The sequence below is a fragment of the Podarcis cretensis genome, assembly GCF_951804945.1.
Source record: "Podarcis cretensis genome assembly, chromosome: Z".
In the NCBI taxonomy this organism is placed as follows: domain Eukaryota; kingdom Metazoa; phylum Chordata; class Lepidosauria; order Squamata; family Lacertidae; genus Podarcis; species Podarcis cretensis.
Window position 1 is genome coordinate 7,732,137 of NC_137184.1, and position 128,050 is coordinate 7,860,186.

The 128,050-nt window shown below is 44.0% G+C and overlaps 1 protein-coding gene across 6 annotated transcripts; it reads left to right on the forward strand.

The window, feature by feature from the left end:
* Positions 1-24,431: 24,431 nt before the first annotated feature.
* TNC (tenascin C) lies at positions 24,432-111,696 on the forward strand. 6 transcript variants are annotated; one of them, XM_079961887.1, is made up of 27 exons: positions 24,432-24,830; positions 54,390-54,982; positions 57,602-59,194; positions 61,192-61,455; positions 65,223-65,338; positions 65,442-65,598; positions 68,212-68,481; positions 70,017-70,202; positions 70,611-70,700; positions 73,660-73,923; positions 79,049-79,321; positions 80,223-80,495; positions 82,419-82,694; positions 84,216-84,491; positions 85,665-85,937; positions 89,672-89,944; positions 93,035-93,157; positions 93,991-94,134; positions 94,906-95,025; positions 96,214-96,357; positions 96,663-96,793; positions 99,112-99,244; positions 100,697-100,848; positions 103,584-103,680; positions 104,432-104,593; positions 109,287-109,450; positions 110,574-111,696. In XM_079961887.1, exons 2-27 carry the CDS (start codon positions 54,520-54,522, stop codon positions 110,682-110,684), a joined length of 6,528 nt encoding a protein of 2,175 aa, XP_079818013.1. In that variant the 5' UTR covers positions 24,432-24,830; positions 54,390-54,519; the 3' UTR covers positions 110,685-111,696. The 6 variants fall into 6 exon arrangements, with proteins under 6 accessions (XP_079818013.1, XP_079818014.1, XP_079818015.1 ...); XM_079961888.1 differs by having other exon boundaries at positions 54,475-54,982; XM_079961889.1 differs by lacking the exon at positions 84,216-84,491 and having other exon boundaries at positions 24,434-24,830.
* The last annotated feature ends 16,354 nt before the right edge of the window (positions 111,697-128,050 follow it).

The following is a 128,050-nucleotide window of genomic DNA, read 5'->3' on the forward strand; positions in this document are numbered from 1 at the left end:
CAGCCCCACCAATGTCGGGGCACAAATCGGTGCCTGTTGGAGACCCTGATAGGAAAGCTTCAGGTCAAACTCTGAACCTTGGCAACCTTGCGTTGAAACTCCCAAACACTCTTCCTTGTTAGTAAATCTTGCAACATCCAAACCCAATGTTGGTTGCTGTGTACTACATCTGTGTTTGGCCTCCCACTTTTGATTACCTTGTTGTACATTCTTGAGCTTGAAAGGCCATAGCTCAGTGGTAGAGAACATTTGCCTTTCATGCAGAAGGTTCCAGCATCGCCAGGTAGGGATGGGGAGAAATTTGATTTAGTTTACATTTAGTTGCGACACTATCAAATTTGTGCTTTCTTATATAACATGGGACTTGTAGCAAAGCCATCGTTTGAAATTTGCACTTTCACATATTTTGTGATGCAGTTCTCCAGCCAGCCAGGGGAAAGTGTGCAAAAAAGTTAATGTGAAAATAGTGTTAAAAATGCATTATGCTATGGAAATTGCTTGCAAAATTGTGGGCATTAATCAAGGCTGCATGCAAAAAATTGTTTATTCGGAAACATTTGTACTACAATGCTGATAAATTTTGATGATGATAAAATTCAGAATTATTGTAGAACTGTGGAGATTTGAATTTTATGAAAAATGAGAGACCTGAAATAGACAGATTTGTCTAGCTCTACCTGGGAGAGAATGCTGACCAAAACCCTGCACAGCAGGCTTCCTCAACCTTGGCCCTCCATATGTTTTTGGCCTACAACTCCCATGATCCCCAGCTAGCAGGACCAGTGGTCAGGGATGATGGGAATTATAGTCTCAAAACATCTGGAGTGCCGAGGTTGAGGAAGCCTCTGCCAGGCTGTGTAGACCCTACTCGTCTGAATCAATACAAAGCAGCTCATTGTGTTTCCTATAGGCATAGTACCAACCATATGACTTGTCTGGTTTTGGAGAAGGACTGTAGTTCAATGGTAGAGCATCTGCTTTACATGTAGAAAGTTCCAGTTTAAATCCCTAGCATCTCTAGGTAGGGCAGCTAAAGATTCCTAGTCTGAGACCCTGAAGTGTTGCTGCCACTAATGAGTTAGATGGACCAATGGTCTGACTCAGTACAAAGCAGTTTCCTATGTTATTCCTATGAATTGATTTTTCACTCTACATTTTAGAAATGCAATTAGATTTTTTAAAACCACTTCAAATTTCAAGATTTATTTTTCAAACATTGCATGGTATTCAGATGAGTTCTACTCTGTGTAAACCCATTGAAATGAATGAGCATAACCAGAACTTTTTTCAGCTGGAGCTCACCAGAACTCAGTTCTGGCACCTCTCAGATGGGCACCATTGCCATTCTAAGAGAACAAGGGAGGCATTCATGGTGAGTTCCGCCACCTCTTTTTCTAGAAAAATGGCACCGAGAATAACTAAGATCTATTAATTTCAGTGATTCTGCTCAGAGTAAAACTGAGTTGAATGCGACCCACTGGTATAGAAAGTTGCATCAGCACTTTGAAGATGGGGATAAGCTTGAAATGGGGAGGCTGGGGCAGGGGAAACTGTATATTTCTTTTTCTGCTAGGCTTTGTTCACCTTGGGAGAACAAAGAGACATCATCTGGAAAGGGTGGGCTATTGGCTGATTTTGCAGCTGGCACTGGTCAGCCAGCTGACCTCTCTGATCCTGTACAGTTGGTGGTCTAGTTTGTCTGGCCAAATTCCAGCTGGATGCATTTTCTTGCAACATTTCTTCTTTTGGTGGTGGGGATACTCCTGTAACCATTTCATTCTGAAGGAAACCCTTCCTGCATTCATTCTGTGATTCATTTTATAGGGCCTTCACTATTCTGTGACAACTACAATCAAGTGATTGTATAAGCCAGCAGTAACTACAGTATCCGATAGTGTGTTGCCCTTGACCTGGTTTCAAACAGAGTTGCCAGCCAGTGATTGTTAGTGGAACATAGGACGCTGCCTTGATGCCAGCTAAGACCTTTGTTCTAGCTAGCTCAGTATTGACAACACTGACTGGCAGATGCTTTGCAGGGTTTCAAATTAACATTCTTTCCCAGCCCTGCCTGAAAATACCAGGATTGAATCTATGATCTTCTGCATGCAAAGCAGATTTTCTATGGTTCCTCCCAAATAGAAAACTGCCTTACTCTGAGACTGGTCCCTCCAGCTTCGTATTGTCTTCATTGACTGACAGCAGCTTCTCCAAGTTGACTCTCCTAACCCTACCTGGCTGTGCAGAGGATTGAACTTGTGTTCTTCTGCATGCAAAGCAGGTGCTCCACCACTGAGCTATGGCCCTTAACAAGACATGGGAAGCTGTCGTATACTGAGGGCTCATCCACACTTCCACTTGTCCCATGCCTAGAATTCACAGATCTGAGTGGTTTTCTCCCTTACCTGCACTTTCTATTATAATAATTTGTATTACATTTTCTGTTTTACAATTTCAAATAAACATTTTACAAATCTTAAAATATCCAGTGACTTCCCTTTCTTCTCTTTCCATGCTTAATTTTATCATAGCTGTCAACGCTTCCCCTTTTTTAAAGGGAAATTCCTTTATTCCGAATAGGATTCCTTGCAAGAAAAGGGAAGAGTTGACAGCTATGCATTTTATACCCCTGCATATTTTGCTATAACCATTTCCCACTTTTACATCCATCAAAAATTATTTACTCTGTTGAAATTATCTTAGTGCTGCCAGCGTTCTCAGCTCTACACAGTTATTTACCATATATTCAATAAATGTTTTCCAATCTTCTTTAGATGTATGTTCTTCTTGCTTTCTTATTCTATGTGTTAAATCTGCAAGTTGTGCATATTCTGTTAACTTAAGTTGCCAATCCTCTTTAGTTGGGACCTCGTTCACTTTCCATTTTGGGGCTAACAAAACACGGGCTGAAGTTGTTGCACACATAAATAACCTTTTCTGATACCTGGGAATTTCAGTCTGGGTTATCCCCAACAAAAAGGACTCTGATTTTTTGGGGAAAGTAATTTTAAACATTTTCCCAATTCATTATAAAACATTTCCCAATACCCTTTTACCTTTTTGCTAACACGCAGACCCATTTGTGTCACAACGTAAAAATAACTTATACATGTACAATTACAGTAGAACCTCAGGTTAAGAACTTAATTCATTCTGGAGGTCCGTTCTTAACCAGCAACTGTTCTTAACCTGAGGTACCACTTTAGCTAATAGGGCCTCCTGCTGCAGCCATGCTGCCACCGTGCAATTTGTGTTCTCATCCTGAAATAAAGTTCTTAACCCGAGGTACCATTTCTGGGTTAGCGGAGTCTGTAACCTGAAGCGTCTGTAACCTGAAGAGTCTGTAACCCGAGGTACCACTGTACAATAATGCAACGACCTTTGGGATGAGTGCCTATTTCCTTGTGGGAGCATCACCCAAGGAAGGTGACCATAAATCTCCAAGGGAGTCATCACGATTAAGAGGTAGATGATAGATTTTCTCGGAGCTAGTCACAAATGGGAGTGGAAAAGTCCCACACACTGATGCCCAATGGTTCAGCCCTAGTTGGGGACAAAACAATATCACATGAAAGAGATCAAGAGAAGACAATATAAATGAACAGGAAAAGGATATTTGTTTGTTTGTTTGTAGGCATAGCCAGAATATAATTGAAAGACGCTTTCTCTTTTTTTTGCCACAGCTTTTCTCCCAAAAGCTTGAATATTTTCATTTAGCAGCACAGGATAGTCTTTGCACATCCCACAACATCTTAGAATGGATCAACCCCCTAATGTAGAGGTTCCCAAACTTATTTGGCCTACCACACACTTTTTTTGGGGGGGGGGGATTACTCAGCACCTCCCTGGAAATCTACCTTCTTTAAGTGAACAAACAGAACAGAACAGAACAAACAGAAAGATGTAGAGACATATTTTTGTTTTTTAATGTGTCTTTATTTCTACCTAAGGGATGCGGGTGGCGCTGTGGGTAAAACCTCAGCGCCTAGGACTTGCTGATCGCATGGTTGGCGGTTCGAATCCCTGCGGCGGGGTGCGCTCCCATTGCTCGGTCCCAGTGCCTGCCAACCTAGCAGTTCGAAAGCACCTCCGGGTGCAAGTAGATATATAGGGACTGCTTACCAGCGGGACGGTAAATGGCGTTCCGTGTGCTGTGCTGGCTCGCCAGATGCAGCTTGTCACGCTGGCCACGTGACCCGGAAGTGTCTGCGGACAGCGCTGGCTCCTGGCCTATAGAGTGAGATGAGCGCACAACCCTAGAGTCTGGCAAGACTGGCCCGTACGGGCAGGGGTACCTTTACCTTTACCTTATTTCTACCTACACTCCACAACATTACATCTTTACATCTTTATATCTTTACTATGGTAAAGAAAGATGTTGTTGTAAATAAGGCACCTTGAAGCTTGAAATTATAAAATTATTTATTTATTATTTATAGTAACATTCACATCACACACAGAAGATTAAGATAACAAAGAATAAAATAAAAATAAAAATTATGAAAACCATTTGAAACAATCCTAATGAGGAGGATGAACCTTGTGCCCTGCTATCAATTTATTAATGTTCAGCTCTTTCTTTTTTGGCAGCAGCATTCCTAAATCACCACAATTAGCTATTTGCAGTCGGTTTCTTTTTTCGTTAACAGATTTGTGGCCACAATGAATCCACGTTTCCCCTAAATATGATGAAGGAAATGCAACTAAAAACTTTCGTACCATAGCCCATAATCCAGGATAAAATGTAGGTATCTGGTTTTGCCGCTAGAGCGATCAGCAGCCTTCTTTGAATCTCAATTTCAATTCCTCATTTGTTGCTACTTCTATCAGTTCTTCTTGTAATTTTGGAGATTCTTCTGTGTTTGCATTGAAAAAGGGTCCAAAATCCAATCGGGTTTTAACTCTACGTTACATCGGTAAGCATCATTACACAACAGATGAAAGAGGTATGAACAGTTTTACAAAATATTCTTTTCTTTTCTTCTTTCTTTTTACTTCCACTGACCCCTAATTTTTATTCATCACCCCCCATTGCACCCTAGGCTACTACTGCCCCCTTGGATCATTCCAGCACCCCCTAGGGGGTGGTATCACCCACTTTTGAAAACACTGCCCTGATGGAGCAAACCCCATTGGATTAGCCTCCTTTTCATCCTGGACCCATCGTCTGCTCTCTTTTAAAAAATATGTGAGTGTTGTAAATTGCTAGCAACTGTTAGCAATATTTTTCCTGTTATAAAACATAATTCCTCCCACTTTCTTCTTTGATCTGCACAATATCTTTGAAGTCACTCTCCCTATGATGTGGTTTACTGCCCATTACCATTGGGAAATGTATTCCCCTGGAGGTCCACACCCCAATACAATGCCTTTTTCCAGCCCTAATCCCCCATCACTGTCAGTAAATGGATTTGCTCAAATAATTTTTGACAGACTGAGATATTTGATTGATTGATTGATTGATTGATTGTGTTTCCAAGTTGCTGCATAAATGGGGTTCTCTGAGTTAAAGAACAGAAAGCAGTTATGAAACAGAAAGATAAAGCAATGTTAGGTATCAGGTCCTCTCATGCAGCCACCCTCTGGACTTGAGCTTGAGGAGACATTCAAAGTGCCCCCAGACTGTCATTATTATGTGGGAAGGCTTCACGAGTGTATCATTAACTTAGGTTTATACGCTTAAAGTGCTCTGTCACCTAGTCCAACAAATTCACTTTAAAAAGAGAATTCTTGTGGTTAGAAAAGTGACAGAGAAATGTTTAGAAAAGTGTGGAATGAACAAAACAATAGCAGGAGGGTATATAAGCACTTTGCAAGTGAATCAGGATGAATGTTCACCAGGAGGACCAGCTCTATGGGGCCAAGGTGTTTTTGACACCCCCTGTTGGGAGGGGGCCGGGCCCACTCAATGTTGATGGGGCAGAAGAGGCCAGGTGCAGAGCTAAGTGTGGCATGGCTTCAGCACCTGGCTCTTCCTGAGCGTGAGAGCGTGAGAGGAGCCACCAGCTGCTGAAGCCATGTCACATGCATGCTGCACATCACACACATGATGTCACACACACACGGCACACGCTGGGCACTTGATGTCACAAATGTGCACTGCGTGCTGCACATATGACATCACATGTGCAACATACCTTGGGGCCCTTCAATCTTAGGCACAAGTTGGTGCCTCTGATGCTTACTGTTGTATAACCACCCCGCCAACAAATCAAACTGGACATACTCTAACCTCCCCATAAGCTTTGTGCAAGTAAATCAGGATGAATGTTCAATAAACAGATTGTATGGAGAAGCCCCCAGGGAACAGCCCTTATAGATGGTCTTAGAATCCTAGGACCTATGAGAAGATGCAATCCTTTAGGTACGTATCTAGTTACCAAGCTATGCAGGACTTTATGTCAAAATTAGTGCTTTGAGCCAGGAAATGGATTAGAAACCAAAGAATATTTTTTTAAAAAATGAACCAATGTTATAGGTTCATTCATGCCTGATCCTGGTTAGAAATTTTGCAGCCATATCCTTCACTAGTTATTTTCCAGACCCTCTTGAAGGGTGGTCCTGTGTGCAAAGCATTACAATATTCCAAACAGGAGTTTTAAAATAATAAAATGGGCTGCTGAAGCCCGGTTGTTTAGGCTACAGCTTTCATAACTTTGTTAATGTGTGATGACATGTCACATTTGTTGTCATGCATCTCTGAAAAGGGATTTAATTTATTTGCTTAGTCTCAATGATATATTCGCCTCAATAATAACAAATGATCATTTATCAGACTTGCAGTCCATCTGAAGAAATGTGGCTGATACAGCCTGGCTATGCTGGTTCTCAGAACAGTTTCGTATGTTATTTTCACTAATATATGTGTTTATGCGCACACTTTAGTCTTTGCAGTTCTGTACACTGGAAAGCTTCTAGCCCTTTCCAAAGCTACCTTCCCATCCAGTGGTAAAGCTGGGTGGCAGAACACCTCCCCTCTCGTCAACTCAGTGAGAAGGGATGTATTTTGCAGAACTTTCCCCTTGATCCCTTTCTGCCCCTAGTGGTGTGGGAGACCAGCAGCAAAGCTGGGTGGCTGAATACTGTATCTCTCTGCTTCTGCTGTGTTGATGGGATGGGGCACTCATAGGGCCACCTCCTCTTCCATTTCCAACTGAGGCAGCTGCCTCACCCTGCATCATAGGTGGGCTGGCTCTGTGAATTAAATTTATCCACTCACCCTATACAGGCAGATAAAATAAATTACTTCTTCATACAGCTCATATTTAAACCATGGAGCTCGCTCCTATGAGAGGCAGTGATGGCCACCACTTGAATGGCTTTAAAATAGGACTGGACAAATTTGTGGTCAATAAGGCTATCCATGGCTACTAGCCATGGTGATAATTTTCTACCTTCAACATTAGAGATAATATGCTCAGAATTCCAGGTGGGGAAAGTTGCAGCTGTTCTCATGTCCACTGTGTAGGCTTCCTATAGGCATCTGGTTGGTCAATGTCCATCTGGTTGGAATGATGCTGGGTGCTCATTGCAACAGGTTCATTTTATATTCTAAATCTAAACCAACAAAGTAGATCCCACCATCCTGAGGCCTGCCCAGCTTGATTGGCAACAGCACCCAGTTGTTTGTACAGCAACATTTACAGGACCTCAGGGAGCAATAGACACAAGCCCAGGTCACTTGTTTTATTAAACAGGTGACCATATTGCCTCTAAACAGGCATAGGCAGTAAAGTTGAAGGTTCCCTCTCCCTACTAGTAACATCTAGTGAGCAGAAGGAAATGAAGGTTCACAAAACAGTCAGAAGAGAGGGAAATATGTTAAAGCAAACTGTTCCTTAAGCATGGTCTTTCCCCAGACAGCCCTTTGGTCCGAAGAGCACTAGGGTGCTAGGTCTACAAGTGTGGTCAATAAGCAATGTGGGGGCTATGTGATGTATCACAGCAGTTATGTCAGACAAGGCCCCTGTTGTGTTTTGTTCTGGTCCTCTCCCTTCCATAGTGCTGAGCTTAACTAAGTGTTACCTGACTTTGATATTCTCCATACGGCTTTGGCATTTGGGCTTGTTTATATGTCCCGACAAGGAGAGAACAGATCTGTTTAATGTCCCCTGTATCTCTCTGCAGACGCTTTAAAAGATTACATTGCAAATTGCCTTTGCCGTAGGGGCCGTGGCTCCCCAGATGAGCCAGCTAGTGGACTTACTAGTGGCAGATGAAATTGTTTGTGTAACAAGTGTAACAAGACAGATTGACTGTGACTAGATATCTTGGGAAGCCTGCCAAGGATGTGAGGCACACAGTTGTGATTTATCCTATGTTGCATGTTGGAAGGAAGATGTCCTCTCTTCAGTGGGCTTCCCTATCCAAATCTGGTTTAAAGACACTGGTTGTATTTAACTAAGTCCTCCTTAGAATTTAAATGAATGAGCCTCACATAATAGAATCATAGAATTGTATGGTTAGAAAAGGCTCCACAGGTCTTATAGTCCAACCCTCTGAAATGCAGGAATCACAGCTAAAGAATCTCTGACAAATGGTCATCCAATCTCTGATTAAAAACCTCCAATGAGGTTTTCAACAGTCTACCACCATCCAAGAGAGTCCATTCCACAGTCAAGCAGCTCTTACCATTATAAAGTGCTTCCTAAAGTCAGAATCTCATTTATTGTTGTTTGAATCCAGATCCTACCTTCTGGAGTGGCACAAAACAAGCTTGCTCCATATTAGTCATGTGAACCTCAAAGCATCTATTCTGAGCAGGGTTCTAGCACTGAATATCACCCACAGAATCCTAAGGAGGAAGAGCAAGAAGTGCAGCTTTGAAGTTACCCATCCACAATCAGGGTTTATCCACACCTGGCACTTTCCAGGCACAGGCCCACACTTTAAAGCTTTTGCCCTGGAGCTTTTCCCATGAAAACCTGCTCTTTATTGCTGAAGCATAACAAACAGCAATTCAGATTTTTTCTGGATTGCCATTTGCTCTGATTCAGCTTTGAAGTGTAGACTTTTGCAGGGAAAGCTCTGGAGTGAAAGAAAGAAAAGGCACTTGGACATAGAGCCTTAAAATGTGGACTGTGTCTGGAAAGCACAGAGAAAGGATAAGTGTGGATATGCCTTAAGTGTGATGACTCACATGGAGATATCACAGTAGGGCTGGTCAGATCAAGAGGAAGGGTGGGAGCAGCTCAAGGACCTGGAGTCTGGTGATCTTGGGGACCTACCAAATTGGGATGGGTTTCATCTGGTCCCAGAGAAATCTTGGAATTATCTTGGGAGAAGATGACTGGTGCCAAGTCTGGCTCCAGAAAAGGTTCAAATGGATTGTCAGACAAGAGACCCAGCATTAGCCACTGGATGCTCCTGATCAATCCATTTGGAACAACAACAACAAAGAAACCCTCACCCCTCTCAGCAAGCCTCCTCCCACAGAGGACGCATCAGATGACAAGCCCTCTCTGCCTGGGACCATAGAGTCACTGTCAATCAGAGTAGACAACACTGGACTACAGCAGAGGCTGGTTCCTTAGGACAAATGAAGCACTGACCCACCAACTTCAGGCTGCTCTCATTCACCCTCCACCTGCCTTCTTTCTTGCATCTATTCCAGGGGGAGCGACAGTGGATTTCAGATTCCTCCCTTTTGTCCCAGTGTTCTCTTTGTAGAGCTCAACAGGGAGAGACAGACCCATAATTACTGTAGTTGATGCGGCCAGCCACTGGTTCTGATTCCGCCTATCGTTGATATAGGCTCTGCTTACGGTTGGCGTCTCTGCCTTCTGCCCTACCAGTCCTGATGTTCCTCAGCCACCACTCTTGGTTAGGGGACTTGTGGTCTGATTCAGTAAAAGGCAACTTCCTAAATTCAGCATAGCAGCAGCTACTTTCCGGGCTAGAAACACTCTTCTGCACTCATCCTTCTCCCTCTGCTCCTAAGGATGCAGCCTCCCACACATTCTGCATGCCTATCATGTTAGACGAGGACTCTGGAGTGGCAGCTTTGCTTCAGAATTCCACAGATGGCTGTCAAGGCCTCTTAACAAATTCACCCAGAAGCCCTGAAAGGCTTCAGTCATTTGACTATATCCTGACCCAACTCCTGAAGCAATGATTGAGGAAGAGCAACCTGCCACCTTTCATCAACCCACAGCTCTAGAGGCAGCACCTTCCTTAGCAAATGTGAGATTTCTGAAAGCTCTCGTCATCATTTACACTCCAGTGTGATGGGGAAGGTGGAGAATGAAGCCTGGCTTGTGGAATTTATCTTCCAGCATACTCACAGCTGAGCTCTTTCTGACTACATCCCTATTGTCTCAAAAATATATTTGAAGAAGGACTTTGAATTCTGGCGGAATGAGATCATCAGCCTACAGTACCGAAATAGGACTTGGGAAACAGTGGCTGCTCCTGGAAGCATAAAGTGAGTCACTGCAGTTCCTACAGAAGTCAATGGCACCTCTCCAGCGTGCATCCCTGAAGCACGGTTCTTTGGAAGGTGCTGGGTCAACACCAACTCTGATTCACCTCTCCAAGAATGCTAAGGGCAACAAGGCCCTTGACTCTCAGCACAGGGGAGCCAGGTTTCACAATGCTTCTGCTGTAGCTGCATCGCAGACTGTTTGCGGCACAGGCTAGCCAGACAGTGTGGATGTGAACCAGACCAAAATTTAATTAAAAGCATTTGGGAATGATGTGAGGATGCCTTTACGAAGTCAGCATTACTCACTTCTTAGGAGAATGTTGCCAACCTGAGCTGTCCTCTCATTGCTGTGCCATTAGTTGCAGGGATAATCTTATCCAGTGCTTTTTTAAAAATAAACTAAAATAGGTGCCAGAACACACATGTGCCCACCACCATCCTCGCTGCCGCTTGCACCCCTCCACTTGCTGACTCCCCTCCTGCACCTTTACTGCTTCCTCCTTCTCTGCTGCTGCTGTCTCCCGTGGCTGCAGGCACAGCCTCCCAGAGTTGTTTTGTCGCGACCCTTTCCACCCCGAAAGCGCCTTCTAGGAAGGTACCTGATGATTGTTAAAAGGGTGCACCAGAGCCTTACGATTGCCAGGCACCTTTCGGGAAGGCTCTTTGGCAATCATAAGGGTCGGGCCATAGTGCCTCTGTTCTTATTATCACCAAAGCGCCTTCCAGAAAGGTGCCTGATGGTTGTAAAGCTGTAGCGTGCCCTTTTGACAGTCACCAGACACCTTTCCGGAAGGTGATTTGACATGGCCCTCAGGAAGGCTGTGCCTGCAGCTGCAGAAGGCAGCAGCAATGGAGGAGGAGAAGGTGGCAAAGATGGGGGGGGTGAGTGAGTGGGAGGGAGGGAGGGAGGGAGGGCAGACAGGAAGTGGCAGCAAGATGGTGGCAGGGGAGGAGAGAGGTGGCAGTTTACCGTGCTGATGCATACTGACCCCAAAAAAGCACTATTTATTTATTTATTGCATTTTTTTTAATTACAGAGAAAGAGTAAATTAAAAATTACACCTGAATGCACAACAAGAAAAAGGGAAAGCATTTTGCTTGATCAATGGCTGCTGGTGACTACTTAGGAGAGTATCCAGCTAAGCTGTACTCCAGGGGTCAGCAACCTTTTTCAGCAGGGGGCTGGTCCACTGTCCCTCAGACCTTGTGGGGGGCTGGACTATATTTTGAAAAAAGAATATGAACGAATTCCTATACCCCCACAAATAACCCAGAGATGCATTTTAAATAAAAGCACATATTCTACTCATGTAAAAACACCAGGCAGGCCCCACAAATAACCCAGAGATGCATTTTAAATAAAAGGACACATTCTACTCATGTAAAAACACACTGATTCCCAGACCGTCTGCAGGCCAGATTTAGAAGGTGATTGGGCCGCATCCGGCCCCCATGCCTTGGGTTGCCTACCCCTGCTCATAGCAGACTCATTAATGTATCTAGGCGAGCCTTGTCCATTAAGAATATAATAATAGCCCTGCTGGAACAAGGCCAGTGGCCCATCTGCTACAGCCTCCTGTTTGATGGTGGCCAACAAGGGAAACCCACAGGCAGGACCCAAGAACAAGAGGCCTGTCCCCTACTCTATTTTCCAGCTGCTGGTTTTTAGAAGCATTGTTGTCTGACAGCTTAAGGCAGAACATCACCATCAAAATTAGTACTTAGTAGCCATTGATTATTTTTAGTTAGCCTACTTTGAATAGAACTAGCATTGAATATAACCCTTACTTTTTGAAGTTTTTTTTTTTTTATCCATTGTTTCCAAAATAACTGATCCTGTAAACTTATTGTGACACATATACTCACAGTATATGTGGGTGGGGCCAGTTGTACATGTATATCTCTCTGGAAAATTTAGCTATAGGAAATACTGCTTTAGGGAAGGGGTGGAAAGATTTTGAAGGTGGCCACAACCACGCAGGAATGTTCTGCTTCCAGTCTTTCCAGGAATGGAAAGAAGGAACAGCTACTTAGTGGGAAGAAAACAAATGTTCCAGTGTTTTGTGCATCTGGCTTCCATTGTTGGACCTCATCCATGTAGCTGAGGAATCTTTTTTTCAGCTTCTTACATGTGCATGCTTGGAGGTAGTTTTGATTACTGACACCTCTTTTTCTCTCTCTCTGTATGGACTAGTGGGGGGTTGGTCCACTTGGCAGGGCCAGTCTAGGACATTTTGGCATCAGAGGTGAAACAAAAAATGGTTCCCACCTCCCATCAGGAAAGAAGGGGCAAGTGATTAGGAACAAGGGGTCAATAAAGCTCTACATCAGGAACAAGGATGGAGGAGACCAACAGTGCTTCCTATTCACCAAGAGGTCCCTCTAAAAGTAGCATTACAGAGCAAGGGGGCCTGCCAAGGCAACAGGATCCACAGGGGCAGCAGATCTAGGCTCCAAGTAGTGTGCCACAACTGTCACTGCCACCATGGCAGTGGCAGCAGCAGCGGGCAATGCGCTCCTTGGGGGCTAGATATGCTGCCCCTGTAGTTCCTGCCACCTGAGGCAGTTGCCTCACCTTGCCTTATGGGTTGGCCAGCCATGGCATTTGAGCAAATAGAGCACTGTCCCACCAACCTCAGCCAGCCATAAGTCAACCCCATCCTGCCTGCCTTATTTACAATCAGTCTAATCAGCTACCTTTGCCTTAGTCTCAGTGTTGCCCCCTGCAGGATTCAGTAGGGAGGCAGTTGGGGACAGAACTGGAATTAGTTAGTTTTGCCTGTCATTGGCCCTGGTGCCATCTTCCACTCTTCCAGTCCCAAGGGGCTTTGGAGGGAGCCTCCTTTCCCTTCTTCCCATAAAAGTGGAGAGCAGTGGCTGCTGGAATGGAACATATTTTCAATGGAACGTGGCAGTTGACGCCATCTGTGACGCCGCCACTGTGCTAATGGGGCAATCTGTATTGTCTCACCTCTATCAAAGCCTTTGGTGAAGGAAACTTTGCTGGAAACAAACCCAGGCATCCCTTAAGCATCCTTTCCAGTACTGGGAAAGGCAAAATGACTGGGTCGTTTTGAGGTCTCTCCTCCCACACTGCCTGCTTCTCTCTCTCTCTCTCTCTCTCTCTCTCTCTCTCTTTCTTTCTTTCTCTCTTTCTTTCTTTCTTTCTCTTTCCTTCTCTTTTTTCTTTTTTTCCATGCTATAGCCCAAAGTCTGTCCTAACAGGAAATTTTCAGTCCATTAAAAGCCAAAAGTTACTGGAATTGTGCCTTTTTTTTCTGGGCTTTCAGTGAGTTTCTCGAGCATTCTCATTAATCTTGGAAGGAACAGGTGTGAAAAATTCATCACTTCCCCTCCAGGGCTTGTTCAGACACACTGGTTGTGTAAGACACGACTAGGCTTCTGTCTGGCAGGGCTAGTAATCTGCTTCTAATTAACTGCATGCAATCCTTGTCTCCCTCTGCCCCTGCCACTGATTCATTCCTGAGCCATGAATGAACAGCTAATACAGAAAGTAATCAATAGCGGTAAGAGTGTCCTGCAAAACTTGAACCTCAGGTCAAGGGCTCACATGTGGCCCTCCAGGAGTCTCTGACTGGCCCTTGGAATTCTCCCCAAACCCCATCCCTTACTGGCTTGGCTTTGTGTTTCTGCCTGGCTAGAATGTGTCCTTCAACTCTCATAGTGTCTTTTCCATGTCTTGATGGAGGGTAGAGAGGGATGTGCATGTCACTATGAGAGCATGTGGGGAAAGTTGTATACCTTCCAACCAGCTGCCTTTTTGTTATTTATTATCAGTCTGCTATATAATGTACATATTTCCGATGTTGTTTTATTAAGTTGTTTTTACACAGAGAGAGCTTTATTGTGGTCCATTGACCCAAAATACACAGTAAGGTAAAGTTAAAGGAAAAGGGACCCCTGACCATTAGGTCCAGTCGTGACCGACTCAAGGTTGTCACCTTCATGAGCATGCACATACCACCCAAACAAACAGAAACCCAGCCCCCTGGATATTTCTTGTAAAATATAAAAATCTGCCCAGATGTAGGGCAACCCTATGTAATAGTATCAATCTTATCCTCAAGTAGAATCTTGACATGAAAGGAGTCAGCAATTCCAGGTTGTTCTGTTAATATTGGATTGATTAGATGCTGCCTAACCTGCTTATACAGACTACTGATGCAACGCTATGAAATTATTAGTGTTGTCAGACATGGAAAATACAATGTTAGTAATATGGAGAGAAATGATTAGGCAAGTTAGAAGAAGTGCAAAAATGTTTTAAGGAGAGTTAAAACATTATACGATCTGAAGAGAAACCAGAGTAGTACCTGGAGGTAGGCTGTATGAATTGTGTATTGCTTTGTAACGATTTGTCTCTGGACCGTAATAAAGATTGTTGCTGTTGTTGAAACATTTGTCATGAATAAAGTTTGAATGCATTAGATTTCTCATTTTTTTTTTTATCAAACTGCATTCAGTGTACATGTCAGAAAAAAGATTTTGTAAGGAAAAGAGTTAAAGCAAAAGTTGTAACGCCATGTATAGATAGTTATATTGTTTACTATATAAATAGAATAATGTTTAAAAAGAAATTGTCATATGGTATTCAACAGCATGCAATCAAGACTCTCATATGAGATTTCTATTTCCTCTTTAATATACAATTCCAGTGGGTTCCACTGGTATCTTTCTTGATTTCTTAACTTAGTTGTTATTCTAATGATTAATCAAGTTAATCCAAATATTACAACTTTTCTAAACAATGGTTAGCAAAACAAACACGAGAAAATCCCCTGTGCATTGCAATAGATTAATGAAATAATGCTGCCTCTGGCAACTAGTCCAAAATCTCCCATGCCTTCAGTGCTTCCATTAATGAGTCATGCTGTCATGAACCATTTCCCCCTCCTTGTGACTGTGATGTAAAAGCCAGGGGAGCCAAATAACAGGGTGTTTAGGGGAATTGATGGGCACTGGGACCTAGAGGAAGTGAGAATAGCAATGTGTCATGGCAACCATGTGCACACCTGGTGCTTGGCAGTAGCAGATTAGACCTGATCAAATGCAAGAGGGAAGGAATAGATACCAGGGGCTGTGTGATGGAGGAATGGAAAACAATCAAGGAAAGAGTCAAGGGTGAAGACAGCGTCCTCCATTGTAAATAGTGGTTGAGGTCAAAAGAGATCAAAAGGACTTGCCTCTTCTGAAACCCTTTCCCCTTGTTGGGGCTGTTTGTCTTCAACTGTTACCATGCACATCCCCTGTTGTGTGTGGGGAGGTGTCCTTTCATCTTCTGTCTTTGTGTGCATCCCTTTCCATCTCAGACTTCACTAGGTGGAATGTTGCTGCATGGTAAGTGGGCTTCTGGGGGCGGGAAATGATTCAGTGCATAGCAGTGATAACCTATTTGGATAATAATAATAATAATAATAATAATAATAATGGCTTTATTATTTATACCCCACCCATCTGGCTGGGTTCCCCCAGCCACTCTGGGTGGCTTACAGTACATATTTTTTTTAAAAAAAAACATTGGACATTAAAAATTTCCCGACATAGGGCTGCCTTCAGATGTCTTTTAAAAGTCAGATAGTTGTTTATTTTCTTGATATCTGATGGGAGGGCGTCCCACAGGGTGGGCGCCACTACTGAGAAGGCCCTCTGTCTGGTTCCCTGTAACTTCACTTCTCGCGGTGAGGGAACCACCTGAAAGAGTCTCCTGCTGCTGTTTTCTGCAGATGCAATAGAGGCAGTGATTAAGACCCTCTTTGCTCTTGCTATCACCACTTGGTAGGCTTGTTGTTGAGCTCTAACCCATATCTGGTCTGATGCAGAATAAGTTTTCTGCCACTGGCGCTCTAGCTGTCTCAGCAATTGATTCATCACCCTCAGCTCTGGTGGAAACCATAGGGCTGTCTGGGCTCCATGCAATTGGAGAGGGCACTTCAGAGCCAGACAGTCGATAGCCCTGGTTAACTCCACATTCTAGCAGGTCACCAGGGAATCAGTTGAAAGGCCATCAACATGGGATAAAACATCACCTACCGCTCTTTGGCAACCATTTGTATCCATTAAGTGGAGGGGGTGGAACATCTGAATCAGTCCCACCTCCCTGCAGAAGGGAAGGGTTGTGGAGAGGTCCAGTTGCACCAGGAAGTGATCTGACCATGACCTTTTGTTTCACTTTTACTTAGTTTCAGATCACCCATATCCATAGAGGTGAACACCACGTCTAAGGCATGTCTGCAGCTACAAGTTGGGCCAAACTTACTCAGGGACAGCCTCATGGATGCCGTGCTTTCCACGAAGTCCCAAGCAGCCCCTTGTAAGGTTGTGTCTGCATGGATTTTAAAATCCCCTGGGACAATCAAACAAGGTGTCTCCAGCAGAACATCTGCCATGACCTGAATCAGATCGGGCAGAGAATCCTTGCTAACCTTCACAGGACCCATGATGCAGTATGACTGCAAAAAAATAATAATGTAGAAAATAAAACAAAACAAACAATGGGATAGTATTAATATAGCAACGTCCTACAGGAAGCTCTTCAAATTCAATTTGGCAGCCAGTGTGTTGAAATCTGCTCCTTGAGATAGGGTAATTGAAACACAAAAATGAATCATTACAGTCTCTTTTGCACAATTTTAAACTGCACATGTCCTGATGCCACACATTGCAGAAGAAAATAAACTCAAAATCATTCCCTTTTCCCTAACCTACCACCTGATTCACATGATGGGAAGCACAACAGGGTCTGAATTCTTCATCCCAACTCCCCTTAATAGTCCCTTTGGGGAATTGCCATAGTTCAATGGTGAAGCATCTCCTTTGCACACAGAGGGTCCCAGCTTCAATCTTCAGCATCTTCAGGTAGACCTAGGAGAAAACCCTGTTTAAAATTCTGGAGAGCCACCATCAGTATAGATAGATATTTTTAGGGTTGCCAAATTCTAAAAAGCAAAAAAGAGTTCACAGCCTTCTAGGTCAGTATTGTCTACACTGACTGGCAGCAGCTCTCCAGGGTTTCAGGCAGGGACTCTTTACCCAGGCCCACCTGGAGATGCCGAGGATTGAATCTGGGGCCTTCTGCATTCAGAGCAGATGCTCTGCCACTGAGCTACAGCCCTATAACAAACAGAAGATTGCACGATCAGGGAGAGGTTTCAAGGGATGGACAGAGCCTGGATGAGGCTCTCACTCAGCATTAGGCAGAGGCTGGGCAGTGTAGTGTAGGGGTAGAACACTGGACTTGGAGGGGGGAGGGGGAGGGGAAGCCCTTGGCAGGACGAGGGAGTCGGGGGGAGGGGGCGAATGGAAGAGGGATCCCAGCAGAAGGAGAAGAGAGAGGGAAGGAAAGGAAGAGGGTCTGGAGGAGGAGAGGGGAGTGCTGGGGGGCGGTAGGGGCAAGGGAAGCACTGAAATAGCTATGCAATGGCGAGCAGCTGGGGTGGGGGCAAGGGAATGAAGCAACAGAAAATGGGAGAGCAAGCAAATGGGGAGCGATCAGAAATCGAAGAGGGAGGAAAACTCGTTTGGGGAAGAAATCAGGGAGCGCAGCAGAGATGCAGGTAAAGGAGGGAGGAGGGAGATTAAATCAGTAAGTCCCACTTGGGGAAAGGGAGGATCTTCCAGAGCCAAACATAGCCTCAAAAGGGAAGAGAAAGGGGGTCTTGTGGTTTGGGGAGGGATCATTGGATGGAAAAAGAGAGTGGGAGAGGGGGGATGTGGTGTAAGCACACTGGGGGAGGAAGGGGAGAGAGAGAGAGAGAGAGAGAGAGAGAGAGAGAGAGAGAGAGAGAGAGAGGCACTATCAATTTTGTCCTGGGGTGCTTCAATCAAGAAGCGCTGCTGCAGTCGGGAGCTGAGAGGTGACTGCCTGTCTCTCGGTCTCCCTTCCTCCTGCTCTTTCCCTCTCTCCCACTCTCTCTCACACAGAGGAATTCAAAATTGCTCCAGCACATGCATGACACACACACATACAACCCCAATTCAATGGGTTTTCCAAATGACAAATAAACATGCACTGTTGGCAGGGGGCCTTCTCAGTAGTGGCACCTTTCCTGCGGAACACCCTTCCTACAGATGTCAAGGAGATAAAGAATTACACAGCTTTCAGAAGACATCTGAAGGCAGCCCTGTATTGGGAGGTTTTCAAAGTTCAAAGTTTGATGTTTTTATAATGTTTTTACATATGCTGTAAACCGCCCAGAGTGGCTAGGGAAACCCAGCTAGATGGACAGTGTATACATGATAATATTGTTGTTGTTGTTGTTGTTGTTGTTGTTGTTGTTGTTGTTGTTGCAGCTGTCTTCTCCTTTCTGGGCCGCAGCCCCTCCAAACCCACTCTGCATCTTCACGCTCTTGCGCCAAAGCACTTGAAAGTGGCGCAAGAAAAGAGAGTCAAGTGCTACAGCCAGGCAAGCAGCCAATCAGAAGCTTTGGTGATGATATCCAAAGCGTATCTGTGTTTCAGTTTACTTATTGCTTTGGAAAGTGAAATTAGGAAGTGTTAAGTTGTGGGCGAACATATCAGGCGACACAGCAATTCTTCAAACAGCTCTTGTTTATTCAAAGGCCAGAACAGAACTGAACTGAGGAGCTCAGTCAGCCTGCTTATATAGAGCTCCAGAACAATGTAACTGTTGCAACTTTCTAAAACTATCCAATCACTGAACGTCACTTTCGATCCTTCATTTGCATAACTATCTACAGTATCCCCCTGCTGGCCCAGGGTGAGAACTTCACTTCCTGTACATAACAGGAAGGTTCACATTTAAATGTAGAATCGATTTCATTGTTGGCCCTTCTCTGTTTTCCCCTCTGCAGAGGGGAGGTAGATTGGGTTGAGAGGTGAGGTAGATTGGGTTGAGAGACAGTAATGTGGTTTCCCATTGAGCTTCCATTCCAGTGCGGGGATTTGAACTCTATGTCCAATGCTCCAATGCTCTAACCACAACACCCGTTGTTTATAGGCTTTGGAATAATGTCCCAAAGAGGGAAGGTTGCCTCCCTCATTCTCAGATTCGAGAATTATCTAGTCACAGCATCTCAGTCTTACCAGGATTCAATCTGATGTTAGCTTTGCATGGGATTTCACCACCATCTTCCTACCTGGAAAAACAAGGTGATAGGGAGTTGTTCTTGGGGTGGGGGGTAGGGAGAGAGATTATATCTTAATTCTCCATAATCGTGCGCAGCGAACATAATGACAGCTTACTCATTCCTTCTGAACTGCCAAACATTCTCTCTTTCCCTGCTCTGCAAGTCTGAGCTGAGTAACGGGAAAAGATTGCAGAGAATCTGTCATCAGAGCATTGCAACGGAGCTACTGAAATCTGCTGGAAGGGATTTTGGGATGGCAGCTGTCTTTAATAATAATTTAAACACACACACACACACAAGTTAGCCACAGAAAATGTGAACAAGTCAAATCCCATATGCTTGGAGGTTTCCTTCTCGTCCCCAAAGACGTCGAGGCAGGATATGAGCAGAGGTGTACGCTGCTGTGCCGGAAATGCAGAGAGAAACATGAGGCATTATGCCTCCCTATGCTCTCTTTGTCTGCCTTTCGGGAATGACCTCATCAGCCACGGCCTCCCACCATGACAGGAACTGGAGAACCATACATGGCCCAGAAGAAAACACAAGGGCTGAAGGAACTGTACACACTATATGACTTAATCAGAGGATCTTGTCCCATGCGGCTTCCTTTCCAGATATGCGGGACTGGAGTAGGTGTTGAAAAGGGCCAGGAAAATCAACAGAAGCTTGGAACGACTTCATTGTTTGAGGAAAGCTTACGGCTGGGGTGTAGAAACTTTTTCAGCCCAGGAGCCACATTCCCTTTGGAGAAACCTTTTCATGCAAGTATAGTGGTACCTCAGGTTACATATGCTTCAGGTTACATACGCTTCAGGTTACAGACTCCGCTAACCCAGAAATATTACCTCAGGTTAAGAACTTTGCTTCAGGATGAGAACAGAAATCATGCTCCAGCAGTGCGGTGGCAGCAGGAGGCCCCTTTAGCTAAAGTGGTGCTTCAGGTTAAGAAGAGTTTCAGGTTAAGTACGGACCTCCGGAACGAATTAGGTACTTAACCCAAGGTACCACTGTAGTGGGTTGGACCAGAGACAAAAGGGGGCAGAGAAATGAATGTACATTTTATATTTGTACAGTAGGCTAGTTTCTACACTTACACACCTCTCTCTGTCCTTCATCCACATCAGAGTTCAAGGACACTTCTGGCCTGGCAAAAATACAGTACTCAACACTTCAGTACCTGTCATTGAACTACTGGTAGAGATGGGGGAGAAATTCTATTTACAGTTTCCAAAACAATACGAGAACTGAAACACAGATATCCTTTGAAAACAGCACTTCTCTGGATTTTGTTATGCAGTTCTCCAATTAAACAATGTGTAAAAAAAGTATAAATTAGGGGGGAGTGCGCATAAAAAATGAATAAATTAATGAAAATAGCTTGAAACATGCATTATATTAAGTTAAATGGCTTGCAAAAATCTGCACAACTGGCAAATTGCCTACAAAAAAATGTGTTTATTAAGAGAAAATTGCACTAAAACATGAATAATTTTTTATATGTATAGAAAGGGTAAATTTCTGTAGCAACATGAAGAACTGAATTTAAGATGGGGAAAAGGAGAGACAAAGAGTACCAAAACTGACAGATCCATCATTATGGACAATCTTCCATAGGCTGAATGCTAATTGTGGGAGAAAGTGGAGCCAAAGATGGGCAGGACAACAGATAAGACTCTCAGCTTTGTACAGTTAGCTATGTTCCAGCCACACAAAAGCCAAAGGTTTCTAAACATGCACCTCTCCACTGTATATTCAGGAAAGTAAGAGGTGTTAATGAGCACGGTTCAAGGACACGTCCCAACCAGGCAAAGGCACTTGAGAAGCTGCCCATTAGGTACCATAATATATCCTTCAGGCTCAGAACAGTTCTCCACCCTTGTTCTAACCATTATGCTGCACCAGATGTGAAGAGTGTTGTATTACCTCCCCATTCAATAAGTATACTAAAATCCACCTACCCCCACCCCCACACATAAGCAAATCTCACTACAGCCAACCAAAGACAACCAACCACCCCCTAGGCCACCCCCCTAACCTCTCTCACCACCGAGGAAATACAACAAGCGAATAGTAAGAGAACCCAAACAAGTGACCCTGACACAACCCCCTCCCCACATACCCTAAGTAGTCGAATAGAAGCATTACCACCCCACCCCACCCCACTCACCACTCTCCCTCCTCTCTCCCCCTTTTCTTCCCAACCTAATACTGCATGCAACACTAATGTCTCACAACAAATGAAACTGATCTGTAGAAAACACAGCTTGAAAAGACACAAGGCACGTATTTTCATAAACTAAGAAATCTTTAATAATTTTTTTTAATGAAATGAAATAAAAAGTGTAATTTATTTATTTATTTTTTAAAGAGGATTATACAAAATCAACAGAGGAGAAGTCTGTTGATGGCCATGATGACTACTCCATTCTCCACTGTCAGTAACGGTATGCCTGAATAGTGAATCTCTCTCTCTCTCTCTCTCTCTCTCTCTCTCTCTCTCTCTCTCTCTTTCTCTCTCTCTCCACTCCAACCCCCCCCCCCCCGAAACTAGTCCCTGGGTTGGCTAATGGCTCCAGCATGTGTGCTTCTGTCGGAAGTGAGAACTGCATGTAAAGTTATCAGACATCCATCCATCAGAGTAAGTGTCTCCCTCCTCTCACCTTGCCCCACACATTGTTAAATGCTTTGCAGAGCAGTTAAAAGCTGATGCTGCTAGATGATTCATTGCAAACCCACACAGGGGCTGTGGAGTGGCTGAATCAGCACAGGGATATATATATATATATATATATATATATATATATATATATATACACACACACACATACACACACACACACACACATATATATACACACTTACATAATGGGTTGGGAACCCTGTGGTGGAGTGAACCTCTTTCCAAATTTGAGCGAGTTTATCTGGGCGGGGGGAACTATGCAAAATAATTTTTGGAGTCCTTACAGGACCCTGATGGAGAAGGTGGTACTGTTAAACTACATGAAAGAGTCTCCTGGAACTGTTTTCAGCAGATGCAAAAGAGATGGTGAAGAAGGCCTTCTTTACTATCATTATTGCCACTTGGTAGGCTCAGCATTGAACCCTAACCTGTGTTTTCACCAATGGTACTCTAGCAGTCTCAGCAATTGTTTCATCACCCCATGGTCCGTCCCTCCCCCCCCCCCTGGTTTACCCTGAGGCAGTCTGAGCTCCACAGCATCAGAGAGGCAGAGATGGAGGAAGGGGTGGGTGGTGGGTGTGGGCTGCCCTGGGTGTCACTCACTGCAGGGCCTGCAGCGCACCCGAGCCATGCATCTCTCCTGGGAGAGACGTGGTGGCTTGGGTGCGTGCAGGCTCCGAGCTGCCCAAACGGTCTGTCCACTGCCTGCCCCCCCCCCCAGACTGTGGGAGGAGGCAGGCAGACTCCGGAGGCCCTGCAGCACCCAAGCAGCTTCCTCCGCCACTGCAGAAAGGGTACTTTGGACACAGACAGTTGGTAGCCCTGGTTAACTCCACATTCCAGGGAATCAGATGGGAGGCCATCAACATGGGATAATGTATCCCCTACTATTTGGACCATGCAAATTGGTCCCACCTCCCTGCGGAGGGGAAGGGTTGCAGAGAAGTCTAGTTGCACCAGGAAGTGATCTGACCATGACACTACTTTTGTTTCACTTTTACTTAGTGTCAGACCACCCATGTGCACAGAGGTAAAGGCATGCCCAAGGCTTTGAGTAGGGCCATTTTATCCACCCAAGTTGTACTTCCCCGGCCATTATATTGGCTAGGCCGTACTTTTGAGGCAGCCCTGGCCCTCTCCCCTTAAAAACAAATGAAATTATAGAAAACTAACTTAAAAAGTACACATAACAATTTAAAAATGATTTGAAACATCACCCCATTAAAATATTAAAATGGGGAGGATTTTATAAAGGAATGGAGAGAAGGTAGGACCACGAGAATCTCTGCTCATTGTCTGTCTCTGTTGACAGGACTGCCTCCTTCTGGTCACATTGGGAACTGACACTCGCCCAGCAATTCAAGCCGAAACATCCGGCAGAAACACCTTGAAGGCAGCCCTCAACGAGCCCCTGGGATGGGGCTTTGCCCATGATCTTGTTCGAGCACTCCACAAGGGTGTTGTGAATGTCCTTGACACAAGACAAGGTAGCTCAGTCAATAGAGCATGAAACTCTTATCCGCAGGGTCATGGGTTTGAGCCCCACATAGGGTAAAAAGATTTCTGCATTGCAGGGGGTTGGACGGGATGGCCCTCATGGTTCTTTCCACAATTCTATGATTCTAAGAGATCTGGGACTTGATCAAGCTGAGACACTGAGGGTAGGGCAGACTCTCTACCTAGACCGTGCCCAGCTTGGTAGCTGTCAGCACGGGGGTCAGTGAGTGCCTGCCACTGTCAAAATTCTGGGAGAGGCACCTGTAGACCAAGTGTAGCCACAACTTCAGCTGGTTGCGCAAGGCATAAAATTACTCGAATAAAAATCGCAGCTGACTCTGTTCACCTAAGCATCTGCTTTTGAGATGCCCCAGCTATCAACAAAGCATATACTTTTCATGAGCACTGGAAAACTAGTTCACTCTTGTGTGTGTACACATGCACACACTGGATATATGGTGCTGCCTTAAGAGGACTGTGCTAGAGAGTCCTGGCAGCCTTAGTGATCTGATGGGAGGTGTGGGGTGGGGGTGGTTGGGTGGGTGTTAAGAAAAATATAATGAAATGTGCAATATTCCTTGGGGAAATGCTCTCCCCTCTGAATCATTTGATGCCTTGAGCTGAGTTTCCTACACACACACACACACACAGTCCCTTAGTGGGGAGGAAAGGGGGTGCGGTTATGCCTTCCTCTCATCATAAATTACATGCAAATGCCTTTTGTGCCTCCGCTCCTATATATGTGAGTGCCTGTGTCTCTCACACAAGCAAGCGCAGGGTCCAGAGAGGACCTGTGCCTTTAATTTGCCAACTGCAAAACTACAGAGTCTGTGCCTTGAAGGCATCCCATTACAGTGGAATGAGCTAAGGATCTACTCAGCTATATAAACCAGCAGAAACTGCTTACTCCAACCAGAGTTTGCCTTACTGTCAAACATTCTCCCTCCCTCTCTTTTTCCCCTCTCTCTGTCTTTCTCTCTCTGACTTGTCCCGTCTATACCATAGATGGGACAAGTTTTCTGATTTTTTTCCCTCAAGACAGAAGCAGACAAGAGTAAAGCATCCTATTTATCCCCTGGAGACTTGACACACCACAAGGAACTAACACATATCAAAGGCAAGCAGGTAAGTCTTCTCTCCAACATTGAGCATGGCATTTTTCAGGGGATGGAAAAGTAAATGTGTTAGAATAGGTTCCATTCTTTTATGGTTCTTTTTTTCTGAGTTGCTGGAGTTTGGACCTGGAGATGCTTTTGAGATTACTAGGTGATTTAGATATAGATGATACAGATACAGATATATAGATATAGATATGCAGAAATTTAAAAGTTTGTTTATTTTGTGTAATGCCAGATGGGATCAGATCTGTGTTTCTATGGTGTTTTCAGTGGATGCATAAATTAGCCAATGAATGAATGAGAGATGAAGGCATGCTAATGGAGGGTGTACATGCACACATACAGGCACCCCCCCCCCAATTAAAGTAGCAAAGCAAACACACAATGAAAATGGCAACTGAGGATGGGGAAATGGGGGTTATTCATGTTTCTGAGACTTCAAGGGGTGATGGAGATTAACTGATAGCATGTAACCTTTTAAAGATGCAAATGAACCTTGTTCATTGGAAAGAAAGAAAGAAAGAAAGAAAGAAAGAAAGAAAGAAAGAAGCCCGTCTTGTGTTTGGCGGTGGATTCCAATTTCTTCCTGAAATGTGTGCGCCTGGCTTCCAGACCAAAAAATTTAAAGGCAAAGTTCAGCGTGTATCTTTCTTTCATTTGGCTATTGAAAACAGAGGGTGATCTGTGCCAGAGGATGGTAAATGCTTCTCTTCTCCCACCTCTCCACAGCTCTTGAAGCAAGCTGCTTTTTTTCCACACTGAGCAGCCTATCACTCTGATAGTTTTATTCATCTCTACACTTTTCTGTGCATCAGCTGGCTGAATAGTGCATTTCTGCAAGCATGGGATCTCATGAGTTGAATGAGAAGAAAAATGGATCTGTAACCCTTGGCTTGGCTAAGTAGCTGGATCTAGCTTCTCAACTTGCCAGCTACATGCAGTTGTATTATATCTTTCAGGACAGGCTGTAGGTTTTTATTAATGGAACATTTTCTTGCCCGCTTTCCCAAGTACTTCAGAAGTCTTGTGTGATGTAGTATGGATCTGAGGCTGGCTGGTCCTATTTCATTCAGAAGCCATGCCCACTGGGTTGGATCCAACAATTCTACTTGGAGTAGACCCATTGAAACTATTGGACCTAAGTTAAGCATGTCGATGATTTTCAATGGGGATCTGTTCTCCATATGGTTAATATTGTGTTCAGAAGGGTTTACTCTCACCTAAGTGTGCTTAGGCTTACAGTTTTAATTCAGAACTATCACACAGTTAAAAAGCATCAATGCTGTGAAATCCACTTTGAAGATTGCACTGAATTCTGCCTAAAGTGAAAGTTGGAATCTTAAAGGAAACTATCATAGGGTTTTTGATAAGCAGCTTTTTCACAGAGGAGAGGTTGTTTTCGACTATTAAAATCTAAGCCATTTAAAGTTGTATTCCTAACTAAACACCCCATCAGACATAACAGAAAATGTGTCTGAGGAAATGCCTGAAGGATCATGTTGCATCTACCACTCAGTCCCATGGGAGAGAGAGCAGTAGCCTGACCTTATGAGTGTTTGCTCCAAACTAACTCCCGGTTTGCTTAATAGAATTACTCTCAATGAAGTAAGATTAGATTCACAACACTGCAGTCTTAAACACCGTGGATGGGGAACAGGTTTCAGACTAAAATAATGATAAAATAAAGCTTCCCCACTCAGGCAAGCAGGGCTACACTGCACAACCTGCCTACCTGTGCAGGTGAATCCCCCCAACACTGGGAGGTCATTCAGCAAGGAGGCCAGGGACACAGCAGTGAGGCCAGGCTGGGCTCTAGGACCCAGAGACCCCCAACAGCAGGCAGGGTGGGATGGGGATCCCTGCATGAGGGTGCCTGGTTTGCACCCCCTCAACATCATGTGCTCAAGGCCATGGCACCCCTGATCCCGCCACGCTACACCCCTGCTTTGTATGGTAGACTAGTTTCACTCACACTTCCCTCTCTGTTTTCCACCCAGGCAACAAAAAGGCACCATCCAAGTTTAAGGATATATCCCAGCTGGGGAGGCAGAGTCCGGGGGGGGGGGTGCTCAAGGAGGGTATAATGTAAGGCTGGGAAGGGGATATGGCTGGGAAAAAGAAGTGTCACTGAGAACAGTGGCAATGGTGGCCTCCAGCTAGCAAGGTCTAGAGGACTTCATTTGGGATAAGTCCCATTAAACTCGGGACGCAGGTGGCACTGTGGGTTAAAGCCTCAGCGCCTAGGACTTGCCGATCGAAAGGTCGGCGGTTCGAATCCCTGCGGCGGGGTGCGCTCCCGCTGCTCGGTCCCAGCGCCTGCCAACCTAGCAGTTCGAAAGCACCTCCGGGTGCAAGTAGATAAATAGGGACCGCTTACCAGCGGGAAGGTAAACGGCGTTTCCGTGTGCGGCTCTGGCTCGCCAGAGCAGCGATGTCACGCTGGCCACGTGACCCGGAAGTGTCTCCGGACAGCGCTGGCCCCTGGCCTCTTAAGTGAGATGGGCGCACAACCCCAGAGTCTGTCAAGACTGGCCCGTACGGGCAGGGGTACCTTTACCTTTACCTTTACCTTTACCTTTACCTTTACCCATTAAACTCACTTCTGAGTAAATGAAAAGGGGATGCACCAAGAACATGCATCAGAATAGGCTGTGGATTGTGCACGAGAAAGCACATGGGACACGCCAGCCAGATTGCAAGACATTCAGCTTACAGCCCTCCTTGTATCAGCTCCCACTTTCAGCATCCCCTTATGAGGAAGTCTGAATACAACCCAGCCAGTAGCACATTTAGGCTTCAACTTGACACATAGTTACCCGGGAACAAGTGCTATTGAACTTAGTGCAGCTTACTCCTGACTGACTAGACGTGCCTGGGACTGCCAAGAAACTGCCTGGACAGAGGGGTGTGTGCACTTGCAACTCCCCCCCCCCCCTCCGCCTGCCAGCTCCTATTTCACTACTGTGTCTTATTTCATCCCCTTGCAAGCACACACAAAGCACTATGTAGTGTTCCCAGTGCTCCCAATGGCTATTGTTTTAAAGCAACTGGTAATTTATTTATGGCACAGTCTTGGATCAGCTTAATGTGCTGAAAGTATAACTGGTTCCACTTTTGCTGGGGAGAAAATGCAACCCACTAAAATAAGTAGTTCTAAATAATCTGAAGAGATAAGCACTGGCAGGATGGAAATGTAACCTTAGCAGAGAAACAATTTCCACACCTGGCTACCAGAGGTGGGAGACAGGTTTACAATGAGACCTCTCCTTCTTAATGGGATCCTACTCTCACACAAACAATCAATATTTAGCAGGAGGAATTACAAAACTTCAGGTTTAGAGTTCAGGTTGTGTTGGGGAGTAATGCCCTGAATACTGTAGATTAGTTTATATATTCAGTAGCACAGTTGGGATGCGGGTGGTGCTGTGGGTTAAACCACAGAGCCTAGGACTTGCTGATCAGAAGGTTGGCAGTTTGAATCCCCGTGATGGGGTGAGCTCCTGTTGCTCGGTCCCTGCTCCTACCAACCTAGCAGTCCGAAAGCATGTCTAAGTGCAAGTAGATAAATAGGTACCGCTCTGGCGGGAAGGCAAACAGTGTTTCCGTGAGCTGCTCTGGTTCGCCAGAAGCGGCTTAGTCATGCTGGCCACATAATCCAGAAGCTGTATGCCAGCTCCCTCGGCCAATAAAGCGAGATGAGCTCCACAACCCCAGAGTCGGTCACGACTGGACCTAATGGTCAGGGGCCCCTTTACCTTTTCCTTTAGTACAGTTGGTCAAGGGGGCAGGACCATTATTTGTGCAGCACCATCCAAATGTGTAATCAGCCTACCTATTGTCTAGGTAGGTTGCCCTTGGAAATGAGGTGGGTCAGATAAGGAGGTGATGGGACTATCTTTAGATTAGGGTTTCCCAAACTTGGGTCTCCAGCTGGTTTTGGACTTTAGCTCCCTTCCCCCCTAGTTACCAGGACCAGTGGTCAGGGATGATGGGAATCATAGTCCAACAACAGCTAGAGACCTAAGTTGGGAAACCTTTCATTAGATGCATGATTGGGTCAGAGATTGCCTTTATGGTCCTTCCAGCTATGCAATTTGGTATGCCAGTCGATATTTTAGAAGATGCAAATCGAACAACCCTCCTAGCTGGGACTGTTCTGCTTTGAAATGTCTGTGTATTAGTCTGCATGTTGAGAGTGGCCCCTTCATGTAAAAAGCTAGCTCATCAAGAGAGGAGTTCTCATGTTGGTTCTTCTTTACGTGCTAATTTGCTGCGTGCCAGGAAATTCTGAAGGGAGGGGAGGGAATAAGAACTTGAGAGGGAATAAAGTAGATGCGATCAATTCCACCATTTTTCAGACTTTAAGCTTTTGGCATGAATGGAATATTCTGGTGCATACAGAATCCACAAACTGGTTTAGTATATATCAGATTCAGAAACAGGATGTGAGCCCTAAAGATTTTGCTGAATGAAAAGGCTAGTGAGAACCTCATAAGCCTGCAAGGCTAGAAACACACAATTTGCTTGTTGGAATATAAGCCCTCTCTGCTTTCTAAAGTTTAAAAGGGATTTGCTTTAAGTTTCTGAAAAACTGAAAAACTACATTTCTTATACCAATTTATTTATCAATTTTCTATCCTATATCTTCCTCCAAAAGAGACCGTATATTGGGGTGGGGGAACCTTTTCTGCCCAAGGGCCACATGCTTTCTGGGTAATTTTCTGGGGGTCACATACCAGTGGTGGATGGGGCCAGAAGGAAAAGTAGGCAGAGCAGCAAATGTGAATTTTACCATTACACAGTAGACTGGTTTCTTTACCCTCACACATCCCTCTCTGCCCTCCACCCAGGCATGTAAGAGTCATGATCAGAGTTCAAATCTAGCAAAGAAAACAAAAGGGGGATGTGAAGTGAAGTCAGTGAGGGGAGTGACCTGGGAAAAGCAGGTGTGGCTGTGAAGGGTTGTGTGGTCTAGAAAGAATCTCCAGGTGGCCTGAGGTTCCTCAACGCAATTGGAAATTATGTCTTGCAATCTCATAATTGAGGGTCAAGGAGGTGGAAAGATGTGAGATGAGGTAAAAGAAATAAGCAGAGTGGGGTACTGTAAGCTCTAGTGGGGATTTGGCCACAAGCTTCCAGAGTCCAAGAGACGTATTCTTAATGTCTGCTCCCAGATATTGGAACTCCCACCCTGGAGAAGCCAGACTGTCTCCTTCCTTGCTGTCCTTCCCCCGGAAGGTGAAGACTTTTATGCTCCAACAGGCTTTTGGGGACTGGCTGCTTTTAATTAAAGGGCTGGTGTTGTGCTGTTTTTATTGTAAATCCTGGTATGTTTAAACATATTTAATATAGTTTAAATTGTTGTTGTTGTTGTTGTTTAGTTGTTTAGTTGTGTCCGACTATTCGTAACCCCATGGACCAGAGCACAACAAGAACTCCTGTCTTCCACTGCCTCCCGCAGTTTGGTCAGACTCATGTTTGTAGCTTCGAGAACACTGTCCCACCATCTCGTCCTCTGTTGTCCCCTTCTCCTTGTGCCCTCCATCTTTCCCAACATCAGGGTCTTTTCCAGGGAGTCTTCTCTTCTCATGAGGTGGCCAAAGTGTTGGAGCCTCAGCTTCAGGATCTGTCCTTCCAGTGAGCACTCAGGGCTAATTTCCTTCAGAATGGATGTTTTTGATCTTCTTGCAGTCCATGGGACTCTCAAGAGTTTTCCCCAGCACCATAATTCAAACGCATCAATTCTTTGGCGATCAGCCTTCTTTATAGTCCAGCTCTCACTTCCATACATCACTAATAGGAAAACCATAGCTTTAACTATATGTGTTAAGTTGTGGGTTGACATAGCAGACGACACAGCGATTTCTCCAAGTAGCTCTCTATTTTGTAAGCTGGAATAGAACTGACTGCAAACAGCTCAGCCGGCCTGCTTTTATAGGCAGCCGGCTGTCAACATTGTAGCAACAACAGCCCAGCGTTTCCCGCCTAAAATAACTGACGTGGACCTGAGTGAAAACTATCTACAGACCTGAGTGAAAACTCTATACAGTATCCCCCTGCTGGCCCAGGGTGAACTTCACTACATAACAATATGGACCTTTGTCAGCAAGGTGATGTCTCTGCTTTTTAAGATACTGTCTAGGTTTGTTATCGCTTTTCTCCCAAGAAGCAGGCGTCTTTAATTTTGTGACTGCTGTCACCACCTGCAGTTTAAATAATATATAGCTTTAATTCTATCAATGTTTAATTGTATTTTAATGATTGATTTTTCTGTTTTTAGCAGTTCTCGTTTTCATCTGTAAGCCTTGAATCCCATCAGGGGAAAAGGTGGGGTATATATATTGTAAGGGACGCGGGTGGCGCTGTGGGTAAAACCTCAGTGCCTAGAGCTTGCTGATCGCATGGTTGGTGGTTCGAATCCCCGCGGCGGGGTGAGCTCCCGTCTTTCGGTCCCAGCTCCTGCCCACCTAGCAGTTCGAAAGCACCCTTAAGTGCAAGTAGATAAATAGGGACTGCTTTATAACGGGAAGGTAAACGGCGTTTCCGTGTGCTGTGCTGGTGCCGGCTTGCCAGAGCAGCTTCGTCACGCTGGCCACATGACCCGGAAGTGTCTCCGGACAGCGCTGGCCCCCGGCCTCTTAAGTGAGATGGGCGCACAACCCTAGAGTCGAACACGACTGGCCCGTACGGGCAGGGGTACCTTTACCTTTATGTATTGTAAGCTAATTAGTCCTTCTAGCCCAGCAAACAGCAAACAGCACCTGAATGAAACAGCATCTCTTCCCGAATGCAGTTTCCAGCAACTGAGCCATGTTTCAAAAGCAGCTGCTGAAGTTCAGAAAGCAGCAGGAGGAAGTTGGGTGCAGGTAGCAACACAGCAAGGGTGAACAGGTGCTTGACTAGGCAGAACCTGATATAAGATAAGGGTTGATGGAAGCAGGTTGATTAGGGTGGTAGTTGTATCAGCTGTCTAAGTGCTAAGTCTCCTCATGCTGCTGCCTTGAATAGGGATGGGGAGCATGCTGCCCTTCAGAGGCTGCTAGACTAATTTCCTGTGCAATGTTCTACTTGCTTCTTCTTTTAAAATTAGGTTTATATAGGAGAGTTGGAGGGATGGGAGCTGGAGCTATCCACTCCCTCCACCACTTGTCTCATTCACATATTACTAGTATTGCATAAAAGAGTAAATAGAACTGAGGTTTTGTTGATAAAGAAGAAAATGGTTTTTTTTTTTAATTTACACTTACTTCATATTTAGAAGGATAGTTTTGAATTCTAAGTCAACATGGTGGAGCTACTCTCTCGTGGCTGTCTCCTGCAAGAGAGGTGGAAGGGGCGGAGCTTGCGAGTTTGGCAGGAAACTACATAGGGAAAAATACACTGTCTCTTGCTCTCAATGCTGCCCTCTGCTGACTGTGGGCTTACAAGGTTGCTAACACTTAACATTCTCAGGACATTTCTGACCTTAGGGATGCATGGTATCACTTTGGCTAAAGGTGTCCAAATGGACTTTGAATTGAGGATGGGAGGGAAATGTAGTGTGGTTCACATTCTAATGAAAACCTGCTTCATCTGCACTTCATGAAATAATGCACAAACTTAAATGTGTCTCCCCTGAATTTTGCAAACTGTACCTCAAGACTTCCTTCCCCAAAAGTGGATTGCTCTGGTAACATGGCAATTGGAGGCAAGATGTAGGCAACACCAGCAGATTCCCCTCAGGGGACACACTGGTGAAGCAGCACCAAGCAAGATTGAATCCTCCTGTCTATTGCATGGCTGGTGGATGGGGAAGGAGGAAGCTCCTGCCCCTATGTTTAATTAGGGTTTAAAAATCCTATTAAACATTTGCCCCACACCCAAATTGATTTGAGGGTGGATCTTGGATTCCTCAGGTTGGCCTGGATTGGGTCAAGTGGGTGGGGGACAGTGCACAGTGTTAGTTTTTGGAGCTAGAGTTTGACACAGACACAACTGCTAACCAAAAATCAACTTTGTCTGCTAGTTCAAAAACCAACAAATACCAGAGGGAAACCTAAGAATGAAGCAAAAATGAATAAGTTAGTGGCCCATTTGCTGGTGAAACACAAAGCTGTTAAGAGTGAGCAATAATCTGCTTTGTATTCAAAGGATGCTCTCAGGTTTGGCCACAGTATTTTCTACTCCTCAGACTCTCTTTGTCAGTGGCAAATGTTCTCCACATGTGGGAAAAATTAAGAACCAGGCACTTGTCCAGGAAATCCTGAAATATCCCCCTCCCCAAATGTGATGTAAATAAGCCGGAGAGTTGGGAGTTCCTTGGACTGACAAGAGGCTGTCTGTCTGGCAAGCAGGATGTGTGGGGAGGGTGCGGGAATGGGAGGTGGGTTTCAGAACTGCTTTCTGAGGAGCTGAAAGGAGACTTGACATGTCTTCAGCCATAATGAGTAGGCAGAGCCTGCCATGTCCATCTAATTAAGGTTAAAATACACATTTCATTATGCAGAAACCTGACTGCCCTTTCTCTCATGAGAATGTTTCTTGTTTGATTAGAAAATGCTAGGGAGAACTTTAAGGACTTGCAGCTGGAATTGGTGGGAGAGGGAGATCTCTGTGTGAATAGACTGGTCTCCTTCACATCAGAAGCAGGGTTGTTGTTTTTTCAGTCCAAGGGCCACATTCCCTTCTAGGCAACCTTCCAGGGGCCACGTGCTAGTATTGGGCAATGCTAGAAGCAAAAGTTAAAGCCATGGTTTTCCCAGTAGTGATGTATGGAAGTGAGAGCTGGACCATAAAGAAGGCTGCTCACTGAAGAATTGATGCTTTTGAGTTATGGTGCTGGAGGAGACTCTAGGACATTTAGAATGCAAGGCAGATGTTCTACCATTGAGCCACATCTCCTCCTCCCATGAGAAATTTGCATCCTATGTGGAGATGGCAAGGAGAGAGGCTACTTGGTGTAGCCCTGATCTGTGTTCATGTGGTGGTGTTAACTGTGAGCAGAATCGCCAAACAGGGCTGCTTAAGCACACATGTTAGTCCAGATTAGCTGTTTAGTGTATATTTGGTAGGAATGGGTACTCAGTGTATACAGAGTAGCAGATTCAGCTTTGCTGCTGTGAAATACGTGGAACAGCGCTGTGCCAATCTGTCTCCTTGGGAGGAATTGAAAGCAACGCTAATTTACCAGTTTTGCAACTGGATAGCATTAGTGACTTGGTGCAAACATGTGAGCTCCAGAGAGGTGATTGAGGCCTCTTTGCTCCTACCCAATCATTCTGCCACTGTGCTGTTTAGTATGTCATCCAAACCCAGGCTCTTGGTTTAGCTGTTTCCAAACTAACTACAAGCTTCAACCAAGGTTTGTCCTAGGGCAGGGGTAGGCAGCCTAAGGCCCATGGGCCACCAGTGGCCCATGGGGGTCATTTAACTGGCCCACAAGCTGCCCCCAAACCGAGCCGCCTGCTCGGTGAGTCCCCATGCACTGTGCTAAACTAGCGAAACGCAGCATGGGGACTCACTTCTGCGAAGTGCCCCAACTCCCCCCCCCCCCCATGTTTTGTGCTAAGGAAATAAGGATAGTATGAGATTCCTCAAGCTTGGACTCAGCTACATTAGTCAAGAAACAGTGTTTTGAATACGTTATAAACATCCGGCCAGATGATGCTGGAAAGAAAAAAAGAAAAGAAAAAAATTCTAAGCAATCTTCCATAGCGTTTCCCTGCCTCTTGTTAAAACGATTTAATTTCTGACTTATTTATAGTGGTTTTTTTCCCTGTGTGTAGATCCACCCAAGGTCCATTCTTCCAAAGCAGAACACTGCTATCTTTTCCAAATGGAGATTTTCTCATAGAAGGCTGCTTCCATTGATTTGTTCATCTGTTGCTCATAGCTAAATGCATATTGTAGTTTTCCCCTTGCAAAATCAGTGGTGCACTTAGGGAAGGAGTTCAGGGCAGAAGTCCAGTGCAGCACTCAGCTGATTGAGCAAGGACTGGCTTACCACATCTTGAATTAAGTGCAGAAATGCATAGCACCACCATAGAGAGGGTCCAAAGGAGATAATGTAAAGTTATTCTATCAATTGTTCTGGGACCTTTTTGCATACAGATGCCCTATTGTTGAGCTATATCCATCACTTAGGCAAAGAATAACTTTTTACACCATCATCCAAACACTCAAACAGGATGGGACCAACAGCTCAGAGCTGGAACAATTCTGTTCATTCCCTGTACATCTAGCGAGACTAGTGACTGGGAGTGGCCACCAAGACCATATAACACCAGTCCCAAAGACCTACATTGGATGCCAGTACATTTCCAAGCACAATTCAAAGTGTTGATGCTGACCTTTAAAGCCATAAATGGCCTCAGCCCAGTATACCTGAAGGAGCATCTCCACCCCCATTGTTCAGCCCAGACACTGAGGTCCAGCACCGAGGGCCTTCTGGCGAATCCCTCACTGTGAGAAGTGAGGTTACAGGGAACCAGGTAGAGGGCCTTCTTGGTAGTGGCGCCCACCTTGTGGAATGCCCTCCTATCAGATGTCAAGGAAATAAAAAACTACCTGACTTTTAGAAAACATCTGAAGGCAGCCCTGTTTAGGGAAGTTTTTAATGTTTGATTCTATTTTTAATATTCTGCTGGGAGCCACTCACAGTGGCTGGGTATAAAATTATTATTATTATTATTATTATTATTATTATTATGTAGCCAATGCATTTCCCTCCAGACATTTTGAACTCCCAGCATACCCAACCAGCATGGGAGAGTCAGGGAGAGTGGGAGTTATAGTCAGATCTAGAAGGTACCACACTGGTTAACAGTGGTCTGTACGCATTCATTCTCATGTGAACAAGGCTCAGGACATTTTCAGAACTCCCAAAATCAGGGGAGAAATCTGAATAAGAAGCCTTTTTTAAATATCCCCAAATTCAACAAAATTGGGGAAGGTTGCCAAATTCAAACCATTGTTCCTTGTCTTGGCTATGGAAGACAGGATGGTCAGTTTTCCTCCCCTTCTCTCCCTCCCTGCTTCTGACATCCTTTTAAATACAAACTGTCAGCTTCTCCTTTCTGTAAATCCTTTTTCTCTTAGCTAAACAACATACACAGTGTGCCTTCAATCTCTCCACAGAAGTTTGCCATTTAGTTCCCTGGAGTGCTTCTCTGAATCCATTCCAACTTGTCAATTCTCAAACTGAAGTCACTACTCAAAAAACAAAGCAAAACAAAATTCTCTCTTTTTTTTATAAGATATTTATTGAAGTTTTCAAGAATAATACAATGTAAAACAAAAAAACCCAACAAAAATACAAAAATAGAAAAATAAAAACAACTAAAACACATAGAATTTCCAATTAATTATTTTCTTTTAACTTATTTTCCAGACCTCCTCATACCTCCCTTTCTTATATTCCAATTCAAATTGTTAGTTCAGCAAATCCTCACCATTAATTTTTACTTATTTCAAAACCTTATTTTCCATATCTCTTAAGCATTACAGCTGGAAACCACTTAATTTCTGTCCAACATCATTCTAACATTCATTAATTTTACAATATTTCTGCAAATAGTCTTTAAACTTCTTCCAATCTTCTTCCGCCGACTCTTTTCCCTGGTCTCGGATTCTGCCGGTCATTTCTGCCAATCCCATATAGTCCATCATCTTCATCTGCCATTCTTCCAGAGTGGGTAGATCTTGGGTCTTCCAATATTTTGCGATAAGTATTCTTGCTGCTGTTGTCGCATACATTAAAAAAGTTCTGTCCTTCTTTGGCACCAATTGGCCAACCATGCCCAGGAGAAAGGCCTCTGGTTTCTTCAGGAAGGTATGTTTAAACACCTTTTTCATTTCATTATAAATCATCTCCCAGAAAGCCTTAATCCTTGGGCACGTCCAACCAAAGGTGAAAGAATGTACCTTCAGTTTCTTTACATTTCCAACATTTATTATTGGGCAAATGATAGATTTTTGAAAGCTTAACTGGGGTCATGTACCACCTGTATATCATTTTCATAATATTCTCTCTCAAGGCATTACATGCCATAAATTTAACCCCAGTGGTCCACAACTGTTCCGCAAAACAAAATTCTCAATGGTGCTGAGTAAGAACAGAAACATTACTTCTACAGTCTCTGAAATGTTCCTTCCCCTTTTGCTAACTCATTTCACTGTTTGACTATTTATAGTCCCAAACTAATGTTAAGACCCATTGTCATGATCAGACAAATCTAGCTGTGTGTGTGTGGATAGAGATAGATAGATAGATGATAGATAGATAGATGATAGATAGATAGATGATAGATGATATAGATTAGATAGATGATAGATTAGATAGATGATGATGATAGATAGATGATAGATAGATAGATAGATAGATAGATAGATTGATAGATGATAGATGATAGATAGATATAGAATCACATTCTGTTCCCTTCTCAGCATAAAACAGTCTTCAAGAAATGTCTGAAATTCAAAAGTGAGGATGTCTTTCAACTCTCTACTGGAAGAATATTCCATAGCACGGGACACTAAATGTCTGACTTCCAACTGAGACCACTCAGGCATCTGTAACACAGGGGACAAGTAGCAGTGCTCCTCCATATGATCCCAGTGATTAAGCTGCATCATAAGGGCTCAGACAGTCCTTAAGGTATTATTTTATCAACATAAAAGGCTTGAACTTGGCCTGGCAGCATGTGGGCCGCCAGTGCAGATGCTTCAGCAAATGTATCACAAGCTGCTAGTCATCTGCTCCCTTCAGCAGTATAGCCACTGCATTCTGCAATAGCTGGAACTTCTGGATCAGGCCCAAAAGAAGTCCCAAATAAAGTGCTTTGCAGTTATCCAGCCTCAAGTTTACCTGGGCTACAGCAACCAAGTTATTGTTATATGACCAGACAAAGCTGGTAAAAGGCTATCCACAGAGGTCACCAGGGCCTTTAATGACACACCACACATTTAAAGCAACATTAAACATAGCTTCTCCTAAAGAAAACTAGGAACTATACTTTGTTAAGGGTGTTTGGAGACCCTTAGTCCCTTTAAGGAGCTACAATTTTCAGAGTGGTTTAACAATCAATCCCTCTTTCCTAGGGATGCATAGGGAGAAGGGATGAATGAATATTGAAATGAAAGTTGGAAAAGCTAATGTACTTGGAGCAGCAATGCAGGGAGGGAAAAAGAAGGAACATAATTTGAATTAATTTGGTAGCAATTTGTTTTAAATTATTGAAACTCAGTAAAAATAATAATTGGCAATCCCTCTTTCCTAGGGAACTCTGGGAGCTGTGGCTCTTTGAGGTGAATAAAGGTCTCCTAACAACTCTTAGCACCCTTTACAAATGATGGTTCCCAGAATTCTTTGGGGAAGCCAGGACTATTCAAAATGGCATTAATACTGCTTTAAATGTACAACGTGGCCTAAATGTACCTCCACTCTCTTTTATGAGGATGGTGAGTCGATTAGTTTTCCTTCTGATGAACTTCCTGCCCCCTCCTCCTAAATAATTCCTGGGTTGCTCAGCGAGTGTTCCATCCATTGCTTGCTAAGAACATTTCTGTACTAGTGTATTTACATGTGTGGGAAGACGAAAAATCCCTTTCCACCATGCACGAGACCACATAAATGGTTCCTAGAAGGCTTGTGTTAATCTCCTCCACACATCCCCACAGCTGCTTGGCCTAGTTCTGTCAGATGTGGTGAAATCAAAAAATTATCTTCTCTGGGAGGGAGAACGAGAAAGTGGAGATTCAGCACACCATCTTTCAGCAGAGGGCGGTGGCCCTTTTAGGCCTGCAGGCACATCTGAACTGCCTGTTTCTATTCTCAGCCATTGCCAGTAAAGTCTGCTATCACTGATTAATGCAGACATGGAAATCGGTTCCATCATACTGGGCAGTAAAAGGAAGTTAATGGTGCCCACTGGCAGGGGTGGAGTTTGGTTTTTCAAATTTCAGTGGTACCTTGTGTGAGGCCAAAATTTGGTGGCCTACCCACCCCCTTTCTGATCAATTCACTACATGATAGTTGTAAATCCCTGAGGCGCCCCTAGGCTCAACTCCCAGTGTGACGGAATCACTGCTGCCCTAAATCCGGCTCAGCCACTGGGACACTTGGGGTGGGAGGTGTGGAGCCCAGAAGTAGGTGAAACTAGAGCTGATGACATGCAGAGTTGAATTCATTCTAGTTTTTCTCCAATAATCCTCCTCCCTGCTGAGTTCTACAGTAGGCAGCAATGAGACTAAGGAGGAGGTGGAAGCTCTCAGCCAGGGCTATGTCCTGGGCTGGTTGTAAGTAAGAAATAAGATTAGAAGAGTCTGGCTCTGGGCAGAATGTGGTTGGTGGGGCAACAGCCTCTTTGCCTTAATGGGCCCGGCTCGGTGGGGTCAAACTTTTCTATTTTAAAAAAGACCAGATTGGCTTCATCCAGTGGAACAGCTATTCAGTAAATGGATTAATAGCTAGAACACCATATTAGAAAGGCCTGTAGCATACTGAACAACTGCCCCATTTTAACCTGGACTTCCTGGAATTACAAAAGCCACCCTGGTTTCTGATTCCAACCCAGGATGTCCTGGGATTTCTTATGGTTCAGTGCTTTCTTTGGTTCTGCGCCTTCACTGACTGGCTGCCACTGACCACTTCCATACACACACAAGGAGGGCCACAGCAATGTACTTCTGGAAGCCGGTGCCACTTCTGGAAGTACATCACTGTGGCCCTCTGTGTGTGTGTGTGTGTGTGTGTGTGTGGTGGCAGGCAGAGGCACATGGCAGCAGCCAGCCAGCTGACAGGCATGCCCATGCATGAGTGAGCAAAGGTAAGGTGACATCAGGTGTATGTGCGGTGGAAGTGAATGTAGGTGAAAGGTGGGGGCAAGTGGGTGGGTATCAGGCATCAGTGAGTGGGTGAGTAAGTGGTAGAATGGTGTGTGTGTGTGTGTGTGTGTGTGTGTGTCCCAATTTGCCCACCTTGAAATATTGGAGGGTGTGCTGTAGAATCTGTGATCTGTGTTTCAAAAAAGAAGTCCCAAGGATCCTGAAACTGAAACATCAGCCTTATGTTTAAACTTCACATTAGCTGCTGCAATTTATTTTGGGGTGTGGGGGAGTACAAAGGGTGACAAAAAAAGAGAAAAGAATTACAAGGCCTATATATATATATGAAAGCTGTAAAGGGCTTGGCATAATTCAAAATGAAGTCATTGACAAAAAATGAGCTCCCGACCATGTGTAACTTGGCAAATGAACTTTCCAAAGGCATGTTTTAAAAAAGATCTTTTTCAGATCTTTGCCAGCTCCACATATGTCTTTTCAAAAAGGAGGGGTATTTGGAAACAGGGTGGTGGGGAAACTTGCTGCACATGTAGTTGGGGTGTGGGGAAAACTGATCTGAAAACTCCAGTGTGTGTTTCGGTGAAGGCAAAGTACTGTTCTGTGTTGTGCTATTTTATTTAATTTAATTTATTAGACGTATATCCCACCTTTCCTCTAAGGATCTCAAGGTGGCATACCTACTTTTCCTCCTCCCCATTTGATCCTCATAAAAGCCCTGTGCAGTCGTTTAGGCTGAGAGTGAATGAATGGCACCAGATCATCCAGTGAGTGTTATGGCTGAGAAGGGATTTTGAACCCTGATCTTGATTTCAGTAAGGCTTTTAACAAAGTTCCCCATGATATTCTCATGAGGAGGCTGGTAAAATGTGGTAAAATGTGGGTTGAACAAGGTAACTGTTAGGTTTAGGCTGGCCAGGCCTAAAGGAGTTGGCCAGGCCCAAAGAGTACTCATTAATGGTTATTCATCATCCTGGAAAAAAGTGACAAGTGGGGTGGTGCAGGGTTCTGTCCTGGGCCCATTGTTGTTCAACGTCTTTATAAATGATTTGGATGAAGGAATTGAGGGGATGCTCATCAAATTTGCAGGTGGGAGCAAATTTGCATAACTGGGAGCAGTAGCTAATGCCGCAGAAGACAGACTCAGAATTCAAAACGACCACAACAGATTGGAGAACTGGGCACAAGCTAACAAAATAAATTTCAATAGGGACAAATGTATTCATCTCTATGTGCCACAATTTAAGAAAGCTGTTGACAAGCTGTGCAGAGGAGGTCAACCAAGTTGATCTAGGGTCTGGAAGCTAAGCCTTATGAGGAACGCTTGAAGGAGTTGGGTATGCTTAGCCTGGAAAAGAGGAGACTGAGAGGAGATATGATAGCCATCTTCAAAGGGCTGTCACATGAAATAGATAGATAGATAGATTCTTTATTGTCATTACACAAGTGCAACATTGCACAAGTGCAACGAAATTGGATGCCATCCCTTAAAAACAACAAAAGCAAAACAACAACAACAACCAAACAAACCACATTCCAGCCACACCCACACCCACACCCATCAAACTCCCAGGTCACACTATCGAGTTACAGCATTTAAAAAGGCCACAGCTCTTGGATAGAAACTATTTTTCAGTCTATTTGTCCTTGACTTGATGTTTCTATATCTCCTGCCAGAAGGCAGTAGTGCAAACAGACTGTATCCCGGGTGAGATGCATCCTGCAGGATATTGTTTGCTTTCCTAAGACAACGGGAACCGTACAGTTCTTCCAAAGATGGGAGAGGATGACCAATAATCCTTTGGGCTGTGGTTATGACCTTCTGGAGCACCTTCCTCTTCCTAGCTGTACAACTGGAGAACCAGGCACAAATACAGTATGTGAGAATGCTCTCTATGGAGCCTCGGTAGAAGGACACCAGCAGTCTCTCACTCAGATTGTTCTTCTTTAAAAGTCTGAGGAAATAAATTCTCTGCTGGGCCTTCTTCACCAGAGCAGTGGTATTTGCGCTCCAAGTCATGCCCTGATCGATAGTCACTCCCAAAAACCTGAATTCCGCCACCCTCTCCACCCGTTCCCCTTTGATATACAAGGGCTGAATGTCCGCCTTTTTTTTCCTGTAATCCACCACCAATTCCTTGGTCTTAGCCGTATTAAGAGCCAGATTGTTCTCTCCACACCAAACACAAAGCCGCTCCACCTCGTCCCGATAGGCGGACTCATCCCCTCCTGAAATGAGCCCCACCACCGTAGTGTCATCAGCAAACTTGATGATTTTGTTGCTGGGATAGATGGCTGTACAATCATACGTATAGAGAGTATAGAGCAGGGGACTCAACACACAACCCTGTGGTGAGCCGGTGTTAAGGCTAAGGGCTGTGGACATATGTGACCCCACTCTAACCCTCTGAGAACGTTCTGACAAAAAATCCAAAACCCAGAGACAGGTGGAGTTGGAGAGTCCAATCGCCTCTAGCTTGGACACCAGTCTATGGGGGAGGATAGTGTTAAAAGCAGAGCTAAAATCCACAAACAGCAGCCTCACATAACTCCCCGGCTGCTCCAGATGGGACAGAGCAGCATGGAGAGTGATAGTGATAGCGTCTTCCGTGGATCTATTTGCCCTGTATGCAAACTGGTAGTTGTCAAAAGTTGATGGAAGACAGGAAATTATATGACGGCGCACCAGTTTCTCAAAACACTTCATGATGATTGGAGTCAGTGCAACTGGTCTGTAGTCGTTCAAACTACTGATTGTAGCATGCTTGTTTACTCCTCTTCTGGAGGCTAGAAATTGAGGCTATGGCTTCAAGTTACAAGAAAGGAGATTCTGACTAAGCAGTCGAAAAAGCTTTCTGACAGTAAGAGCTGTTTGACAGTGGAACAGACTCCCCCGAGAGGTGATGGACTCTCCTTCCTTGGAGGTTTTTAAGCAGAGGCTGGATGGTCATCTGTCATGGATTCTAAGCTGAGATTCCTGCATTTCAGGGGGTTGGACTAAGATGACTCTTGGGTCCCTTCCAACTCTAAGATTGTATGATTTTATGCAATTAGTATATGCTGATTTATGCAAATCTGGAAGTAATTACTATACTTTAAGCAGAAATCAAATGCATCTTACTCTAGTTGGGAAGACATTAATTAGGAGGTCTGTGTGCTTCCTTGGTTTGCTAACCAGGTGCTTACTGTTGGTGGGCAGCTTCCCTGGACCATAGGAAGCTACCTTTTACTGAGTCAGATCTTTGGTCCCTCTAGCTTCAGTTAGTGTCACTGGTCATTAGTCATTAGTCATTGGTCCATCTAGTCAGTGCTAGTGGCTTTTCAGAGTTTCAGGCAGAATTCTCTCCTATCCCTACCTGGAGACACCAGGAATTGAACCTGGGACCTTCTGCATGCAAAGCAGATCTTCCACCACTGAGGTATGCCTTATGCGGCTCTCCCTTCTTAGGGCTGTTTATCTGCAATCCAGACTTGGACTAGACAGTCATTCAAATGGAGGATTCCTTCAAACAGGCTTCCTTCCCAAATAGAGGACCTTCCTGTGCAAATTAGGGTACATGGACACCCTAGGTGGAGTAGCTGAATTTCCATCAGGTTCTAATCTAAGGGCATGACACTGCCTATAATGAGCTTGCAGAGGCAGAGTGAGTGAGTGAGAGTTTCCAAAGAGAAGCTGGCACGGAGGCGGGGAAGCAGGCTTTTTGCTTTCCAGGGAGTCATTTTGTGTGGCCTACTTCTGAAGCTCCATTTCCATTTTTAGAACAGAGTTAATGTTCCCCCTCTTCAGTCTGATCGTTGCTGCTCATTGTGCCATGGTGCCCTGCTGTTTTCAATCTATGGCCTTTGTATAAACTGGATCTACCCGAGGCCCTTTATGGACAGGCCCTGGAAAAGAAGATAATAGCAACGGCTTTGCTGATAAGAGGCAAGCTTACCAGTGGGTAAGGGTGGGAAATGCTGTCCATGTTAGTTGACCTCCATTTCTCATTTAGCGCTCCACATTAGTTTGCACTTCTTTTTAAAGTCCTCATGAACATTCATCAGCATTTTAGTGTAAATTTTTCCTAATATGTATATTTTTGAAGGTAGTTTTTGCCTACTATACAAATTTTTGCAAGATCATTTTCTCCAACATAAATGCATTTATTTGCATGCTGTTTCCACTAATATATGCATTTCGATGCACAGTTTACCCTTGCATAGGCAATGTTCTGTGCATCACATGACCAGGAGAAATACATTGCAAAATTTAGAGGTGTGTGAATTTTGAAGGATTGCTGTGTTTCGGATTGCATTTTGTTTTGGAAAGTGTGAATGAAGTAGGTTTGCCTTGAAATGTGAATTGAATTGAATTTCATCCCCTGCCCCTATTAATGGGTGATTTACCTTATCACTTTTCCTTATCACACAAACAAGCACACACATACACACATACAACAAAAACAATGGCCTCTTATCAATAACTTGAGTTGGCTGATTTGCCAAAAGCCTCTCACCAACATACTAGTGTTCTTTCCTCATTTTGTCATATGTCAGTTTCCATGCTGTTGATGAGTTGTCTTTCGATGCATCCTCATTTTTTCCAGTCCTGATTGCATTTTCTAGTGCTTCATGATCCAATTAGTGGAGCCAATTTGACTCTCCTAAAATGAGATCTATCTGTGCCCAGCAATGCTGACAAAGTTCAGGCCAGGAGAAAGCACCCTCAGATTGAGGTGAATGAATGTTGTGCTATGTAGTGGGATTGTTCACAGGCCACATCCCTTACCACCCCTACTTCATGCCCTCCTTGAATGTTTATCCCTGATGGGAATGTGCCATTGAGCTCTGATAATACCTCTTGGTTATCAGGATGGAGAATAGAGGTGTGTGTAGAAACTAACCTACTCTACAAAGGTGAGATTTATGTTAATTGCTCCACCCACTTTGCCTTTGGTCACACCCACATGCTTTTGACATGTCACCCCACAAGGTTGCCCAGAAGAAATAAAGCCATTGTTCGGGGGGGGGGGGGAGAGAGAGATGATTTCCACCTGTGGTTAAGACAGAGTTGTCTCAAAACTGTCACCTTCTTCATTTGAAAAGGTGCTCTTCATTTCTGAGTCTATTCCAGATACCTTTAGGGCAGGGATGTCCAACCAGTAGATCGCAATCTACCAGTAGATCCCTGGCTGATGAAGAAGAAGAAGAAGGAAGAAGAGTTTGGATTTAATATCCCGCCTTTCACTCCCTTTAAGGAGTCTCAAAGCGGCTAACATTCTCCTTTCCCTTCCTCCCCCACAACAAACACTCTGTGAGGTGAGTGGGGCTGAGAGACTTCAGATAAGTGTGACTGGCCCAAGGTCACCCAGCAGCTGCATGTGGAGGAGCGGGGAAGCGAACCCGGTTCACCAGATTACGAGTCCACCGCTCTTAACCACTACACCACACGGGCTCTCTGATCCTGATAGATCTTGGGATCCTTATTGTGTACAAAAAGTTACGGGGGGGGGGGGGGGAGCTTAAAAACTCTGGGCAATCCACCCACCTCACGCACACTCTTCCTCCCTCCAGTGACAATGGGTAGATCACTGCCAGTTTTTTAATACTGGGAATAGATAACAGTCTCTTGGGAGCTGGACATGCCTGCTTTAGGGGTATTGACAAAATTCATGCAGAGCTAGCTGCTTTCCTGTGTGAACAAACTATGTCTGCCTTCATTGTGTATGAAGCCTTCTTCCACCTTCTCTTCCCCCTGTCCCAAGGCCCCAGAAAATTACCTCAAGCCTGGGAAAGGCATTGAAGGCAGGGTTGTTGTTGTTTAGTCGTTTAGTTGTGTCCGACTCTTCGTGACCCCCTGGACCAGAGCACGCCAGGCACTCCTGTCTTCTACTGCCTCCCGCAGTTTGGTCAGGCTCATGTTTGGCAGGGTAGGTGCTCCAAGTCTTTTCCTACTGAGAATTGGGATCACGTGTCAATATTTCCAATGGGAAGTTCTGTGTATAATTTCTACCAATAGTTTCTACCACTCAGACTTAGGGAGTGGATAGGACAGCCACTGATTTGTGTCAGTTTCACCTGTCAATCCCAATTTCACGTTAATTTGCAGCAAAAGAAAGAAATTGAACCTGCAGTTTAAGCCTGGTGGTATGGATCGGTTCAGCTGACATCAAAATTAACGGAAATTTATTATTTTTATATATATATATATACCAGCTATTTATATAAATATATATATGGTTTCTAAGTGGTGAAGATTCTAAGTGGTATACAAAGAGGTTTTTTTAAATGGACTTGACAAATGCAATAAAACTTAAAAATTAGAAAACTTAATTAAAAGAAAAAGTCTTCATCAAGCAACTCTAACCTACAAGAGCATTCCTGAAACACAGTTACAGGAAGATTTTACAGAAGCGTTTACATATCTCAAAACCTAGCAACACAAGAAACTCACATAGAGCAGTTGCTATTTGCCTGTGATTGGCAAGGCTTTACCCACCCTGGAAGGGCTAGTATGCCTGCAAATTTCACCCACTTCTATCAAAAGGAAGGGAAAGTATAGCCATTTTTCTGATCTCAGACAGCAGTGCGATGGGGCAAAGTCCACTCTGATAAAATGAGAGTCAAATCAGGCAGCCTATGGAGCACTTTGGAAATTGTTGGACAGTTTTCTGAAGCTTCAAGTTCAGGGTGAACCAAAATTTATAGTCTGTGCCTATCCCTACTACATAGTAGAACTGGAGGGATGATGGACTGCGCTTTGGGTCTTTGCTAACAAGTTTGACGCCAACCCGTCTTAGCCAAAAACACCAAGCAGTGAAACCTTTCACAGCTGAAGCCCATCCACTGTAGCCATGAATCTATTGACTGCTGTGGGTTATGTCAGATAAACTTTGGATACTTTTTATAAACACAGTTGCTTTGAGTCAGATGTTTGAATAAGTAGCACCAAGGAGTGCGTTATGTAATGGTTATATTTAGCTGGCCAGATTTACAGAAAAGCCTTGCCTAAATAAAAGGATCTCCACGCTCCTCATAACTCACTCCTGGAAATGAAACAATCAATTTTGCTCTGTCTGAATAAGCAACTGGCATTCATAATTCAGAATTAGTCATTCTGTGTTCATGTCTCGGTATTTAATCTCCTGTAACTCCTGTTAATTGCATATCATTAGCGCCAAATCATTGAGAGATCCCTGATAGAGATATCCCATTAACAAGAGATTGCAGATGTGCTGAGGTCTGCTTTCCTCCTGTTTGACATATTCTAGCCATGCAAGCAAGAAAGAAAACATAAATAAGCCTCCAACTTCTACTAGTAAGATGGCATGACTTCCTCTCCCTTTTGAACAGTCACTTAGCATTCAATAGCCACTGGGAATACTCTGAACTTATTGAGATTTGGGGATGCTCCCCCATGTAGAGTCACACTCCATTTTGGGGGGTATTTATCCAAACCTTGGCATTCCCCAAGTTTGCTCTTTCTTCCACCTTTTGCACTTTGGCTGTGTTCAGAGAACTGAGATTACAATTTGGTTCCCCATCCCTAATATATACTATCACCCTTCAGAAGTTTATAGACTCCAACTCCCATCATCCTTCGCCACTGGCCTTGCTGACTGGGGTTGATGAGAGATGGAGTCCAACATTTGTTAAGCCATAGGTTCCCCCATCCCTGGTATATATGAATGAAATATTACTACATACCCCTCTAAACACCCAACTGATCACAGCATTCTGCAGGATAGGGTGTTTTCCACAGACCATCTTATCAGGAGGTCCATTTCTCACAATATTGAAACCAGGACTTTAGTGTGGAAGCACCTAACCTTTAGAATTCCCTCCACTTATATATTGGATAGGCACCTTCTCTTTTGTCCTTTGTGCACCTTCTAAAGATGGCCTTCTTTCAAGAAGCCTTCTAATTTCTTTTCTATTTTACTTACTACGTTTATATACCACCTTTTCCTCCAAAGAGCTCAAGATGGTGTATATGGTTCTCTGCTCTTGTTCTATCCACAGAACAACACTGTGAGGTGGGTTAGGCTGAGGGACAAGTGACTGGACAAGTCACCAAGTGAGCTTCATAAATGAGTGGGGATTTCATGGGACATTATTGGAGTCAGGCCAGCAATTCATGCTTTGCCAGATGAGCCCATGAAGGGGCTGAAGCTCACAGAGCTTTCCTGTAAAATTTGCTAGAGAGAACTCTCTGAGATGACTTCCTTTGTCTGCCTTGGTAGGAAGCTGTAACACTACATAGTTCCTTCCTGCCTGGGTAGCCTCCTCTTTCTTCATCATGCTTCCAAGTTGACCACATATGCATGTCTGAGCTTTGCAGCTCAGAAACCATTTTTGTATTCTTGTAACTTAGATAGTAGTTATAAACCTGCCTTTATTTGGTTCTGTAAACTGATGCTTCAATAACTAGATTATGTAAGTAAATACTACTTTTATTTCTTCACAAAACATTGTTTGTGTGATTGTTCTTGTTTGAGAGGGGTGGGGAGGGAGAGGTAATACCAGGAAAATCCAGCCTGCCTTAAAATCATCCTGGATTGTTGTTCTTAGAATGTAAAATCAAACTTGTCTTAGTTTCCAAATTTAAGCTATAAAGGATGATACTCTGAAGATCTTACTAACGGGAGCAAGGAATAAATAATAAGTAAACAATATATCCTCTCTTAGTGTCTAAACCCATTCCTACATATTTGAATCTTGGTCTCTCAGGACCTAATCTGACAGTCTAATCATTACACCACACTGGTTCTAAATAGTTATATTTTATCCCAGTTGTTGTATGTGCTGTGTGTGAATGTTTCTATTTGCAATTGTTTCAAAGGTTTATATATAAGTAGCCATTTTACATATGTCTTTGTTATGTTGTATATCATTTTGGGATGGCTCAGGGGAAGCAATTAATAAATGAAATGAAATAACTATATATTAAGATCAACAACAGTAAGCCATGCCTGTTTCTTGAGAGTGTCTAGAATTCACCCTTAGAGAGATTGGGTTTCTCTTATTTTACCATTGCAAATCAAGTTCCTTTGCATTTGTTTAGCCAGAGAGAAAGGGAATCATCTTTCCCCTTGGTGATGGCTTCATGCTGTGAGTTCCTTTTGAAATTCTATCCATGCCTGCCCATCATTACATCTGCTATAAACAAAGGGATCCATTTACAGCCATCCCCAAACAACACTGGCAAAAGTTCCTGTCACACACAGCTTTTTTTCTCTTTTGCGATGGAAGAGTCACAGGCCAATTCAAGTATGTATGTATGTATAAAATAAAATAAAATAAAATAAAATAAAATAAAATAAAATAAAATAAAATAAATAATAAAATAAAATAAAATAAAAATGTATAGCAGAAATATAGGAAGCTGTCTTATGTTCAGGTCATTAGACCACCTAACTCAATATTGTCCACACTGACTGGCAGTGGCTTTCTAGGATTTCATTGTTGTTGTTTAGTTGTGTCCGACTCTTTGTAACCCCCTGGACCAGAGCACGCCAGGCACTCCTGTCTTCCACTGCCTCCAGCAGTTTGGTCAAACTCATGCTGGTAGCTTCGAGGCCATGTGACCTTCTGAATGCAGCACAGGTGCTCTGCCACTGAGCTATTGCCCTTCCCCTCATAGATAAATTTGTCAGGTAATGACTGAGCACCTTTGTCTATAACAAAGACAGCAAGAGAGGTTACTGTTGGCATGCCTTCAGCCACTGTTTCTTCCCAGTTAGGAACATCAGAAGAGCTCTGTTGAGTCAGGTCACAGTCCCACCTTTTATTATTAGCAGATAGGGCTTTTTGACTATTTACTTATGACTGATATTCTCTTCTAGTTTGCTATTGTTGATCTTCGTGTTTTATTCGCTTGAATGTGTGGTATGGATTTTCTGTTGTGTGAGTCATTCTAAGACCTTTTTAAAAGAAAAAAGAAGCAGCAATGAATGAATTAAATGACAACAACAGCGATGATGATTGGAACATCCTAGGAACATCAGAAAAGCCCTGCTGAATCAGATTAAACACCCATCCAGCCCCACATTATGTTCTCACAATGGCCAACCAGATGCTTATCAGAAGCCCACAAAGAGGACAGGAGTTCAACAGCACCTGGGTATGGTGTATACTTGAGTATACTGGGTATACTTGAGTATGAAAATTCACATTCCAGATCCCTGTCATTGTGAAGTGGATGTGAATATATATTCTTGATGCTTGTCCAAATACCCACTGCTGCTGATAATCTCTGCCTTCAAAGAATAGCTCCCATCAGCCACAGCCAACATCATCAATGATCTGGGGAGATTGAAGTTGAATTCCAGCAATATCCAGAGAGATAAATGTTCCCCATCCCTGCAATAAAGTAAAATAACATGGGAAAGTCCTATTTTTATTTTTATTTTCCACTTTCTCCATACAGTTGAACCATCGAAGGCAGAGAGTCTTTTACCCATTAAGAAAGAGCAGCAATGGCAATGACATATCAAAAGTCTTCTCACTCCTGCTGCATCAAAAGCTGCGGTCCTCTCAATCTGCCTCCTCTCTCCTTTTTCTTTTTCTTTTAAAAAACCCAAACCCTTTCAAGACACACTGGTTCCCCCCCCCACCAAGTGCAAAAAGATGGCCTGTGGCCCAGAGTCTTTTGGCAGCAACTGGATCTACTAGCAGATTTTCCTTAAGCAAGGCAAGCCATTTCAAGCTGTTCCCCATGAAAGCCTCCTCTGACTGCCACTGTTCATTTTTGTTAATCTGCCCTAATGAGGTCCCTTGCATCTCATTGGAGCATGCACAAGTGAGTTGACCTCACTGGTTCCTCCAAGTTCCCACACCAAAGTGCTTGGCAGCTTGAAATATATAAGCAGAGAGAAATTGACCTGAGTTAGTGAAGGCTGCCGAACAAGAACATTGGCACTTCTGTGGCAGCTTTTTCAAACCTGATGCCCTCCAGATGTTCAGAACTCCAATTCCAACTGGCCCTAATCTGTATGGTCAATAATAATGGGAGTTGTAGTTCAAAACATCTGGAGGGCACCAGCTTAGGGAAGGCTGTTCTATGGCCTCTGGTTATTGGGGGTTTTCAGGGTCTGCAGAACTTGGAACTTGAACACCACAAAACTAACCAAACTATTACAGATTATATCCAAACTCTGGTAACCTTAGGACTTAGCTGAAGGCTTCAGGTTGAGGTCTCAAGCCACAGAACCACCTTCAGGCAGAAAAGGGAATAGGTAAAAGGTAAAGGACCCCTGGACAGTTAAGTCCAGTCAAAGACAACTATGGGGTACAGTGCTCATCTTGCTTCAGGCCGAGGAAGCCAGCTTTTGTCCACGGACAGATACCAATGACCTGCCTTGGTATAAATGAGTTTTCTATTTTCTACATCAGTGAATATAGAAACCTGCAGCTCTCCCAGTGTTGTTGAACTCCATCAGCCCCAGACAGCATGGCCAGTGGTCAGGGATGATGGGAGCTGTAGTCCAATGGTATCTGGAAGACCTCCAGTTCCCCATCCCTGTTCCATATGATTTAATACTATGGGGAGTATATGAAAAGTTTTACCCATGCACAGTGCGTTCATTAATTTCATTAACAATTGTGTCTATACTTGGCTGTGTATTGTGCTGGATTTTTTTTTTTTGGCAGGGGGAGTCTCAACAAGTAGCTCATTTAACAGCTCATCTCAACATCCCTGACAATTGTTTGTACTGGCTGGGGTGAAAGGGAGTTGTAGTCCAGGGCCACAGGCTCCTCATCCTTGTTTTAAGCTACATGGTGGCTATTGCTGCATCTTTTGACAGCTAATTCCATGAGTTACAATTTTGGTGGATCAAGGGAATTCTGTGGACATAGTGCATCTTGATTTCAGTAATGCTATGGACATCACCCCCATGATATTCTTGTAAGGAAGCTACTAAAATGTGGGTTCCACAAGGTAACTGCATTTGACCAAACCTGATAATACCCAGAGTCTTCTAGATTATCTATCCCATGCATCTAGATTCTTTTAGAGTATTTCATAAGAAGGCCTAATAATAATAATAATAATATCTTCTGACCAATGGAGGCTGATCCTCATTAGAACTGGTGGTGCAGAAGGCTGGGATCCCAACAGCAGGTGCCGCCAGAGTCAATGACAGACACAACCAGAGCCAAAGATATAGGTAGAGCGAACTAATTGTTTTCTTGTTCACCTTCTTCTCTCAGTTGGGTTCTACAAAAAGGGAGGAGGAAGCTGACAGGCAGGGCCACTCCCTGCAATGGTTGGAAGTAGAAAGGCAAGGAGGTCTGGGATGTGCTGAGGACAGGCTGAGGTTGGTAGGGCAATGCCCCACTAGCCCCAATAAACCAGTCTCCACTGCTTATGGTTTTCCTGCATGATGCACACATACATTGATGCTAACAGCATCCTGGCAGAAAAGTACTCCTGTTGAGATATGACAGGCATACACTAGCCATACTTTACAGAAACAACTAAAGGCATTTTTGTTTTGACAAGCTTTTCCAGCTGGATAAAAATGTATCTGCCTTGGGTGTTCATTTTGTTGTTTTCTTTATGTGCTTAGAAATACTTTTAGTTGTTTTATGGTATATCTGTAAATTGCCTAGAGAAATGTAAAAAAGGGAGAGCAATGCACAGCCTCCCCACCAATGCAATGGGCCCCCCCAAATTCCCCCCAACCTAGGCTGGGCTGACCCAGGGAACATCCAACCTGGATCTGGCCCCAAATCAACTCAGTGGTAGGGATGGTTTTAAAATCCTAATTATAAACATGGCTGTGAGGGGCAAAGGAAGGAGGTGCTGTGTGTCCATCCCCTCCTCTTGACCACATTGCAGAACAGGAGGGTCCATCCTGCTGGGTGATGTTTCACTAGCACATTCCCTGAAATGATCTTGCTGGCTTATCACACACCTGCAGCCTGCTGGTTTGAATCACCTTAGGGTTCAATTCTGCTCAGTATTAATGTGCTCTTGTGTGTATCATCTGGGAATAGATGCATAGATGAATAGCCAAATCTTCTTCCTACCTGATGCTTCATACCCTAACAGCCCTGGCCACTTTGGAATCCTTGACCCTGGGCAGTCTAGAACTTGCTTGCCTCAGCCAAAGCCTGGGTCCCCCTCCATTGGCCCTGTTTTGTTCAGAATGTTGACTTTGACTGAAACCAGTGCACAGGCCTAAAATTAACAACAACAACATTCTGTCTTCCTGACTGATGGAGCTAGAGGTATCATGAACCCACCTCCTTGGTTTAACATCTCTCTAAGCATACTTAAGTAATTATGGGCACACAGTGGCCTCTCTCTTGCCTCTCTTGTTTCAACAGAAGTAATCTGCTGTGCCCCAGGGGCTCTGTGTTTTATTATGAAAAGGTAAACTGAGATACCAAGAAGTACCGTATTTTTCGCTCTATAACACGCACCCGACCATAACACGCATGTAGTTTTTAGAGGAGGAAAATCCGTAGGCATGCCACCCGTAGGCATTTCCTCCATAACACGCACAGACATTTCCCCTTACTTTCTAGGAGGAAAAAAGTGAGTGTTATGGTGCAAAAAATACAGTAATTGGCAGAAGCCAGTGCCTTAGGATTTCCCGATTTTCACTGGAGAAATGTTGGAGGGTATGGAATTGTCTGACCCCCGAGCCGTCTGAAGACAACCCTGTCTAGGGAATATTTTTTTAAAAAAAATGTTTCTTGTTTTATTATGTTTTTATATGTGTTGGAAGCTGTCCAGAGTGCCCAGGGCAATGCAATAAGATGTATAGGGTATGAATTGGAAAATTATCAATATGGAATGGGGTGTCCCTCGTTTCATTGGAGAAATGTTGGAGGGAATGCAAGGGGGGCAAGCAATAACAAAGCCATCCAACTTAACAGTGCAAAGTGTGGGGAGGTTCAAGCTACCCTCATCTTCAGGAATACAATTATGGATCTGAGAAGTTGTTTTGCTGCTCCCAATGAATGGTATTTATTCTTTACTGCATTTGAGGTTTCAATATTTGTACTGGATTTCTATTTCTTTTTTATTTATTTGAGTGTTTGTTTGAACTGAATAGTGTGGTAGAATAACAAGAAGAGCAACAACAATAGATGCAAAAATGGGTGTGGCAACAGATGTAACTCTTACCTTCTATACAGTTGGCTACATCCCAACCGTGCCAAATATACACACAAACATAATCCAGTCAAGCAAGAGGCCTTGTAATAGTCCATGGACTCACTCATTCCAGCCAAGCAAAAGCACTCAAGGGAGGACATGGAAAAGGACTGGTGATGGGCATGACCTAGGGAGAGTGGGTATAGCTCAGGGAGAGTCCAAAGTGCCAGGTAGAGAGACCTTGAAGGCTGCATTTAGCCCCCAGACCTAAGGTTCCCCACTGCAGGCTAATATTTCACGAGCCACACAAAGGCCTCATCCAGATGATGAGGACCTTCCCCACCAATCAAGGAAGCACAGAAGGACACATTTTCTTCTAGATCAAGCCAAGGGGTGTTCACCTATCTCTATTCCATATCACTTTCTAGATTTGGTTCAAGGTGCTGGTGTTGACTCCACAACAACTTAAATGGTTTGGGCTCAGCATATCCTAGAGTCTGCATCTGCCACTCTGTTTCACCACAGTTTTGAAGGTCTTATTCAGTTGCAAACTGATCGCTTCTGAACTCACTGCTGACCTCTTCCTGGAGGTCAACCACCCTGTCATGATATTGGTTTCACAGAGAAGTAACTTGCTCCATGTAACTTTAACTGTTGCAGGACCATTGATAGGAGGGAAAGCTGATCGGCACAATCACATCGAAACGAGCTTTTCTCATTGTTCCTTTCTATTGTGAACATAAAGGAGATTTGAAGCCATAAGAGAATTCCCAAGGAACTGAACCTCAACATGGGCCTCCATGTTTGGGTACTGGCCTTGGTGACCATCGCTTTATTCCATCAACATGTTCATGGTGGACTCATCAAAAGAATTATTCGGCAGAAGAGGGAGGCTGGACTCAATGTCACATTGCCGGAGGACAACCAGCCTGTGGTCTTTAACCATGTCTACAATATTAAAGTCCCCACAGGCAACCTCTGCTCTGTGGACTTGGACTCAGCAAGTGGCGACTCAGAGCTCAAGACTCAGACTGAGCAGGACAAGCAATACCAGGAGCATACATTGAATGAGGAGAACCAGATTGTCTTCACACACAGGATAAACATCCCACGGCGGGCTTGTGGCTGTGCAGCAGCCCCTGATATCAAGGATCTCCTAAGTAGGTTGGAGGAACTGGAGGGACTGGTGTCCTCTCTGCGAGACCAGTGCACCAGTGGATCCGGGTGCTGCCCCAGTGGACAACCAGCAATAGGTATGGCAAAGCAGATGCTCCAACTACTGAGCTGTGGCCCTTCAACAATGTAATGACTGGGGTGCTGAGTTAGGAACAAAGGAAGCTGCCTTATGCCGAGTCAGACCACTGGTCCATCTAGTCCAGCATTGTCTACACTGACTGGCAACAGCTCTCCAAAGTTTCAGGCAGGGGGCTCTTCCTGTCCTACCAGGAGATGCTGGGAATAATAATAATAATAATAATAATAATAATAATAATAATTTATACCCCACCCATCTGGCTGGGTTTCGCCAGCCACTCTGGGTGGCTCCCAACAGAATTAAAAGCACAATAAAACATCAGCCATTAAAAACTTCCTGAATAGGGTTGCCTTCAGATGTCTTCTAAAAGCCAGATGGTTGTTTATTTCCTTGACATCTGCTGGGAGGGCGTTCCACAGCGTGGGTGCCACCACTGAGAAGGCCCACTGTCTGGTTCCCTGTAAGCTCACTTCTTGCAGTGAAGGAACCATTAGAAGACCCTCGGAGGAGGACCTCAGTGTCCGGGCTGAACAATGGGGGTGGAGATGCTTCTTCAGGTATACTGGGCCGAGGCCATTTAGGGCTTTAAAGGTCAGCACCAACACTTTGAATTGTGTTCAGAAACATACTGGGAGCCAATGTAGGTCTTGCAGGACTGGTGTTATATGGTCTAAACAGTCACTCCCAGTAACCAGACCAGCTGCCGAATTCTGGAGCAGATGGTCCAGTGCATGCAGAGCAGATGCTCTACCACCAAGCCATAACAACAGGTGTTATTGTTGTGGAATTCAGAAATGCTGCACAGTAAACTGCTGATTCCTCATATGTCTGCTGTCCTAAAAGGCTTTCAGTCTATTAGGTGGACCAAAATAAATAAATCAGGAAAGGAAGTTGTAGTCAAGAAAGGCCCATGATGGATAACAGGTACAGGGTGCAGTTGTTTTATTTGTTCATTCTGTTTAATAATGTATACCTCACATTCCCAAATATTTCTTCAAAGAGCCTACTTACACATTCAGAACACAAAATGCATAAAACATTCAACATTTAAAGAGGAATCAATATTCAATCCTATTAGCAGTCACAAAATAATCCCCAGTGTGGCTGGTACTTTTCCCTGTTTTAAATGGTGAGTGTGTTGTAAATAGACGGTGGGATTCTATCTCATTTTTGTGCAATAAGTTGCATTCCGGCCATGCAAAAGTGAGAGGTCTGTACACACACATCACAATTCTCCATCCAGCATCCAGGCAAGCAAGAAGCATTACCAAAGAAGCATTCCAGCCACCCAAATGCACTCAGGCTGGATGCAGCCTATGGGAGGGTCTATGGTCTGGAGAGAGTCCTTTCGAGGGCCAAAAAAAAAGGCATGGAGGGTTGTGTATGGCTCTGGAGCCTGAGTCTCCTACCCCTGGGTAGGTGGATAGACTATATGCAAGGAGGTGGTGCACACAGTTAGGAAGCAATTGGGATTGGCTGTAGGTACCCTACTAGAGGACGGGCCTTAGCAGGAGCATGGTAATACAGGCCCCTGTTGTCAGCCCTGGAAAAGCATTCCCCATGCACCCTTCATCCAGTGAGCTTTGAACAGGCTCGAAGAGGCCACACGAAAACAATCCCTCATTCACACATACATTTGCAGTTATTGAGATTCCTCCCCACCATGTTTTATCAGTGCAGGTTTATGAATTAAGAATGCCAAGGAAGGCAGAAAAGTCAGTGAACCAACTTCTCATTATCATTAATTGCTTAATGCCAAGATAAGTATGTAAGTGGGTTACAAAAACAGCTACACAAATATAAAAACATCCATAATGAAAAGGCACATTGTGTAAATTCTATGTTAAAGGCATTTAGTGGCATACGTGTTCTGTTTGTGAATGCTGTTGCACAAGAAAATGCATAAGCAGGTTTGTGGTAACTTTGCTACACAACATATTTGGCACTCTGTCCTGCAATGAATTTCAGCTTGCCCACGGCTAACACTCAGTTGTCCACTAGCCCAAGAGACTTTTGCTTCAGCAGACAGAGAACACTGGACATAGCTCAGAGAAGACTCACTGAAATTAATTGTCATGACTAATTTCAATGAGTCTGCTCCAGATAATTTAGTTGGAGAATAAAACAGTAAAACAATATAAACTTGCATCATCAAAACATGTAACAAAACAATCCCATTAAAGCAGTTAAAACAGGAGCCTCGAGTCAAGAGAACAAGGGATTGCCTACGTAAGTATTGTCAGAAGCTGAAAGGATGCCAGTACAGGTGATTGGTTAGTTTTTTCCCAAGTTTGATTTTTTTGAAAATTTCTGACTTAGACCAGGAGTTGGAAAGAGTAGCAGTGTGCCTCTGAGTACCAGTTCTTGGGAATCACAAGTTGGGGAATGGGCTGTTGTGCTCAGATCCTGCTAGTGGGATTCCCATAAACATCCAGGCAACCACTGTGATAACAGGATGCTGGACTAGATGGGCCGTTGGCCTGATCTGGCAGGGCTCTTCTCATGTGTTTATGTTAACGGAGGGAAACTTCTAATCCATAATGTTTTCTGGTGCTTCTTTGTTAGCCATTGCTGTATTTTTTTTATGATGGCCTGCTTCCTTGTTTCACTGGCACAGGTCACATTGATGCTACTCCCTACTGCAGTGGACGGGGAAACTACAGTAATGATGTCTGTGGCTGCATCTGTGAACCTGGTTGGAAGGGCCCCAACTGCTCTGAACCAGAATGCCCCCAGAATTGCAACAACAGAGGGCAATGTGTCAATGGCAAGTGCATTTGTGATGAAGGCTTCACAGGGGAGGACTGTGGGCAACTGACATGTCCTGGGGACTGCAATGACCAAGGCAAATGTGTTGATGGCAAGTGTGTGTGTTTTGATGGCTACGCCGGGGAGGACTGTAGCCAGGAAGTTTGCTTGGTGCCATGCAGTGCGAATGGGAAATGCGTCAATGGGCAGTGCATCTGTACAGAAGGCTTCAGGGGGACAGACTGCAGCCAATCCCTGTGCCTCAATAATTGCAATAACCGTGGGCGCTGTGTGGAGGAGGAGTGTGAGTGTGACGAAGGTTACACTGGAGAAGATTGCAGTGAGCTTATTTGCCCCAACGACTGCTACGACCGTGGCCGTTGCGTTAATGGGACCTGCTATTGCGATGCTGGGTTCACTGGAGAAGACTGTGGGGAAATGACTTGTCCCAGCAACTGCCATGGAAATGGTCGTTGTGACAAGGGTTCGTGTGTATGCTATGAAGGGTTCATGGGGGATGACTGTGCCGACCGGAGGTGCCCCAAAGACTGCAACAAACGCGGCCGTTGCATTAATGGACAATGTGTGTGCCATGCGGGTTTCCTGGGCCTTGACTGTGGAGAAGTGAGATGCCCCAGTGACTGCAACAACCATGGTCGCTGTGTGAATGGCCAGTGCGTGTGCAATGAAAAGTACATGGGGGATGACTGCAGTGAACTGCGGTGCCCCAATGACTGCAACAACCGTGGCCGCTGCATCAAGGGGCAGTGTGAGTGTGATGAGAGGTTTATGGGGGATGACTGCGGAGACTTGAAATGCCCTAATGACTGCCACAACCATGGAAGGTGTATCAATGGGCAGTGCGTGTGCAACGAGGGCTTTGTGGGTGAGGACTGTGGGCAGCTGCAGTGCCCCAATGACTGCAACGACCGGGGACGCTGTGTCAATGGCAAGTGTGTGTGTGATGACGCCTTCACTGGGGTGGACTGCAGTGAACTGCGGTGCCCAAAAGACTGCAACAGGCATGGTCGCTGCATCAATGGCCAGTGTGTGTGTGATGAGGGCTACACAGGGGAGGATTGTGCTGAAAGGACCTGCCCCAATGACTGCAACAACCGTGGGCGCTGCATCAATGGTGTGTGTGTTTGCAATGAAGGCTTTGTTGGGGATGACTGCCGAGAACTGGCCTGTGTGAACAACTGCAGTGGCCGAGGCCGTTGCATGAACGGGCAGTGTGTTTGTGAAGAGGGCTTCACCGGGGTAGACTGCAGCCAACTGCAGTGCCCCAAAGACTGCAACAATCAAGGGCGCTGCATCAACGGAGTGTGCATATGCGACGAGGGATACCAGGGACAAGATTGCAGCGAGCAGTCCTGCCCCAACAACTGCAACGATCTCGGTCGTTGTGTCAACGGACAGTGTGTCTGTGAAGAAGGTTATGTAGGCGATGACTGTTCTGATGGTAAGTGCCACCCAAACAGTTACCATTATGTGCATGGGCTCCCAGGGGGAGGCAAGGTGGGGCAGTTGCCCACATGGATGAACCATCATTCTCAGCATTCTTTTATTTATTTGTTTTTTTTATTTATGAAATTTTAACAGCTTTTATGCACACACTGTACTGTATTCATCACTTCTTTTCCAAAGACTTCCTAATCCATCTCTCTGTGGCATACTATGGAAATCTTGATCTGCTGCATATCCTCATATTTTACCCATTATCATTTCAAGACTTCCTTTTTGATGTTATCTGCTACTCATATGTTAACTCCTACTTGTAGGTTAAATTGTATATTATACCCTATAAGATAATCTCCAAAACACCTCCACTCTTTTCTTATCTTTAACTCATCCTTATTCCTTAGTTTTGCCGTCATGGTTACTAATTCTATGCATTCTATCCATTTGTTCTGCCAGATTTCCTTTGTGGGTATCTCTTCTTGCCTTTTTTTTTTTTTTTTTTTTTTGCATATACCGTATTTTTCGCCCTATAGGATGCACCGTCCCATAAGGCGCACCTAGTTTTTTGGGGGGGAAATAAAGGGAAAAAATTATTTCCCCCTCAGGCGCGGGGCTGGGGCGGGGGAGGCCCGCCCGAGCTTCCCCCAACCCCAGCCCCCAAACAGGCAGCTCTCTGCAAGCTGTGGGAGCCCAGCGCTGCCTCCCGCTGCTTGCTGAGAGGTCCGCGAAGCCTGGACGCACTGAGCTCAGCGCGCGCAGGCTTCAGCACGCAGGCAACTCTCCGCAAGCAGCGGGAGTGCTCCCGCTGCTTGCAGAGAGGTCCGCGAAGCCTGGAGAGCGAGTGGGGTCGGTGTGCACCGACCCCTCTCGCTCTCCAGGCTTCACCGAAAGCCTGCATTCGCCCCATAGGACACACACACATTTCCTATAGGGCGAAAAATACGGTACTATTCTAGCTGCAGTGGTTGCATACAAAAAAATATTGAGTGCCTTTTTTGGAATGTCATCACCTATTATCTCTAATAGAAAGGCCTCTGGTACTTGGGGAAATGTGAGTTTGAGAATCTGTTTTTAATTCTGTGTGGATAATTTACATGAGCATATTTGCATGACCACCACATATGGATCAGGGTTCCCTCCACTTCGTGGCACTTCCAGCATAAATTAGACCCTTTTAAATACATTTTCACTAATTTTTCTGGGTGTCAAGTACCACCATAATCTTTTGTAGGTTTACTTAATATGTTGTAACCAATATCTATGGCCCATTTTGTCATTGGCCCATTTTGCCCCACACTTTCTAGGCAGAGGTCTGCACTTTAAAGTTCCAAGCCTGAGTACTCTTTCTTTTCCTCCCCAGAGCTTTCCCTATGAAAACCTGCTCTTTAAAACTGAAGTGCAACGAAAAGCACTTTGGGTTTTCTGTGGATTTCCGTTTCCTCCAATTCAGCTGTAAAGAGCAGGTTTTTGTGGGGAAAGCTCAGGAGCAGCAACAACAAAAAGAGCACTTGGACAGAGCTTTAAAGCATGGAGGGGAAGTAAGAGAAGGCTAGAGTGAAGAGAAAAACAACCTCCTCTCAGCACCCTAAACAAACTGTTTCCAGGAGTCTCTGAGGGAAGCCGTTACAGTTTAAAGTGCTATGATACTGTTCTAAATGCATAGTGCATATGGCTTCAAAACTAGAAACGAGCTAAAGGTTCAGCACAAACATTTAATAGAGACCTCTTTTAACTGTACTATGTTGAACAGCAGGGTATGGGTAGCATTTTCCCCTCTAACAACAACAACAACAACAAGCAATATGAAATCCAGGTTCTAGCGTACATGGGAGCCATCAGAACCCTCATTCCCCACCTACAGTCCAAAATGACTACCCTGATCATGCAGCCTAGCCCTTATCAGGGCAAATGATCTGTGTCTCAGTTTTAAAAACACATGCCATTTGATTCTCTGCCATAGTACATGTTTTTATTTTATCTTTTAATTTCTCTTGTTAGTATTGCCTCCAAAAGATCTGACAGTTACAGATGTGACTGACAAGACTGTCAACCTGGAATGGAAGAATGAAAATGTGGTCACTGAATACCTCATCACCTACATCCCTACCGGAACTGGTGGCTTAGACTTTGAGTTTAGAGTGCCTGGGAACCATACGTCAGCCACCATCCGAGAGCTGGAGCCTGGTGTGGAATACTTCATCCGTGTTTTTGCCATCCTGAAGAACAAGAAGAGCATCCCAATTAGTGCCCGTGTAGCCACTTGTAAGTACATTAAAGCCCAGCTGAGCCATTCAACTAACTTGCTTGTCTACAAAACACTTACCTTCCTGTAAAATCAGGATGGAATACATGGGTGCACTGCTGTTTGCTTCTATGTTATTGCTTCTATGCTATGAGCCCAGATAAAATAATAGAATTATAGAATCATAGAGTTGGAAGAGACCACAAGGGCCATCGAGTCCAACCCCTGCCAAGCAGGAAACACCATCAGAGCACTCCTGACATATGGTTGTCAAGCCTCTGCTTAAAGACCTCCAAAGAAGGAGACTCCACCACACTCCTTGGCAGCAAATTCCACTGTTGAACAGCTCTTACTGTCAGGAAGTTCTTCCTAATGTTTAGGTGGAATCTTCTTTCTTGTAGTTTGTTTGTTTGTTTTTTAAATAAATTTTTTATTAATTTCCAAATTTTTTAACATAAACAAAAACAACATAAAAACAAACACATAAAGTCATATTTTCTTAACCTTATTTCCATAACCCTCTTTTCCCGGACTTCCCCATACCTTCCCCTTTTTGCATCCTTAATTTTAAACCATTATTCAGCAACCCTTCTTAACCAATTGAATATAAATTCATTCTCCTTTTCAATTCCACCCTCAAATTAAACACAATTTGCCGCTGCAATTCTACGTCTTCTTTTCCCTCAGCATTTTAGCACTCCTCAATTATATAATAGTTCTTAAGATACATCTTAAATTTCTTCCAATCTTCTTCCACAGTCTCTTTCTCTTGGTCGCGGATTCTGCCAGTCATTTCTGCCAGTCCCATAAAGTCAATCACTTTCGCCTGCCATTCCTCCAGCGTGGGTAGCTCTTGTGTCTTCCAATACTTTGCTAGAAGAATCCTTGCTGCCGTAGTAGCGTACAAAAAGAAATTCTTATCCTTCTTCGGAACCAGCTGGCCGACCATACCCAAGAGAAATGCCTCTGGTTTCTTGTTAAAGGTGCACTTAAGCACTTTCTTAACTTCATTATAAATCATTTCCCAGAAGGCCTTAATCTTTGGGCAGGTCCACCAAAGGTGGAAAAAGGTACCTTCAGTCTCTTTACATTTCCAACATTTGTTATTGGGCAAATGATAAATCTTCGCAAGCTTGACTGGGGTCATGTACCACCTGTAAATCATTTTCATAATGTTTTCTCGTAAGGCATTACATGCCGTGAATTTAATACCTGTGGTCCATAACTGCTCCCAGTCAGCAAACATAATGTCATGACCTATGTCCTGTGCCCATTTAACCATAGCTGACTTCACTGTCTCATCTAGTGTATTCCACTTCAACAGCAAGTTATACATTCTTGATAAAATCTTAGTATTGGGTTCTAACAGTTCTGTTTCTAGTTTCGATTTCTCCACCTGGAAACCAATTTTCCTGTCTTGTTTGTAAGCCTCCATTATTTGAAAATAATGGAGCCAATCTCGTACCTTGGACTTTATTTTCTCATAACTTTGTAATTTAAATTCACCACCTTCTTGTTCTAAAATTTCAGAATATTTCGGCCAATTAGTTCTCATATTAAGTTTCTTTACCTCCTTGGCCTCCATAGGTGAGAGCCACCTGGGAGTTTTATTTTCCAATAAATCTTTATACCGTATGCAAACATTATATAGTGCTTTCCTGACAATATGATTTTTAAAACCCTTATACACTTTAACCTTGTCATACCAGATATATGCATGCCAACCAAAGTTGTTATCAAATCCTTCCAAATCTAGAACGTCTGCGTTTTCAAGAAGTAGCCAATCTTTTAACCAGCAGAAAGCTGCCGATTCATAGTAGAGTCTTAAGTCCGGCAGGGCAAACCCCCCTCTTTCTTTAGAATCGGTAAGTATCTTAAACTTAATTCTGGGCTTTTTTGCCCTGCCAGACAAATTTAGATATATCTTTCTGCCACTTCTTGAAACAGTCCAGTTTATCAACAAATTGTAATGTCTGAAACAAAAATAACATTCTAGGCAATACATTCATTTTAATTACTGCGATTCGACCTAACAAGGAAAGCTTCAGGTTTGACCATATTTCTAAATCTTTCTTTATCTCAGTCCAGCACTTATCATAGTTATCCTTAAATAAGTTTACATTCTTAGATGTCATGTTAATCCCCAGGTATTTTACACTCTTTGCCACCACTAACCCAGTTTCCTCTTGGAATCTCTCTCTTTCAACATTTGTTAAGTTTTTTTCCAGTACCTTGGTTTTTTGTTTGTTCAACTTAAATTCTGCGACCTGGCCGAATACTTGAATTAATTCTAAAGCTCTTTTGGTACTAGTGTCTGGCTCTTCTTTCTTGTAGTTTGGAACCATTGCTCCGTGTCCGCTTCTCTGGAGCAGCAGAAAACAACCTTTCTCCCTCCTCTATGTGACATCCTTTTATATATTTGAACATGGCTATCATATCACCCCTTAACCTCCTCTTCTCCAGGCTAAACATGCCCAGCTCCCTTAGCCGTTCCTCATAAGGCATCGTTTCCAGGCCTTTGACCATTTTGGTTGCCCTCCTCTGGACATGTTCCAGTTTGTCAGTGTCCTTCTTGAACTGTGGTGCCCAGAACTGGACACAGTACTCCAGGTGAGGTCTGACCAGAGCAGAATACAGTGGCACTATTACTTCCCTTGATCTAGATGCTATACTCCTATAGATGTAATTAAGTGGGTACTAGTTGGGGCAACCATCATTTCCCCTGGTTCAGAAATCCTTTCTCCAATACTAGCCAAGTGCAAAACACATCTTATTTAGAAAAGGAGGCTGGTCCAGTAGGGTGAATGGGGCCTGACACTGCCCTGCCAGCTCTCACCTGCCTACCTTTTTTACTTAGGACCAGCCCAGAGGGTAGAACTGCCTATCAGCTTCTTCCTCCTAATTCTCTGTGTTGCCCCTTGCAGAACCAAGCAGGAAGGCGCTTCATCAGAAAGCCAAACCTGAGTGAAGGCAATGCTCTTACTCTGGAATGACAACATGTAGGCAAAGGGGGGAAATGGGCCAAGGAGCAGAGCATGGAAAGATTTAAGCCATTTTTACAGCCCCCCCCCTCCTGCCCTGTTGATATTTTCATCCCCTCCCATTGCAAGAATCTCCTGATCTGATGTTTTCAGAAAAGAGGAGGTGGAAACTGCTCTTCTCTTCCACTCCTGACTGCCTGCCTGACTCTGTGTGTGGAGAGAGTCTTATCTATGTAGTGGCTGAGTGGGAGCTGTAACACTCATGCAAGCCAGAAGTTCTTTAGTTTGCAGTAGCTATTAGAAATAAAAGAAGTTATGCTTCACAGCTAGCTTCCGCGTTATTTATTCTCTGCTGAGTCTGGTGCTCACAATGCACAGTTGTGAGTCCAGTGCACTGAGACCTGCTTTCCAGAACTGGAAGGTCTCTGAAAGTGCTCCAGTTGCCTAGCCCAGTTGGGGCAGAATCAGTTATTGAGCCCAGTCACTGACATCGGCTGAAAGGCGTACTGACACACCCCACCCCACATTGCAAACAGGAATGTGGCCCTTTGCAACCTTCCAATGAGTTGATGGATTTGGAGGAACTGCTTTGTTTCAGTCCTAAATCCTGGGCCTTCCTCAAGAATGACAGGGGGGAAATTTGATAGTGTGTTCCCAGTATGTCGGATTTCTTCTTTGTAGCTTACTGGCTTTCAAGTAGTGTTCCAGCATATAGTGTTGGGGTATTTTTATATATATTTTAAATGAATATGGTTTGAATGCTGAAGCCATGCCTCATGCATCTGCTTTCTGCTATTGCTTTCCAGATTTGCCTGCTCCAGATGGCTTGAAGTTCAAATCTATTAAAGAGACATCAGTAGAGGTGGAGTGGGACCCGCTGGACATCCCATTCAGTGGATGGGAGATTGTTTTTAACAGCCTGGTAAGGAAAGATATGACCTATGAGTGGGTCCCTTGTGATGTGAAGGGTCCTGGTTACATTTCTTGCTTCTTTAAATTCCAATTGTTTAACTTATGCACTGCAGAAGGAGGAAGACAATGTGGGAATCAGGAACAGTCTAAAGAAGCCTCAAACATCGTATCTGCAGCCAGGCTTGGCACCAGGACAACAATATAATGTGTCTCTTTATGTTGTGAAGAATCAAACCAGAGGACCTGGCCTCTCCAGGGTAATAACAACAAGTAAGTAGCAACTGAATGCGATCAGCCTCTAGATGACTGTGCCAGTTATTAGTCTGATTATTTAGTGAGTTGCTTCTCTTGTTTGTTGCAAGAAGAAAATAAATACCCTGGGAAGGTGAGCAAGCAGCAATGCTGGGAGAAGCTAGAATGGATGGGATTTGCAGTGGATGACTGTAGCAACTGTCAAAACTGATAGTTGCTGCAATCTTCAAGAGGCTTCTCACCAAACAAAGGATGAGCAAGGTCATCAACAAAAGCATAATGAAGTACTCTATATCCAAACCACAAGCATTATCACTGGAGAACATTTTAACACTAAAGACTACTTAGTTGATTTGAATCTATTTTTCCCAATAGAGACTGCAATTGCAGAATACTGAAAAATCACTACTCTTTCCATAGTGAGAAAATGAGATGCCGAGGTATGACAGCAAACACTAGAGTCTGTGCTGTGAAAGGGAAGGGAGAAAGCAAACCAGTTAAACCAACCTCTTCCTCTTAACTTCCACTGCTGGGAAAGGGCCCATGCAACAAGAGCTCCTTCTTCTCACCAGACACCCTGCCCCTCAACAGCTGCAGAACACTCCAGATAGCCCAACTCAAACTTGGGCAATATGAGACTGTCTTTATCTGACTCAGTGAAAGCCTTAGCCCGCCCAAAAGCAGTTCATTTTAGAATTCAGGAGTTGGATAACTGGTGTATAATCTTATTTAAAGGGCCTGTTACTTTTCTGTGCACATTGGTGTCTTCTGCGCAGCAAAGTTTCAAGCTGGGGGACTTAGAATTACAGAATCATAGAACTGTAGGGTTGGGAGGGACATCAATGGTCAACTAGTCCAACCCCCTGCAACACAAGAATCATATCTAAAGATTCATTGACAGATAGCCATCCAAACTCTGTTTGAAAACCTCAAATGAAGGAGAGCCCATGGCTCCCCAAGGTAGTCCATTCCATTGTCAAACAGCTCTTACCACCAGAACTTTATTCCTAATGTTTAGTCAGATTCTCCTTTCTTGTAATATGAATCCGTTTGTTCAGATCCAACCCTCTGGAGCACCAGAAAATAAGCTTGGTCCACCTTCCATGTTACAGACCTTCAAATATTTGAAGATGGCTATCATTTCACCTCTCAGTCTTTTCTTTCTGAACATACCCATCTCCCTTCTTTCTTTAAAGAAAGCTCCTCAAGTCTTTCCTGATCCTCTGGGGAATCTCTGGTCCACCCACTGGTCAGGTTTCACCCATTGGTCAGGAATCTCCTTAGAGCTCAAGGAACAAGATGAGGGATCTGGTTGCAGCAGGTCCACATGGGAAGAACCAAGTCTCCTCCTTGGAACTCCTGTGGTAGGACCACTTGGCACATGAGGATTCTTGGTTTGGGGCATGATAGCCAAGGAGCAAGTCATGGGAGTTGAAACCTTTCTCACATGTCCTCCCTCCTCACCTCCACAATGTAACGGGCAGCAATTGGAAAGATAATTTGCTTCTCAGAACTGCAGTCACCTAACCTCTCACATAGGTGGGACACGGGTGGCGCTGCGGGTTAAACCACAGAGCCTAGGGCTTGCCGATCGAAAGGTCAGTGGTTCGAATCCCTGCAACATGGTGAGCTCTCATTGTTCGATCCCTGCTCCTGCCAACCTAGCAGTTCGAAAGCATGTCAAAGTGCAAGAAGATAAATAGGTACCGCTCCGGCAGGAAGGTAAACGGTGTTTCCGTGCACTGTTCTGGTTCGCCAGAAGTGGCTTAGTCATGCTGGCCACATGACGCAGAAGCTGCATGCCAGCTCCCTTGGCCAATAAAGTGAGATGAGCGCCACAACCCCAGAGTCGTCTGCGACTGGACCTAACAGTCAGGGGTCCCTTTACCTTTAACCTCTCACATAGTGTGGGCTGCATCTAACAGGATGGCTACTCATTTCATAGTGGGGAGGAGGCCTAATTGAAAGGCAAGGGCTGGGGGCCCACTGACAGCCTCCTTCCAGATGCCCCACAAGAACTGGGAGCCAACACTGTTGGAGAGACTAGTGACATAATATTGACACACATTGGGATAGGAAAAGGAAGAGTACAATGGAACTGTGGAGGATGTAGAGCCATCCGCTGAAAAAACTATCTCTCTGTATTTCTGTTGGGTCACCTTCCTGCTGTGTCTAGATTCTTACAGCAGTAAAGAGGAACAATAAAGGCACTTTATGTCACTGCAGTTCTCGTTGCTGCTGCAAAAAGAATATGGATTTCCCCAGAGGGTTAGTGAGTGGGCAGCAGTACTGAAGGGGGGGCTCTCTGCATGTGCCTGTAGCAACTGTCAGATTGGATAGCTGCTCACCACATGTGGAAAACATTTTATCAAGTTTTATATGTTTTATTAGATACAGTACAGAGAAAATTAGAAAATGTGGTAAATTAACTAGCCAACTAATTAATTAATTAAATGAAAATGAAGACTGTTTTGAGATGGAGATGTATGGTCTCTGCACACCCCCACCCCAGATAATTTTTGCAATTCATTCAAATTTATTTTTGCACCCTTTAAAAAGCCTATTCATCAAGGAGTTGTATGGTATCCAAATATTCTAAATCCCTGTCTCATCCTTTTTCGTACTCAACAGAGCTTGATGCCCCCAGCCAGATCGAGGCAAATGATGTTACAGACACTACAGCACTGATCACATGGTTCAAACCATTGGCTGAGATTGATGGTGTTGAGCTGACTTTTGGGCCCAAGGATGTCCCAGGGGACCGAACAACCATCGACCTCTCAAAGGATGATAGCCAATACTCTATTGGGAATCTGAAACCACATACCGAATATGAGGTGACCCTAGTGTCCCGACGTGGGGATATGGAGAGTGACCCTGTGACGGAAACCTTTGTCACAGGTAATAAGTGGTCAGAGTTCTCCTTCCTACTTACCTACCTACCTACCATGGTTTCCAGTGTGGCAGTGATGGATGCAATGGTGTCCTTGAATTATAACTTTGGTGCCAATAGACCCACTGAGCTCCCTCTCACTCAATGCCCTTTTAGTCATGAGGTGGTGAGGAATTTACTTTTTTTCATCCCTTAAGAACTGCATAGAGCTGGGGGAGGAAGTTGGAAGACAGACACACTTTTCGACTTCCCTTTTCAGCTCTATGTGCTTGTCAGGTCTTGTATTAATTGTACTGGATCTGACTTTCTCCCAGATCACTTGGCAGAGCAAAGTGTATGATCAGAGCAAATTGGCAAACCATAAGCTACAAGTTGGGACCAGGCTGGTCTTCTCTTGCTGGAGTTCTTGCCTGAATAGCAGCTGATGACTTTTGCTCCTTTGGCCAATGGTTGGGACCAGAGTGTTCTTTTCCATTACCTGCTTCTACAGTTCCAGTTCAAGAACTCCAACAGGTAGTTGGAGCAGGGTGTCCTTTTCTGGCAAAGCAGCAGCAGCTGCTTCAGCCAGTGGATGGGTCCAGGCTAGACTCTTTCTTGACATGTCGTTCTTCCTGGGAGACAGGGGGAGCAGCCCCCCAGCGGGCCTTGGTCTATTGGCTGATTGTAGAGGCCAGTGCGTGTTGCCCTTGAGCTCTGCAAGCTCAGAGCAGACTTCTACCAAGTACCAAATCCATTACTTTTAAAACTATCTACTTTCGGAGAATTGATTCAATCCTTTTTTTACTTTTCTGACAACAAATAACTGCCTTGGAACCATGGTGCACTGCAGAACATTATGGAGCAATCCACGGGGCACATTCAGTGTACTAGTTAAGCCTTTGAGCATCACTATTGCTCCACATGAACTGCAGATGTGCACCAAAGCTCACCCAAAGTGCATCTGCAGACACACTTCTCTGGAAATGCTTGGGAGTACTGGGAATACTGGTGTGCCACTACATTGAGGAATCTCTTGAGAATCTTCTGAGGAACACCAAGGCACCCTGGGATTTAATCCAGAAACCGCTGCTCTATCACAAGGGTGGGGAACTTGTAGTCCTGCAGTCTGCAGATGTTGCTGAATGCCAATACCTTTCAGTACCAACCAGCATGGCTAATGGTTAGTGTTCACTGGGATTGTAGTGTAGCAACACTTGAAGGGCTACAGATTTCCTATCTATGCTAACATACCAAGGTTGAAAGTATTGGGTTGTATCCAACTAGGTTCTACTCAGGGTAGACCCACTGAAATGAATGAACCTGTTAGTCATGTCCATTAATGCCAATGAGTCTACTGTGAGTAGGCTTGGCATTGGGCAGAAACCACTGTGCTGTTAGAAAGAGATAGTTCATAAATGCTGCACCAAATCTGAACAGAGCAGAAGGAAGTTTGCCCATCACTAATGGGGAACATGTCCTAACATTTGTTAAGCCCAAAGCTTCCCCTGCAGTTCTGCATACACAAACTTTGCTAACAGTTAACCACCTTCCTTCTTCTGCCCAGAACTGGATGCTCCCAAAAATCTGAAACACCTGTCTCAGACAGACAGCACCATCACCCTGGAATGGAAGAACAGCCAAGCAACACCGGAAGCTTACAGAATTAAGTATGCCCCCATTTCTGGTGGAGATCATGCTGAAGTCACAGTACCCAGAAGTGACCAAGCCACAACCAAAGCTACACTCACAGGTATGGTTCACCTGAAAGGTAGTCAAGTTACTGTTGGACCAAATGTCTATATAAGTTGCATGGCCTCAGGCTTGAATTGCATTCTTAGACTACAAATCTTATCATGCAGGGCTAGTTATAAGACTACAAATCTTATCATGCTGTGGCATTCACAAGTTCTTAATCTCTTTTATTAAATAAAAGAGGGGGACACCTTTCTGACTGACAGAGATGGCAAAACATATATGTTTAATATAAAAGATAAATAATTGCACTTTTAAAATCTTCACAACTAAGGTTTTATTCCTATGAAAATGTATACTTGTTTAATATATTGATTGATTTAAGAACATATAATTAATTGAAACTTCTTTAATCAAATGGCAACATGAATAAAGAGCTATTTCTGTTGTTGCTGTTGTTGTTTAGGTCTCAGGCCAGGAACAGAATACGGCATTGGAGTGACAGCTGTGAAGCAGGACAAAGAGAGCTCTCCTTCCACTATTAATGCTGGAACTGGTAGGAAAATGTCTCATCTTCTTTATAATAGGAAACAAATTGCCTGCCAGGAACCCCGGGGCTGTGGATTGTATGTGTAGCCAGGCTTCAGTGCCCTCTTCAGACACAGAAAGGAATAGCAGCAGTGATCGACTAGCAGTACAAAGCCTTTGGATTGTCCAGATTTGATATAAATACTTTCTCCATCTTTCCCAGCTTAAGATACTGATGCCTGGGTTCCTGAGCCACAGAATACATTATGCAGGTCTTGATTCAAGTATTGTCACCCAGGGCTGCAGCGTGTCCCTGACTGTGACAGTCTCCATTAAACACTCAGTATTACAGGAGTGATGAAGCTTTTCCAGCTCAAGGGATGCTTCCCCTCAGGGGCATCCCTTTTAGAGATGCACGCTAGTAGTGGGTGTGGCCAGAGGCAAAAAGTAGGCTCCATTCCAGCTTTGCAGAAGTGAGAGGTTTCTAAACACACACATACCTTTCAACATCCTCCATCCAGGGAAGGGGAATAATCACAATTCAATGTCACATACGATTCAGGCAAAAGCACTTGAAAAAGTCACAGGGCAGTGCTGCTGAGAGATGGGCATTGAGGAGAAGGTATGGCCTGGGGAGGAGTCCTGTGGGCTGGATAGAGAGGCTTGGAGGGCCACATTTGGCCCCTGGGCCCTAGAAAAATAAGGGGAGCCAGTGAAAACAGGAATCATTATAAGTATTATTATCATTTATTTTTTCTGTAATGGGCTGGCAGTTAGTGAGACTGTAGACCATCACCACAGCCCACTTAAACCAGGACTTGCATGTATAGTTGGGGTTCCCTTCTTGTGATATTGGTTTCCAAAACTTGTAGACAGACCTCTTTGAAACCCACATTTTCCCCATTTGTATGTAACCCTGAGCCAAATAGTGGTATGGTGCAAATAAGCAAATGTGCAGGTTTCCAGAGAGGAGATCATGGCTGCCTTACACCTCCCTGCTCACTTTGCTGCTATGCTTAGCTAAACTGTGGTTAGAGGGTCATTCAAACCTGGGCTTGTGCTTTAACTCTCTCCACAAGCTGTAAACTATAGAGCAAACCTGTATGAGCTCATGGTCTGTTTGGAGAGAGCTAAATCCTGGCTCAAAGCTTGGATGACATGCTGAGCCAAACCATGGCTTAGTTTGGCACAGCACAGCACCAAAATGGCTGGGGAGAAGCAAACTGGCTTCATTCTCCTGCCAGGGAGCCTACGTGTTTGCTTATTACATACAAACCAGGCCAGTGTTTTTGTTGGATGCAGTGTGCATTCACATAGGAAGTGCTAAATTACCTTGGGCACCAGGTGAATGAACATTCAGAATATCCCACATGCTTTCACAAATGATTTTTCTGCACTCTTAAGAGTACAACTCACATTATCTAGATTAGAACCAATACCTTTTTCAATACAGAGGGAACTACAGAGAACAAAGTTCCCAGGACTGAACTAGACCAGTGATTTAAAAAAAATGGATAAATATTGTGCCAACGTTCTGCGGATATATGTACATTTCAAAATTGCAGAGAGAGCTTGCTAGGCTCTGTCACGCATAAAGCCACGTAAATTTGGAGCACACTGCACTCTTTCCTCCTGTATCAGCAAATTTCTAACTGGCACTATGCCTGTCCTGGAATAGAGAGGGGAGTCAGAAAACTGGTATGTGGGTAGGGCTGTTTTACCTCCCTCTTGAAGCCACTTCTGAAGAGGACATTGGCATGGACTAAAAAGTTTCTTTCAAATCACTAATAGTGGTGGTCAACCAGTGGTTGTCACTAGGCCAGGTCTGAACTGCAGGCCATCTGCTCACCACTGTATCTTATATCAGGAAATGTATCCCAAAAGCTCATACAAAATTGCAGCCAAGCAACAGGATCTATCTAAGGGTTTGCAGAGGCAACACTGTTTGCGCAACTAACAATTTCATCATAGGGCAGGGATGGGGAACCCTTTTCAGCCTGAGGGCCACATTCCCTTCTGAGCAACCTTTTGAGGGCCACAGGTCTATGGAGTCGGGGCAGGATACAGAAGTATGTTGAACAGCAAATGTAAATGCCACCATTATACAGTTTCTAGACACACATACCCCTCCATCTCCTCCATGTAGGCAGTCTGATAATTGCATTATTAGAGTTCAAGAAAGACACATTTTCACCAGGCAGAAAGACTCGAGGAGTTTGTGAAGCAAGACTAGTGAGGGGTGTGCCCTGGGAAGTATCCCAGTCTTGAGGGTTGGAGAGAGAGGCCTTGAGGGCTGTGTTCAGATCTCCAGCCTGAGGTTTCCCAAACCTGCCAAAGGGGATTCAAAGATTTTAAAAGAATGGTATTACTCTTTGAATATCCATGGGATTGTTGCACTGAAGAGGATAAGTACTTACTAGATGTAATGTGTTTAAGGGTACAGTATGGTCACATTAGCTGCTTAAAATGCACTGAGGTCATTTTGCCCTTGCTGCAATTCAAACGTTGGTGACATGGCTGAGATGGCAATGAGGGGGGTGTCAAAACCTGTCCCCCCACGGGATCACTGCATGGGCCTGGATACCTGGCCACAATGCTGCCCACCATAGAAGGTGAGCGGACTTGTACCATACTGTTCACTTTGGGGGGGGGGGGTATCTGTACCCAACATGCATTACATTTTTTGCTTCCACACCCCTGCAACCCCCACAACCCTTTTCAGTAATATAGGAGGAAACATTTCTTAAGCAATACAGTACCAAATGTTTGGGAATCTTCCAATAACAGTTCTCAGTAGAAGGAGACTCAACCTCTCTCTGCACTTTTTACACAGCTTGTAGTTCAGAAGAACAGGATCAACAGAATATACTGCTCCAGCTCCACCCAAACACAATTGTTCATTAACTGAGCCTTGTTAAATAGATTGATCTACATGGCCCAAAATGGTCCCTCAACTCTACAATTCTCTTATTTCTATTTGCACACAGATCTGGATCGTCCCAAGGACTTGGAAATCACTGATCCTACCGAGACAACTCTCACTTTGCGGTGGAAAATACCCCGGGCTAAAATTGATCGCTATCGCCTTACTTACACAACCCCTGATGGAAGGAAGAATGAAATGGAGATTCCTGCCGATAGCACGTCTCACATCCTAAGGTCCCTAGATGCTGGGACAGAGTACACCATCAACCTTGTGGCAGAGAAGGGCAGGCACAAGAGCAAGCCTGCAACAGTGGTTGGCTCTACTGGTACGTGCCTTGTGTTTGCATCTCCCCAAATAGGTTCTTGGATTGCACAATGGTTTACAGCCCATGGCTGAGGGCCTGAAGCCAATAGCCCCTTGTACACTGACCCTTTGGCTCCGACCCTTCAGTTCATGCCTCCAACCAAATTGTAGGCTTAAATTGCTATGGGGTGTGGGTACAGCAGACAAAAAAAAAAAAAGACAGGCAGCCTTTTCTGTCATCAGCCCCACTTCCCTCTTGCTCTAGCTTATGTTTGCATCATTTTAATGTTTCAAGAGTTCCAGTGGGCAGGCACATGAGCAGCAAATGTGCTTTGACCCCAAAGATGAGCCCTGTAATACGCCTCTTTTGCAAAGGATGGAACCAGGACACTGTGCGGTTATTTGCATGGCGATTCAAGCTGCCACATTAAATAGTCTTCTAGATTGACTTGGGACAGGTTAGGGACACTGAACTTAGCCCTATTCACACCTTAAATTTAAAGCACTATGATACAACTTTAAATAGCCAATTTAAAAACAATCTGAGAACTGTAATTCATTATGGGTGCTGACATTTCTTAGGAGACCCCCCCTCCCCTTGCAGAGCTACAGTTTCTAGAGTGGTCTAACAATCAACCTCTCTTCACTGGGAAGTCTGGGACTGGTAGCTTTGGTGGAAGCTATGACTGTTTAACATGGTGCTATAGTGCTCTAAATGTATGGTGTGAATATGGCCCTTGTCATGCAAAAGCTCATTCACTGGGAGAGAAACCATCAAAGGCACAAGCTTACATCTGATTAATGTTTGCAACCATAAATATGATAACAGCATCTTCTTTCTAGGAAAGAACTTTTCAGGAATGAGTTTCCCAGGCAGCCACTCCAAGTCTTTAGCTCCAGTTTTGGTGGTCTGTGCAGCTAAAGAAGTAACAAGATCAAAGTTTCCTTCTGTACATATTTACAAGATGTGCCTTGATATTCAGATTAGTGTCTGGATGTTAATGAAATCCCCATTGTTCCTTTTATGTTTCAGCAATAAAAAATAGAGTTCTTTGATGGTGGGGGACTGGCATGGGCAGCTCATTAACACCACATGGAAGGTTTTTTCTTCACCTCTATAGTCCCATCTGGTTTTGAGAACCCAGGACAGTGAAATGCAGATGTTCCCCAAATTAGCACATGCTCCACATTTCCCCCATTTAGGTATTGAGTACTTAGGGACCACAAGGAAGGGAAAGGGCTTTCTTCTAGAGTCTCATATCCAATACCAATCATTTGAAAATTTCAAGACAGACAGTTTCTTTTAACCATCTGCCAAGGCAAAACTCTAAAAAATGCACATGCTATAAATAACTGGAATCTCTCTGCATGAAATAAATTATTGGGTACGTAAAGGTCTATTGTGGAAAGGGATGGTGGGAAGGTATTCATTGCTCTCATCTTGCCTAGTTTTATCTGTCAACTTCTATATGAGGAAGGTCCAGATTCTGAGGGGCATTCCCATTCCTGCTCAGTGGTAGGGCACCTGATTTGCATGCAGAAGACTGCACATTCAACCCCTGGCATCTCTAGCTAGGGCTGGGAGAGACTCCTGCCTGAAGTCCTGGACAGCCACTGCCAGTGTAAACTATACAGAGTAGATTGAGCAATTGTATAAGGCAGCTTCCCATCTTCCAGGGGAAAGGGCTGTAGCTCTGTGGTAGAGCACATGCTTTGCATGTAGAAATTCCCAGCTTCAATCCCCCAGAATTTCCAGGTAGGGCTATAGGAGACTCTGGCCTGAAACCCTGGAGAACTGTTGCCAGTCAGTGAGTTGTATTGAACTGGGAGCACGCCCATTTAGATCAAGGAATCCAAGTTAGCCATGTTCATTAATTACAGTAGGTCTACTCTGAATAGGACTTACATTGGTCACAACACTATGTAGACAATACTGAGTTAGATGGGCCAAAGGTCTGACACAGTAAAAGCCAGCTTCCTGTGTTCCATATTCTTCTAGGGATTATATAAATGAGGTCTGAGCAAAAGTTGTATAAACAAGTGAGCTCAGATGTCCAAATCTGGACATTTCTGGCATCAAAGCCTAAACCACCTAGGGTTTTCTTGTTTTTTATTTATCAGTGATAGTCAGCCCAGAGTTATTTCTTCCCCACCCACCTCTTCCTGCTGGACAGGGGCACCAACTATAGGGGGCTCTGAGTGCCCGAGCACCCACACCGCAGGGACCCTGACTCAACTTCTGGTGCCTCATGAAGCACCGGAAGTCATGTCCGAGGCCTTGTGAGACCTCAGAGATGCTGTCCTAGGCCTTGTGAGGTCTCAGAACCTGACTTCCAGTGCCACGGGAAATCGGGTTCTGAGGCCAGGGAATGTGTGTGACGTAATGATGTCACATTGCAATGTGACATCATGACGTCACGTGCACGTTTTATTTATCAGTGATAGTCAGCCCAGAGTTATTTCTTCCCCACCCACCTCTTCCTGCTGGACAGGGGCACCAACTATAGGGGGCTCTGAGTGCCCGAGCACCCACACCGCAGGGACCCTGACTCAACTTCTGGTGCCTCATGAAGCACCGGAAGTCATGTCCGAGGCCTTGTGAGACCTCAGAGATGCTGTCCTAGGCCTTGTGAGGTCTCAGAACCTGACTTCCAGTGCCACGGGAAATCGGGTTCTGAGGCCGGGGAATGTGTGTGACGTAATGATGTCACATTGCAATGTGACATCATGACGTCACGTGCACTGGGCACCCATAACCTGGGGCCCAAGTTGGTTCCGTGGAAGTACTGATAAGTACAGGAGCTCTTGCATCAAAGTTCTGCTAGCTGCTGTTCTGTCTCCCTCTGCCTCCAAGTGAAGTTGCGCTTGCCCCAATATATAAGCACCAGGAGGACCATTCAAACAAGGGCCCGGAAGGATGCTGGGATGTGACTCAGGGAGGTGATTGTTCCCTTATTATATTCCCTTGATTGCCTCTAAGGCAAGGAATCTTCCATCCTGAGCCAAATCATACAAGACATGTTGCTTCACCCCTTCTGCTGTGAAATGACACTGAGTCCCTTTGTTCTCCTTTAGCATCAGGCAGCTTGAGTAACCCAGGCTTGGCTTTCTGAATTGGCTTCTGTGATTCTTAAGTTGATGTCCCCCAGGAACAACCCATGGAAGCAAAGATGGGGGCAATTTGATAGCATTCCTCCAAAGCAAAACATGAGTGGGCTTTTAGGAGCTGAAGCCGATGTCAGTCACACTCTGGGAAATAAGGAGCATGAATAACTTAGGTACATTGATTTTAGTGGGTCTACTCTTAGCAGAACTTAGTTGGATTTGTTTTGTGGGATTGGGGCACTAGAAAAAGAAATGGTATGAATAGTTCCAAGGTTTTCATTAACATCAGTAAAAATGCTTCATACTCTTCACCTCCTCAGCAGCAGGAAGTTCCTACTCCATTGTAAAGGGTTGGCTGATTCCTGGGAGAAAGAAAACCACTGCATCTAGGCCCTGTGCTGTCAATACTGACTAACAGCCACTCCCTGAGGTTTCAGGTCCATCTCTTTAGGTAGTAAAGAAGACAGATTTACCCCAGTCAGCATCCAGGAAAGCATTCCCATCTGGTATGATTTAGGGAGATAGGAAGCTGCCCTAGAGTGAAGCAGACCATTGGTCCATCTAGCACACTATTGTCCCCAATTGCCTGGTAATAGCTGTCCACTCAGGACACATTCGTTGCCCTACCTGGAGATGTTCGGGGTTGAATCTGGGACCTTCTGCATGCAAGGCAGATGTTCTCCCGCTGAGCTATGGCTGAAGTAACAGTGAGGGATCACATTTAAATTCTTTATAGCATTCATATTCTCAATATGAACAATATGAACCATATATAGAAATGGCAGCAGCAGAAGCTGGAGGCTTTGCTTAGAGTATAATAAATAGAGGAATTTCATTTTTGGAAGGAATGTTTATAGCCAGATATCTGTTGTCCATCCAAGAAGCTCTTAACTCAAGACTGTATTTATTCTTTTCTTAATCTACCTGCTATGTCTGGCTACTGTCGCCTCATCTAGGCCTCTATATTTCTCATATTTATTATATTTCTACCCCATTCTTCCTTTTAGAGAGCTCAGAATAGCTACATGTAGCTCTCAGTCCAAGCTCATGCCTGCTTTACTTTGGCAATGTTATAGAAACAGGTCATGCACTGGGTTGTTACTAGGATGGGGAAGAAACAGGATTCAGTTTGCATTTAAAGATAAACCTGCCAAATTCACACTTTCGCAAAATAATGTGAATTGAAGCACAACCATCAAAATTCATACTGCTCTGAATCTTGTGATGTAGTTCCCCAGCCAAAAAATGTGTACAAATATGCATATAATAGTATAATGTTTACAGGAGCATGCATATTAGTGAAAATAACATACAAAAATGCATTATATTAGGAAAATCTGTTTTCTTAGTTGCTGAAAGCATGACATTTTATCCATTTAACCACTGTATCCCAGAAAATATGAAATTGATGTTCACTATGAAAACAGGACTCTCTCCCCTTGCCAATAGAAGACAACTAATATGGAGATATAGGGAGCACTATCCACTCCCTTCCTTGAAAACATAGGAGTCAAATCCTAGGGGCTGTGGGGGCTTTGGTCCCCACAATAAAATATTTACCTCATTTACCTCATTCGTTACTGCATTCATGTAATAGCTTTGGGGGAGCAAATATTGAATTGTTAATGGTTAATGTAAAGCAGCAGACTGTATGTGTGTTTCTTGCAAAATGAATTTCAGATGGAAATCAGTCCCTGAATTGCCTTTTTAGATCCCACAACTTAATATTCTTGCTTGCTAGAAAGCTGTAACTTTACTGAGGCTATCAAGGTTTATAGGTGGCTTCGCTGATGTCTACTTCCTCAGCTGTGTTCCTGAATCTCCTTTGGAAATCTTATCCCCAGGTTGTCTCCTAGGACATATAGCTCTTGAAGTGTGTGTATAAGTGAAAGGGAGATGAGCTCATAAATACGTAACCAGGTAAAAATGGAACTCAGTATCATGAAAGCTTTGAGACAGGCGGTACCTCATCACTCCTTTGCTTGCTTGCTTTGACCTTCAAATCTGATTAACCAATTTGGCTCTCTGTCCTTTATATCTAGAAAAAGAGCCTGAGCTGGGGAATTTATCAGTCTCAGAGGTTCACTGGGATGGATTCCAGCTCACCTGGACGGCTGGAGAAGGGGCCTTTGAGAACTTTGTCATGCAGGTGCAGGAGCCAAACCAGCCAGAAAATGGACATAATATCACCATCCCAGGCTATTTGCGATTTGCGAATCTTACTGGCCTCCTGCCAAGCACTCTTTACACTATCACTCTCTATGGTGTGACTCGGGGCTACAGAACAAAGCCCCTTTCAGTTGAATCCATGACAGGTATCTTCTTCTCTTTTTTTGCATCTGCTCACCTGTTTCAGCCACCATTTCTTGCTTCCTTCCTTCCTTCTTTTGCAGAAAGAGAGAGAATGGCATCTGCTCAACCCTGCATTGTTTCCATCCCTCCCTAATGACAAGCAAATCTCCTGTAGGTTGACTATTTCATTTCATGGTAACCCGTGGAACCACTTTCTGACATGCTACTTGCTTCCCTGCTATTTTCATCTAAAAAACAGAGACGGGGTTTATCAGTTGTGATGCTTTCCTTATTTGAAGAACATCCCTAGCAGAATATTGAGGAACTGAGTGAAAGGAACTGAGGCTTGGCTGTAGATTAAAGTAATCTTCCAGCATGAAAACCATAGTCCTAAATCTATGCTCGAAGGCACTTCCCTCTGCATTTAATTTCTTTTATAATCATCTGTATTCTGAAGATCTCCAGGCAGCATAATATGCCTCTTCTTCCACTCCATATGCTATCAGCTCAGTACAGTATTTACAAAGTTTCTTTGCAAGTGTTTCAAAAATGTGCAGCTATTTCCTGAGAGTTTTCTCCCATCTTATTTTGTGTGTGTGTGTGTGTGTGTGTGTGTGTGTGTGTGTGATCTAACAGATATTATTGCAACTTTCCTCTCTAGAGTTGTGCATAGGAGAAGTCTCAAAATCATTCCTAGGGAGCTGCTCTGCATTCTGCTTCTACGCATGGGGGCCTTGATTATCTTCAACATCTATTTTGCATTGGCTTTTAGCTTCTTTCCTTATTTGCTTGCTTGAGCTGGTCTCTCCCCCATTTCATCTCCTGCATTGTTCAGCTCGGGACTTGAAGTCAAATAGAACAGACTTTGAACTTTCAGTTAAAATCAAAATTAAAATCAAATTCAATGTTGTTTCCCTTCTTCAGCGATGAAGCCCGAAGTCAGCAACTTAACAGTTTGGGGCATCACCCCTGAAGGCTTCAATCTCTCCTGGATCACCACCAAAGGAAACTTCGAGAGCTTTATCATTGAAATTATTGATTCCAACAGGTTGCTGGAACCCATGGAATACAACATATCAGGCAATTTAAAGGCTGCTCATATCTCAGGGCTGTCCCCTAAAACTAATTTCATTATCTACCTCTATGGAGTTACTCGTGGTTTCCGTACTCAGGCATTAACCGCTACAGCTACTACAGGTATATGATCCTACCTCATGTGTATCATGTGTTATTCAGTTTCCTTTTCAAGACCGTCCTTAACCTCAGCACCATTTACTCTTTCACACTTCCTATTGCCTTCTGGTGAATTGCAGAAATGGACAACCAAAATTGTAAGTGTGCTGAAGTGTTCCCTTACATGAAAAGATATCTGGAGCTTTTTTCATGGGCTTTCTTTTCTTTCTTTTCTTTTCTTTTCTTTTTTTTTGGTAGGGAGAAGGGGCAATAAAGAAGAAAATTAACTATTTGTGTATGCCACTTGTAAAGTCATTGTTTAATTATGAAAGAGGTAACGATGGTCACCAACTTGGATGGCTTTAAAAGAGGAGTACACAAATTCATGGAGGGTAAGACTATCATGAGACACAATGGCCAAGTTCTCCCTCTAGTCTGTATGCCTCTGAATACCAGTCGTGGGGAATCACAGATTGCGTTAACAAGATGGTGGACTATGGTAGGCCTTTGGCTTTAATCCAATAGAGCTCTTCTTACAATTTTGTAACAGAGATAAGTTTTTCTTCCTCTCTTATAAACACTGAAAGTAAGGGTTATCTGGTGAAGATGGCTGGTGGCAGATTTAGGACCAATAATAATAATTCACTCAATGCCTATTTAAATTTTGGGACTTTGCTGTGGTGCAGCAGAGATTTTATTATGTTCCATGAAGAAAAGCAGCCATTTTTTCTAGAACTGTAGAACACATCCACTTTAAGGGAAAATGAGAATAGAAATGTTTGTTAGTCCATCACAATATCCTATTTTGATGGACTTGGGAAATTTCTAAGTAGTTTTTTCTAAGGTAGATTATACTTTCTATTGATCCTCCAAAGGTTCATAGGAAAGAGAATGGAAAGTGTGCTGAATATATGTAGCCACATCTAGCATCTTCTGTAGCCCCTTGCAGATGTTGGTTATACATGTGAAGAACTAATGAGTATAACAACAAATCACTGTTCCCAGAGAACTCTGGGAATTGTATCTCTGTGAAGAGAATAGAGGTTTCTTAACAATTCTTGGCACCCTTGACGTGTTAAAAATGTGTAGTGCAGGTGGGGCCTTAATCTTAACAATAAAGTCTCCACCCACCCCAGTTTCACTAAAAATATGAAGTTATGAAGTTTCCCATTATACATATAATATTATACACATAATATACCCCCCCCCCAGATTTACTAAAGATTTACTGAAGTAACCTGCACATAAATAGATAGGCACAGCAACACACATAACTCTATAAAGCAGTCTCAGCTAGCACAGTCTATGTGGGACTAGTAGTCCAACAAAACCTGGAGAGCACCATGTTGATATCAAAATGCATATGTTTCAATATATGTATAAGAGTGTCCAGAGGAAACAGAGTACAGCATGAGGCTTGACATTTTATGGGTATTGTCACAAATATATGCATAAATATATTTTTAAACATAATTTTGTATATAATTATCCAGACTTTTTAAAACAAAAAACAAAAACAAACCAACAGTGCACATAGTTTAGACAGGAGTAGGTTCTCAATACAAGAGGCAGTTCGATGTGAGAAAAGCCCATGGGTTAGAATTCTGTGTATATATCTCTTTAAAATTGATTCATTTTCCAGTTCTAGTCGTCTCAATGCTACCTACTGCTTTCCTGTATTTTTGCCATTGTATAAGTTGGCCAACCAAAAAGCACCCTTTAAAGGTTGCTTTAAATGTTAGCTCTACTCAGAGTAGACCCAGTGACTAACTTAAGTCCATTAAATTCAGTGGATATATGCTCAGTAGGATTTAGCCGGATACAACCCAAAGTTTACAGGTAGGATTCCACCGGTCATGTTTCTTCTGCATCCTTGAGTTCTTCTGTTATTATATTCCACCTTGGAAGTTTTGCCCATGTTGATTCCAATGTGTTTTTTCCTCATAGTAACTGCACATCTCCTTAGCAAACTCACAGTTTCAGATACTTCCTCTGACAGCCTGTCCCTCATGTGGGAAGCGCAGGACGTTGCCTTTGACCATTTCCTCTTAGATGTTAGAAACACCAACAGCCAGTCTCTGGACTCCCAGCAGCACACAGTGCCGGGGGACTCTCGGAGCTTTGTCCTCATCAATCTCAGACCGAACTCTAATTATACCCTCCAGCTTCATGGCTTGGTTGATGGGCAAAGTAGCCAGACCTTGACGACATGGGCTACCACAGGTATATCACCTCCAAGGTTTGCCTTTTCTCTGATTCCTTTTACTCATAAGTGCAGTTTCCCCAAGTATGATATTTTCCTTCCTGCCTTAATTTAGAAAGGGTGCTTATTTCTCAGAACTGGAGTAAACCTGAAAGGAGGACAATATTGTTACAACTGTTGTGTCCCAACAATTAAGGACTTCTTCTATATATGCACACATGCTAATCTACATCACATATGTGTGTGTATGTGTGTGTGCTACTTACAACATACATATATGCATATATAAATATATGTGTATGTACTTGTTCCAGCAGACATTTTTCTAGAGCATCACTGCATCCGATCTCCCATCACTGACCATCATTGCACTTCTTCTGTCTTTCTTCTTCCTGTCTTGATGTTTTCATCATGAGGCCTTGCTATCCCACAGTTCTTGTCATCCTGAGAGATAAATCTTTGCATGCCACCTTGCTTTATGATGGCACATATCAGTGTTCTGCTGTTGGACCTAGAAGACACCTCAGTTACTTGTATTTTCAGTATTGAAATGTATCAACCAAAGAGAGGTGGGAAGCTGCATGGTTGGTACCAATTCCATTATACATATCAAGAGTCTCATTTGCCTGGCATCTCTGCATATATTATTATGCTGAGTCAATACTTGGAATGGAAAAGCAAAGCCCATCTCTTTCTTGAGCTTCCAGCCCAAGAGTACAGTCACTTCTACCAATCACCCTTGATTGGGGTTAGGATGATAACATACCTTCCACAAGATGCCAGCGTGTTTTGCTAACAAAGGCACCTCCAGGGTAACCAAGATCCTACTGTATGTCTTGCCTGACAGGATTCTTTCATTTTGCATTGCATGCAGGAGCCTTTAAGTTCCAAGGGCTATGCCTGATCTGACCAGAAAAGCATGCTTTGACAATGTCCAAGTGGTGGAGAAATGTTGGGGAAACTATTTCAAACTTGCATGTTAAGTCTGGTGGTGCTATATCTGTCTTCTGTGTTGCTGTACATTCCACCATCTTCAGGTGATCATGAGATCACATTGAGCTTGTTTCTTTAAAGGCACATGAGCATTACAAAACCATGCCAACACTGCTTTGTCACCATATGGCAGCATGAGGGCAGTTCTAGCATGAGTCCTTAATTGGGGTCAGTTAGGTTTCACACATGCAGCAAGCAGTGCTGAGGCAAGCACAGCTTCTTGGGAGCTGGTACCTGCTTCAGTTCTGCTTTGGTCCCTGCTCACACCCATCTTTCTCCCTTCCATTCCTGGGGCAAAAAATAAAACATCTTACCTTGGGGAAAGAGAAGGGAGACTTATTGGGGGGGGGGCTCTCCTAGATGAGCAGACCATCCATTGATGCAAGTTATGTCATTTTTATACTCTGGACTTAGTGGTTTTGTGCCAGGGGTGGGGAACCTCACATGTTGTTGATTAAGTGATGCACCTTCTGTTTTCTCTACCACCACATGGCTGCCAACCAGTAATGCTTTTCTCTTTCCGCTTTTTGTGTTCCCTTTTTCTTCAGAGGTCGAACCACAGCTGGGCATGCTTACACTCACAAATGCTAAGGCCAACACATTCAACCTCTCCTGGACCACAAGAGATGGGCCTTTTGCAAAGTTGGCTGTAAATGTTAGAGATTCCCATTTGTTCCGGGAGTCTCAGAAGCTTTCGGTGTCAGGAGAGGCTCATGACACTCTCGTCTCAGGCTCAGTAGATTATACTGATTATGACATTAACATTCAGGGCACAACCACAGGCGGGAGACACACTGAGTCTCTCATCTCTTTGTTGATGACAGGTACCCATTTAAAAGACATTGGGTGTTTGTTCCCCCCACCCCTTCCATTCCCCTCCTATTTGGATTAAATGAATTGGCAATTATGATTGCAGCATTTTCACCATGTACTGCCTATCCCATATCTAAGAATGTTGATGGATTACAGCTTTGTGGAGCAAAGTTGATTGACTTTCAATTGAGGGTTGCCTGTTTGTTTGTTTTAAACCAAACAGCAGTAGGCAATGGACAATACTAAATTTATATTACTATGTGTCTGGAGAAGAAAACATTGACGGTTAATATGATCTCCATCTTCATGTAATTGTAGTCATGAGATCTTGGTCTGCCTTGGAAGGTGGTAAATTCTCCTTTGCCAGAGGTTTTAGACAGATATTGTTGGGCTAAAATTGCCATCAATCCCAGCCAACATGGCCAATTGTCAGGGATGATGTCTAACAACGTCTAAAGAGCCACAGGTTCTCTGCTGCTATACACAATTACTTGGAAGCAAGTTCCACTGACCACACTGAGACTTACTTCTGAGTAAACACACTGAAGTTTGTCTACCACCATCATAAATCAGTGTTTCCCAAACTTGCATCTCCAGCTGTTTTTGGACTACAACTCTCATCATCCCCAGCCAGCAGGACCAGTGGTCAGGGATGGTGGGAACTGTAGTCCAAAAACAGCTGGAGACCCAAGTTTGGGAAACACGGCCATAGATCTTAGGAGGCACTGAAGCAGAGCTTCCATAGTCTCGGTTATGACTAGGACAGGTCCATGCAGGTGTTGATGGGTCTTCTAATAACCTGGTCTCAAACTGCGGCATAACCCTTTATGCAGCTAACATGGACCACATCATGAAACTTGACTGTGCTATCCATGGAGATATTGGATTGTACCCAAACTAAGTTCTCTTCAGAGTAGACCCAAATTATTCAGTTCATTGATTTCAACAGGTCTATACTGAGTAGGACTGGCATTGGATACAGCCCACTGAGTGATGGATATGCATGTATGAATCTACCTTGAAAACTATATTCAATTATTTCACCATTAATACTACACTGTAATAGTTGCTAGTTTCCCCTGCTCCCCCATGCAGACCTGTGGTTTATATCAAGTTACACGCACTGTCTTATCTAACTCTTTTTTTTTCTCCTTTGTGTTTTTCACACCTTCCCCTTCTTTCAGAGCCCTTGCCCCCACTGGAAAACCTCACTGTCTCAGGCATTAATCCATATGGCTTTACAGTGTCCTGGATGGCATCAGAGAATGCCTTTGACAGCTTTCTAATAATCGTGGTGGATTCTGGCAAACTGCTGGACCCCCAGGAGTTCCTCCTCTCAGGAGCCCAGCGTCAGCTGACACTTAGAGGTCTCATAACTGGCATTGGCTATGAGGTTGTGCTTTACGGTTTTGCTCATGGTCGTCAAACTAGGCCCTTAAGTGTTGTTGCTCTAACAGGTACTTTAATGCAACTGGAATGTTCTCTACCTCTAATGCACACTTTCTTCATCCTTCCTCTGGACACTTTTTATTTTAATGCCTCATTTGGTGACCAGCCATGGTTTCCCTCATCACTGGCTACTGACACATCCACTAACATGACTCCCATACTTCTCTTTCTTGGATGCCCTATTTTTCCTGTCTCTTGGAGAACCAAACTGAGAGAACCAACAGATGTTGATTTGTTCAGATGTCTTTGAACCCTTATCCAAAGGGGGAGTTTCAATGTATCCTCATTGATTGAATCTTTGTTTATACATTCTACTTCTCTTCCCTTGTTTATTTATTCTACTTTTGGAAAAGCAGATTGCATGAGGTACACAGCAAGAGAAGAATTTTCCTATCCAAACACTGATCAGGCTCACAGATATGGTTAACTTCAAGAAAACTTGAGCTTTCAAGAACTCCATGAGTGTTAAACTCCCTATGGGCTAGGTCATTCTGCAAAAAGATGACAGGGACAATACCAGCTGTGAACATTATGGCCGACCAAGTATTCTGAAGGGTACCCCACATCTAAACCCATCAATATATCCATTTAACTAAACTTAGCCCCACCACCATATTGTCTCCATTGGAAAGCTTCAGCAGTGGCTTTGACCAAGGATTTAAATCCGTGTTAGGAACTTACTTCTGAAGGAAGAATAATCTTAATGCTTGGAACATTTTGTGGTAGTACTCCAGGACTCCTTAAAACACCTCTTCTCCATGATAGTCTGATCTATTTTCTTCATACAAGAGGATCTGCAATGATGGCAAATATGATCTAAGTTTGCATACATAGTTGAGCTTTCATATTCCTTGTAAGCCAAGATATCCAGCTTCATTGGAATCCTATTGGGAAAGATTTTACTTAGTTGATTAATATATTGTCTTTCTTCCATAGAACTCAACGCAGCACAGCATACATAGGATTCCTAGGCAATCTCCCATCTAGGCACTAAATAGACCTAGACTGGTTTTGAGCTGCAGCCAGGTTGTTGTAGCTTGTGCCTTCACACTCAAGTAGCAAACTCCTAGTTCAAGGGTATGATCTAGCCCTCTATAAATAATTTGTCCTGCCCTCTCAAGACCAATGGCCAAAAGAAAAGGAATGGAAGTAGACACAGCACTGCGATGGGTGGAGATGCTTCCCTACCATCACATTGATCATTTAATGGATAGACAGGAGTAATATTCCCTCTCTTCAGCTGATCTGCTTTGTTCAGCTGATGAGGAGGTTGTCTGCCTGTGTATGTCCTTTGTATGTGCATGTCAAAGTGTGTGGGGATCATACACATCACTGCATTGCCCCACCAACCTCAGTCTGCACTTAGCCAGCACCCACCTGCCTATCTTCTTTCTTGCAACCAGTCCAGGGGGTTTCAGTGTTTTAGTCTCAGTGTTGCCCCTTGTAGAACCCTGCAGGAAGCTCTTGACCGTCCTTCTCTCTCTCTCTCTCTCTCTCTCTCTCTCTGTGTGTGTGTGTGTGTGTGTGTGTGTGTGTGTTTAATCCTTTAAAAAAATTCCTAGCCAAGAAACTAAGGATTTTTCCAATCCTTAACAGCATTATTTGACATCTACCCATATTTACTTGTAGCCTTTCTGTTCTCTCTCTCCATCTCTCTTTCATTATCTCAGAATATCTTGCTAAGTAAACACAGCTCCAGAAGGTGGAAGAAAATTGATGCTACAGCAATCTTGGTAGCTTTTGAAGCATGCATGGCTAAACAGTGATACCGCTTTATTTAGTTCCTTCCACCTGTAAAAGTGCAACAAGTGCACTGCTGCATCAGACCCAAAGTCCATATAGCCAAGTTATCTTTTTCCACTAGTGGCCAGCCAGATGGGCTTGGGAACTATTATGTCCCCAGAGGAACTAATTCCAGTTCACACATGTCCCTTTACAAAATGAGCTAGTTCAGTTCATGTTCAGTTCACAGTTCCATCTAAGTTCATCCAAAGTAACCCTAAGCAAAAAGAAAAAAATCAGCATTCCCAAGTTGCTGAACTGAAGTATACAATATATTTAAGACTAAGAAGACATCAGAACACACACACAGTAGACTGTGAGTTCTTTGGTTTATTCACCCCAATTGTGATGTTTACGTTTAAAGGCCCAAAGAGTAAATAAACAGACAAAACCCACATGTAAGAAAATAAATCTGAAGAAGAACTAGAAATTGTTCAAAGTTTCTACCCCCAAATGAACTTAACTCATGTTTAGTTCACCCAGAATTTTTGAGGACCACTTTCAGGTGTGGTTCAGAAGGGTTTTTTCTAACAATTCAGTGAAACCAAACTACTTAAACCAAACTAGTTCACTACAAACATGTGTGCTGCCTATGTACCTGGAAGGTTAGTTTGTGATGGCCTGACCCAGTTCAAATTTTGGCACCAGGGAGGGAAGGACATGCTACAGCCAGATAAGAGCTTTTGCACCTGGGACTATGCTCATCTTGAGATCCAGATGCTCATTACAAGCTGGGCACATGCATAATATGAACCTAGTATTCCAGTGAAATCACTAATCAAACTGCTTCAGTCAGGTGTCAAACATGCACCATGTGGATCAGATTTGTCTGTAGAGGTGCTACATAGAAGAGAGCAAAAATTTATTCTCATCTGCTTCAGAGAAAAGAACTAGAACTTTGTGCTTATGTTACAGGAGATCAGGTTTCAGATAAGCAATAGGAAAACATCTTGCTAGGGGAAAGCAGCTTAACAATAGAACCAGCTACCTAGGGAATTGGTTAGGCTCTCCCTCAGTCGAGAGTCATCTGCTCGGGCATGAAAAACCTCTGCCCCTCCAAATGTTATTAGACTTCAGCTCCCATTAGTCCCATACAGCATGGCCAACAGGGAATAGTAGCCCAACAACATCAGGAGGGCTGCAGAAGCTCCCCACTCCTGCCCTCCATTTTCTGTATGGATAGGGCAGAAGGGGTGGTTCAATAAGACAGTGCCCCACCAACCCCAGGTATCCCCACCTGCCTGCCTTCTTGCTTATTACCAGTCTCAGTGTTAGTCTTGCAGAACTCAGCAGTGAGGAGGTTGGGAATAAAACTGAAATAAGTTGACTCAGCATATCATTGGCTTCACCTCCACCTACTGATAGCCTCCTCGTCTTCTGTGCCACCAGTCACCACCGGATCAGGGGTGTTGGACTAAAGGGGCTACAAACTTATTATAATTTGTGAATTGGAAGAATAGGTTGTTTTGTTCAAAGGCATGCTTTGATGTGAACCCGGGAAAACGACAATGTTCAGATAATTTACAGTGGCTTTGCTTTTAATGACCTTCTTTAAAAAAAATGAGCAGAAAAATAGGAGATTCTGATGGAAGACAGAGAACGAATGAACATCAGGCTTACTACCAGCATGTTTTAATATTGCATGGCAGGGGGAGATGGTGAGTGATTATGCCGTGCTGCTTTGGGGATCCTTGAAGAGTGATCGCACCTACACCCACATATTTTGATAAGAATGTGTCTTGCTCATAATCTCTGAATGCATTTCCCTCCTTTTTTTGGATAGCGGATTCTTTCCACTTCTTTGAATTTGTGACGGGAACATTTACATCATACGCTAATCTGACTTGGGGCAAATCTCCTTGGAGTCTCCTCCTTTTTCTTCTTTTAAAGGAAATTAAAAATCTTATTTCTCCCTCTCTTGCTTTCTTTCTTTCTCTTTCTCTCCCTCTTGCACTTTCAGAAGCAGAACCTGAAGTGGACAACCTTCTGGTGTCAGATGCAACCCCTGATGGCTTTCGTCTGTCTTGGACGGCAGATGATGGAGCCTTTGACAGTTTTGTTCTTAAAATAAGGGACACCAATATGGTATCAGACCCTCTGGAACTAATTGTACCAGGCCATGAACGCACCCAAGATATAATAGGGCTGAAAGAAGGCACAGGATATTACATTGATCTCTATGGAGTTACCAGTGGACAACGTTCCCAACCTGTAAATACAATCGCTACAACAGGTATTGTTTGGATAAAGTGTGGCAAGGATGAGAAAGGCATGATCCACTCACCTGCATATGTGTGCATGTGTCTTTCACATCTGTACCTTTCTTCTTGACACGCTACATTTCCATATGCAGGGTCTTGTTTCTTTATTTTTTAAGGTGAAGGAGCATCCCATCATGTGAGCCCAACTGTCATTCTGAACTATCAACTGTCATTCTGAACTACCAGTGTTAGTCCTACTCAAAGCAGAGGCTTTGTAACTGATGGACATGACTAATTTAAGTACATTAATTCCAAAGGATAAAATTTAGCTGCAAGCAATGCTAGCTTTTCATACCATAAAAAATTGGAAAGTACAAAAATGGGTGTAAGGTCTGTGGAATCCTTGTTGGAACATGCATCCATCACTGGTCAGTAGGTCTTCACACAGACCAACTCATGCAAAGAGGACAGCTATTTCAAAGTGGCTTTACTTGTTAAGCATAGGAAACTGTCCTGTAACAACTCAGACCATGGTCCATCTACTCAGTATTGTCTTCACCAGAGTTGAGGAACCTCTGGCTCAGGGGCCACATTTAACCCACCAGGCCTCCCCATTTGAACCACAAGATCATTTTCCTCCAACCATGCCCACTTAGACCACACCTGATGTCATAGGAAGTTCAATACTGTTTTATCACTATCTCTCCCCCACTCCATAGGCCAGCTTTTAACAGGTTGGAAGGAACACCTACAAGTCAATCAGTCAATGTTATTATGGTGCAAGGTGATTGACATGTCGGTGCTCCTGCCCGATCTGGGGTTTCAGGCAAGAGACATTCCAATCCCTACTTGGTGATGCCTTGGATTGAACCTAGGTCCTTCTGCATGGAAAGTAAATACTTTGCCACTATGATACAGCTTTTCTCCAGGATAAATATCTATTAGCTGTTACAGTGCCTCCTTCCCACCATCATCAGTGACAGAATCTGAGTCAGCCCTTTTCAGAATGACTTAGGAGCCCAGGATTTAATTCTGTAAGTTGGTAACAGGAAAAAGTCCATTAAAATCTCCAACAACATTGCTTATAGTGCAGCAATTCAGAGAGCATCAAGGAATCGTGGTCCTCATGATGTGTGAGTGGCGTGTAATTAGCTTTTGATTTTATGCCTTTCGGTCTGTCAGTACACCCAAATTTTGATGCTAATGCAAAAAAGATTTTCCCAAAGGCAAATAAAGAAACCTGCGACACCTGGAGGGCCATGGGTCCCCCATCCTTTCTGCACTGAGTTTTGGACTGGAAAGGGTAAATAGGTCCAGATGTTGTTGGACTCCAACACCCATCAGCCCTTAGGATAGCTTTTTCTCATTCTTTCCTTACAAATCTTGAAATGCTGAAGATGTTTCAGAATTGGGTTTTGTAAGCAAAGTCAAGTTAAGAAAGCACATACATCCTCCAAATTTAGAAGAAGAAAAAATTAGTTGAACTTTAACTTGCATGTCTTATTAGATTATTTTAATGTGATTTGCTTCTGGTATTTGTCTCTTGCTTGCTAATGGACATCTCTTGTGTGGGTTGCTTATTTTTTATTTTTTATTCAACCCCCCCCCCCAAGTTGTTTTCATTGCAACTGGGGGAAAATCATCTATTTACAGTTAAAAGGCTGAATGTACATACTGGGCTGCCAGATTATTTTCTTCTTCTGGGTGTTGGATAGCTCTTCCATTTTATTTCCCTTTTGCAAGTTGATCTGCCAAAAGAAATGTAAGACCCGTAGCAAAAATCTTGACATGAAAACTTGTAAACTTGAACAGCTTTGATTTGCACATGGTTTTATCATTATCTGCAATGAGTATGCAGGGACATTTAACCAAGGGGAAGAGGGCAGGATATACACAAAACTGACAGATTTACATCAGCCACTTTTTTTTTTTTCTATTCAAAGAGTATCTACATCTGATACCAATCATCAGCATAAACATTGTGACAAAAATGCCCCAACAATGCTATGAAGGCAAAAAGCTGGGAAATAGAAACATAATTACTATATGCCCTGTCCAATCTACATTTCCACTGGAAACTCCTAGGTGTGTGTGCGTGAATGCACAGTCATGACTTACCCCTAATAATCCTGGTAACACTAGTGTGTTGGAGGTGCTGTGAGGTGCCTAGGAGATGCCTTGTCTGCTCACAGAACTACAGTTCTAAAAGTAGTTTAGCAATCACTCTTCCTGGGAAAATATGGGTATTGTAGCTCTGTGAAGGGGTCTCCTGACAACTCCCAGTAGCCTTAACAGACTGCTGTCCCCAGGATTCTTTGGAGGAAACCATGACTGTGTAAAGTGGGATGGTACGTTAATCATCAGATGACACAGTTGGTTAGGGTGTGGTGCTGATAATGCCAAGGATGCAGGTTTGATCCCCATATGGAACACCTGCATGTTCCTGATTTGCAGTGGGTTGGACTAGATGACCCTCAGGGTCCCTTCCCACTCTACAATTCTATGCTTCTATGGTATTGCTTTAAGTGAATACTGCAGATGAGGACTAATTCCAGTTTTGGCCCCACCTTCCTCCCCATTGAGTTCTATAAAAGGGTAATACTGAAACTAAAGAAGGGAAAGTTGATAGCCAGGCCCTGGAGCATAAATGTGCAGAGGCTTCCCCAAAAAAAGAGCTCCATGTTCACAACTGAGAACACATGAATCTCTCAGCTAGAGCTATGACACCTGACATACTGTCAAAGACCACGAATGATCCATTTTGAGTGCAGCATTTGCTATCCTGATGTCGTCTCCTGGCAGAAGGTGTCTTGGGATTTGAGCATTACAATTCTTTTTGGGGGGTCATGGGGGAGTTGTGTGCAGTGTTGACTACAACTTCAAGATCCTTGTCAAAAACAAAAACTTGGCCATGAAGACAATCATTTGCCTGTGCCAAGTAAAAATGCTTTGTGGTATGGAACTTTCCATTCCAGTCATGACACTGGACCAAATATTTATTGTAGCTCCTGGACTGGAAATCTGAGACCAAGTGTGTGTGTGTTTTTCCCTACCAGCCTGGCTGATGCAACAATTTGTTAACTCCTTCTCTTTGTTTGCCTTACTGTCTGTCTCTTGGTTAGCAATGGGACCTCCCAAGGAAATTACATTCTCTGATATTACCGAAGACTCAGCTGTAGTCAGTTGGACACCCCCACGGACAAGGGTGGACCTCTTCCGGATTACCTATGTTCCAGTTACAGGAGGTAAGGAAGAAGAAGGGTGTATGAACAGGGATGGGCCAGAGGAGGGGAAACTGGAGGTGGCCAAATGCCTGGCCCTCAGAATCTTTTCAGGCCACATCTCCCAATCTCCCACCAGCACTTATCTATGCCCTTCATGAATGGTTTTGCCTGACTTAAAAGTGTTCATGAACTGTGATCATTTCTCTTGCTTGCCTGGATGCAGCATAGAGAGAGATGGTATGTGTGTAAGATAAGATTTGCATCCGTTGCTTTGTCTACTTTTGTCTCTGATCCCATCCTCTGCTGGCATGTGCCTCCCCACCCCCCAAGGTTACCTGAGGAAGGCTATGACCCTTGGGATGAAATAATGTTTCTACCTTTTTCATAATACTAATGAAGCTGGATGTTGGGAGGTTCACAACAGACAAAAGAAAACACTTCTTCTCATGGTGCATAAAGGAACTATGGAATGTGCAACCAGAAGATGTTGTGACAGCCACCCACTTGGATGTCTTTAAGGGGAGATTAGACAAATTCATACCCATGATGGCTGTGTACTACCCCCAGCGCTGGTTGCAGTATGCATTTGAATACCAGTTGCTGTGGAAGAGGAGTAGGGAAAGAGCTGTTGTGCTCATGTATTTCTTGTAGGCTTCTCAGAAACATCTTATTGGTCACTGAGAACAGGATGCTGGACTAGATGGGCCTTTGGCTCATGCAGCAGGGCTCTTATGTCCTCTTATGGCTGGTAACGTATTGTGAATGTTGGAGACAAAATACTTAAGCCTTTGCTTCTGGTTTCTGAACCTTGCACACTTAGTCCCACCAGTCATCCAAGCTACTATCTATTCCAGGTCCCCCCAATTATGTGACAGTAGATGGAAGCAAGAGTAGAACTAAACTGGTAAAACTGATCCCTGGCGTGGAGTACATTGTCAGTATCATCTCTGTCAAAGGATTTGAAGAAAGTGAGCCTGTTTCTGGATCTGTGACCACAGGTATGTCCCAGAAGTTGATGGTAATTAAGTGATCGGTACCCAGGATGCTTTACAGCAGGAGTAGGGAACAGGATCCAGAGCTCCTGTCTCCTGATGAGCCATTTTGAGAAAAAGATAGGGCTGACCACTGTCAAACACCTGATGTCTGGTTACCACAGGTGTGCTCCTGATTCTTTCCTTTGGACTCAAGCAAGATTGCAAAGGAAGATACCTGCCAATATGGGGTTGCAGGCAGACATAGTTTAGGGGCAGGAAACAGTTCCACTTTTGAGTGCAGCCAGCCACATTGGGGTTGGTAGCAAAAGCCCTGCTTACCATGGAAGAATGAAGAGTTCATTTTAAGGTTCCTGGTTGTTCTTTTTCAGCCATTTGGCGTAACATATAATGTCAGGTGTGCATGATTTGGGCGAAGTGGCTTTATTAAGCCTGCGGACTGGAGATTCCTCACAATTGCTTTAGAGAGTACAAAAGGGCAGATCCCTGCCCTGAGGAGCTTACAGCCTAAAATTTGACACAGAGGCAACAATGGAGAAAGGGGAAGAAAGACTGGGAGAAACAAGGGAGCAAGATATGGCCATTACAGTTGCATGCATTTAGACTTAGTTCCCACTGTATTACTGGGAACTAGAGGGCTATCCTTGACAGAAAATGTATGTCTTTTTTCAGAAGGGATTTGAAGGAAGTAATACAGATGATACCACACAGGTGTTCTAGCAAGTGGTACCAAGGCAGATTCTGACATTCTATCTCTGTCTGTCTCCCACTCTGTAGCTCTGGATAGTCCATCAGGGCTAATGGCAGTGAACATCACTGATTCCAAAGCACTGGCTGTTTGGCAGCCAGCAATTGCTGCTGTTGATGAGTACATCATTTCCTATGTTACTGAGGGTGGTAAGTCAACATTGCTTTGAAGTAAGGCTGGGGCTGGGGGAGAAATGCGACCCAATTTTAAAGTCAAAACTACCAAATTTGCACTTTCTGAAATAGCATGTGAACTGAAACAAAGTCATATTTTAAAATCTGCAATCCTCCAGATTTTGCGATGCAGTTCTCCAGCCAAGAAACGTGTACTAAAAATGCAGATGCTGGGGGGAATAGTGTATATACAAATAACAACAAACAAAAATGCATTATGTCAGGGGATATTGCTTTGTAAAAATGTGTGTCAGGCAAAACTGAATACAAAATGTGTATATTAGGAGAAATTCACACTACCATGCAGATGAGGATTTTTATGTTTATTTTTAATGCAAACAGTTGTGGAATTTTCTTCTTACCTACAACCACTCGAGGGGATGTCTCAGTCTGCCATTGGCCCTGGGTTCACCTCCTGCTGACCTCCCTCCTTTCTGCCCTACCAGTACCAATGGGCACCAGCCACAATTGCACTATTTGCTTTTTGCTAACTCTGTCATGGAGCTCTCCTAAAATTGTTGGGTTGTCCTTGGAGTAAACCCATTGAAATTAATGCACCTAATTTAGCAATGGCCATGTTTCAATGGGTCTACTCTGAGTAGGACCAATGTTGGCTACAACGCATGAATTGCAGAAGAGTAGCCATGTTAAGTTATAGTATAAATACATTTGAAACGTTAAAGGTGTTTGTTGTATTTGTAGCCTGCTTTTTTTGGCAAGTTCATTTGTGATCCAGATTGGTTCAATGTGAATTGTAATTTGCGTTGTATCCTGACCTAAGACCTTATGATGGGAGATGGGTTTGAGATATTTCTAAGAAAGAAAATAAAATGGCAGGGATGAAGTTCAACAAGCTCTCTCATCCAAGTGGGCTGTGTTGCAGAGTCCTCTTCTCTATATAGAGTGGCCAAAATTAGCTAAGAGGAGCAACACATGCTTTGCAAAAGCAGTGAATCCAATATGCCATTAGCTTAGAGCACTGTGATAATAATGCCAAGGTTGAAGGTTTGATCCCTGCATCTTCCTGCACTGAAGGGGGTTGGACTAGATTATCCTTAGAATCCCTTTCAACTCTACAATTCTAGGATTCTATGGTTCAACAAATGCACCTGCTGAATCCAAGTTGCTCGTTGATCGATGTTCTGTCTTTCTTTGTTGTTTTAGAGCGTGAAATTACTCAGAGTGTCTCAGGCAATACTGTGGAATATGATCTCACTGGCCTCCGTCCAGCCTCTGAATATACACTCCGGATCTATGCCAGGAAGGGACCACAGAAAAGCACAGTCATATCCACCAAATTCACTACAGGTAGGTTCTGTTCTATCATAGGTTACTGATGGAGCTTGTGGTCCTAAAACAAGTATATTGCACTGGATTCTCAGAAGGGAGGGCTGAGTCTGCATGAGTTGGTTCCTATACATATCTTTTCCAACCTTGTTCCTTCCAGTTTTTTTGGACTATGACTCTTAACATCCTTGACTATTGTTCATGCTGCCTTGGGTCGATGGCAGCTATGGTTCAAAACATCTGGAAGGCACCAGGCAGACTGATCTTTATATTAAAATATATTTAAAATAAAAAATAAAAATAAAAATTTCTCATCTTTCTCCTAGACCTTGATGCTCCAAGGGATCTCACTGCAACTGATGTTCAGTTTGAAACAGCACAGCTAACATGGAAGCCCCCTCGTGCCCCTGTTACAGGTTACCTCTTGATCTATGAATCAATTGATGGCAAAGTCAAGGTAAGCATTTGAGTCTAGTATGATAGTCTCTGTTATGTGCAGACTGCAAAGGGGAGGACCCAATATTAAGCATGTGTTCAGACATGCATTAAGTTTCCCTCTGATTATAATGACAGCACTTCTGTCTGTTTTCTAATGTGTCTTTCACACTACAGTGGCTGGTGCATTATGGAACTATGAGTTTTAGACTGATATATCAGCATGTTGCAATAAATTTCATTTGCATCATTGAGCATGGTGTGACACAACAATGAATGTTGTTAGACAATATCACTACAGTGGACGCTCAGGTTGCGAACGTGATCTGTGTGGGAGGCATGTTCGCAACCTGCAGTGTTTGCAACCTGCAGCGCCACATCTGCACATGCACGGGTCGCAATTCGGCGCTTCTGCACATGTGCAAAGCGCCAAAACCCGAAAGTAACCCGTTTCGGTACTTCCAGGTTCGGCGCAGTGCACAACCCAAAAACACACAGCCTGAAGTGTCTGTAACCTGAGGTATGACTGTAATCCTTTACCCTTTCCGCACATGCCTGCTTTTGTTTCCCCATGACTGTTTGTTTGTTTTGCATATTGCCCTGTATGCAGAGGTCTCGGGGCAGTTCACAACATGAAGTTACAATATAAAAAGCACAACATGCATAATAAAAATAATTAACAACAATTAACAACAATAATAAAAAATACACTCCTCAACAAAGGCCCCTAAATAATACACCAGCCCCCAAATACAAATACAAAATCTAAATTAATATATAACATTTAAAAACAATTTAAATCAACCTCCCCCCCTCCAATAAAACAGCACCCACCCAAGTTAAAACTCTTTCTCCATTAGAACAATAATTTTAACAAAGGAGGGCTGGCCATCGCCCTCGTTCCACCACCAAAGTGCCCCTCATGAAAACCACAGGAAAGATCTGTATGCCCGTACACTGCCCCCAATTCTGTCACTTTATCTCACAATTTTCCAGGTTAAGGATGGTTGCAAATGTATCTTCAGTGGAATCAAATGGAAATGAACATGTGCTGCCTTCCATTAGTTTTCCAGCTTTTGCGTTGTGTGAAGGCTCAAGTATAATGTGAGAATTAACAATTTGGGAAATGTTAGGGAAATGGAGTATACTGCTGTGTGAATGCAGCCTTAGAGCGCATGGCTTGTTTGTAAAAGTTCCCAGGTTCCCACATAAGCCTGACAAGAATCCCTGTCAGAAGGCCCCATAGAGCGGCAATCAATCAGCATTTCACAGGGCCAATGGTATATAGGAGCTTTCTGTGTTCCTCCTGTGAACAGGAGATCTACACCAATGGGGGGGGGGGTAATTATCATTGTATCCAATGCCAGTTCCACTCAGACTAGATCACATTGAAACCAATAGGCCTAAGTTTGTCCTGACCATTAATTTCAATGGGTCTTCTCTGAGCGAAAATAATATTGGACACAATCCAATGTAACCAGAATTGCACTGCATATACAATGCACTGCATATACATACATGAGACATATCAGAGGGCTTGGAGGGGAACACGAACATTTCCAGCAGTACACAAAACCTTTGTGGTAGGACTTCAGGCTGTTGATGTGAATTTTAAGAGCAAAGAGGCCAAGCTCAAAAAATGCTCTTCCTGGGCTGGAGGCTGCCATATTTGTTTTCCCAGAATGCCAAGCATCCCCCATCATTCCAATGGGATCTCTGGGGACAAGAAACTGGAAGTGCCAGCCTAGGAAGGGCAAAGAGGAGTGGCAGTGAGTTTTGAACCTCTGCCTTCAAAATTCACCCCACCACTGAAAATAGCCAGGAGTGGGGGGTGGGGGTACTGCCCTTCTCGCATCCATGCTTTCTTCATAAAAAGCCTGGCATTGCACAGCCAAATTATTTGCCAGCAAATGCCCTTTGAGACCATTTTTGATGGGTGTCTAAGACATGATGAGTTTGGGCAGCAGAAACATCCCCTCTATTTAGTGCGGTCATGTTCATAGAGATGCCACAGTGGGGGATACATATTTGATGTGCTCCAAATATGCTGCTGTGCTTAGTGCATGTATCAGCCATGTTCATACCAACACTAACCTTGCTTTCTAGCTATGCCACCAGCATATTCTTGTATGAAAGATTTATCTTAAGGAAACCATTCCCTTGCTTCTAATGTGGTGTGGTGTGGGAAGATCTTATCAGGAACAGAAATGGCCTCATCAATCTTTGACACTGTTTTCTTAAGGTAGCATGAATGATTCAACAACCATGCAAAAAATGGAACAAGTCTTCATTCTTAATTCATTCACCCTCCATTCATTATTGATTCCCCCTACCCTGCAGGAAGTTATCCTGGGACCTGAGTCGAATTCCTACAGCTTGTCAGAGCTGAGTCCATCCACCCAGTACACAGTGAAATTACAGGCCTTAAACCGGAATTTGAAGAGCAAGATCATCCCAGCAATATTCACCACAAGTATGATACATGCAGGGACTGGGAGGTGGCAGGTGACACTTTCTACTCCCACCCCCCAAAGCAAACTGGCCCATATTTCAATACATCTGCTATGCACCTGAGTCTGGATTATCACATTCAGTTCTGATTGCATCTTTTAAAAATGCCATAGAGCTGGGAAAGGCAGCTCAAAGGGGAAAGGTGGTTTCTCAGTCCTCCCCCAATCTTCATGCTCCAATGCTACCAGGAGCTAAGCCATGTTCTGAACCTGGGCCCGTTTTTTCCCTTAAGCAACAAGCTATAGTCATGAGTTGTTCGTGGCATACCACTCATGGTTTGTCTGGAGGGAGACAAATCATGATGCATGGTTCATACATAATGCTGAGCCAAACCATGACTTAGCTTCAGGTAACACAGCAGGAGAAGGACCAGGGAAGATGTGGAGCAGCTGTGTGGACCCTTGTACTTCCACATTCAAATGTAGGCATGATTTACCTCAGCGTCAGGCGTGCCAACTTGTATAAAATATGGGGGGTAGGTAAGCCCCCTCCTGCATAATCAATCACATGATGCAGTGCACACACAACCTTTGAATGGCAATGGCCATCAACTTGGGGGGGCAGCCCCCTCAAATATTTTATTGCAGGGGCTGAAGCCCCCATGGCCCCTAGAAATTGGCTCCTATGCTCATCATAAATGTTGTCATGGTGGTCAGAGTTTGACATCTTTGTTGGGCCTAGCAAAATCACACCTTTCTTTCAAGGGAGGTCAAGAAAGAAATGGGACATTGCACCCCTAACCTCCATGTGCCACCAGACAGCCCCTAGCAGCCTGATTTTCTACTTACATCTTCTCCAGAGGATCAAACTGCCTATACCAGTTTCCTCTTACTTAGTCTCATGCCACATTTACACCATACAGTTAAAGCACTATGTTTCCTTAGCTGTGGTTCCTGCATTGCTGGGGATCAGACTAGATAGCTCTTTAAACAGCCATGTTCCCCCCCCCCAATTAATTCTGGGAGCTATAGTTTGTTAAAGGTTCTGAGAGTTGCTGGGACACCCTCTATTCTCATACAGAGCCACAACCCCCAGAGTTCCCAGTGAATATGAATTGATTGTTTAAGTGCTCTGGGAATTGTAGCCCTGGGAAGGGATTGAGGATTTCCTAACAACTCCCAGCACCCTTAAAAACTACAGTTGCCAAAATTCTTTGGAGGAAACCATGACTGTTTAAAGTGGTATCATAGCACTTTAAACGTATAGTGTGAATGGGGCCTGGGTGTTACTCTTGTAGAACTCTGCAGGGAGGAATATGGCGACAAATCTAGAATTAGTTGGCTCTGCCTCCACCTCTTTTGGTCTACCTGCCTTCTTCCCTGTCGGGCTCAATAGGCACCACTCACCACTGCTTTCTCGGTAACAAGTGCTGGTACTCAAGTAGTGATTCTTTGCTTGTTCCCCTTTGTTGCAGCTGGACTCTTGTATCCTTACCCGAGAGACTGCTCCCAAGCTCTATTGAATGGAGAAACAGCCTCTGGTCTCTACACTATTTACCTAAATGGCAACAAGTCTCAGCCTACAGAGGTGTTCTGCGACATGAGTTCTGATGGAGGCGGATGGATTGTGAGTATTTGTACTACTCTACTTACTTAATTACTTATCTACCTTTCCACACAATAGGTAGCAACCAGCCATTATTGTAGCTACAACCAATCTACTCCCATATTCTGGCATTCACAAAGGGCATGGGAGAGAAGCAGAGTCTTCTCCCCTTTCTGCATTGAATGGGGAAAGGTAAGAAACAGTCCAAGTCTCTACCCACTGCCTGAAAGCTGCTTCTTACTTGCTCAAAAGCTTCAGTGGAGACAATACATCCAGATTAGGGTCCTGTGTAGCACTGGGTCTCCTGCATGCTGCAGACTCTTGCTCCTGGTGATACGGCAAATGGATTTGTGGATGCTTGGCTTGGTGGGAGAGCACGTGGCATTGATGTTCAGTCCTTAGCATCTCCAGGTAGAATTGTTGATCAACCCTGGAGAGCCTACTGCCTGTCAATGTAGATGATACTGAACTTGATGGACAAATTTTCAAACTCAATTAATATGTAATTGGCTGGGGGTGAGAGGGGAGGGGGAGATGTTTGCACAGAGGATGCATTTTTGTATCCTTCTCCCCCCTCTCTTCACTGCCAGACCAAGTGGACCTTATTTGACCTGTGGCTCTCCAAGACCCCTTGACCCCAGAGGGACTTGGCATGATTTGACAGTCCCAGGTGTGAGAGAAAGAGGAGAAGGAGTAAATGAGGGGCTGGCAGGCACCCAGGAATGGAGAAGGGAGGTCCTCTCCTTGAGTCTCTAGATGTTGGAGAGGAGGAAGCAGATCTGCCAACTCCCTCCCATGATCCTCCTATGGAACACAGAACCTTATCAGGGAGCGGGGAAGATTTTGACCCGTCAGAGGGAGGCCCTGAACAGGAGTACACAGGTGACATGGCTTCAATCCTGGAAGCAGAGGGGAGGAGACAGTGTTTTTGGTGAGAAGCAGGTGCCTCTCTTTCAGGTGAGATCAGATGCACCCACCCATGTGGAGTGTGTGTGTGTTAATGTGGAAGAAACATAAGGCAAGAGAGTATTGTCCATGAGCTCTACCCACCTCATATTTAAAAGCTTGGTGGGAGTTACATGAAAACTGCCTTGCAATATTCAAAACTTCTGATTGGTTATCAACTTCTTGCCTTGCCTTGCAAGATTCCACCCATCTTGGAATCTTGACTTCTGGACCTTGTGCTTTCTGCTGAACATGTACTGCTGATAGCATAAACACACATCTCTTCTTTACCCTCAAGTAAGAGTCACTGTATGGAATGCAGGTGGTGCTGTGGCTCCCTCGGTCAATAAAGCGAGATGAGCGCCGCAACCCCAGAGTCAGCCATGACTGGACCTAATGGTCAGGGGTCCCTTTACCCTTTACCTTTAAGAGTCACTGTACTCTCAGCAGCCAGAAGCTTCATAGCCAGGCACTGGAGAGACCTGTCAGGAGTAAACATGGACCAATGGTATCAAATAGTATGGGCAATGACTTTACTAGAAAAGCTAATTAAGAAACTGAAACTGACATGAGGACAAATAGAAGAGGACGCCTTCACCCCAGTATGGCTCCCCTTTATCACATACACAGCCAAACAAGACAACAACAAGAATCCACTGAAAGCATACAAATCAATCTGTCTTACCTGACCCAACAAGCCCTCCCCCCCCCTCACAAATGCAAACTAACCCCACTGCAGACAACAGCAGAAAACCAACCACACCCTGCTCCCCAATACCTCTCACTACCAAGGAACTACAGTGGTGCCCCGCAAGACGAACGCCTCGCAAGACAGAAAACCCGCTAGACGAAAGGGTTTTCCGTTTTGGAGGCGCTTCGCAAAACGAATTTCCCTATGGGCTTGCTTTGCAAGACGAAAATGTCTTGCGAGTTCCTGCGGGTTTTCCCCCCCCCTTTTCCCCCCTTTTCCTAAGCCGCTAAGCCGCTTATCAGCTGATCCGCTGATAAGCCGCTTAACAGCTGATCGCTAAAAGCCGCTAAACCGCTAATAGCGCTAATCCGCTAAGCTGTCAATGGGCTTGCTTCGCAAGACGAAAAAACCGCTAGACGAAGAGCCTCACAGAATGGATTAATTTCGCCTTGCGAGGCACCACTGTATAACAAGCAAATAGAAAGAGAACCTACCCAGTTGATGATGACACAAAACCCCACACATATGCTATACAAAAGAATTTAAGCCTTACCACCCTACCCCTCCTCTCCCCCCTCTTCTTCCCCAACCTTATACGGTACTCAACACTAATGTCACAACAAACATAACTGATCTGTAAGACTGTACAACCTGAAAAAAGAAACAAGGCATGTACTTTTGTAAACCAAGAAAATATTTAATAAAAAAGAAAGAAACATTATGGAATGGGGAAAAAGTAAGAGTCACTGTCATTGTGGCAGGATCCTAGGGGTGATCCAGGACTGCCTCAACTCAAGAAGACTGCATCAGTCCAATCTACTTCAGGGTCTGGGATTTGGAAAGGTCTAGTATAAAGTGGCTTCCTTTGTTTGCTGGTCTGGTGCATAAACTGTCTATGTGGCCAATCAAAGGCTTTGCGTTCAGGAGGCTCCAGGTTCAGTTCATGGTGTCTCTGAGTAACAGCTGGTGAGCAGCATTGGGAAAGATTCTTGCAAGAGGGCCTGGAGATCACCAGCCAAACACCACAGGTAGCACTGGGTATATAAATACACATGCTGTCTGCCACTGTCCTATTATAGCAATGCTTATAACAATAACAACGTTTATTTTGGGGTTCTAGGTGTTTCTAAGAAGGCAGAATGGAGAGCAGGAATTCTACCAAAACTGGAGGACTTATGAGGCTGGATTTGGAAATCCCAATGGTGAATTCTGGCTAGGTACGTGACTAACAAGTGTCCCCTCACATTGCACAAAGGACTGCGCCCTTGGCTTGGTACCCTGTGCAGGAGGACCACCTACACCAGTCTTTATCTGGCACTGCCACCACCTTCAAAGGGAGTCTGTTCCACCATCAAACAACTCTTACCACCAGAAAGTTCTTCCTGATGTTTGGCCAAATTCTCCTTTCTTGTAACTTGAAGCCACTGGTTTGGGTCCTACACTCCGGAGCAGGAGAAAAAAAGCTTGCTCCATCTTCCATGTGACAGCCCTTTGGATATTTGAAGATGGCTTTCATATCTCTTCTCAGACTCCTCTTTTCCAGACTAAACATACCTAATTCGCTCAGCCATTCCTCATAAGGCTTGGTTTCCAGTCCCTTTATTATCATGTCTGCCCTCCTCCGCACACCTTCCAGCTTGTCAATATCCTTCTTAAATTGTGGTGCCCAGAACTAGACACAGTATTCCAGGTGTGGTCTGACGAAGACAGACTAGAACAATAGTATGACTTCCCTTGATCTGGATACTATAGTTCTGTTGATGCAGCCTGGAATAGCATTAGCTTTTTCTGCTGCTGCATCACACTGTTGGCCCATGTTAAGCTTGTGGTCTGCTGACACCTCTAGATCCTTTTCGCATGTACTAGTGACAACTGAGGTGTCCCCCATCTTATATTTCTGCAGCAGGTTATTCCTGCCTAAGTATAGAACCATACATTTGTTCCACTGTTCTTGATTGTTCCCTGTAGGTCTGGACAAGCTCCACAAAATCACTTCCCAGGGCCAGTATGAGCTGCGGGTGGATTTGCGTGACCATGGAGAAACTGCCTATGCCCTTTATGACAAGTTTTTTGTCGGTGATGCCAGGTCTCGCTACCGGCTGAAAGTGGAAGGATATAGTGGCACGGCAGGTGGGTTTGTGTGCTAACCTCAGAATAACTTGTAAGCCTCTGCAATTGTTTATTTGTTCATTTTGGTTTGGAAATTTATATACTGCCGCAAAGTGATTTATAACATTCCTGCACTGCAAACGCTTGGGCTAGGTGACCAATTGGGTCCCTTCCAGCTCTATGATTCTATGATTCTGCAGAACATAATGAACAGTATATGCCAATCCCTAACACAATATGCATGCCGTACAAAATCCATGCAATACAAAACACTTACTTATACATTGGTACCTCAGGTTACGCTTCAGGTTACATATGCTTCAGGTTACAGACTCCGCCAACCCAGAAATAGTACCTCGGGTTAAGAACTTTGCTTCAGGATGAGAACAGAAATCGCACGGCAGCAGCGGGAGGCTCCATTAGCTAAAGTGGTGCTTCAGGTTAAGAACAGTTTCAGGTTAAGAACGGACCTCTGGAACAAATTAAGTACATAACCAGAGGTACCACTGTGTGTGTGTGTGTGTGTGTGTATATATATATATATATATATATATATATATATATATGTATTATTATGTGCTGATTATTGTGGTGTTCTGATAATTATTATGAGTTGCATTTATGTAACTCATAATAATAAACAATGCCTAATGGTACATAATACGTAACGAGCATAGTTAATATATGCTAAACAGGAATGTCAAACTATACACAGTATCATACAAGCAATAAACATGTATACTCTGTAAAATACAAAGTCGAATAACCTTATCACAGATGCAGCTGTAAAGTATAATACATATCTAGTAACACCTTCCTGAAAAAAACAGAGGGAAATCAGAAGCTCAAACTACTTCTGTTGTGTTCTATGTCCTTCCCCAATGCTCTGGTAAAGTCATTCTTAGATTGCAAACTGGAGCTGTCAGTCACAGAAGGACCCACACCTCCGCCCCTGCCTCCTCATTTCCATTTTATGAAGAAGTTGGAGGAAGTTACAATAATGTATCATAGTTGTTTTAAAAAGAAAAGATTCTGGGGCAATCTGAATATCTCTAAGAAAGGAATCCCTTACCTGGGGCATGTCTCATTTGATTTCTTCTCTTGTTGAGTCTTGATTAGCATAATTAACAACAACAACAGGTGATAGCCAACTAAGTTTTATTCGGAGTAGGGGAAATGAAAAATGGAAACAATGCAGCAGTCATTCATTATTTAGTCACCTTTTATAGGTATCCTAGAATTCTAGGTGACTCCAAGGGTCAACTAGTCCACCTATGCAATATAGAAATAACAACTAAAGAATCCTTGACACGTGGTCATACAATCAGTCTTTAAAAACACCCAAGGAATGAGAGTCCATCACTTTTCAAGGTGGTCCATTCCACTGTCAAACAGCTATTACCGTCAGGCTGGATCAAAGAAGCGTTTCAGTTAAATGCTTTGTAAACTCATACAGGGAAATCCGGTTGGGAAAGATGGGACTCCACAGCGCCATCTGGTGTCACAGTGTTATATCCACAGCTGTTAATGTTTTCCTTTTTTTAAGGAAAGTCCCCTTATTCCAAATAGGATTCCTCACAAGAAAGGGGAAAAGTTGACAGCTATGGTTATATCGCTTATACAGCACATATAAAATGCTTTTTCTTTATCAATCGAGTTGAGTCCTCAGAAAGTTCTTAATATTTAGTAGGAATCTCCTTTCTTATTTCTTGAATCCACTGGTTTGGGTCCTCCCATCCAGAGCAGCAGAAGCGAAGCTTGTTCCATCCTCCACATGAAAGCCTTTCAGATGTTTGAAGATGGCTATCATCTCCTCTCAGTCTTCTGTTCTCCATGCTAAACATAGCTAGCCTACTCCACCTTTCCTCATAAGGCTTGGTTTCTAAACACTTGATCATCCTGGTTGCCCTCTGCACATGTTTCAGCTTGTCAAAATCCTTTTCAAACTGTAGTATCCCCTCTGTCAACAATGTATGCTAATAACTTGTTGTGACCCTCAGCCTTAATTTTGTGTAAGCTATGCATGGGGGGGAAAGCGGGGGAACAAACCCAAACCCAAGCCCAAGTTCTGGCATTTATGGTTCTTACAATGCATTTAAGAGCTGAGGTCAGTGGTGGTTGAGCACTTCTTGATAAAGAGTTCCCCACCCCCAGAAGGAGCATTATTTAATTTTTGTCCATCAATTTAACACAGGGTTAAAATGGGTTGCATTGGGATACCTTTGTTTCCTGCAAGTGATTATGGGCCTTTTTGTGTAACTTTGCTTCTGTGTGTCATTTCCATTTAAAATCTACCTGGTGCTGAGCAACTTGCTGTTTTTTCAGTCTTGGAATGTAAACAAACAGCCTGAGCCCAGCAATGTCTCTCTTGAAGCTCTAAGTACCTGTTCTGAATATGGCTTACACAAGAAGGAACATGATGGGTCAAGATGCCAAGAATGTGCTTAACAGTTCCCCATCATAACAAGCTGTACATTGTGTGACAAAGCATGGAAAATGTTTCGGAAGACCACATCTGCTTTGTTGCAAAGATGGCAGGCCAAATCCCACAGGCTCCTTCCAGTCCTTTCTTTTGCCCCCTTCCCACCCCCTTATATTGGAACCTGTATTGGAATGAGCTGGATGATCTCCCAACAAAAACAAAACACATTCAATAGAAAGGGAGTAAAGAATCTAGAGGAGTTGTGACCAGCTAATTCAACTCAGAGCAGGCCCCGTTGGAATTAACAGATGCAAGTTAGTCATGTGTGCTAATCTCCATGGGTCTGTCTGTTCAGAGAATCCCCAGAGATAGGTAAGTTTATAATGCAAACCATATGCACCCTTCCAAGGTTTATTTTGAAGCCTGCTAGGGGCGGGGTGGAAAATGCCAGTGGCCACCAGACTAGAAATTTTGTAAAAAAAAAAAAAAACATTTCTGATTCTCTCAGTTTCTCCCTCCCCACCCAAAAAAAAATATAAAGTTTAGTTCTTCACAATTCCACCATTAGTTTGCTATTTCTTCACTTATTTAAACCTCATCATAGAAATTCATGAGTATTTCTTTGCAGATTTCTTCCAATATGGAGAAGGGCTCACTCAGATCACTACATCAGACCATTTGCTTTGTTTCTGCCCGCATGACATCAGTCTTTTGTGTTCCACAAACCAGGCTGGCACTATCATTAGGCAGTGGGGCAGCTACTTCAGGTGGTAGATGCCAGGGAACAGCAGCATTCTGCCCTTTTCCTCCTAAACCTATCTGCTCTGTGCCACCTAAGCTAGGCCACTGACCTTAGGTATAGTGGAGGAGGTTGTCCCATTGTCAAAAGTCCCACCCACCTTATGCATCTAAAGAACTTAAGTGGGAATAAGAACAACTCTTCTGGAACAAAGCAAAGGCCCATCTAGTACAACTTTCTGGTTCCAACAGTGGACAACCAAAGGTCTCTTGGAGGTGCTCCTGGGAGGAGCCAAGTCCATTGGAGCAAGTAGAACCCACTGAACCAGCAGCAGGGTGTATGCTACCACTGCCTGTGAAATGCTCAACGGGACGCGGGGGGCAGACCGCAGAGGGAGCCCACTGCTGCTGTACCAGCCCTACCCTCGACGCTGGTTCAAATCAGTCCAAACAGACAGGTTTGAAGGGTGCACTCACATAGCCCTGGCAGCCCTGCACAGCGTTGCAAGGCTGGGGTAGGACTGTCTGATCCCAGCCTTGCAAAGTGGTGCAGGGAGCACACTCATGTGCCAGAGCCCAGTGGAGGAGAGGGGTGACAATGCTGCCATGTCCTCTCCACCACTTCTGCCCCTGGGTCACACCCTCATCCTCCCTCTGTGGTGGGTGGTGGTGGTGGTGGCAACTGCGTCCTCCCCCTCCCTGTCTGCCAGCCTAGGGGTGGGGCATGCATGGGCATCCCTTTCTTGTGCACAAAGAGAAGGAGGTGCTGCCACCACCCATACCCCGAAGGCCTGGCCTGGGTGCACCTTCAATGAGGGAGTCTGGTTGTGCACCTACAAAAAACACACACACACCAAGAGCCATGCCCCCCCCCCCCGCCCTCCCACACTGAACCCCCCCTCAGTCAGCTCCAACCTACCTGCCTTCTTTCTTAAAACCAGTCAGGACTGTTCACGAGAGCCAGTGTGGCATAGTGGTTAAGAGCAGTAGACTCGTAATTTGGTGAACCGGGTTCGCGTCCTCTCTCCTCCACATGCAGTGACCTTGGGCTAGTCACACTTCTCTGAAGTCTCTCAGCCCCACTCACCTCACAGAGTGTATGTTGTGGGAGAGGAAGGGAAAGGAGAATGTTAGCCGCTTTGAGACCCCTTTAGGTAGTGATAAAGCGGGATATGAAATCCAAACTCTTCTTCTTCTTCAACCAGTTTCCTCTCCCAAGCCACCTACCTGCCTTCCTACCTGTTCAAAGGTTGGCCCTGCCTGTGGTCTTCCTCCTCCTTTGTCTCAGGGTTGCCCTTATTAGAACTCAGCAGTGAAGAGGGTGGGTTAAAAACTAGGATTAGTTGGCTCCACCTGTTATTGACTCTAGTGCCATCTACTGTTGGGCTCCCAGACTTCCACCCTACAGGTTCCAATAGGAGCCAGCAGCCACTTGTATTTGGAATGAGGAGGAGATATACTATTTTGCCCTTCACCTTGGGTCACAAAAATGTATAGTACAATTCCTGCTAGCAACAACCTAAAAATCAGCTATGTTTTTTCTCCATCACACAGGCGATTCCATGACCTATCACAATGCACGCGCCTTTTCCACCTACGACAAGGACCACGATATGGCAATCACTAACTGCGCTTTATCATACAAAGGAGCTTTCTGGTACAAGAACTGCCACCGTGTTAACCTGATGGGTAGATATGGGGACAACAACCACAGCCAGGTAAGTTGTTGTACATTGCACTTGTCATGCAGGGTACAAGTGGGCAAGTCGCCACCTTGCAGAGCTTAGAAGTGGAGGTGGGAGGTTGTCCTACCAGTGCTAGCCTATTCAGAGTAGACATTGAAATTAATGGATAGCACTAACTTTTTGTTGGCATCTGTCTCCATCAAGAGACAATGCAGTGCACCTCTGGGGGTGAAGTCAAAACTGCTGGATAATTGTTGTGCCTGCTGTCGCTGAAGAGACTCATAACTGATGCATTCCTTGCTGTTTTTGCTGTGTTGGCAGTGCCCTCTCTGGGGCACTAGCCTGGGCAATGTGTATGGAGGTCCTGGGCTGTCCTGATTACAATGTGCCCCCTCTCGGCCTCTCTGATGTGGTCCAAAAGGAAAGCATGGCACTACATCTGGCACCAGCTTGGCTGCAGGAGTTCCCAGAAGGAGGCATACAAGATGCCACCTGGCTGCCTTAGGGACTCCACGCTGCATTTGTGTAGTGTTTCCTCCTTAGCCCTTTCTTCTCCTGAAGATGTCCCACAGGGTATCAGGTGCAGATTTTCCCTTGATGCTTACTCACTAAACTTAGATCCATTAATTTCAATGGGTGTATACTGAGTAAAACAAGGTGAATCATTACATCAAGGCAAAAGAAACCCTGAACATCCCACTGAGCTAAGTTCAGGGTGTAGCTACATCAGCCCCACCAGATGGCTATATTTTCAGCTTTGCTTAAATGCTTCCAGCAGTGCAAAGCCCATTTCCTCCTGTTTCCCTGCCTACATACCTACTCTCTGATTAGACAAGCAGGCAGGCGGCACTGCTACAGTTCCAGGCACTTAAAGGAGGCCCAGAGAAAGAAGATGTGGTGTGGGGAAAGTCCCGAAGCCACATAGGAAGCCCTGGAAGCCCACATTTTGTCCCTTGAGTCTGACGTTTCCCACCATTGCTATAAAGGACTGCTTGGGAATAAATATCAGCCGATAGAATTGATGGCTATGATGGCATTTCAACCAGGGATGCGAAGGCTTGTAGATGATACTCTTAACTGCCCACAACAGCTAGTAAACAGTTGCGTTCACCCATTCATTTATATCAACCTTCCGTTCTTGCCTCTGTTTTTGCAGGGTATCAACTGGTTCCACTGGAAAGGTCATGAGCACTCCATCCAGTTTGCAGAGATGAAACTGAGACCATACAGCTTTAGGAATCTTGAAGGGAGACGGAAGAGAGCATGAATCCTCCACGGGGTTGGCTGACAGAAAGAAAAAGAATGGTTGCTTTGTTTGTTTGTTTTTCCAGAAATTTGGGGGAAGGGAGATTAGAAATGGAGATGGGAACTTTACCAAAGCATCAGTGTTGCTTGACGTAACCTTGGCTCCCTTGACCATTTTTTATTGGGGGTGGGAAAGGCTTCTTCAAAATGTAGCGTGCTCAACTGAGCATCCTTTTTTCCCCTATCTGTAGCTGGCTTTCTTTGCACCAAAGATGACAATCGCCAGGGAGGGAAGTGGGGAGGGGAGGGGATGTCAGGGAAGAGGACACAATCTGGCATATTCACACACAGAATCACACACACAAAATATATACATTATTATTGTGATCATTATTAGCCATCCTTGAGCTTTATTAGCTGATGATCTGGAAGCTTTTCCTATATATACAGACTGGATCCAGACTTCTCCATGACTAACTGAAGTTCCATTGGTTTCAGTGGGTTTACTCCAAGCATGACTAAAGGTGCAATCCTATCTCCACTCACCTGGGAGTAGTGGTGGCTGGTGCACATTTGGACTGGTAGGGTGGATGGCAGAGTGTGCAACAGTAGGTGGCACCAGAGCCAATGACATTCTAGTTTTGTCCCCATCCTCCTCCCTGCTGAGTTCAAAAAGGGCAACATTGAGACAAAGAAGGAGGACCTAACTTCTTAGTAGGCATGGTGGAGATTGCACTGCAAGTCTGGATCCACCTCTCTATATATATATTTTTTAAAAACAGATATAGAAAAGGGCAAGGAAGAAAGCAGCCCTATTTAAACATTTCATCCTAAGATTAATATTATTAATATAATGAAAAGAAATGAAAAGAAAAGAAAAGAAAAGAAGGATGATGATAATAATAATAAGCTAAGTTTTTTGTCATCAAGGTTTTTTTTAAAACAATCCATGCTTTCCAAAACACAGCAGGACAGTGTCTGATTGTACATTTTTTAAAAAATTAAATAAAAGCACAATTTTACTTTTACAAAAATCTCTGAGTCTTTTTTTTAAATGTGTCATATTGTTTGGTATACATTCAAGGGGTATGGATGTATATAGGCCTCTCCGCATTGTCTGTGTGTGTGTGTGTGTGTGTGTGTGTGTGTGTGTACGTGTGTGTGTACCATAGCAATGACAGAAAAAATGCAGGCAGTCTCCATTTAAATTCCTGGCATTGCCAGTGAAAGCAAAGATGCACAGGACCACAGATTTCCCACCCCTGAGTTAAAGGATCCCTGGAAAAGGGTTTAGGAAGAACTTGTTTGTGAGACCATGGAGCAATGTTGACAGTCAATAGTATCGATGATGATGGAAGACATACTAGCCTCCTGCACCAAATTATTCTAAAGGTTAGGCAAAGTCTCAAAATGGTACAGAGCCATCATTTATCAGCAGTTAATTGAAGGGGAAGGACCATAGCTTAGTGGCTGAGATCCCAGGTTCAACCCTGGCATTTCCAGGGCTGGGAAAGATTCTGCCTGAAACTCTGGAGAGTCTCTGCCAACAAGTGTAGACAGTCCTAAGCTAGGTGGGTCATTATGGGATGAAGCCACTTGTTCCTATGTATTCAGGGAAGGGCCAAAATGCCTTGTCAGAGCACACACATAGTATGCAGTTGTTCCGACATTCAATCCCCAGTATCCCCTGTTTGAAATACTGGAGAGTCTCTGCAAGTTAGTGTTGATAATACTAAATGGATCAAGGGCCTGAAGTTGCATAAGGCAGTTATTTTGTCATGGGACAATGATGTGCTGATGACAGCTTTCCCCTGGGTTGATGACCCCAAACAATGCCTTGATAGGAGAACTTGGGCAATGTTGCGATCAGTCAAAAAATGTGACAATTGGTAAAGCTGAATCTTTCACCAACAATTTGAGGCTTTGTCTCTTGCTTCTGAAACTCAGGGAAGAATACTGGAAGCAATGACTTAGTGGTCTCAATTGGGATAAAGCAACCTTCCCATGTCCTTTTTTCTGGGTAGATCAGGACCATCAAGATGGTCGTTTGCTTTCGATAATATCCAATTCTCCCTCCCTCCATTATACAGCACAGACCACCTGGTGATGTGGTTTCTAATGGAGATGCTCTCCTGCTGAGCCCATATCAGAGGTGCGACAATCTTCTAGGTATCCCTTTGTTCGGTACTTTTGAGGGGTAAAAAGACATAGAAAGGGTTGGTACTCTTGCTAGGGTTGGTCTTGTGGTGCCGGCATAAAATGGCTAGAGACATTTTGAAAGAGAGGGTGGGGTTGTTACCCCATACTGTTCTGCTACACTTTGGGCCCTTCCTGGTCATTGTATCTGGACCCTCAACCCCGCTGGATCCTAGATCCCTCAAGACCCATCCTGGTAGAACTGCCGTACATGGTTTCACCTTACAAATGCTGAAAATCTTCTGCATTAGAAATCCAGTGCCTCAAGGAGTGTTCTGCTTTCCCATATACAATCCTCAAAAAGGGGAAGGGGTAAGAAGCCTGTACCCCAAACCAGTGGCGTAGCGTGAGGGGTGCAGGGGGGGCCAGCCGCACCGGGCGCAACATCTGGGGGTTAGGGGTAGGGGTAGGGTTAGGGGGCGCAAATCCACAGGTTAGGGGGTGCAAATTACTTGCCTTACCCCGGGTGCTGACAACCCACGCTACGCCACTGCCCCAAACTGCTTCAGATAACTTAGAGCTCACCCATTTTCTGCTTCTTTCTCAGAACCATTTCCAGCTTTATACCAGTAGGTGGCAGACAGGTTCCGTTCTTTACAAGCAAAAGCACATAGAATCATAGAAGAGTTGGAAGGAATCCCAAGAGTCATCTAGTCCAACCCCCTGTGATGCAGGAATCTCAGCTAAAGTAGCCATGATGGCTGGCCATCTCCAAGGAAGGGGAGTCCATCACCTTATGAGGGAGTTCATTCCACTGTCGAACAGCTCATAGTGTCAAAAAGTTCCTCCAGATGTTTAGTTGGAATCTCCTTTCTTGTTGCTTGAATCCAATGGTTCAAGACCTACCCATTAGCGCAGGAGAAAACAAGATAACTCCATCTTTCATGTGACAGCTCTCTGGATATTTGAAAATGGCTATCATCATCATCATCATCATTTTTTATTTGTATGCCGCCTTTCCAAAGTTAAAAAAACAATGCTCAAGGCGGCTTACAGCATAACAAGATTTACATAATTACAAAAGTCATAAACAATAATTAAACCACATCAAAAAAAAAAAATACACAACCAAATGGGAAACAATTTCCACATAAATCAAAATCTAAAACTAAGAATACACCATTCATATCAGAGTTTAAAATGACATAGGTAAAAAAAAAAAAAAAACACACCCCCCCAAAAAACAGAGCCCTCTCTGCCCAGAAGCAGCAGTCCTTTATAGAGCCCATCAGGCCCCGCCCTGGGCAGGACTGTGAGTGGCAGGACTGGGGCCCTCAGGCGCTGAGCAGGGGAGTCCTCCTTAGTGGTAGCCACAGCAGCAGTTCTTATAGGTCTGTCAGGCCCTGCCCTGGGCCAGTCACATCAACAATGCCCTGTTAAAAAGGGGGAGCAGACAGCTGCAATTCTCTAACTCTCAATGAAGTTTTTCAATGGTTTAGCAGAAATTGGCCAGTCAAACCCTCCAACTTCTCTGCATTTCAGATGTGCCCCCATCACATTCCTGCCATGTCATCTGCAATCTCTCTCTCTCTCTCTCTCTCTCTCTCTCTCTCTCTCTCTCTCTCTCTCTTTCTCTCTCTCTGGTATCATATATCCTCTCTCCTCTTTTCCAGGCTAAACATACCCAGCTCCCTTAACAGTTCCTCTTAAAACTTGGTTTCCAGATCCTTGATCATCTTTGTTGTCCTCCTCTGCACACGTACCAGCTTGTCAACATTCTTCTTAATTTGTGGTGCCCAGAATTGGACACAGTGTTCCAGCTGTGGTCTGACCAAGGCAGAATAGAGTGGGACTATTACTTCCCTTGACCTGGACACTTCTTCTTCTTCTTCTTCTTCTTCTTCTTCTTCTTCTTCTTCTTCTTCGATCACTTGTAGCCGAGTAAGATTGTGTTCCATAAACACAGTTTTAACAGCGAGTCTGTAAGTGACTGTGGAGGCCAATTCTGGATCCACACGTCCTTCCACAGTGGGGACATTGGTTTCTGGGCTGGAGTTGATCACGGTGTGGATTTGCCAACTGTGCCTTCTTCTTAGCACGTTTCTCCCTTGCATCCTGAGTTTGAGTGTCTTCAAAGCCCATGACACCTTTGGTAAAGGCTGTTCTCTAACTGGAGCGCTCGCAGGCCAATGTTTCCCAGTTAGTGTGGTCTGACCAAGGCAGAATAGAGTGGGACTATTATTTCCCTTGACCTGGACACTATACTTCTATTGATGCAGCCTAGAATAACGTTAGCTTTTTTTCTTGGTGCTGCTGCATCACACTGTTGACTCATGATAAGCTTGTAGCCCACCCAAACCCCTAAACCCCTCTCACATGTACTGCTAGTAAGCCGGAAGTCCCCCATCTTATATTTGCATATCTGGTTCTTCCTGCCTGTGTAAGCCTCTAATGTATGTACCCATGGGAGCGGCCAAGGGAGGGCAAGGGGAGCAGCTGCCCCCCCCCCGAAACAACAGAAATCCTTACCTAACTGACCAATCACATCGGTTCTGACCCCCTCCCAACAAAAGTCCTGGCTACACCCTTGTATGTAGCTTATGCATGTAAACAGACTCAATGAGACGTATGAGCTTGCTTTTGCTGAGTGATTCATTTATCTTAGGCCTAATTTGAGACAAGTAAACTCTCTTCTCCTTATCAGCATCAAGAAGCCATTCTCTTTCCTGAGCTTTCATATTTGTCATAGTGGAAAATCCCTGTTCACAACAATATGTAGGATAAAAGTCAATGCTCTTGCTCTCATTGTGTGTGTGTGTGTGTGTGTGTGTGTGTTTGTACACACACACCTCTATATAAAAAAATTATATTATTCTATACCAGGCACGTCCAAAGTCTGTTTTGGGGGCCTAATCCATCCCACCAGCTGATTTAATTCTGCCCCCGTGGCAGTATATGTTCTGGGGTAAAATCCAAAAAAAATCTCAGCAAGTTCAATCCTAAAAAAAGCTCAGCAGGTTTGGTCGGCCCTCATGCATGTTCACTTCTTCAAAGCTGGCCCTCTTTGAAAAAAGTTTGGGCACCCCTGTTCTATACTGTACTATACCACACTGAAAATTTTAAATGTTTCTTTGACTCTCCTGGAATTTTCCCACCACATCCTTTGAGAACCACTGCAGGAAGGCAAAAGCACTCAAGGAACAGCAGAATTAGGGCCAGTGAAGGGTGTGGCCAGCGGAAAGGGGGTGTGGCTTTCCAAGCGTTCCAAGGCCCAGACACAAATGCTGAAGAGGTCCTCTGGTCCCGGGCCTGAGGTTCCCCAATCCTATTAAACAGCCTCCTATAGTCTCCTACTCAGATACGTCATATGGTATGAGGGTGGAGAGGCGTGAAATAATGCAAAGCAGAGCAAGGGAAGCCGCAAGCCAAACCTCTGCTTTGCAATTAGCTGGAGCTTCATGCACTGCCTCCGCAGCGTTCGCTCTGGAGACCACATTAAAAGCAGTGTTTGCTCTGGTTTCCGAGGACGCAGCTGGCAGTGATATAGTCAAATGGCTTGAGGATGACTGCAGTTAGAAGCTTGCTGCTTTAATTTCAGTTCTTTCCTCGGAAACTTACCAAAAAGAAAACCAAAAAACCTAAACCTCACCATTTCCTGAGTCTTTACAGTAACTCCTGTGCAAAAGGTTGAAAATGATTTAAAGCAGACAGAATGAACTGTGGGGTTGGATCCAAAGCCTCACAACAAAAACATGGTATCAGATGAACCATTCTACTAAGTGCAAATTGATCTCTGGAACTCCCTGCCTCTTGATATCAGGCAGGGACTTTTTTTCAGCACTTGCTAAAAACATTTTGGTAAGGCAAACCTACCCAGTTTATTATGTATATTTGCTTTTAAAATGTGTTGATCTTATTGACGTTTTGATAATTTTATGGTGCCTACTGTTTTTAAAGTGTATTTGCACTGCAGATAGATAGATATGAATATGAGCAGGTTGCACAGTTATTAGGGGATTTGGGTTGGCATCCATCTGTCTTGGGAGACTTGGGCTACAGCCACTACCACATCCATCTATTTGCTGTGGGAGCTGGGCAGCATTCAGAGGCACCCTGTCTCACTGGAGTGTCTTAAATTCCCAATCCATGGAGATTATATAAGGAAGTTGCTTCATTTTTTATAAGAGACTGGGTAGAAATTAAGTGCTCTCTTCCATCCCAAATGCCTGTGGTGTTAAAGTATTGAGTCCTGAAAAGGATCTAGGAGATGTATTATCTGATTATTGATGTAAGCCTCCAGAATGTATATTGTATAGTGTATCTCTGAAGAAGTGTGCATGCACACAAAAGCTTATCCCGGGCACAGGCAAACTCTGGCCCTCCAGATGTTTTAGGACGACAACTCCCATCACCCCTGACCACTGGTCTTTTTAGCTAGGGATGATGGGAGTTGTAGTCCCAAAACATCTGGAGGGCTGAGTTTGCCTGTGCTTGGCTTATACCCAGAACAAACTTAGTTGGTCTCTAAGGTGCTACTGGACAATATTTTATTTTATTTTATTTTATTTTATTTTATTTTATTTTATTTTATTTTATTTTATTTTATTTTATTTTATTTTATTTTATTTTATTTTATTTTATTTTGATTGTATAGTTAAAGTTTCACCCCTATCTGCAGTACATTGTATTTTGTTTTACTGCTATGGTTAGAGACTGATGCAAATAAAGATTCTTCTTCTTCATGATCTAGGGCACTAGGATTGCCATATGTCTGGAATTTCCTGGACATAGTTAGAATAAAGCAGTTGGAAACAGTGCCTGGGTGGGAATCACTGAAACGTCCGAAAAAATCTGGACTTATGGCAACTCATATCAGAGGTCTAGATTTTGATGAATTTCCTTTAAAATAGCTCAGAAACGTCTTCTTCTTTTTTGAGATTTTGCAAGAAAAGCTCAAAAACCTTTGTGTCCTGATTTTCACTTTTTGAAATATGGCAGCCCTTTAGGGCAGTGGTTTTCAAACCTTTTCCTCTGGGCCACACTTTCAGAATAAAAATTTCCTTGCACCACACTGATTTTTGTATTGGTAACAAATACATTAGAAAACAAAATGACAGAATTCCTAGCAGTGCTTAAACATTTAAATGTTTTCTCGATTGTCCTTGAATCTTCCCGCCACACTTGCCATCCTCTCCTGCCACACCAGTGTGCTGTGCTGTGCCACAGCCTTTGAGAAACACTGATCTAGGGGGCTTAGTGGACCACAAGCTTAACGTGAATCAACAGTGTAAGGCAGCAGCAAAAGAAGCTAGACTGAATCAACAGAATTATAGTGTCCATATGAATGGAAGTCATAGTACCTGCCTTGGTCAGACCACAAGTAAATTCAAGTAAATACGGTGAATGCTTATTTGTGTCTCAAAGATAAATGTACAGGAGTCACCCCACTTAATGTGACTCACGCGCAACCACATATATGTGCAGTACTGGGAAATAAATAAATAAGGGGACACCTGGATTACTAGCAGTACATGTAAAAAGGATCTAGTGGTCTTGGTGGAACATGAGTCAACAGTGTGATGCAGCAGTAAAATAAAGTGAATGCTATTCTAGGCTGCATCAACTGAAGTGCAGTGGTACCTCGGGTTAAGTACTTAATTCATTCTGGAGGTCCGTTCTTAACCTGAAACTGTTCTTAACCTGAAGCACCACTGCTGCCACTGCGCTGCCGGAGCATGATTTCTCTTCTCATCCTGAAGCAAAGTTCTTAACCCAAGGTAATATTTCTGGGTTAGCGGAATCTGTAAGCTGAAGCGTATGTAACCCGAGGTACCACTGTATAGTGTCCAGATCAAGTGAAGTCATACCACACCTGGGATATTGTGTCCAGTTTGGGCACCACAATTTAAGAAGCATGTTGACAAGCTGGAATGCGTGCAAAGGAGGGCAGCTAAGATGATCAAGGTTCTGGAACCTACCGTAAGTCTCACGAGGAATGGGTGTGGTTAGCCTGGAGAAGAGGAGATAAGATAGCCATTTTCAAATATCTGAAGGACTGTCACATGGAAGATGCAGCAAACTTCTTTTCGCCTGCTCCAGAGGGTAAAATCTGAGCCAATGGACTCAAGTTATGAGAAAGGAGGTTTCAATAGGGCTTTTGAGACAGTCCTCTATTATATTCTCGTGAGGAAGCAAGTAAAATGTGGGTGGCACGTGACAACTTTTAGGTGGATTTGGTTGAAAGGCCAAACCCAAAGAGTACTCATTAATGGTTCCTCGTCATCCTGGGAAAGAGTGACAAATGGGGTGCCGCAGGGTTCTGTCCTGGGCCTGCTGTTGTTCAACATATTTATAAAAGACTTGGATGAAGGAATTGAGGGGAAGCTCATCAAATTTGCAGATGACACCAAACTGGGAGGGGTAGCTAATGCTGCAGAAGACAAAATCAGAATTCAATATGACCTTAACAGATTGGAGAACTGGGCACAAGCTAACAAAATGAATTAAAATAAGGACAAATGTAAGGTTCTGAACTTAGGCAGGAAGAACCAGATGCACAAATATAGGATGGGGGACATCTGGCTTACTAGTAGTACATGTGAAAAGGATCTAGGGGTCTTGGTGGACCACAGGCTTAATATGAGTCAACAGTGTGATGCAGCAGCAAAAAAAGTGAATGCTATTCTAAGCTGCATCAACAGAAGCATACTGTCCAAATCAAGGGAAGTAATAGTCCCATTCTATTCTGCCTTGGTCAAATCACACCAGTGTCCAGTTCCAGGCAACACAATTTAAGAAGGATGTTGACAAGCTGGAATGTGTACAGAGGAGGGCAAGCAAGATGATAAAGGGTCTGAAAACTATGTCAAATGAGGAGTGCTTGAAGGAGCTGGGAATGTTTAGCCTGGAGAAGAAGAGATATGATAGCCATCATCAAATATGTGAAGGGCTGTCACATGGAAGATACAGCATGTTTTCTCCTGCTCCAGAGGGTAAAATCTGAGCCAAAGGACATAAGTTATGAGAAAGGAGAGTCCGACCAAACATTAGGAAGAACTTTCTGACAATAAGAACTGTTTGACAGTGGAACGAATTCCCTCAGATGGTAGAAAGTTTTTTGGACTTTTTAAAAGATAAGTTGCAGGGGGTTGGACTAGATGACCTTTGGGTACCTGCCAACCCTACAATTATATGATTTTATAGATCCAAGATTCTACCAGTCTGAGTGAGTATGGGTGATCTGTGGCCCATGGGGGTGCAGCCAGCCATGCAAGGATTTACTGTGATCCCACAAGACTAGGGCTGCCATACATCCGAATTTCCTGGACACAACAGGAATACAGTAGTTGGAAACCGTGTCCAGGCAGAAATCCAGATGTACGGCAACTCATGCCGGAAGTCTAGATTTTGGCAAATTTCCTTAAAAATAGCTCAAAGGCTCAAAGGGCTAAAGGGTCCTTGGCCCTGAAGGTCTCTGTATGTTCTTAGTCTCGCCTACCTTGCAGTCACTGTGGTATAAATGAATGGATATAATTTCCCCTTTTTCTTTTCTTTCTTTCTTTTCTTTTTTAAAGAAAAAGGTCAGTGACTGCTGACCCAGCTCAGCATAAAAGGAACATTAGCACAGATGTACGGTAATCTTTTTCAAAGACTTTTGGTTAAATGTCCCAAGAATAATTTCCAAAATGACAGGTTATAACCTGGATGGCGGTTTTATTAGATTTTTTTTTAAAAAAAAATAAAAATAAAATAAAAATCCTACTGTTCAACTTGCTCCATGGAATAAAGGATTTATTGCTGACTTTCTGCCTGCTGCAGAAATGCTCAGAGCGTAGTGCTTTGGAAGAGTTCAGCCTATCACTGGGATGTTCTCTTGTGGAAGTGCTACAGTCCAGGATTGCTAATGAACATGCAGATATACTTTATAGACCACTAGCAGCCTCATACCCAGCTTGCTTGGGAATTCTAAGAGAAGTTTATTTTTCTATTTGTTTCTTCATTTTTCCCTGTTCTGATCATATCCTACGCAGCATCTCTACTTCCACTTTTTCACTTTTCTCTTCCTCTGTTCCCATATAATTTCAGCTGTTGCCTGCCATGCTGTGATGTTTTGGCAGTCTTTATCCTGATAATACTAGCATATGGGTCTCTTAATAAAGTCAGATGGGCATCTAGTTGTTCCAGCTTTACCTCTGGGGCTAACTCTAACATGTACCAACCAATATTGCTCAACCAATAACTTTGGTTTATTAGCTAATAAAGAAACATGAAGCATTACTGCTCAAACCACTTGGAAAGAAAGGAAAATGGCTCACATATGTTGATTTATTAAAGGACCATGATGGAAAATGGAAATTAAGAGATTTTGATGAGATCAAAGACCACTTTCAGAGTTGGTTGCATTATCGACAACTATATGGAACACATAAAGAAGACAGCAAGAAAGGATTCAATTATACAAAATCTAGGTTTCAAACGGAAGTGATCGAAGGGAAAATGAAATTACTGAAGGCCGCATACTATTAGAATGGGGGACGAAAGATGAAGAGGTAAAATCAATTATGATTAAATGGGCACAAGATGTAGGTCATAACATTATGATGGAAGATTGGGAAAAATTATGGAAAATTGATTTAAAACTTACAGATTGTTCCCTATTGAAAGAGAATTACATGAAGATGATGTACAGATGGTACAGACACCAGTGCAGTTAGGGAAAATGTACAAAACTAGTTCAAAGATATGTTGAAAGTGTAAGGAAAAAGAAGGGGCATTTTATCATATGTGGTGGGATTGTAATGTAATTTTAAAAAATTGGGAAATGATATACAATGAATTGAAGAATATATTAAAAAACCTTAAGCATTTTTGTTAGGGATTGTAGGGAAAGATCTGCCAAAAAAGCTGAAAAACATCTTCATGTATGCGACAACAGCCACGTGAGTTCTAATAGCACAAGGATGGAAGACTGAAGAAACCCCAACTAAAGAATCATAGCAAGAAAAATTGATGGACTATGCAGAACTAGCAAAATTGACATATAAGCTATGGGACAAGGATAACTGTGACTTTAAAGATGAATGGGAACCCTTTACAAAGTATTTGAAGATGCAACAAAGTGAACTGGACTCCTTGGCTGGCTTTGAATAAACACTCACAAACTTTTTATTGATGATAATCAGCTAAATAGTTTGAGGATCTATACAACTGTGTAACATGCAGAAAACAGCAGTCTCAGAGAAACCAAAGACTGGAACTGAGGGAAGTCGGGGGGGGGTGGGGGTGGGGGGGTTTTGTGTGGGAGGGTGGGGGGAGGGAGGAAAAATGGGGAAAAAATAAGGATATGTTTCTTGGTAATATGTTTTGCTTTAATTTTGAATAAAAAAATGTTTTTTTAAAAAAAAGAAACAAGAGAATCACATTCATGGAATTAAACGGAGGACAGTGTTGGTTCTAGAATTAATACAGGCTGACATAAGAGGAAGGTTGTTTATTTTTTGCATGGCTGAAAGGAGATCCATAGCAGAAGGCATTTCCAGAGGCATTTCCAACTCATAAGACTCCTTACTAAAATATTGGCTTTATGTGGATTACTTGATATGAGGAATTGGAACTGTGAAATGGGAAATGAATGCGTGGGCGTAATCATAAATAGATATGGTACAGGGAGGGGCAGACAAATCAGACAAATTCAGTTCCTCTTTTTTCTAAACTTGTTCAGTTCTCCACATTTCCACATCAGTTTGCAATAAAAATACAGATTTTTGTAAAGCCATTTTCCCTAAAATAGTGCATTTTTAATGTTATTTTCATCAATATATGGTTTTTCTAAACACCTTACCCCAGTGTATGCATTTCTGTACTCATTACTCAGCTGGAGAACTGAACTAGAAAATTTAGAGGAGTGTGAATTTTGAAGGACAGCTGTGCAGTGGTTCTTGTTTTGGAAGGTGCATCCCTGGGTGCAAGACATGAAACAAGACTGTAGGGAAAGTCTGGGTCAGCCCAGGCAAGTCTGGGCTAATTCAGGCAAGTCTGGGCTAATTCAGGCAAGTCTGGGCATGTAGTAGCTAGACTTTAAAGAACACACACAATGCCCACAAACCAAAGCATCACTGTGTTATATTCTCCACTGCCATCTGAAATTGTACAAACTAAGGCTGCATATGCATTTCCCTTTACTCTTCACCCAGTGCACTCTCACCACTGGTTTGAGTAGTGGTGTATACACATTGTGAGCCCACAACCCGTATCTATCCTGTTTCTTTTCTATAGTTTTTATATACATATATAAAAACTGCATTTTTCATTATTTGAAAAAAAGAAAAGAAAAAAGAATGACCTAGCTGTGTTTTAAACTGACAACGTGAGCATAGCCTAGAGATTCTAACTCCTCCTCCGCCCCCAGTGTGGATAGGGGGATATTTCTTCTGAGTCATCACCTACCATGCATCTCTTAAAAGGCACATACTTTCTGCGAAAAAGGTAGGCTGTTCTAACCAAAATAAAACCCTTTTTGGTTTAACACATGTTAAGCCTTTCTACGTTCACTCAAGCTCCAAAATGCCAGGACATAGCACAGGTTAAGGGTCACACTCTTAACAAACATGTTATCTAGGAAATATGGATTTGGTATGGCATCCTATGATGTGGTTAGTTCCAACTTTACCACTGTTTTAGAGATGCATGGCTGTCAGCAGGCAGTGGTGGACTAAAGTCCAAGATTTGTCTGTTTACAGTGGTACCTCGGGTTACATACGCTTCAGGTTACAGATGCTTCAGGTTACATGCTCCGCTAACCCAGAAATAGTACCTTGGGTTAAGAACTTTGCTTCAGGATGAGAACAGAAATCGTGCTCCGGCGGCGCAGCGGCAGCAGGAGGCCCCATTAGCTAAAGTGGTGCTTCAGGTTAAGAACAGTTTCAGGTTAAGAACGGACCTCCAGAACGAATTAACTACTTAACCCGAGGTACCACTGTACTGGAATAGACTCAAGGAGGCTAATGTAACTGCCTGAAGCTATCATGCAACTGGAGTTAACATTCCACATTACAAATATTCATCCAGCTGGAATCTGGTTCAGATTTTTAGCTACTGACTCAGAACACAGATCCAGTCTAATAATAGTAATAATAATACCTCTCTTACGTTGCCAAATTTCAGATCAGTCCACTGAATCATTTTCTGTGAGTCACAGAACCTACACACACAATTTTTCATAATAGCAGGATGCTTTTCATCTGACTTGTCCTTAACATAGGACTGTGATCGTAAATGTAACAATGTAAAAAAGTTTTTTGTTTTTTAAACGCAGATTGTACCTTTGCATTGCTGGCTACTTTCTATACACATTCCACTCAGTCCTCCAGCCAGCCACACAAGAGGCTTTCTCGGAGTTCAAGAACACAGTCCAGCCAGGCAAAAGCACTCCAATAAAGTGTTAAGCAGGGCCAGTAAGAGGTGCGGCTCTCTGTTGGGTTATGACCTAAGAAGAATCCCAAGGGCCAGAGAAGCCAGGAGGGCCACTTTCAGCCCCTGGGCCTGAACTATGTTCTGCTGAATCGCCAACCAAATCACAAATCACCGTCTTGGCTTTTAAAAGACAGCAGTACAAGACTTTCTGTGTAAATAAACTGAGCACATAAAAGATGGAATCAAGGCTTCAAAAACACCAATCTCCTGGGATAGCTCAGTTGGTAGGGCATGAGACTCTTAATTTCATGGTCATGGGTTCGAGCCCCATGTTGGGCAAAAGATTCCTGCATTGCAGGCAGTTTCAGCGGCTCTCAACCTGTGGGACCCCAGATGTTGTTGGACTAGAACTCCCATCATTCCTGAGCTCTGGCCTTGCTAGCTAGGGTGATGGGAGTTGTAGTTCAACAACATCTGGGGGCCCACAGGTTGAGAAAGGCTGAACTAGATGATCCTTGTGATCCCTTCCAGCTCTATGAGTCTATGATTAGAATTGGCAAGGGAGGGAAACTAGGTAGTGACCTCACTTTCCCCTATAAAATGCTTATGCACTGACATTAAAGTCTCATGCATCAACAGGCATTGCTTACTGTTTTCTTTAGAATTTCATAGAAACTTGGGGAAATGATTTTGAAACTTGGGCTTCCCCTGATAAAAGATACAGAGAGCTGTGATCTTTTAAGTGCTGGGAAAAATTAGACAGATTTGGAAGGGGAAAAACGCTTACAATGCTGCCACTAGTGTTAGAGAGAGACTTCCAGCATATATTTTCCACTCAATCAGAACAGGTTGCAAATGTAAACAAAATGTTTCTCCCTTGTTGCACCACATAAGGAACATTACCGTATGCCATGAATGATATTCTCCATCTGATTCAGTTGACAAATACATATATGTTAGCTGCCAGGAACCTGATTGTGTTGCTAGTTGTCTGCATACACTTAGAGGACCCTATGGTTCCCAATTCAAACGTACTATATACATCAGCAAGAGGTGGCTAGGAAATTATTTCCAGGTGACCCACCCAAATGCCTGGCGCTTAACATAGGAAGCTTCCTTATACTGAGTCAGATCACTTGGCAGCCCCATTTGGAAGAGGAGGAGGAAGGGAAAGACGTGGGTTGGGTACTGGAAGGCAGGCATCCAGGGACAGAAGAGGGAGGTGCCCTTCTGGGTACTCTAGATGTCAGAGAGGCAAGCAAATCTGGTGATTCCCACCCCACCCCCGCCTACTATGGAGTGCAGAGCCTCATCAGGGAGGGGGGGGGGGAGAACTTCAACCAGCCAGAAGAAGGGGTGAATAGGAAGAGGTGGTGACAGAGCAAGTTGTTTCTCCCTCCTGCTTCAACAAGCTCCCCTCCTCTCTGGTCTCCCAGAACCCAAAGAGGTATGAAAAGGGTGGAGCAAAGGCAAGACAAAGGAGTATCAGATTGCTTGGGGAGGACTTGGGGGAGGCATAGGAGCCAACTCCTAGGGACTGAGGTCCCTTTGCCTCTCCCCCTCAATAAAATATCTGAGGTGGCCGCCGCCCCCCCCCCCCCGAGTTGATGGACATTGCCATTTAAATGCTGTTTGTGCATCATGTTATATGATTGATTATGTGGGGCAGGGCTTACCTCCCCACCCCCCAAAAAAATATTTTTATTCAAGTTGGCACCCTTGGATGGACAAGAGGGATGGGATTTAGATCAGTGGACTGTCATGCCAAACTGGGCAAGAATATATTTCCAGATGTCCAAATCAGTGCTGTTTAGGATGCATCGATTTGTGTGCCATCTTGATTAAAAATGGCATCTGACGGTTTCCAAACGCAGACCAAAACCAACTGTCTGGTCTCAGGAACCATCACCCAAATGGGGCAATGATAGCCTCAAAGGCGTCCCAGTCAAAGCAGTTTGGAATAGTTAGGCCCACCACCTTGATTCAAAATAGTGTCCAACAGTTTTCAATTTAGGCCAAAATCCACTCCTCAATTTCAATAACTATCATGCCAAATGGAGACAGTACAGTGGTACCTCAGGTTACATATGCTTCAGGTTACATACGCTTCAGGTTACAGACTCTGCTAACCCAGAAATAGTGCTTCAGGTTAAGAACTTTGATTCAGGATGAGAACAGAAATCGGGTTCCAGCGGCGCGGTGGCAGCAGGAGACCTCATTAGCTAAAGTGGTGCTTCAGGTTAAGAACAGTTTCTGGTTAAGAACAGACCTCCGGAACGAATTAAGTACTTAACTTGAGGTACCACTGTATCTCCCAGGCATCTGGATCATTCTAACTTAGAATGGTTTGATCGCCTTATTGATTTAAAATGTTTAAGTTTCCAAATGTAGACAAAAAACAGTTCCTCCATCTTGGGAACTGCCATGTGATGTTTGGCAACAATAAAAATTATAAATAAAATTTATATAAAAAATGAAGTAGCTAGATATTCGTAATTTAACGGTTCGTTAAATTAAATTAAATTAAATTAAATTAAATTAAATTAAACGGTTCGTTTAATGGTTCGTAATTTAACGGAACCACCTTTACCACCGGGGCCTTGTAAAGACCCCAAGATCTCCTGCAACGATTTTGCAAAGTTTTTTGCAGATAAAATCACTCATATTCGGAAGGAGCTAGACACCACCGTGGGAGCAGTGCCGGGGCGGGAGAGTGCTAGAGCTCTGTCTGGTCAAGTTGCATGGAATCAATTTCAATCCGTTACCCCCGAGGATGTGGACAGGCTGCTTGGACGCGTGAAACCAACCACCTGTCTCCTGGATCCTTGCCCATCCTGGCTAATAAAAGCAAGCCGGGAAGGGCTGGGCGATGGGCTCTGCGGGGTGGTGAATGCTTCCCTCTGTGAGGGAACATTCCCAGATCCGCTGAAAGAGGCGGTCATTAAACCGCTTCTTAAAAAACCATCTTTAGACCCGGCCAGTATGGCCAACTATCGCCCAGTCTCAAATCTTCCTTTCTTGGGCAAGGTGATTGAGCGCGTGGTTGCTGAACAACTCCAGGCACGCCTGGAGGATGCGGACCATTTGGATCCCTTCCAATCGGGATTCAGGCCTCATCATGGGACTGAAACTGCCTTGGTCGCGCTGGTTGATGATCTCCGGCGAGCTAGGGACAAAGGTGAGAGTTGTTTCCTAGTTCTGCTGGATCTCTCAGCGGCCTTTGATACAATCGACCATAACATCCTTCTGGACCGTCTAGAGGGGCTGGGAGCTGGGGGCACTGTTATACAGTGGTTTCGCTCCTTCCTCCTGGGCCGTGTTCAGAAAGTGGTGGTGGGGGATGAGTGTTCAGACCCCTGGGCCCTCACTTGTGGGGTGCCTCAGGGTTCCGTCCTCTCCCCCATGCTTTTTAACATCTATATGAAGCCGCTGGGAGAGATCATCAGGGGGTTTGGACTGGGTGTTCATCAATATGCAGATGATACCCAGCTCTACCTCTCTTTCAAATCAGAACCAGTGAAGGCGGTGAAGGTCCTGTGTGAGTGCCTGGAGGCGGTTGGAGGATGGATGGCGGCTAATGGATTGAGGTTGAATCCTGACAAGACAGAAGTACTGTTTTTGGGGGACAGGGGGCGGGCTGGTGTGGAGGACTCCCTGGTCCTGAATGGGGTAACTGTGCCCCTGAAGGACCAGGTGCGCAGCCTGGGAGTCATTTTGGACTCACAGCTGTCCATGGAGGCGCAGGTCAATTCTGTATCCAGGGCAGCTGTCTACCAACTCCACCTGGTACGCAGGCTGAGACCCTACCTGCCTGCGGACTGTCTCGCCAGAGTGGTGCAT

Coding starts and splice junctions, on each gene's coding strand:
- TNC (XM_079961887.1), top strand. CDS start 54,520: ATGGGCCTCCATGTTTGGGTACTGGCCTTGGTGACCATCGCTTTATTC. Junction 65,599..68,211: donor CTCCAGGGTAATAACAACAA/GTAAGTAGCAAC, acceptor CGTACTCAACAG/AGCTTGATGCCCCCAGCCAG. Junction 79,322..80,222: donor TTCAGTTGAATCCATGACAG/GTATCTTCTTCT, acceptor TCCCTTCTTCAG/CGATGAAGCCCGAAGTCAGC.